General features: G+C 49.4%; 10 protein-coding genes and 2 long non-coding RNA genes across 23 annotated transcripts in view; 6 read left to right on the top strand and 6 right to left on the bottom strand.

The window, feature by feature from the left end:
- Positions 1-7091, top strand: part of EIF3I (eukaryotic translation initiation factor 3 subunit I) — a 7679-nt gene extending 588 nt beyond the window's left edge. The window contains exons 3-11 of the mRNA XM_060622065.1: positions 853-940; positions 1252-1317; positions 2442-2591; positions 2678-2805; positions 5524-5634; positions 5754-5843; positions 6149-6222; positions 6693-6785; positions 6917-7091. Of these exons, the coding sequence (XP_060478048.1) occupies positions 853-940; positions 1252-1317; positions 2442-2591; positions 2678-2805; positions 5524-5634; positions 5754-5843; positions 6149-6222; positions 6693-6785; positions 6917-6998 (882 nt within the window). The 3' untranslated portion in view covers positions 6999-7091. The remainder of the gene's footprint in view (positions 1-852; positions 941-1251; positions 1318-2441; positions 2592-2677; positions 2806-5523; positions 5635-5753; positions 5844-6148; positions 6223-6692; positions 6786-6916) is intronic.
- Positions 7092-7194: 103 nt separating this feature from the next.
- LOC132670822 (myotubularin-related protein 9-like) lies at positions 7195-15253 on the bottom strand. Of its 4 annotated transcripts, none has more exons than XM_078452124.2 (11): positions 15141-15253; positions 12783-13181; positions 12497-12605; positions 12131-12256; positions 11842-12015; positions 11102-11328; positions 9587-9748; positions 9268-9409; positions 8965-9185; positions 7524-7675; positions 7195-7469 (listed from the first exon to the last, which is right to left on the bottom strand). In XM_078452124.2, exons 2-11 carry the CDS (start codon positions 12965-12967, stop codon positions 7411-7413), a joined length of 1557 nt encoding a protein of 518 aa, XP_078308250.1. In that variant the 5' UTR covers positions 12968-13181; positions 15141-15253; the 3' UTR covers positions 7195-7410. The 4 variants fall into 4 exon arrangements, with proteins under 4 accessions (XP_078308250.1, XP_078308247.1, XP_078308249.1 ...); XM_078452121.2 differs by having other exon boundaries at positions 7195-7441; XM_078452123.2 differs by having other exon boundaries at positions 7195-7441; positions 12783-13099; positions 15141-15156.
- Positions 13517-16535, top strand: FAM167B (family with sequence similarity 167 member B). Its single transcript, XM_060622067.3, has 2 exons — positions 13517-15413; positions 16088-16535. The coding sequence occupies exons 1-2, from the start codon at positions 15153-15155 to the stop codon at positions 16316-16318; spliced, it is 492 nt and encodes a 163-aa protein (XP_060478050.2). The 5' UTR covers positions 13517-15152; the 3' UTR covers positions 16319-16535.
- A 1733-nt stretch (positions 16536-18268) lies between these two features.
- LCK (LCK proto-oncogene, Src family tyrosine kinase) lies at positions 18269-38749 on the top strand. 2 transcript variants are annotated; one of them, XM_060622057.3, is made up of 13 exons: positions 18269-18401; positions 30907-31016; positions 31290-31371; positions 31573-31663; positions 31896-31994; positions 32127-32230; positions 32409-32558; positions 32857-33009; positions 33156-33335; positions 35458-35534; positions 35627-35780; positions 35864-35995; positions 38098-38749. In XM_060622057.3, the coding sequence occupies exons 2-13, from the start codon at positions 30912-30914 to the stop codon at positions 38298-38300; spliced, it is 1530 nt and encodes a 509-aa protein (XP_060478040.1). In that variant the 5' UTR covers positions 18269-18401; positions 30907-30911; the 3' UTR covers positions 38301-38749. The 2 variants fall into 2 exon arrangements, with proteins under 2 accessions (XP_060478040.1, XP_060478039.1); XM_060622056.3 differs by lacking the exon at positions 18269-18401 and adding an exon at positions 30704-30809.
- Positions 38750-41929: 3180 nt separating this feature from the next.
- Positions 41930-73573, top strand: HDAC1 (histone deacetylase 1). 3 transcript variants are annotated; one of them, XR_009607560.3, is made up of 14 exons: positions 41932-42090; positions 48472-48584; positions 59647-59764; positions 66063-66137; positions 67507-67645; positions 68109-68250; positions 69259-69351; positions 70496-70604; positions 70686-70826; positions 71359-71467; positions 71562-71692; positions 71968-72120; positions 72643-72778; positions 72963-73105. XR_009607560.3 is itself a non-coding variant. In XM_060624668.3 (14 exons), the coding sequence occupies exons 1-14, from the start codon at positions 42042-42044 to the stop codon at positions 72988-72990; spliced, it is 1449 nt and encodes a 482-aa protein (XP_060480651.1). In that variant the 5' UTR covers positions 41932-42041; the 3' UTR covers positions 72991-73573. The 3 variants fall into 3 exon arrangements, 2 of the variants coding, with proteins under 2 accessions (XP_060480650.1, XP_060480651.1); XM_060624668.3 differs by having other exon boundaries at positions 72643-72691; positions 72963-73573; XM_060624667.3 differs by lacking the exon at positions 72643-72778 and having other exon boundaries at positions 41930-42090; positions 72963-73573.
- A 200-nt stretch (positions 73574-73773) lies between these two features.
- Positions 73774-76204, bottom strand: MARCKSL1 (MARCKS like 1). The gene is made up of 2 exons (XM_060624669.3): positions 75931-76204; positions 73774-75078 (listed from the first exon to the last, which is right to left on the bottom strand). Exons 1-2 carry the CDS (start codon positions 76015-76017, stop codon positions 74569-74571), a joined length of 597 nt encoding a protein of 198 aa, XP_060480652.1. The 5' UTR covers positions 76018-76204; the 3' UTR covers positions 73774-74568.
- A 589-nt stretch (positions 76205-76793) lies between these two features.
- Positions 76794-82811, bottom strand: LOC145715680 (uncharacterized). Its single transcript, XR_014138117.1, has 3 exons — positions 82699-82811; positions 79556-79642; positions 76794-76978 (listed from the first exon to the last, which is right to left on the bottom strand). It is a non-coding gene; the product is annotated as an uncharacterized LOC145715680 (long non-coding RNA).
- A 2373-nt stretch (positions 82812-85184) lies between these two features.
- On the bottom strand, positions 85185-90375 carry LOC144617277 (uncharacterized). Of its 2 annotated transcripts, none has more exons than XR_013557661.1 (4): positions 90307-90375; positions 88389-88643; positions 88007-88091; positions 85185-85388 (listed from the first exon to the last, which is right to left on the bottom strand). XR_013557661.1 is itself a non-coding variant. In XM_078452119.1 (4 exons), the coding sequence occupies exons 1-3, from the start codon at positions 88927-88929 to the stop codon at positions 88013-88015; spliced, it is 384 nt and encodes a 127-aa protein (XP_078308245.1). In that variant the 5' UTR covers positions 88930-89166; the 3' UTR covers positions 85185-85388; positions 88007-88012. The 2 variants fall into 2 exon arrangements, 1 of the variants encoding a protein (XP_078308245.1); XM_078452119.1 differs by lacking the exon at positions 90307-90375 and adding an exon at positions 88880-89166.
- A 272-nt stretch (positions 90376-90647) lies between these two features.
- Positions 90648-96574, top strand: LOC132672089 (uncharacterized). The gene is made up of 3 exons (XR_009607357.3): positions 90648-91615; positions 93444-93511; positions 96313-96574. It is a non-coding gene; the product is annotated as an uncharacterized LOC132672089 (long non-coding RNA).
- A 9-nt stretch (positions 96575-96583) lies between these two features.
- FAM229A (family with sequence similarity 229 member A) lies at positions 96584-97491 on the bottom strand. 2 transcript variants are annotated; one of them, XM_060623771.2, is made up of 3 exons: positions 97266-97491; positions 97038-97184; positions 96584-96961 (listed from the first exon to the last, which is right to left on the bottom strand). In XM_060623771.2, exons 1-3 carry the CDS (start codon positions 97400-97402, stop codon positions 96814-96816), a joined length of 432 nt encoding a protein of 143 aa, XP_060479754.1. In that variant the 5' UTR covers positions 97403-97491; the 3' UTR covers positions 96584-96813. The 2 variants fall into 2 exon arrangements, with proteins under 2 accessions (XP_060479754.1, XP_060479755.1); XM_060623772.2 differs by having other exon boundaries at positions 96584-96848.
- Positions 97492-97665: 174 nt separating this feature from the next.
- TSSK3 (testis specific serine kinase 3) lies at positions 97666-99602 on the top strand. Of its 2 annotated transcripts, none has more exons than XM_060623770.3 (2): positions 97666-97752; positions 98885-99602. In XM_060623770.3, exons 1-2 carry the CDS (start codon positions 97740-97742, stop codon positions 99544-99546), a joined length of 675 nt encoding a protein of 224 aa, XP_060479753.2. In that variant the 5' UTR covers positions 97666-97739; the 3' UTR covers positions 99547-99602. The 2 variants fall into 2 exon arrangements, with proteins under 2 accessions (XP_060479753.2, XP_060479752.2); XM_060623769.3 differs by lacking the exon at positions 97666-97752 and adding an exon at positions 98015-98159.
- BSDC1 (BSD domain containing 1) lies at positions 98875-125255 on the bottom strand. Of its 3 annotated transcripts, none has more exons than XM_060623767.3 (11): positions 125167-125255; positions 124528-124588; positions 119557-119673; positions 116524-116691; positions 114811-114865; positions 112096-112211; positions 111597-111665; positions 111357-111435; positions 109568-110047; positions 103176-103279; positions 98875-101720 (listed from the first exon to the last, which is right to left on the bottom strand). In XM_060623767.3, coding segments are annotated over exons 1-11 (1284 nt in total). In that variant the 5' UTR covers positions 125169-125255; the 3' UTR covers positions 98875-101687. The 3 variants fall into 3 exon arrangements, with proteins under 3 accessions (XP_060479750.1, XP_060479749.1, XP_060479751.1); XM_060623766.3 differs by lacking the exon at positions 125167-125255 and adding an exon at positions 124855-124903; XM_060623768.3 differs by lacking the exons at positions 111597-111665; positions 125167-125255 and adding an exon at positions 124855-124903.
- Between the last annotated feature and the right edge of the window lie 10012 nt (positions 125256-135267).

The raw sequence follows: 135267 nt of genomic DNA, 5'->3' as shown, positions 1-135267 counted from the left end.
CATTCTGAGAAAGAACAAAACTATTCTTCCAGGTAGGGGAACACACCATCTCTAGAAAAGGACAGCTGATCCTTGGACTGTGAGGGACAACAGAGGATTTATGGGGGTGTCCCTGGGCTCATTTCAGTCGGTCCTTCTGGGCCCCATCCCGCTTTTCACTGAGTGCAAACAGCCTCTCACAGCACTGCCCTTTGAGGCACCTCCCTATGCAAGACGTTAACTCTAGTGGCTCAAAGTGGGAGTTGGGAAGCCTACAGACCTGATTTGAATCGTGACTCCCACGTCCAATAGCAGCGTGACTTTGAGCCTGTCATTTAATCTTTCTAAACTTCATTTCCTTTTTTATACATTATGGGTACAAATAGTACCTCCCTCGTGGGGTTGCCTTCAGGGTTAAATGAGATTCAAGTAAGGAGCTTAGCACAGTAAGTACCCGGTGTGTATGAGTGAAGAATTGTTAGTCATTTATATTTTAAATCCCTTAGACACCATTTTATTGAAGCTTCACAGCTACCCTTTGAAGAAGGCATTATTGTTGTGGCCATTTTACAGATAGGAAAAGAAGCTCAGAGGAGAGAAGCACTGTATTTGAGAGTTTGGGGGAGGACTGGGACAATGGCTTGGAGATGTTTTTGCAAGCCTCCTGGTGCCCCTGCCACTTACCTGCAGGAAGGGGGAGAATCTAGGAGTTGTTCTTTTTACCAGCAACCTGCTGTTTCCCAAGAAATGAGCAGGAGAGGGTAAAACGTGGCCTCAGTAGAGGCTGTGGAGGGTTCCTGGGGAACCTCTAAATAGAAGGCCATTGCTCTGCTTGGGATGTTTACCACGTGTCGCTGTCATTAACTCCTCCAGATCGTCAATGTATGGTACTCTGTGAACGGTGAGAGGCTGGGCACTTACATGGGCCATACTGGAGCTGTGTGGTGTGTGGATGCCGACTGTATCCTTGTCTTTGCTCTGAGTCTGTGCTCCCAGGGTCTGCCAGCAACGGAGAGGCCGCCAACTTGGAGTTGAGAGTTTGGGAGGATATTGTGGGTCTAGGGAACGATATCTACCTCCTAATCCCCAGTCCGTACCCTGGTTGGGGGAACAGTCAGGACAAGTTGCAGTTCTAGATGAGGAGGGTAGAATGCTCCGAGGTAAGAGAGGAAGGAAGGCTGGCGGGGGCTGAGTGGGGAGGTGATTCAGTTGGTGTTCCAGGAGGACAGGGGCTCGGGTGAACTGGGTTCTATTTCTTAACACCCTCTTCAGGGGACACCAAACATGTCCTCACCGGCTCAGCTGACAATAGCTGTCGTCTCTGGGACTGTGAAACAGGTAAGCCTGGATCGTTTACTTTTTCCTCAAACAGCAAGAACCTACAGTATACTTGTTTAGGTGAATACATTTTGGGGAAATAGAAATCCAGACATGGCTCCTGTTCTGAGGAACAGGAAGCAGACAAGGAAAGGATAACAGACAAGAAAAGAGGTGCTACACGGGGCACCTGGGTGGCTCAGTCGGTTGAGGGGCTGACTTCGGCTCAGGTCATGATCTCCCGGTTTGTGAGTACGAGCCCCGCGTCAGGCTTTGTGCTGTCAGCATAGAGCCCGCTTTGGATCCTCTGTCCCGCCCCCCCCCCCCCCCCCGCCCCTCCCACACTCTCTCTGAAAATAAATAAACTTAAAAAAATAAAATAAAAGGAGGCACTGTGGTGAGACATAAGCCATGTTGGAGAAAGCACAGAGCACTGTGGAAGGCCAGAGGGGGGCAGCTGATGTCTGGATTGGGGATGGAAGCAACCCGGGAAGGTTTCCCAAGAAAAATGTCATGTGAGCTGGGGTTTAAAGGATGAGAAAGAGGTCATCAGTTTGGCACAGACTGGAACGAAAGCATGGCAAGTGTCCTGTCCAAGTCATCTGATCTGTGGGGAGTTTCTGCTTCTTAGGAGATGAAATAGGAGAGAAGATGAGGCCGGCAAGGGTCAGAATAGGCCATGAATGACAAACTCAGGAGCTTGGCTTTTTTCCTTCAGACTTGGCGTGCTGTCCCTCAGCGGGGCAGAGCATGTTCGGTTTTAGCAAACTCCGGTGGCGGTGGGGAGCATTGGAAGAACAGACCGAAGACACGGGAGCCTATGAACTTGCTCCGTTGAATAAATATTTACTCGGCACCCAGTTCTGTGCCAGCTCTATGCTGGGTACTGGAGACACGCAGAGAAATTCTGAGAAGACAGATACATTTGCACTCCGCTATGAGAGCAGTGCCACAGCAGCAGGATGTCTGAGGAGAGACAGAGAGGAAGTTAAAAATCTTGAGCCAAAGCGTAGCCACCAAGGTGGCGGTGGGTTGGGGTCACTAGACCAGGAGAAGCAGTGAACAGGAAGATAGGTAGATGTAGAGAGTGTTCTCTTCTCAATGGCGTTGGACAAGGGGTAGCCCAGATTTCTGCCTGTCTCCAGGGAAGCAGCTGGCCCTACTCAAGACCAATTCAGCTGTCCGGACGTGTGGCTTTGACTTTGGGGGCAACATCATCATGTTCTCCACAGACAAGCAGATGGGCTATCAGTGCTTTGTGAGCTTCTTTGACCTGCGGGATCCAAGCCAGATCGGTGAGGCAGAGCTCGGGGGGTGAGGACCGGGGCTGGGGTATGGGGCGTAGCTCCAGAGCCCAGGGCCTGACCTCTTCTGCACACAGACAACAACGAGCCCTACATGAAGATCCCTTGCAACGACTCCAAGATCACCAGTGCCGTTTGGGGACCCCTGGGGGAGTGCATCATCGCCGGCCACGAGGGCGGAGAGCTCAACCAGTATAGTGCCAAGGTGAGGAGGTGGGTGGGGCCCAAGTCCACCAGAAAGATTCCCTTCAAAAGGCAGGATAGCACAGCAGTGAAGAACACCACTTTTTAGCTGTGAATTTAGGCAAGTTACTTCACTGAGCCTGTTTATCTGTAAAACGTTGCAAGGATCAAAGGACATCAGGCATTTGAAAAACTTGTCACACAGTACTCTGGATAGGTTCATAATGATCACAAGTAAGCATTTTCCTGCCACTACTGAGTGCCATGCTGGGCTCTTAGGACAAAGACATGAATCAGACATGCGCCCTGTCCCCAGGGAGACGGACTGGCAAACAGCTAGCACATGAGTCAGGTTGTGAGTTGTGCCACCACAGAGGTCTTGAGCCAAGCACAGAAAGTGCCCTCCGTCACAGAGAAGGTGGCACGTACATTAAGCCGTGAAGAATAAATAGAGCTTCAAGCAAGAAGAGAAGGCAGTTCCACAGGTGAAAGGAACAGTGCACACAAAAGCACAGAGTTAAGGGAGTAGGGGGACTGGTCAGAAGAGAGTCTGGTGTCATTGGGACGCGGTATTGGAGAAAGTGGATAGCGACTAGATTTTTCGAGTGTCAGGAGGTAAAGGAACTGTGATTTTCCTTTTGGTAGCGGGGAATTTTCAAATGGTTATTGCTGATCAGATTTTCTCTTTAGAGGCTTTTGCAGGCATAGTTCAGAGAATGGACCTGAGTGAGGCAATAGCTCTGGAGGTGTGGAGCACCTGAGAGTCAAGAGATGTAGGGGTGACTGATGAGATGGGGGATGAGGACAGGGCCAAGCCCAGGCTGTCTTGATTTCTTGTTTGGGTGCCTGGGCAATGCTGGAGGGCACTACCATAAAGGTTAGTCGCTCAGCAAACATCGGCTGTAGTCCACTAGGCCCCAGACCTACCTGCAGAAAGGGAATGGAAACCAAAGTCAAAGGCGTGAGTCATGCTTGATGCCAGCGAAGAGTGGAACTGATCTGTGCCTTCGGATAGGCCTGACTGTAAAGCTGGTGTGCTTATTCCCCGAAATACAGGAGCCAGATATGTCCCTACCATGTGTCCACATTGATGGAGGAGACAAAAATACATCCTTCCCACAGAATAGGTAAAAATAATTCAGGAATGGGGCGCCTGCATGGCTCAGTCGGTTGAGCATCCGACTTCAGGTCATGATCTCACATCGGGCTCGCTGCTGTTGGCACAGAGCCCGCTTCAGATCCTCTGTCCCCCTCCCCCCCTCTCTGCCCCACCCCCACTTGTCTTCTCTGTCTCTCTCAAAAATAAAATTTTTTTAAAAAGTTTAAAAACTAGGGCGCCTGGGTGGCTCAGTCGGTTAAGCAGCCGACTTCAGCTCAGGTCATGATCTCGTGGTCCGTGAGTTTGAGCCCCGCGTTGGGCTCTGTGCTGACAGCTCAGAGCCTGGAGCCTGTTTCAGATTCTGTGTCTCCCTCCCTCTGACCCTCCCCCGTTCATGCTCTGTCTCTCTCTGTCTCAAAAATAAATAAACGTTAAAAAAAATCAAATAAATAAATAAAAATAAAAAGTTTAAAAACTAATAATAATTCAGGAAAGGGGCACCTGGCTGACTCAGTCCAAAGAGCATGCAATTCTTGATCTTGGGGTCGTGAGTTCAAGCCCCGCAATGGTCATAAAGCTTACTTAAAAACAACAACAAAAATAATTCAGGAGAGGAAAGGAAAATTCTCTGAGGGTCTAGTGTGTGTGAGGCTCAGTGCTCAAAAGACCTTTTAATCATCTCACCAGTGTCTGCACAGTGTAGACCAGGTTCATGTCACAACGAAGTCAAACAAGACACAGTCCCAGTCTCCCTATAGTGAACCTCGGTGGTGGGCTTTTAGTAATCTTGTTTTCTAGATAGAGAAGTTGAAGCACAGAAAGGTGCTTTTGAGGGCAGACTCTCAAATTCTGCTCTTTGTACTGTACAGGCTAGCCGGTTGCTGAGTGGGAAGGGAAATCAGGAGGTGAAATGGCCCTTGGAGAAGATCTAAAAAAAGCTGGACACACAGCAGTGCTTGTGGACTGTGACTCCACCCCTGGCTGGGGAGGGGTGAGCTCAGGCACTCTGCCCCTTACAGGTTGCACGATCTCCAGCGGGTCACACCATCGCTCTGAGCCTTACTTTCTTCCTTTGAAAATGTCCTTTAGGGGCGCCTGGGTGGCTCAGTCGGTTGAACACCCAACTGTTCATTTCCACTCAGGTCATGATCTCTTGATTCATGAGTTCAAGCCCCGCGTCAGGCTCTGTCCTGACAGCCTGCTTGGGATTCTTTCTCTGCCCCTCCCCTGTGTGCTCTCTCAAAAAAAAAGAAAAGAAAGGAAAGAAAACAGGTGTTGAGTATATAGTACGATGCCTGGCAAATTGTGACTGTTCACAATTCAGTGACTGTTGAAAGGAGTAAGTGAAAAGTGCTCTGCCCTTGTAATGTGCTGATTAATTAATAGGTCCGTAGGTATGTCACCATAAGCATGTATTTTCGTAGATGGACTACCAGTGTTGATGAAATGTATACGTGGGCCACGTTTGGATGTGGGCTTTGGAGGGGGTAAATGTTAGTTCAGGGAATACTTAGGCCATCCCAACCCAGACCTCCCTTCCCCCGGCTGGGACAGGGGGCAGTATAGAAGCCCTGCTGAGCAGTGGGGCCTGTGGAGGTCAGGCCACCCAGAACCTCACTCTTCCCCTTCCGCCTTCCCCAGTCTGGAGAGGTACTGGTGAATGTTAAGGAGCACTCCCGACAGATCAATGACATCCAGTTATCCAGGGATATGACCATGTTTGTCACTGCCTCCAAGGACAACACAGCCAAGGTGAGCCTGGGCAAGGGGTCTGGCAGGGGGCTCCTCCCACCATCCTGCAAGGCTTTCAACTTGCCTGACTTCCCCGAAGAAGACTCCTTTTACAGATTGCTTTCCCCTGTCTTCTCCAGCTCTTTGACTCCACAACTCTTGAACACCAGAAGACTTTCCGGACAGAACGTCCAGTCAACTCAGCTGCCCTCTCTCCCAACTATGACCATGTAAGGGAAGCACACCCAGGCTTCTGCTGAAGCCTTGGACTGCTTCCAGCATCTGGGTGTCAATGGAGATCTGAATTCTGGAGGAAATAATGTCAGCTAGAGAGGAGATTCCCAGAGCAATGATTCAATGATTGGGCAGCCCCGGGGGATAGGGCAGGAGGTGGCTAAAGTATCTCTTGGGCCCTGCCCTTAGCATCCTTCCAGTCTGATGTGGGAGATATTAAAAGCTTATGAGCTGGGGATAAGAAACAGAAAATGGACTTGCCTACCCTTTGGGCCTGTCTAGCTTTTCTTCTTCCCTTCAGGTGGTGCTGGGTGGTGGTCAGGAAGCCATGGATGTAACCACCACCTCCACCAGGATTGGCAAGTTTGAGGCCAGGTAAAGGAGGGGGGGGGGGGCTCTTCCAAGTCAAAACCCCATGGAGTGTCTTTCATGATGGACACAAACCATATACCCGAGACTTCCCTTATTTCTTGGGCTGCTAGGAGGTGCAGCTAGATTTGTGGCCTTCCTGGGACAGGTGTGTGATACAGCAGTTACAGCATGACCTTGGACCCACTGTGAAGCCCTGGACACATCCTTGTGTTTCTCTGTGCCCGATTATCGATCGTATAATGGGGACAGCGATAATACACTTACCTCATACAGTTGTACAGATCAAATGCATGAGTTAACGAGTTAACACTTGCTGCACAGCACACAGTAAGGAAGTTAGCTATCCAGTCTGCCCCCCCGTCTTATTTTGTTCACATTCCACACTCTCTACTTTGCATTTGGGCAGTGGTACGTCCAACGTGTCTCGGAAGGAGATGGAGAGTGAATTGTCCCTTCCCACCACCCTCCTCCAGGTTCTTCCACTTGGCCTTTGAAGAAGAGTTTGGAAGAGTCAAGGGTCACTTCGGACCCATCAACAGTGTTGCCTTCCATCCCGATGGCAAGAGGTAGGGCTCCGTGCAGGGAGCTGAGCTTAGCCCGGGACTGGCCTCTATCCCTTTACCATGCCCTGCCCGACAGGCCTGTCTCCCTCCCCCAGAGGGGGCACCTGACTGGTCCCTGGCTCTTCTCTCTCCAGCTACAGCAGCGGTGGCGAAGATGGTTATGTCCGCATCCACTATTTTGACCCACAGTACTTTGAGTTTGAGTTTGAGGCTTAAGAAGCTTGGATCTCCATCAAGACCGGGGAAGTTTCTGGGCCTGGACTCACAGAAAGTTTTGGACTCTGAGAAATAAATTAGTTTGGAAATAAATGGCTTCTGGCGAGAAGTTTTATGGGAACTGTTAACATCATTTTCCCTTCTCATTGACACCCAGGGAGCTGATACCAGTCATGGATATCTTTATTATTTGGAGCTTCGGTATTAAGGGCTAGGCTGGGTTGCAGGCACCGTCATCCAAGGCCCAAAGTACTGAGGGACCTGGAGAGGTCTCAGGAACGTCTCAGCCACTATCCAAGGAGCCAGCCCTTAAAGTTGGGGCTCAGAGGCTGAAACTGTTGGCTGAGAGAGCTTGGTCTTCTCCTTATCTGTCACTATTTGCCACACCTTCTCCCATGCTACCTCTGAAGGTTCAGGTGGGCGGATCCAACGCAGAAATAGGCCTGAGGAGGAGGAGGACAGATAAGGAAGCTGAGCAGAGGGGTTAGCTAGCTCCCCAGGGAAGAAGTTGGGGTAGGGGGTCACCTTGCCAGAGTCGCAGGCTCTGGAGCTCCACGGAGGGCCAGATGGCCAAGGGATTGGGGGCGTAGAGCGGGTTCCGGAGTTTCCGTTGCTCTTTTGGCTGGTTGAGCCCAGACCACAAGGAGTGTGTTCGAGTCCTCACTTCACAAAGGCATCTGTAGGAAGTGAGTTTCCAGACTCAAGCTATGCCTTCTGGGATTCTGGGTTGGGGACCCTGGTTAGTAGGGTGCCAGCCATCCCGGGTCAGTGATAACCTCTCCTTTTTCCTGCACGTGTTCTTGCCAGTCAGATACATGTACTGGGCACTAGAATAAAGGAGAACAAAACAAAGTCCTAGTTGTTCAGGGGTTCCACTTAGTTCTGCCTGGAAGTATCAGGGAGGCTCATGAGAATGTGCCACTTGGGCTGGGTCTGTCTGCAGAAGTTCACCAGGTGCGCAAAAGCATGGAAATACTCAGGAGGGGAGACTGGGGCCGAGAGCAAGAAAGTGGGAACAGGCCCAAGTGAATGTTGGCGAGTTTTTTTAAGCTGGTGACGGGAACTACAGCAGTGAGACGGCTGTCCCAATAGCCCACGTGGGAAGGAGAGTCTGGACTGGGGTTAGCAGGAGGGGCCTTTGACAGGAAAGGGCCAAGTAAGAAAGTTTTAGGAGAAAGGCTGTATATGAAGGACAGGGGAGAGGGAGTTACACAAAGATAACCATTTCTAACCTGGATGACCCAGTAGTGGAGTCAGCGAAAACAACATGGGGGATGGGGACCCAGGCAACTAAAGAGAACAGTCTCATCTCAGACCGATGAGAGATGGCTCTGGGGGGGCTTGGGAGCATATGCAACGAGCCAACCAAATGGTAAGAACAACCACTGCTTGTGTGCCAGGCACTGTGCTAAGCACTTCCCATGCCTTAACTCCACTAATCTGCACACAGCCCTGCTCCGCAGAGATTGTGGCTGCCGTTAGAATCCTCTCCTTGCTACAGATGGATGGAAACTGAGACAGGTTTCCTAGGATGCCCCAACAGGTGAGTGGTGGAGCTGGAAGTTAAGCCCAAACCATTTGACTCCGTTTTCAACCTCTACACCATTGCTTCACTAGAATCGACCCTGCAAGTGGTAGGGAGCCCCAGAAATGATTTATTTTGCAGCAACTCTCCCCATCGGTCCTTGTTTTTAAGCTAGGGGTGCACGTGCCCTTGGTTCTGGACAGAGTAGGTAGGTCTGTAGGATTGGCCTTGGACCCATTCAAATCTGGGTTTGCAGAAATTAGGGGAAAGGGTGGGGTTTGGAGGCAGGGGAGGGAGGAGAGAACACTCCAGAGTTTTCCCCAAAGAGAAACTCATTCAAAAGGCAAAGATGCCTTCCAGGGACATAGGTGCTGACACAGCAGGTGTCTGACCCCATCCTGTGCCTGGCCCCTGACTCACCTTGACACCCCCTTAGCTCACCTCTCCTTTTCGCTGTTGCAGAGGAAGGTGCCAAAAGGGGAGGCATACGCGTGCTCAAACAGGGCCAACAGCAGCCCCTCCCCAAACTCCAGTGACAGCGGGAACTGGCGGCCCAGCTGCCACACGCAGTCCAGGAAGAGGAGAAAGGTGGGTGCCTCGTGCTTGGGACGGGCATGGGAGAAGGCCGAGTGGGCACAGCGCAGCTGGAAGGGGTGGCCAGCCTGGGAAAGGGGTAGAGCCATGGGCGCAAGGAAACAGGGTTTCTGGATAGAGGGGCTGGGCTGGGGCTGAGTGGCCACTTACCTGGATCCACTCCCGCTCCACCAGTTCCTGGAATCCAGCCATGGTCCGGCTCAAGGGGTCCAGGATGAGCTGGGCCAGCGAAGTCACAAGCAGGGTGCTATCTGTGCCTTCAGCCCCATGCACCAAGATGCAGGCCCCTTCCCTGTGGGCCAGGACTTATTAACTGGCCAGTCCCTCCCTGCCTGGGGTGGCCGGGCCAGGAATCGAATGGGCCCATTTCTAGACTGTATGTGCTTACTGAGACGTGGTTGTGTGCCCAGGGGTTGAGAGCCCTGCCCGTCCGCCGCCCTGTTCTCTGCCTCGTAGGGTGGGGCCTTACCTCTCCATGCCCTGGGCTGCTAGGCAGGCGGTGCTCAGTGCCTCTTTCACATGTGCCAGCCAGCAGCAGCCTTCTAGTCGACGGAGCCAGCTGTCCGTGCTCTGCTGCGGGTCCCCACAGGCCTCCACCAGGCGCACGAAGCTCTCCTGTAGAGGCTGTCCCCTGCACAAGTGGGAATCTGGTCATCCCATCTCCAGCCCAAGCTCTGGTGAGCACAGCCTGGGAGCCAGTGCTCCAGACCAATGAGGGAGACAAAGAACCCTCAGAGGAGCCCATTCGACAAGAGGGACACAGGACCCTTTGGGGAGCTCACTTAATCTGATGGGAATGATTCAGTATCTTTGGGGATTCCCCAATCTGATGGAGGAGACCCAAGACCCCTTGGGGGAGACCTAGTCTGTTTGGGGGGGTACCTGGGGAAAGGTCACACAACTCTGTCGGAAACAATGCCATGGGAAACGCCCAATTTGATGGGAGCAGCACAGTACTCCCTGGGGAGTCCCCGTCTGACAAGAGAAACACAATACTCTTAGGATTCTGGTATCTGCCCCTACTTCCCAGAAACTGCTCTGCTCAAGATCACCAATGTGACCTCCCACCAGAAAATCTAATGGAGATTTTTCCAGCCCTGTTTAAAAGCCTCCAATGGCTCCCCTCTGCCTTTAGGATAAAGTCTAAGCTCATAATCGTGGCATTCAAGACCTTTTCTCTGGTCGCTGTCACCCCTTTAGCCCCATCTCTCTCTACACTCTACCTCACACTCTATACTCCCACCAGACTGACATACTTGCAGCTCCCCAGGCAGGGCAAATGGCCAGGAACTCTACAGTTTTGTCCACCTGCAGTGTCCTGCTCTCTGGCTAACTCCTCTCCGGTGTCAGGTAAAAGGGATGCTTTCTTTGCACTACCCACACACAAGAGAGGGGCGCCTGCTCTATGCTGCTGCTTATCACACTGAATCCTAACTGCCAATTTACCGCGGATCTCTCAGCCATGTCTGGGCTGGCCACCATCTCAGCCTCTGGTGCTCAATCAACACTGGCTGAATAAAGGAATAAACGGGTTTGTATTCTGGACAGGGGAGCTTCCTCAAAGCACAAAAACTCCCTTAGGACCTCCTCTCGGTACTACCAGCACCTGGAGACCCAGGCAATAGGTACAGGTGTGCAGGTCCAGCACTCAGGGCAGGGCTGGGACCAATGGGGAAGGGTGTGTGTGTGTGTGTGTGTGTGTAGTGTAGTGTAGTGTAGTTGCTCCTGGAAGTCAGTTTAATGTAGAGAGGCTTTTTCTTTTCCAGGCAGAGTTGGGGTGCCTGGAGAGAAATGAGATCTGTCAGTGGGGGTGTGCAAGTGGGGATGCCCACCTGGTGGGATGGCTACCCGGAAATGCCTGACAATTCCTAAGGTTCCTGGAAGACACCCCCCTACTCCTACTCCCCCCCCCCCCCCCCACACACACACACGTTCATGGAGAGTCCTGTAGGAGACCGCCTAGGAGAGGACGAAGACCCTTCACCTCTCCAGCGGCCGGTGCAGCCTTTTCCAGCCAGGGTAGGCGGTTTTGGCCTCGGTCCCGCCGCCAGTCATGCGGGCCTGTTTGGCGGCCTGAGACGAGCGCGTGTCCACGATGAAGCCCCGGGCCCCAGGGCGAGCCCCCGCCAGCACAGCTCGCAGCAGCTCCTCGTCCTCAGCGCAGCGCCTTTTCTGGGGACCAGTCAGGGGCTGGCTGGAACGTACCAGCACCTGCGGACCGGGACTGCGCTCCGGAAGCCGTAGCCACCCAGCCTTGGCTTGGGGACTCCTCTCCCGGAGCCCCGAGGGAGGGTCTACACACTAGGGCAGGTCTAAAGCTGGCAGGGGCAGGCCGGAGCCTAGGGCCTTGGCGGCAGAACTGGCCGGGCGCCAGGCCCCGGGCCCGGCCCTGGGTGTGTTGTAGTCAGAGGGGAAAGGGACCCGAAGAGTAGGCCGTGGACGAGTCCAGGGTTGACAAAGAAGGGACTAAACTCAGGGGGCCCGACCGGCCGGGGGCGGGGCCCGGGATTGGCGAGACTCCGAAACTGGGGAGAGGGGCGGGGTCAGAGTCAAGGAAGGGCGGAGGGGGGGGGGGGGCTGTTGGAGGCAGGACTGGGCGCGGCCAAAAAGGGTTGGAGCCGGCCGGCGGCAGCCGCGCTGCGAATTGGCCGGACCGGTGCAGAAAAGGGCCAAGAAGGGCCGCAGTTGGTCCAAGAGGCAGAGTCTGGGGAGGGGCGGGCTCACGGTTCCGCTGGGCGCGTGGTGGTAGCTGAGCACAGGGAAGCGGCCTCCCTGGCGGAAGCGGGCGCTGCGCGCCAGGGCACCGTCGTCCACGGAGCGAGGCACGATCACCGCGCGGGGGTAACTGGGGCACACGCTGAAGTCCTCGTTCACCTCGCTCAGCCGCCAAGCGTTGGTCTGCGGCCCAGGGAGAGGCGAAGGCCAGGTGTAGGGCACCCAGTGAGTGTCCGGACCCCATGCCCCTTCCAGGCGCGGCGCTCACACAACCGTGGGCCCCCAGGACCGCACCCACCTCGCGAGCTACTCGCTTGTAGTAGCGTTCGGGTGGGTGGAAGTGCCAGGCGTCGCCCAATCTCAAGCCCTTGGGACGGTAGAAGAACGGAAAGGAAGTGATGACCGATTCCAAGGAGGACAGCGCCTGGGGAAGGAAGTTGGGCGATCTGGGCAAAGTCGGAATCATCTCACCCGCACCCTCCCAGCCCCTTTCGCCCCTCAGCTCCCTCCTCTGCACTTACTCCAGACCACCCTGCGTCCCTTACCATTGGCTACGTTCCAGGGTAACACTGGATGCTGAGTCCCCTTGCGCAGTAGCCCCCGTTTACTCCTCTCGTTACGGAGTAGGGGTAGTTTAGGGGCCTCGGGTGCACTGCTTGTGTACCTCGATGGACCGGGCGATGTCCAGCGACGCTTCCACGCCCTCTATTTCCAGCTGCAGCACTCGGAGGTCCTTACAGCGCAACGTGATGGTGCCGGAGTCGCTTGCGACCCTGGGGATGGACAGGCTTAGGTTTAGTGTCACCCGCCCGTCACCAGGGGAGGAGAAATGAGTTTCTTAGGACTGGACGTAATGCAAGGGTGCAAGGGCTCCAGCTGCTCTTGCCCTCCCCCCCTCCTCCCGGAGCCGCAAACTCCCTGACTACGGGGACGCCCCCGCCACGTCTCACCGCTTCTCGATAGAGTCTACGCTACGCAACAGCAGCAGCCACAGCTCTGAAGTCGCCTGGGGCCCTGGCGACAGCAGCAGGTGGTGGCCGGTGAGGCATAGCGTGCCACGCAGTGGGGGTGCCTCCGGACCCCTCAGGAGCTTGGCTTGGGCCCGGCCGGTACGAATCAGGTCCGAGAACTCCATTCCGCCTGGGGTGGGCCTAGGGCCCAGCAGAAAGACTCCAGGAGCGTCAGGCGGGGCGAGCGCGGGCTCCGAAAGGGACAGGAACTAGCTGGGCAGCTGGCGACGCCGGCAGGACAGCTGTTAAGGAGGCCCCTTGGAGGAAGGGATCGAAAAGTTTTACAGGAATTTCCCCCTCCTACTGCCAGCACCTCTTAGCGAGGAACCCGGCCAGAACCTGTTAAGGAAACCTCAATTTCATCATCTGTGAAATGGGGAGAATAGTCTTGCTTAAAGCCCGTTACCTCGTGTCTTGGTCGCAGGTGGCGCTTAACAATTTTGTTTTTTTAAAACTCAGGTGCTGCCACTCTCGCTGATTTAAAAAAGAAAGAAAAATACCATTTCTTGTACCCTGGTGGAAGGGGTTGGAAAGTGTGGGTGTGAAACTGGGAACTGTCTACTTCCTCCCTCTACATCTGAGGCTGGGTGGGGGAAATCCCTTAGTCCACCTTAAATGCAAGCAGCTGTGTAGCTGGTGCCCCTCCCCCACCACAGCTGGAAGTCGCTGCCTGTGGGCGCCCTCTATGGGGGCCACTTCTGGTTTAGTCTTGCCCTCCGAAGCCTCGACTCGGATCACTCCATCCTTCCACCAAATATGAATTGCCTGTACACTGAACTGGGCCCTGTATTTAGTGAGAGGACCCAAGGATGACTGGAGAAGGTTCTGTTCATTAGGATTTTCAGTCTAGCAAGAGACACACACTTAAGCTGATAAATTACAAGAGTTTAAAGGATTTACTGGAGGACCCATCCATCCATCTATCCATCCATCCAATTATTCTTTCATTTCTTAAATGATGCCTACACTCTGTTAAGTGCTGATTACTAAGAAGAATAAGACAGATTCTTGCGTTCAAAGGGCCTTTTGGTCCATTAGGTTTCACACGTCTAGAGTCCAGGCACACACACACACACAAAACCCTTCTTTCAACACACACACACATTTCATTAAGCACACACACAAAGAAAATAAATCATAGGGGGACACCCATAACATAAACATAAAATCGGAATAATCTGTGAAAGGAACCAGACATAAAAGAATACAAATTGTAAAATTCCACACCAGCTGGGATGGGAATTCGTTAGAAATGCAAATTATCAGGCCCCACCCCATATGTCTCTTTTAACAAGCTTTCAGGAGATTCCCATGCACACTAAAGTGTGAGAACCATTGGAAAGTACACAAAAAGGCAAAACTAATCTTTGCTGTCAGAAATTATGGTAACATTACCCTCAGGAGAGTAGTGACAGGCCAGGAGCACTTCCTGGATGCTGGTAACACTCTTGCTTTGTCTGGGTGCTGGGTACATAAGTGCATTCAGTTTGGGAGAATTCAGCAAGGCATGTATTTATGATATGTGAGTTTTTCTGTGTGTATATTTCAAAACAAAATTTTAAAAAGGGAACAGCTCTGGTTGAAGCCCTGGGAGGGACAGGAAGAGAGAGGGTTTAGGAGCCCTTCTACGGCTCTGCCTTTATCCCATATACAGTCCTTAAGGGGTTTCCAAGGGAACCTAAAGTTCCTTAAAGTATAGCTTGAAATCAATCATTGATCTGTCCCAATAGAGAGTCGGTGACTTGTCCAAAGTCTCACAGAGCCAGCACCAGAACCCAGATCTCCTGACTCCCTGGCCAGGGTTCTGGACACTGTTCCTTTGCTAAAAGGCCAGTGTCATGAGTGAGGATGGCGAGGGGGAACAGCTCACCAGCCTCTGTCCAATCCCCACCCCTTAACTTGGGTCTTGGGAAGAAGGCCAAGACTCTAGTGTGGATGATGCTTTTCTCATCCTGGAGCAACTTCCGTTCTGGGAACTGGGTGTCTCCTTCTGGGCAAAGACAATAAAATTCATCCAAGGGGCTGGAGGAACAGGGCTCCTCCTGCCCCCACCCGGATGAGCATCACGTGGCTCCTGGGTTAGCAGGCCAGGAAAATCCCAGCCCTTGCACACTTAGCCTCCCATACCCCTCTATTCACCCAGCCTGACACACTCAGAGAGACCAGACCCACCTTGAACGCTCACCGTCACACATTCCCTGGCACAGTTCCATCACCTTCAGCTCCTGCCACCTCTCCCCAGCAATACTGCCACCCTTTCCCAAATTCCCAGAGCTGCAGCCTTGCCCTGTCACTCACCCCAAATCCACCATGTCCCTGGGGCCACTGAAATTCCAGGCAGTAGGTGAAGAAAATGAAGAGGATGAGGAGGGAGAGAGCCTGGACTCCGTGAAGGCACTGACGGCCAAGCTACAGCTGCAGACACGACGGCCCTCATATCTGGAGTGGACAGCCCGGGTGCAGAGCCAGGCCTGGCACAGGACCCAACCCAGACCCGCACTGGGGGGCCCTGGGACCCTCTGCGGCTTCGACTCAATGGACTCTGCCCTAGATTGGCTCAGACAGGAGCTGGTGAGTCAGGTGGGGTGGGCGGTCTTGCAGAGGGCCTAAGGGCCAGTCATCCTTAGGACCCAAGAACAATGGGTGTGGGGAGGGGTTGAGAATGGACCTCAACTCCAGCAACTGCCTGCTCCTGTTGCTTTGTCCTGGGGCTGAGGAGCCATGAGTGGACTTGTCCAATGTTTTATCCAGGGAGCCTTGCCAAAGCAGGATTCCATCCAATCTATCTTCCACCGACTACTCCTGTGGCTCTGGGGACAGAGCCCTGGCACCAGTTATAGGTGGGGAAGGTATGGCCTCCCCCACTCTGGGAATTGCTATACCTCAAAGATGCAGTGAAGGACAAAAAGAGGCATTGACCACACCGTAGGCAGAATCTGAGGAGGCGAGCATTACATAGGTGGCTCATAACCCAATATGTGCAAACAGGAAGATGTCCAGGCTCCAAATTGGAGATTCCGCTTAGTTGCCCTGGGGTGGGGCCCCAGGCACCTGTATTTGTTTAACAATCTCTCCTTAACTTAGTTTTAGAGCAAGATCTGAGAGACGGGGAGGGATCAAGCTGGGGCGAGAGGGGGTGGGGAGGCCACAGCCTGTGCGAAAACCCAGGGTGTTGACAGGAAGGGAAGAATGACGAAAGTGGCTGAGGACCAGGCCAGCAGTCTCACGCCCCCTCTCGGCCGCAGCGGGAGATGCAGGCTCAGGACCGGCAGCTGGCAGGACAGCTGCTTCGGCTGCGGGCCCAGCTGCACCGGCTGAAGGTGGACCAAGCCTGTCACCTGCACCAAGAGCTGCTGGACGAGGCCGAGCTGGACCTGGAGCTGGAGCCGGGGGCCGGCCTTGCCTTGGCCCCGCCGCTGCGGCACCTCGGCCTCACGCGCATGAACATCAGCGCGCGACGCTTCACCCTCTGCTGAGCCACACCTGCACCTCCTGAGACCCCTCGGGAAGGGGAAAGGAGGGGTGTCCCAGAGGTGCCAGCACCTCGCAAAGCGTGCTGGGAGGGTTGGGAGATCACTCAGCTTTCTGGGAGCATAAAGGCCCCTGCTGCCTTAGCTTGGGAAGAGGGAGTTGGAGGAAGGGGAGAGGCTCGCCGACCCCCAAGCTCTTCAATAAAGACCCTCTCTGCTTCCCGTCAAGGTCTCTGCAGTCATTTATTCAGGCCCAAGGTCGTTGTGTGTCATCTGTAGCTGGGACCAGGGATTACACTGCAGGAGAGAAGGCCCAGGTGGAGATGAACAGAGGCACCCCCCTCTCCCCCTAGCTCCTGCTCTATCTCCCTATTTTACCAAGATCAGAGCTGGAAAAGAACTTCAAATCCTAAATCACCCCCATGAAGGTGACCCGTCAATGGGCAACTGATGAATGCAGGACCTGGTGGACCTGGGTTGAAAAGCCAGCTCCACCATGCATTTTCTATCAGATCTGGAGGCGGGCCCCTTAAGCCTGCAACTGTTTCTTTCTCTCTAAACTGGAAATGCTACTTCTCACTCCGCAAATAGTTGGAGATGTCTTAAGTGAGACAATGCACAATAGACACTCCATAAACTTGAACTGTGTCTTGCTTATCCTTGCTATCACCCGTGGTATTAGTACCATTGTGCTGAGGCCCAGAGATGGGCTGTGCAAGGCTCTGTGTCACCGGGTTCTTTTTTTTTTTTTTTTACATTGTATCTCCTCAGCCTTTGTTTCTGTATTACCCTCTTTGTCTGACTTTCCAACTCAGGCTTCCTCTTCCCCCCACCCATTTCCTGTCTCCCCCTTCCCTCTGCAGCTGAGGTGCAGGCAGCATCAGCTTCCACCTCACAAACCCCAACAATGCTCTGTGGGCTCCCCTCCCCCAACCTGTTCACTAAGTGTAGGTCTGGTGGTGGTGACGGTGACACATTTATGTTTTTCTCCGGGTGGGGCCAAGGCCTCGCTCTTGTGCCTGATAGATGCCACCCAGGGTTCCTCATAACATTGGTGACCTGACACTTAGCCTATGATGGGTGCCACCCTCAACCTGGCCCCAGGGGAAAGGGAGATTCTTGGCCTGCGTGCTGCTTGTGACAAGGTTCCTGTCTCCCGCCTATAATAGAAAGTCCTGCCAGTCAGCTACCTGCACCTGGGTCCCTGGGCAGGCGTGTTTGTCTCCCACTTGTTGCAGGAGATGGTGGCAGGCCCTACATTTCTAACAGGGGCTGTGTCCTTGCCTCGTCCTGAATTAGAAATGTCCTAATTAGTGAGGGCTTGTCCTGTCCTCTGTCCACAACAGGGGCTGTGACTCTGTCGTCTTGAAAACACGGGGTTGTCCTGCCTGCTTCCTTAAACAGATTGTTGTCCAGCATTCTGTCTATAAGAAGGGGGTTATTAGCCTACCCTCTGACTCTAATAAAGCTATCGTCCTGAGCCCTGAGATGGCATGACTGTTGTTTTGCCATAGTTATTTGTTAACCTGACATCTGACTGTAACATAAGGTGGTCTGCTCTCCAATGACTGAACAGGGAGAGCGCTCTCTCCTCTGACTCCAAAGTCCCTCTCTTAGACTGTAATGAAAAGGTCACTCAGCTCTCAGACTGTGACAGCAGTGCCACTTGTCTTTCACCAAAAGCCGAGTGTGTATCTGCTTGCCCCTGCTCATTGAGATATAAAGGCTGCCCTTGAATCTCTTGTCCAGGTCGCCCCCGGGGGGGTAGGAGGGAGGTTCCATCAGGTACCCTTTCTTCAGCTCTAAGAGCCCCCCTCCGGTGGGCTGGAGATGTAAAGGACCCCCAGGGGCTGAGGAGCTGGGGGCTATGGCAGCAGGAAGCTTGGGGTGCTGGAGGCTTGTGGTTGGGCTGCTGGGGCCCCGGTTGGCTGCGGAGCCCTTAGGAGGAGGCAGGAAGTCAGGGTGGGACGTGGGCGCGCTAAGACAGGCGGTGGCTACCTCGGCAAGGGGAGCTGAAACTGTGTGTGAGCTACCAGGCTAGGCCAGGAGGACCATGTGAATGGGGCTGGAGGGCTCCTGGGCTGGGCAGGTAAGGAGTACTGGGAACAGGGGTCTAGGACTGTGGTGGGAGGACCGACTGGGGGAGGGTGGTGCTGCACCCGGGCATGGGGCGCGGCTCCCTGGGTATTCAGCAGCCCTACAGGCGGGGCAGGGGGATAGAAAAGCCTCACTAGAGGTCAGGTGGGCGGCGTGCGGTACAGCTGGAGGCCCCCTTCCCTACGTAGCTCTTGCCTCTCGCCTCTGCCACGCTGTCTGCACTGGTCCCTCCCTCACTGGGAGCATCTTCTTGGAGATCTGGCGCATGTACTGTCAGGTGTTGAAAAGGCCTTCAGAAATCCCCAAGTCCAGTCCCTGATCCCATTGATGGATGAGCCTCCTGAGGCCCAGAGAGGGCAAACGCCCCCTCCTTGCAGCCACTCAGCAAGGCAGTGGCAGAGTCAGGCCCTGGGAGAGGGTGGTGGCCTAGGCTAGGACTGCCCCCCACCCCACTGGGCAGGGTGATGATGGTCAGTCTTGAGTCAGGGGATCCAGGAATCCTGCTGATGGCTGGGACAGACCCCAGTGACAAGCATCTTCTGAGAGAGAGAGAGAGAGAGAGAGGGATTGAGACAGAGGGATTGAGACAGAGGAGTCACCCAGAGCATCCAGATGGACACGTGACAAGTGATTTTAGCCTCAGTGACCAGCAGTGCTGGAGAGCCTGGGGTGTCTCCTATTGGGAGCATGTGGATGCGGGAGGGTGTATTTATCATCTGGGATGGGGCCTCCAGGGTGGAAGCATCTGACCAGAGGCTGGGAAGTTGAAGGAGAGAGAATGGAAAGGAAAGGGCAGAGGAAAGGCTATTTTTATCCCAGACAGGGGCACAGTCGGCCCTGGGTAAGGAACGTCCACGCTTCCATCTGGAAAGTTGCCATTCCTACCCCTGCCAAGTGTCACAGGATGTCCTTCCCCGCCCCCCCCCCCCTTGCTCTCTCTGGCCTCAGCACCTCCCCCCCTCCACTTGCATGTACAGGGCCAGCTGGTACTGCAGAAACCCCGGGAAGGTGGAGGCCCAGGTAGGCATAGTCAGCTACCTGCCCACCCCCTCACTTTCTAACTCTGAGCCTTCAGTTTATGGGGGGCATCCCCGTGTGAGCCAGACTTTCCAGGGTCCCCCTACCCCACCCTCCACTGCTGGAGTTTTCCTTGATACACGATTTCCACCTAGTTAGTGTGTCCCAGCCTTTCTCTTGTCCCCAGGCCCGATGCCTGTAGCCTTTTGTGCGGGCTGGAGAACATGCTGGCTCTCCTTGTGCCTTGGGGGGGGGGGGGGACCCATCCGCACCCTGGACCTGCACCCCCTCATTCTGCCAGCATGTGCTGAGAGATGACGCAGGACCCCTCGCCCTCCAGGCTCAGGGACAGAGGTTCTTCTCAAAGGGTAAAGGGCCAAGGGATGGGGCAAGAGAATGAGATAAGGGCCGAGACTACCGAAGACTTCCCTTGGGTGATCTGGAAGGCTCCCTGGAAGAGTCAACACAGTTCTGAGAAGGACAAAGGCCCTTTTTGGAAAGCACCTATGACAGGAGCCAAGGTCACTGTCCCTGGTTTCTGTTTCTTGGGTACCATGAGGGTAGCGCAAAACCAAACACCAGAGAGTGGATGGGTATGGTGTAGTGCAAAGAACATAGGTTTCAGGAACAGGCCAACCCAGGAACAATTCCGGGGCTGGCATTTCCTCAAATGGTATTGCCTTCGCCTCTCCAGACTCCAAACTCCAGATCATTAATCTGCAAAGAGGCAATAATCAATTTCTCCCTTACAGACTGTTTGTGGGGCCTGTCATGTGCCCTGGGTTGTACTCGACACACAGTAGGTGCTTAACGGAGGTTAGGCAGTCCCTCCTCCTGTACATGGTGCACCAAAAGGAGGGCTGTTCACACCCAGAATTACGCCTACTCAGCACCTTGGCAGGCCAGTGAACCCCGTCCCCTCACACTTGTGGTATAGCTTTGCAAATGAGCTTGTTTCCTGTGTATGGTGGGTGTGAGAATTCTAGGCTGAGCCACAGGGTCTACCTTAGAGGAGAGTCCCCCCAACAGCTTCAACACACACACACACACACACACACACACACGCATGCACTCCCTATCCCAAACACCAGACATATCATCAGACATTGCGTGTGTGCATATGTGGGCAGAAGCAGAGTCAGGGTCTCCACACACAACACACATTGGATCTTACAAGGCTATACATCCCCCCACAGGGTGATGACTTCAAGGCCAAGCTCCGTTTAGTGAAAGCAATGCTGAGGGGAGCTGGGTGTGAGGGTGGGATGGGGGCAGGCAAGACCAAGATACCATCATCCAGGGATGTGGCCAAACTCCAGTGTTGGCTTAAAGTGCCTGGTGCTGCGTTTCCAACACTTGTTCTGAAGAACAACAGTTCACGGGGTGCCTGGGTGGCTCAGTCGGTTGGGTGTCTGAATTCAGCTCAGGTCATAATCTCACAGTTTGTGAGTTTGAGTCCCTTGATGGGCTCTGTGCTGACAGCTCAGAGCCTGGAGCCTGCTTCGGATTCTGTGTCTCCCTCTCTCTCCACCCCTCCCCTGCTCATGTTCTGTCTCTCTCTCTCTCTGTCTCTCCCTCTCAAAAATAAACATTAAAAAATATTAAACAACAACAACAACAACAATAAAACACCAGTCTCATGAAGCACCTGGAGAGAAAATGGTCTTGGGGCCAAATCCACATGGCCTCAGCTACCAACCAGCCCAACCCATGTTAATTTCATAGTCAATGTTAGTTTGTAAAAGCTTTGAAAGTTCCCCCAGAGTAGGGGCCTGATTGATTTTGTCCAACTCATCATTTCCCAAACTTCTTTGGTCACAGAACCTTTTCTCCCCCTGATCATCTATTCCACGCCTACTTTTCTTGTGATAGGGAGAGGAACAGAAGAGTAGGCTGTACGGTGAATCCTCCTCGAATGATCGTATCTCTTGGCAGCGTTTTTGCATCGGTGGTGGGGTTTTTTTTGTTGTTTTTTTTGTTTTCCAATGACAAGATTAGCACACGGCTGTTACAAAAAATTCAAACAGTACAGAGGCATGAAGAGAAATATAAGAAACACAGCCCCCTCCAACCTCACTTCTGGGATGTGTTCACCGCGAACAGTTTCCAGAGTTTCCTATGTGTGGCTGCTGACAAGTGTCGTGGTTAGAAGCCCAGGCTCTGGAGGTAGACCAAGGTTCAAATCACCACTCTACCACTTACTTATTTGTTATGAGGCCTCAAACAAATCGTTTTACCTCATTTGTGCCTCAGTTTTTGCATGTGTAAAATGGGGCTCATTATAGCATTTACTTGATAGGATTAGTATGAGAATTACATGGAAACATGCAAATAAAGTATTAGCACAGAACCTGGCTTGAAAGAATCCCCGTATAGATGCCCATTTAAATGCAAATAGGCTTCCATTCTACATTCTGTTCTGTAACTTGCTCGCCATGTTTTTTGGTTTTGGGTTTTTTGCTTGCCATGTTATAACTGGGATGTCTTTCCATGTCAATAGACGGTCCTTCTCTCTTCAACAGCTTCAGCTAACCGTTCACTTGGTAAATGGGTAATGGTGGTGATTTTGAAATGCTACTTCCTGACAAGTATTGCTGTTTTGCGTTGCCAGTGTTGTTGTGAGTCATAGACATTACCAATCAGTAAGCTGAAGACAGGCCTATGGCCTCCTGGGAAAATGGAGTGATCTGCCAGAGGGGCACCCACCTCTGTCAGAGAGGGCAGGGCCAAAAGGACAGGAACCTCTTGATCTGCTCACCTCTGTGTCACCAGCGCTAGAACAGAGCTTGGCACAGAGAGATATCCGTGCAACTTTTGTCAGTAGGCTGACCAGTTAAGAAGATTGTCCCTCCATGGGGCACCTGGGTGGCTCAGTTGGTTGAATGTGTGACTCTTGATTTTGGCTCAGGTCCTGATCTCAGAGTTCATGAGATCGAGCCCCGCATCAGGCACCCGCTTGGGATTCTCTTTCCCTCTCTCTCTGCCCCTCATCTGCTTGCACGTGCTCTCTCTCTCTCTCTCAAAATAAATGAACATTAAAAAAGAAAGAAAGAAAGAAAATTGTCCCTTCTCTAACTCACCAACAGAGGTCTAAGCCCAAAGCTCTGGCTCATGTCGTAGCATTTCCCAAAATATGGCCTGTGCACCACCGATGTAGGTGACTGATATTAGGGGGTAATGAATTTGAATTTACAGATGATATTATGAATTTGTTTTAATGTATCCTGATTTCTGTTTATGGATGGTGATACTGATTTTCCATTTATGGTAGATAAATATATTCCATTTTAGGTAAATATATTCAAGGTGAAAAGGTGGTCTATGGAAATGCTCAAAATCACAAAGGAAAAGGAAAATAATTGATAATAGCTAATATTAGCGTTTAGACTGGAAAATGTTTAAGGCTGGTGTAACGAAATGCTCATGTTAGCCACGAATAATAGTTAGAGTTGACCTTTAAACAACAGGGTTGTTGGGCTCCCACCCCACGCAGTCGAAAATCTGCGGTGTATAACGTTCAGCTGCCCAAAGACTTAACTACAGTTGACCCTTAACTACATACAGTCAGGGGCGCTGACTACCCGCATAGTCAAAAATACCTGCACTGGGGTGCCTTGGTGGCTCAGTTGATTAAGCGGCCGACTTCGGCTCAAGTCACGATCTCATGGTTCATGAGTTTGAGCCCCACATTGGGCTCTGTGCTGACAGCTCAGAGCCTGGAGCCTGTTTCAGATTCTGTGTCTCCCTCCCTCTCTACCCCTCCCCTACTCACACTCTGTCTCTCTCTCTCAAAAATTAAAAAAAAAAAAACATTCAAAGAAAATCCTGGTATAACTTTGATTCCCCCTAAGACTTTACTAATAGCCTACTGTTGACTAGAAGCCTTACTGATAACATAAACAGTTGGTTAACACATATTTTGTCCATTTTTATTTATTTATTTTTTATTAAAAAAATTTTTTTTTTAATGTTTATTCATTTTTGAGACAGAGAGAGACAGAGCATGAATGGGGGAGGGGCAGAGAGAGAGGGAGACACAGAATCGGAAGCAGGCTCCAGGCTCTGAGCCATCAGCCCAGAGCCTGACTCGGGGCTCGAACTCACGAACCGCGAGATCGTGACCTGAGGTGAAGTCGGACGCTCAGCCGACTGAGCCACCCAGGCGCCCCAATTTATTTTTTATTTTTAGAGAGTGAGCACAAGCAAGGGAGAGGGGCAGAGGGAGAGAGAGAGAGGAAGAGAGAGAGAGGGAAAATCTTTTTTTTTTTTTAAGCTTATTTATTTACTTTGAGAGAGAGAGTGCAAGTGAGGGAGGGGCCGAGAGAGAGAGAGAGAGAGAGAGAGAGGGAGAAAGAGAGAATCCCAAGCAGGCTCCACACTGATGGTGCAGATGTGGTACAGATGTAGGGCTGGAACTCACCAACTGCAAGATCATGACCTGAGCCGAAGATGGACGCCCAACGGCCTAAGCCACCCAGGTGCCCCGAGAGAGAATTGTAAGCAGGTTCCACCCTGAGCAGGGCTTCTATCTCAGGGCTCAATGCTATGACCCTGGGATCATAACCTGAGCTGAAATCAAGAGTTGGATGCTCAACCCAATGAGCCACCCAGAGGCTCCAGATTAACTTATATTTTGCATGTTATATGTTTTATACATTGTATTGCTACAATAAAGGAAACTAGAGAAAAGAAAGTGTTATTAAGAGAATCATAAGGAAGACAGACCACCTGGCTGGCTCAGCCGGTAGAGCATGCGACTCTCGATCTTGGGGTTGTAGCTTCGAGCCCCATGTTGGGTGTAGAGGTTACTTAAAAATAAAATCTTTGGAAAAAAAAAAGAAAGACAAAGAAAATCATAAGGAAGAGGAAATACACTTATAGTACTCTACTGTAAAATATCCACACATAAGTGGAGCCCCACGGTTCAAAGCCCTGTTATTCAAGGGTCAGGTGAACTCTCATGTACGTAGTTCTCCCTATGTGCCAAGCACATGCTAAACGCTTTATTTATGGGATCATCTATATCTCACATATAATGCTTACAACAGCCCTCTGTGGAGATCCTGTTTTAGTTCCCATTTTGCAGATGAAGGAATGGAGAGAGGCTCAGAGAGGGTTAGTAACCTGCCCAGAGGCCCTCTGCCATTACGGTCAAGCCACTCTCAGTTTCGTGAGAATAAATTCATCTTGTTTGCATTTAAGAGAAAGCTTATCTTTTTTGTTCTCTGTGGTTTAAAAAAAAACGGGGGGTGTTATATCGCAAAGGAACTCAGGACACATCCCTGTTCTATCTGTTAGAAATTATTTACTATGCCTACCAACCCTGATTCCTAAGTACCATGATGAGGGTTCTGCGTAGGCCTCCATAGGCAAGGTTCAACCGTGCTAACAACCAAATCTTGGTCAAAGGAAAAGGCCAAGAAAATGTTTTAAATGATTCCTGACAGATTTTGCCACAAGGTGGCCCAAAGTACCACAATGGTCTGCATTGGAACAGCCTGTCTGCTCTTGACCAAGAATTCCTGGCAAGAAGCTGGCACACATTTTGGACAGAATGTTCAATAAATGAATAGGTTTACAGTTTAGGGGAGAAAAAGTGTTGCCCTTTTTTTTTTTTCTTCTTCAAGGGGACAAAACACATTCTAGGCAGCCAGGCGAGATAATGTCTATGGAGTTGATAAAGGTGAACAGGTTGGCAAAAATCAGAACTCACGGTGATATGAGCCCTAAACAGCCCTGGGTTTAGACAATCCAGTCCAGGAGTTGCACAGAGCCTGGGATTTTTGATCAGTTCTACACAGTGTGAGCAGGGCCACTGCTGCATGTGTTGGGCACTATGCTGAGGGTCATGAAGGGGTGGGGACTGACATCTAGCCCTCGCTCTACTCTCCAAGTTTGAAACCCCAGGGAGGGGTGGCTCTTTATAATTGGCACAAAGTGCTCTGTGGACCATGGGCAGCTTTGAATTTGACCGAGAACATTACAGACCCTAGTCAGAGGAGGTCTAGATCTATAAAATTCCTGCTATTGACCTCGAATTCTGGGGTTGGGAGAAGAGAATGTCCTGTTTCACTCACCCCAGAATCTGCCCTCATTGCTGGTGCTGAGAGCCCTGGGGATTCTCTGGATCTGTTTTGTCTTCATCTTCTTTTCCTTTCTTTCAGACAATGAGACATTTATATTAAGATTTAATTTTGATTTTCTTTTTACTGGCCTCGTTTCTTAACCTGATTAGATTATTTTGGCTACCCAGTAATCTTTGTCAAACTAAGACCAGAAGGATGGGACCCACATTGTGTATAAATAGATGTATGCATATATGATCTCACAACTACACAGGGACAGGCACAAACTATACATACGCCCATTCTGTGATACATCCATCTGCACAAACAGCCTTGGACAAGCCCATGGGTATGCACACATAAGCACGATGTTCACAGAATCATCCGCCTTCATATACGCAGACTTGCATTTACCAATTGGCTAAATGTACACTCAGAAACATGCATTCTAGGTGGAAAGAGAATCGTCTTGCAGAAAAAGGCCTTTGTTAACAGCACAATGATCAAAGTTTTGATGAAGAGCGGTTCCCCACCCTGTCAGACCTCCTCCCCTGCCCTGTTTCCTCCATGGCCCCTCAGGATCCTCCACCCTCTTTAGAGGACTTCCCAAGGAGTAAAGAGTAGAGGAGAATACCTTGGTAGGTAGGGTCCTTATCTGAGTTTCGCCTCTGCCTAGAGTCCTCATGTGTTATTGGGAAAATCACTTAACCTCTCTGATCTCCCAGAGTCTCCACCTTTAAAACAAGGCTGATAAATTACACCAGTGCTTCTAAGCTCTTCCCTCCCAGGCTCCTTTGCCCTTTTTCCCTGTTGTAGTCCCCCCCCCCCCCGCCCCCCAGGACTCATGGTTTTCAAGTTACTTTGTTTAGGTACTCATTTTCTTGTTTTCTAATTCAAATTTTAATCAGAGACTTAATCAAGTATGCATTGAAGAAACCATCATATAATTTGTCAAACTAAGAAACAAATTATAGTGCAATTTCCCTTCAGGTTTTTGAAATACTGAAATAATCTGCAGGCCTCCAGCATCATCCTGGGGCCTCCCAGAAACATGGAGCTCCCAGTAGCTGGGAGCCACTCACCAAAATCCTCTCTGGCATTGTCGGACCCCAAGGTCTCATGATGGCTGCCAGGCCCTACACCCCACAGCTTAGACTTTTGTAGAGGGCTGGATGTGCTACCTGCTGCTGGAGGCCTCCAGGAGCACAGGACAAGCCACAGAGGAAATTCTGGGGTCAGATTCCCCAGAAGAGTTAGAGTTCCTTTTGGCTTAATCAGGACAGGTTTGACTTCTTCCCCATTCCTGACTCCAGTATATATTTTTATATATTTTTAAATGTTTATTAATTTTTATTTTTTAATGCTTATTTATTCTGAGAGAGAGAGAGAGAGAGGATGAATAGGGGAGGGACAGAGAGAGAGAGGGACAGGGAATCTGACCGAAGTGGGCTCTGTGCTGACAGCAGAGAGCCTGAAGTGGGGCTTGAACCAAGAACTGTGAGATCGTGACCCGAGCTGAAGTCAGACGCTCAACCGACTGAGCCACCCAGGTGCCCCAATTTTTTTTTTTTTAAGTAGGCTCCATGCCTAATGAGGGCCGGACACGGGCCAAACTCGCAACGCTGAGGTCAAGACACAAGCTGAAATCAAGAGTCTGATGCTTGAAGCACCTGGGTAACTCAGTGGGTTAAACATCTGACTCTTGATTTCAGCTCAGGTCAGGATTTCATGGATTCGTGAGTTTAAGTCCCGCATCTGGCTGACAGCACAGAGCCTGCTTGGGTCTCTCTCTCTCCCTCTCTCTCTGCTCCTCCACCTACTTCAAAATAAATATACTTGAAAAAAAACCTTTTTTTGAGGAAAAAAAAGTCTGGGGCATCTGAGTGGCTTAGTCGGTTGAAAGCCCAACTTTGGCTCAGGTCATGATCTCACAGCTTGTGAGTTCGAGCCCCGTGTCGGGCTCTGTGGTGACAGCTCGGAGCCTGGAGCCTACTTCAGATTCTGTCTCCCTCTCTCGCTGCCCCTCCCCTGCTCATGCTCTGTCTCTCTGTCTCTCTCAAGGATAAATAAACATTAAAAAAAAATTTTTTTTTAATGAATAAATGTTGAATTTAAAAAAAAAGAAAAAGAAAAAGGAAAAGGAAAAAAAAAATGTCTGAACCTTAACTGACTGAGCCACCTAGGCGCTCCTGGCCCTAGTAACTAGGGATGTCAGGTCCTCTCTGGTAGGCCCAGATTTAGTCCATGATATAGATCCTGTCTGCATGCTGTCCTGGACCGTGGCCCAAGGCCCTGTGGCTCTTTTCCCTTCCCCGCATGACTCCGGCCTGGACCAGGCACCAGCTTCCAGCCCTGTGATCTCCAGCCTGGATTCCTTCTGGCCCCTCCACCGGCTTCTCCTTGCTATCGCATCCAAATTCATCCCCTTACCTCAACCCCAAACTTTTCTCATCTGTCTCTTACCCTTTTCTGAAGCCTCTGAGAATGTCAGCCTAGATGGGCCCTACGATCTCAGTCCAACTCCGTCTGATGTTGGCGTTCTCTTTACAGTACAATCAACCTGTGATCTTCCAAGGCCTGTTTGAATATCACAAACCATGCGATGCTCACGGCCTCACCCATAGCTCATCTCCTCTTTGGCTGCTTCCAGATTGATATCAGGGCTTCTCTGGAGGCGTTTGCTGCTCATTAGTTCCTAGCCATAATAAAATTAGCTGTCAAAAAGCCATTTACAGCCACAGATGGGTAGACTCTGGTTGAGCAGGATTTCTCGAATGTCTCTCCCCCACACTCCAGGACTCCTCACAGGAGCAGGGAGAGTGAATGTGTATCCTTTTCCTTGAAAGTCTCTTGATTTGGCTTAAAGTTCCATGTACATTTTACATTTTCCTCCACAATAGGTCTATGTTTGTTCAACTCTGAATAAGGTCAAGTAACACTCATGTTCTGAGAAGACACACACCCATGACTTCTGGTATCCATGAAGGGTCCTGAGTATCTCAGTTTGACAAACATGACTTTCAAGGGAGGCCTGGGTGGCTGAATCGTTTAAGCGTCCAACTCTTGATTTTGGCTCAGGTCATGAGCTCATGGTTCCTGAGATTGAGTCCTGTGTCAGGCCCTACACTGACAGTGTGGAGCCTGCTTGGGATATTCTCTCACCCCCTCTCTCTGCCCCTCCCCAACCCCCCCCCAAAATAAACTTTAAAAAAAAAAAAAAGAAAGAAATAAAAGAAACATTGGATTATCTACCAATTCCATTCTCCCATCCTCCAAAGTAGGGCCTGGGAGGGCAAAATGAGCAGTGGTGGAAGTCTTTCTAAGCTCTAAACTAAGCTAACATTTGTGCAAGCTTATGAGAAAGGGATACTAAGACCCCTCTGACAGAAAAGGAAAAGTGAAGCTTCGGAAGAATGATTTCAGCAGTCATACAGTAAGCGTCAGAACTGGGGTTTGAACGTAGGTCTCTCTGATTCTGAGGCCCGTCTTCGAGTTTTTTGTTTTGTTTGCTTGTTTATTTTTTAAGATTTTATTTTCAAGTAATCTCTACACCCAGCGTGGGGCTTGAACCCACAACCCTGAGATCAAGAATCACATGCTCCACCAACGGAGCCAGCCAGGCATCCTGAGTCTTTTTTTTTTTTTTTTTTTTTGAATTGAGATACAATTGACATGTGTCCTTAAGTCTTGCAAACCAAAAAAATCTCCACTACCCTCCCTCCACTTCTACTTGGTCCCAGCATGGATTAGCATCTCCAGCTTTGTTCTGTCCCAAATAGGTTGTGTGAGGTATTTTTTTTTTTAAGTTTATTTATTTTTGAGAGAGAGAGAGAGAGAGAGAGGATCTTAAACAGGCTCCACTCTCTGTGCAAAGCCCAACGTAGGGCTCAAACTTCATGAACTGTGAGATCATGACCTGAGCTGAAATCAAGAGTCGGCTGCTTAACTGACTGAGCCACCCAGGCGCCCCTAGATGGGGTGAGTTTAAGCAGGCTTCTCCGGGCCTGCTTATCTAAGGCTCAGTTTGCTCATCTAAAATCAGAAGTTAGACTTGGTGGCTTCTAAGATCCTGGAAGACGTGATGCATCAATCCTCCGCATACTAGTCAACATTTATTAACGACAACTAGTTCTGGGTGCTGGAGCATTTAGGCAAATAAAGCACAGCTTCTGTTCTGGATGAATCCACCGTCTCATCAAGGGAGTGGGAAATGCAGTGCGACCGACACATAAAATCAGTCCAGTCATGATACTCTGTGCTAAGCTGACAACTCTGTTTGAGTGGAGTGTTGGAGGAGGGCTTCACAGAGTAGGTGATATTTGAGCTGAGCCTGGAAGGTTGAGTTAGTTCAGTAGGTAGACAAGAGAGCATTCAAGGTAGGGGAGCCACACGTGCAAAGGTATGGAGTAAGAAAATAGCATGGGGTGTTTGGAAAAGGCAAGAGTAGATAAAAATGAAGGCTGTGTGAGTGTGAGTGTGAGTGTGTGTGTGTGTGTGTGTGTGTGTGTGTGTAGCAGAATAGACCATGGAAGTGGATTTGATCTTGATATTAAAGGGTCTTGAGTGGTTAATTTTATCTGAGGACTGGTGATTTCTAAGCAGTTTGGAGAAGCAGCCCCAGGAAGGAGATGCTCTCAGGACTCCTGGGGGCTTCACAATGAGGCGTCCAGTCTACTCTGTTTCAGGCAGAACAGCCCCACTTTTACCTGTTTTATCTATGAGGTTCTGCGTTCTGCTTGATTTCCATCTGACAAAAAGTTTCCACTGCTTAAGCAAGCAAACAAATAGAAAAGTTATGGTCAATAGTGTCGCTGAAGGTTTTTCTGCTGGTGAGAATCAGAAAGAACCCTCTGAAGGAGACTTGTTGCGGGGGGGTTGAGGGGGCTGGGGCCTGACCGCTGACATTAGGGAGCAGGAGTCTGCCATTTGGCTGGCTTCCTTGGCTAGAAAGGGGGATTGTAAATAGGAGGTGGGGTGTACACACCTCTCTGGTAGGGGAAGATGAAAATTCAGGTCTCCTCCACGGCCTGGGGAAGTGTGTGAACTTTAGTAGGTATTCCTCCAACATGGGGGATGGGCAGAGAGAGAGAGAGAGAGAGGGTTGGGGGAGAGGCAGGAAGTGGGCAAGTAGGCTAACAAAGGTAGCTGTGGCGGTTTGCCCACCCCAGGTGGGAGGGCGGGGCCTAGGGCTCAGTGGGGGCCCATGTGTGACTTTACTTGTGGCCTGGGGGCTCAGAGGGAGCACCAGTCTGGAGCTAGGACCTCATTTCAGCTTTTCTGTGGCTGGTGAATGGGGGATGGGGGCCTGACAATCTCAGGTACTTGTGGAAATTCCCAGGGCAAGGCCCTAGGATGTCTGATGTCCAGGAAGTAGATCTTGGGGGAGCCCCTTCAGCCCCCTCTCCATTCCCCCAGGGACCATGGGCTGTAGCTGCAGCTCAAACCCTGAAGATGACTGGATGGAAAACATCGATGTGTGTGAGAACTGCCATTACCCGATAATCCCACTGGATGGCAAGGCCACGGTAAGAGGCAAGACAGGGGACTGACTTGGCGAGGGAGTCTGGTGGAGGACACAAACCAGGAGAAAGAAACCACCACTGGAATAACAGAGTGGTCTTCTCCCCTTGGAAACAGAAAGGAAAGGAGGCTGAGAGAGGGGAAGGGACTCTTCTGAGTAGCTGGTAAATTCAGGGACAAGACCCAGCCAAGCTGGAGAAGTGAGAACAGTGGGGAGGGGAGCCAGTATCTGACCAGTCTTTTGCTCTCTGACCCCATTTTCACCCCCCACCCTACAGCTGCCCATGCGGAATGGCTCTGATGTGAGGGATCCACTAGTTACCTACGAAGGCTCCAATCCCCCAGCCTCACCATTGCAAGGTGACCTCACAACCAGTGGGGCCTGAAAGTTAAGGCCTGTGGATCCTTGGCTCTTGTCTCCCATCTCCCTATCCACTCTCTACCTTGTCTTGCCTCTCTTGTTCCTGATCTTCTTCGCTGCCCTGTAACTCTTGAACTCTGTGCTTCCAGCCTATCCAGGCTGGTTCTCCCTGACCCCCACCCCCACCCCTGTCTTTACAGACAACCTGGTTATCGCTCTGCACAGCTACGAGCCCTCTCACGATGGAGACCTGGGCTTCGAGAAGGGTGAACAGCTCCGTATCCTGGAGCAGTGAGTGTCCTCTCCACGCCACCCATCCTTGCCCCACGGGAGCGTGGGAGGGAGCAGGGATCCCTGTACCGCGAGGCCCCTGAGTGGCATGCAGCGGGAGCCCTTGGGACAAAATGGGAGGCTCCGGAGTGCCGGGCTGGAGGCTGGGGTGTCATGGTGTAACTGGGGGCTTTGAAGGTTTCCAGCCGAATCCAAGGCCAGGCCGACCCCACTGACTGCCTCTGTCGCGCAGGAGCGGCGAGTGGTGGAAGGCGCAGTCCCTGACCACAGGCCAGGAAGGTTTCATCCCCTTCAACTTCGTGGCCAAAGCGAACAGCCTGGAGCCCGAACCGTAAGTGGGGACTCCTCGTGGCGAAGGATGGGAGCAGAGGAGGGGTGCTAGGGGGTAGTGGTGAATGCTTGAGGGCGATGGAGGAGGAAGTGACCAACAACACAAGACTGCCTTCGCTTCTGCCTTGCGCAGCTGGTTCTTCAAGAACCTGAGCCGCAAGGACGCGGAACGGCAGCTCCTGGCGCCCGGGAACACGCACGGCTCCTTCCTGATCCGGGAGAGCGAGAGCACCGCGGGTGAGCGGCTGGGCGGGGCCGCGGGGGCGGGGGCGGGGCCGGGGCGGCCCGGGAGCTGGACCGCGTCTCCGAGGTGTGTGCCGCGAGATCCCAGGGAAGCGGCGCGGGACTAGGGGCGCCCTTCGCAGGGCGCACCCGCTCCCTCTTTTTGCATTCGTTCACCCATTCTTTCACCCAGGATCGTTTTCACTGTCCGTGCGGGACTTCGACCAGAACCAGGGAGAGGTGGTGAAACATTACAAGATCCGTAACCTGGACAAAGGCGGCTTCTACATCTCCCCCCGCATCACTTTTCCTGGCCTGCACGAGCTGGTCCGCCATTACACCAGTGAGCCCCGGCAGGAGCCCCTCCGACGTGCGCCTGAGGCGCCTTCACCTGTGCCCCACCAGCCTGCCTCCCCTAAGCTCCTCTGGGCGGGAGGCGGGGGGGTACCCTCCGCCGATCTCTCAGTGCGCTCCTTCTTTCCCCCGCAGTGGGTGAGGTGCGGCACCCGATAGCCCAGGTGTCGGGTGACAGCCTCACACCTCCCCTGCCAGTCTATTTCTCCTTGGCCAAGTGGGGACTGAGTGGGGGCACCGAGTCCCGCCGTATTGACAACCCTAACCCCCCTCCCTTGTCCTCGCAGATGCTTCGGACGGGCTGTGCACGCGGTTGAGTCGCCCCTGCCAGACCCAGAAGCCCCAGAAGCCTTGGTGGGAGGACGAGTGGGAGGTTCCCAGGGAGACGCTGAAGCTGGTGGAGCGGCTGGGGGCTGGCCAGTTCGGGGAGGTGTGGATGGGTGAGTGAAGCCTTCCGGGACTGCGGGGGAAGGGGAGAAGGGGAGGCTTCCGCTGAGGTCGTGAGAGTCCCCAGAGAGTGTCCAGGCAGCTACGTGGCTCTGGGTGCTCGGGCTCCCAGTGACTCCCCAGCCCCTCCCCGCCCCAGGGTACTACAACGGGCACACAAAGGTGGCAGTGAAGAGCCTGAAGCAGGGCAGCATGTCCCCCGACGCCTTCCTGGCCGAGGCCAACCTCATGAAGCAGCTACAACACCAGAGGCTGGTCCGGCTCTACGCGGTGGTCACCCAGGAGCCCATCTACATCATCACGGAATACATGGAGAATGGTGGGTGCCACCACTGTCATCGACCGCTGGGGGGCGCTGACATTCCCTCTGCTCCTGAATAGAGGATGGAGGAGATCTGCCATTTCACCGGGCTCAGGACTGAGGGTTTCTTGTTTTTCTGGGCCTCTAAAGAGTCACCACCAGGGACAAGAAGAGGGTGTGATGTCTGAGCCTGTCTAGGAGCACAGGCTAAAGTGCTCTGGAAGAGCTTTGACTTCTCATCTTCCCTGACCTGCAATCCTGTTTGCCTTTTTCAAAGCTCTACCTTGATCTCAGGATGCTTGATTTCAAACGAGTGCGTCCCTAGCCCCATTTCTCTCTTCCTTTTGACCCAGAGCCTTGGGAGGGCAGATCTGCCCCAAATCCCTCTCTTTCAGTTCTAGGTGAGCCCCTTGCCCTCCTTTGGACAGACTGAGAGCCCCCAGGGAGGTGGATAGAAGTTTCTAGGTCCACCTTTGCCACCAATTTGCTGTGTGACTCAGGCCAAGTCCCTGTCCCATCCCTGGTGCTCATTTTTCCCAAGTGTAACATCAGAAATCTAAACGGGCTCACCCAAAAATAATTTAGAGTAGTCCTTAAGGGTTCTAGGATCTGACTGCCTGTATTAGAATCTTGCCTTCGTGATTGTGTGGCCTTGGGCCGATCACTTCACTTCCCTCTGCTGTGGCTTCCTCATCTATAAAATGGTGGTAGTAATGCAATGGTAACTTTTTCATAACTTTTTCAGCCTTTGTGAGGATGAAAGAGTCAGTGTATGTAGAGCAGACAGAATAGTGTCTGTTCAATAAATTTGTTGTCATCTGGCTCAGATTCTTTGGGAGTATAACATCTGTCACTCTTTTGGCTAGTGGATTCTGGAAGTGGCAAATAGGTTTTACCATGTGGGCCAACTTCAGATGGTAGTTGCTTGGAGTTCTGTGTTGAGGAGGATGCTGAGGCTCATTGGAAGTAAGTGGTGGGGTTGATTACCAGCATCTGCCATGGACCAGATGCAGGAGCGGCAGTTCATGCCATGTATTTACTGTGTCTGGGTGAGGCTTTTATCTTTGGTGACTAATTCAGCACTCATAACAGGACACTTACGTTGCTGCCGTCTTTAAATGCTTATTTATTTATTTTGAGAGAGAGAGAGAGAGAGAGCAGGGGAGGGGCAGAGAGAGAGAGAATCCCAAGCAGGCTCACACTGTCATTGCAGAGCCTGATGCAGGGCGGGATTCCACGAACCGTGAGATCATGACCTGAGCCGAAATCAAGAGTCAGACGCTTAACTGACTGAGCCACTCAGGCACCCCCGGTTGCTGCCATCTTTACCCAGGCTTTTAATCTCTTGAGAAGAGCTAGCAATTACTAGCTCCGTTCTAGTAGCTTCCATCCCTGGTCATCTCCTAGTCACCCTCTATTACCAGATGTGGTCCCTCAGGCCCCCAGGCACCTCTTTCCATACTCCATTGAATACATTCAGCACACATTTATCACTGCTTACTTTGGGCTAGGCACTGGGAGCACGAATGGACAAAACAATGTTCCTGCTATCAGGGAAAACTCATTTTAGTTATGTGGCATAAACTCTAGGAAAACCAGAGTTTCGCCATGGGAAAATTCCAGCATGCCATGGGGAATGTAGATAATGATGCAATTTATTAGGCCTGGTAGGACCTAGAGAGGCTTTCTAGAGGAATAGTATTGCTGGGCCATGAAAGAAAAGTAGAATTTTTATCAGGCAGAGATGGGACAAAAGAGACTTTGGGGTGAGAGCCCAGTGGTCTATATGAAAAACCTCAAAATTGTCTATCCAGAGGGAAAGAGGCAGAAGTGGGGGAAAGAGAAGCAACTATGAATGTGGACTGTGCAGGACTTTGGACATGGGGCAGGACATTGAACTCTACCCCATTGGTGATAAGAAGCTTACAGACTTCTCCAAGCATACCCCATCCTAGTCCCTGGGAAAAGACTTCATGTATCCTGGGCATCCTCACCCTGAATGCACACTTGTCCATTCTCACCCCTTACTCTTCTTTCCACATGTCAGACACTACTTCTAAATAGCCAGTTAGGGGACAAGGGTCAGGGAGCTTTCTGCTGGGCCAGCTTGAGTTAGCAACTTTTCTGCTCCTGTTCACAGGGAGCCTGGTGGATTTCCTCAAGACCCCTCCAGGCATCAAGTTGACCATCAACAAACTCTTGGACATGGCAGCCCAAGTAAGGAGACTGGGGAGGGGCTGGGCAAGTGCACAGCCCGGTGGGGTAAGGATGTCTGGTCCAGGACTGCTGACCTCCTCTCTGGCCTGCAGATTGCAGAGGGCATGGCATTCATTGAAGAACGGAATTACATCCACCGTGACCTGAGGGCTGCCAACATCCTGGTGTCGGACACCCTGAGCTGCAAGATTGCAGACTTTGGCCTAGCGCGCCTCATTGAGGACAATGAGTACACAGCCAGGGAGGGTAGGTGTGGGATACAAGGGAAGTCTGGGGCCTGCAGGGTCTGGCCAAACAGACCCAGGTGACCTCACTCTGCCTCCCTCCAGGGGCCAAGTTTCCCATTAAGTGGACAGCACCAGAAGCCATTAACTACGGGACATTCACCATCAAGTCGGACGTGTGGTCTTTTGGGATCCTACTGACGGAGATTGTCACCCATGGCCGCATCCCTTACCCAGGTCAGGGCCAAGGGCAGGAGCTGAAAGAGTAATGGGGACGAGCAGCAAATCCATGTCTTTCTACTTACTTCATCTGTCCCTGGTTCAGAATCTGAATCTTTCTAACTGCTTTTCCTGTATTCACTGAGGACTCCAGCAAGCCCAGTCAGGTGCCACATCTCCCAGGGCTAGCGTCCATCTCTGTGTCGATTTCTCTCCTGCTTCAATAATCCCAGCTCTTTTCTTTAGTTCAGACACAGGCAGCCTAGGAGGGTAGAAGAGGATCTGGCTCGAAGGCAGGAAGCCTGCCTTTATCACCAGATCTGCCATTCATGCCAACTTTCTGATTGAGTTTGATCAGATCATTCTTTCTTTCCCCATCTGTAAATTATGAGGTTAGAACAGTACCTGGCCCATACTAAGCACTTAAGAGTGTTAGGTTTTATTATTAATCATCATTTTGAGCAAGTGACTTTAGGCAGGTGACTTTACCTCTCTGAGCCTCAGTTTCCTGATATGAAAAATGAGACTGTCTGTAAAAGAGTTTGACTCCCTGTAGGTGCTCACTAAATGCTGACTTCCCTTTCCTCCGAAACTTTCCATCTAAAGAATGAGAGAGACATGTACACAACTAATTCCTACCCTCTAGCTTCTGCACAAAGTCCTTTACCCCTGAATTCAGCCAAGACGGATGGAATTTTTTTTAAAGTAACTTGCTAGGAAACTATGGGGAAAGGAAATGGAACACAAAGACAGAGCAGAGAGGTCACGGAACACAGTGGCCAGATACGCAGAAGCTTCACATAGCCCGGGAGCAACATGTATAGAACTTTGCTCCTAGGAAGGTAAAAGTACCTTAGAATCAGGTAAGAACCTGAAGGACTTCCCTGCCCGGGATTTGCCCCATCACAGAGTCCAAGGGCAGCACCGGGGCTAGAACCACACTCCAGTCATCCTGCCAAGTGTCCTCACTGCCCCTCCACTGGGCCCATAGAGGTGAACCCATAGAGAATTTCTCTTTTAGAAGAAACAAAGCATTGGGGCAGCTGGCTGGCTCAGTCAGTGGAGCATATGGCTTTTGATCTCGGGGTCATGAGTTCAAGCACTACATTGGGCATACAGCCTACTTAACAACAACAACAACAACAACAACAACAACAAACAGCAACAAAAGCATTACAAGTATGATGATAAATGGCAACAGAAATGTGGCTTCAGGGTCAAGGAGACAATGAGGAGTAATGGGGACCTGGGTGAACCTGGGTGAGCATCTATTCCAGAGGATGGTTGCTACTAAGACATAGGGACCCCCAAAACAGATCCTTTCTTTTTTTCAAAAGCCAAAACTTGAAATTTTAGGAAAATTTGCCCATATCCAAATATCAGTGATTGATTCAAATTGTTGAAAGACACTATAGGGACTAAACCGAAGTAGATCTTTGGGCTATATTTAAGCTGGGTGTAGACTGTGAGTTTCCACTCTCGCCTCTAGCCATGGGTGTTTAGTTCACTGGTCTATGTCCTTGAATTTCCGGGTTTTAAAGGAAGTGGCCCCCAAATTATTTAATCTGGGTCACACAGGGGCCTTTGCTGGGGGGTCCATCTGGTTTCCTGATGCAGCATCTCATGTGCCTGGTCCCAAAGCCAGAGAAGCCTCACCACTATGCCGTCTGTGAGCTCCCGTTCTGTCCTGGGCCCTGACCTGCCACCATCTCGCCCCACCAGATCGTAATACTCAAAGATATTCTTCATGCAGCATCTCTCCAGGCACTATACTTGGTGCTTTATATGCACTCTCACTCAATTTTCATAACAGCTCTATGAGGTAGGAGCTACTATATAATCCATTTCCCAGATGAGGAAACTGAGGCCCAAAGAGGGGAGGTGGCTCACCCCAGGTCTCACATTCAACATCTACGTGTTTTGAGTGCTTAAGCCACAACAGACACTCCAAGTGGCGTGACTGACACTGGGCAGGTACCTGAAGTACGCTGTTACCATTGGTGAAGACCAAGATCCTTTGGGATTGGTGCTCACACCATACCAGTTAAATATTCTAAACATCATCCCTGCTGTGGGCTTCCAAAGCCCGGATCCTTGATCTTTCTCCTATCAACCTCTAGGGATGACCAATCCTGAGGTGATTCAGAACCTGGAGCGAGGCTACCGCATGGTGCGACCTGACAACTGCCCAGAGGAGCTATACCACCTCATGATGCTGTGCTGGAAGGAGCGGCCAGAGGAACGGCCCACCTTTGACTACCTGCGCAGCGTGCTGGAGGACTTCTTCACGGCCACAGAGGGCCAGTACCAGCCCCAGCCCTGAGAGGCCTAGCTGGCCGGGGCCTGGAGCCCTACCTCCATCTAGTCAACCTGGCTGGGGGAGATGCAGTTCTTGTGTCTTACCCACGTGGCCTATGCACATATGGACTCTGCATGTGAATCCCATCCCCCGTGTGGCACATATACTTCTTGTGTCTTATACACGGGTTCTGTAGTTGTGTGGGCTCTGCACATGTGTCTTGTACATGTGTGGCATGTGCATATATGACTTGGACACCCATTCAAGTTGTCCCTTTGTGGGTCCTTCTACCTCCCAAGACCACCGGAGAGAAGGGAGACGCCTGTGATTGATACCAGCTTCTGCCCACCCCCCTTTCCTTTCCCCTAGCCATCAAGAAACTCCTTGAAGGCTGGGACCTTATCTAATACCTCTGTGTGCTCCTCCTTGGTGCCTGGCACACATTAGGAGCTCAATAAATGACTCTCTGTTGACGAAGACTGTACATCTCTCAGCTCCCTACTCCCATCTCCTCTTCCTTGGGAGGGAGAAGTGGGGGTTCAAAAGATGGAAAGTAAGTCACCCTGAATTGGGGTGAAAGATGGGATGAGGGGATGTCTGAACTTTTTTCAGCCCTGCTGATTTGGGGGGGCCAAGAGGAAGTTCTTACACTTTGCTGTATGGGCTTTGTGAACTCCTTCAACCCCACCCCTACCCCAAAGGATTAAGTGTGAACCCCTGCGCAGAACCTCCTAGGGAGTGGGTGTGTCCCAGGACCCTCCCCTTCCATTATGTAAGGGCAATAGCTTTTTTTACAATTACTGATTCTGGGGCTAGATTTGTACTCAAATATGTTTTGGTTCACGTTCAAGATGTTTTTGAACACTGAATTAATTTACTCATTTGGCAAATATTTATTGGACATCTACTGTGTACCAGGCATGGTTCTGGGTCCATAGAATATACAATAGATTAAACAAAATCTCTGTCCTTATGGAGCTTACATTCTAGTAAGGGAAGACAGACAATAAACATCACCAAGAGTAAATGATACGGTATGGTGCTGAGTGCTAAGGGGAAAATAAAACAGGGTAAGGGAAATTAGGAATGTCATCGCTGAGGGAGGTTTTCAATTTTAAACAGGGTGGTCTGGGAAGGCCTCATTGAGAAGGTGACTTTTGAGCAAATATTTGAAGGAAATGAGGGAGCAAGCCACAAGGTATGGGGCAGGAGCAGAGGGGGATGAGGGAACAGCCTGAGGCAGAAGCTTCTTTGGCAAGCTCAGAGACCAAGGTCCTGAGTGGGGGAGGGGGGGGCCCTGAGGGGCAGAGATCCTGTGTGGCCTGGGGCCTTGTGATCTTTGCAGGAACCATTTCAAGGAGACTTTTCGGGGATTTTTGCAGAGCCACGACATGATCTGACTTACATTTTAAAAGAATGGCTGCTACTAATGTCTTGAGTTAGTCAATTTATAAAACTGGGAAGATTTTGCATAAATCTCCAGATTTCTAGGCGCCTGGGTGGCTCAGTCAGTTAAGTGTCCAATTCCTGATTCATGATCTTGTGGTTTGTGAGGTTGGGCCCCAGAGTCGGGCTCTGCCCTCGTAGTGTAGACGCTGCTTGGGATTCTCTCTCTCTCTTCTCTCTGTCCTGCCTCTGCTTGTGGGCATGCTCTCTCTCTCTCTCTCAAAATAAATAAATAAACATTAAAAAAACACTATAGATTTCTACCTTCTCTTGAAAAAAAAAAAAAAAAAAAAGGACGATTTGGCTTTATTGGATTTACCTGTCATGGAGCTGAGTCGTGGCCACCCTCTTCGGGTGGGACTTGAGCTCTTTCTTTGCCAAAGTCCCTTCCACTCCCAGACAGTGACACTGAGTGTTAGAGGTTATTTATCATCATGCTTGCACTGTTGTTCTTATAATGAAGAGGAAAATGAAATGTTTTTTTCACCTATATTTCCATTAAAAAGTGACAAAATAAAAGATACCTGCAGATGGCACTGTGTTTGAAGAAAGATAGGGGAAAGAAAGGCATATTGCTTTATAAAAGTGAAAAAGGATCCAATTTTAGAAATATGCAAAGCACCTGAATCAAACTAATATAAATTAATATAAATCCACTTATTTTACACCACCTGCCTCACCTCTGCAAGGATCTGAGTGTCTGATTCCTGTTCTGCATTTTATAAACTGTTGCCACACCCATGACCGCATCTGATCCCCACCCTCCTTTTCGTTCCTGCAGCCATAGAATTGGTGAACTTTGCATTGTTATCCTCTCCAATTTACAAAGAGGGAAGTGGGGCCAGAAAGGTTCCTAGCTGGGAAGCAGCAACACAGAACTGGAAATAGGGCTTATTCCCTGGCCCTTTAGCTGTTTTATAATAGAACTGCCAGTCTTAGATCTGTTACTTTTATAATTAGTGCCCCAAATGCTGTTCTCAAATGAGAAACACAAGTGCCCAAGCCCTCTTCAAAGGCTAGGGGCATAAAAACGTATCTTATGGACTACAGGACCATGAGTTTGTAACTTAGTTGGCACACAGATGGTAAGCATTTACTAATATTAATTTTGTGTTGTATTTGTTATTTTAATAGCTCATCACTGTGCTTTTCAGTCTTTCAGCTTTCAGTAATGAACAGTTGATGACTGATGGGTTTAGTGCAGTGTTTCTCAAGGGTAGGGTGAGAGCAATGGAGACATTTTTGCAATGTCTGGAGACAATTTTGGTCATCGGTACTGGGGGTGAGACTGGAGGTTGCTATTCACATCTAATGAGTAAGGGCCAAGGATGCTGCTAAACATCCTACAGGGCAGGGGACAGCCCCCTGCAATGAGGAATTATCCAGCTCCAAATGTTAGTAACTTCAATAGCTTGAGAAATCCTGCTTTAGTATAAGGGGGCAATCAGTTCCCTCCTGTGTAAAGGCACTCTTTAGTCCTCCTGGTTTTGTGTGTGTGTGTGTGTGTGTGTGTGTGTGTGTGTCTGCACCAGGGAGGTAGGCTTTGGAGTAAGAAAGGCTGGGTTCTACCCCTTTGTTAACATTGTCTCTGGTGCACAGTAGGCATTCAAAAAATCTGTACTACTGAAAGCTGAATTTAATTACTAAATGTGTGACTCTGAGCAGGTCTCAAAGGTCTGAAGTTCATTATTCTTACCCGTAAAACGGGGATAAAAAGTCCTCTTCCAAAGCCGCTGTGAGCAATCATTGAGATAAACGTTGGTAACTCTATTCCACAGTACTCGGCCTAGAGCGGTTTTCTTTCCTTTGTCAGTTTACTTCTCCCTCTTGCAAACCTGTGTTCTTTCTAATCGACGTTCAGCCCTGTCATTAGCTGAGTGACCTTGTGCAAGTCACTTTCCCCCCACAGGCCTCGGGTGATTCTCTATAAAATTACAAAGTTGGCTTCTGACCTTCAGGCACGCTTCCAACACCGAAATGGGACCGTGGAGTGTACGGATCTGCTTTCCTCCCCCGGGACTAATGGTACGGTCCCCGGGCAGTTTCCCCCACCCCCCTGTCGCAGACCTTGGTACAGGCCCAGGGGGCCCTCGGCTGCCTCTCAGGGCTGCCCTTGCCCCCAGCCGAGTTCCGGGCCGTCCTTGCGCAAGCTGATTGGCTGGAGCCGTGCCCGGGCTGCGCGGCTATAGGTGAGCCCGGGAGGGGACGGGCGGAGCGGGTTGGAGGCCCGCCCCCTCCTCCCCTGGGTCGGACGCTGAGCCGAGCCGCGGGCGGGAGGCCGGACGGACCGACTGACGGGAGGGACGGGAGCCGAGCAAAATGGCGCAGACTCAGGGCACCCGGAGGAAAGTCTGTTACTACTACGACGGTGAGCTCCGTGCGCGTGGCGGGGGCGGGGGCGGGGCCGGGCCGGGCCGGATCCAGGAGAGGGAGGCTGAGGAGATGTGAGCGGGGAGGCTGGGAGAGAGGCTGAGGCGTTGGGGAAAGGCTGAGAGAGGAGGCTGCGAGGAGGTCGAGGCTGAGAGAGGAGGCTGAGAGGAAGGAGGTCGAGACTGAGGGAGGAGGCTCAGAGGAAAGAGGTCAGGGTGAGGGAGGAGGCTGAGAGCAGGAGGTCGAGGCTGAGGGAGGAGGCTCAGAGGAAAGAGGTCAGGGTGAGGGAGGAGGCTGAGAGCAGGAGGTCGAGACTGAGGGAGGAGGCTCAGAGGAAAGGAAGGGAAGTCGAGGCCGAGGGAAGAGGCTGAGGCCGAGCGGGGGTCGTCTGGAGAAGCTTGGGGTAACTTGGTGGCGGGGGGCGGAGAAGGGGGGAATCCTCAGGAAGCTTTATGGGGAGAGTTTTAGTGGGACTCCTGGAGGGGAGGCTGAGTCTGAGCGGGGAGGCAGGATCTGGTGGAGAAGGGTGCAATGATCTGTTTTCCTTGTGAGAATACAAAAGTCTTCCTCTGCCCCTTTGCTTCCTCATCCTTTTTGGTGAGAGTCCTGCGGAGTCCCCACCTCCTGTCACCAGCCTCCCCTCCCCCAGTCTCTGAGCTGGGCCTGCAGTTGCTGCTGGGAAATGGGGCCCCTGGGCTTGGAAGGAGAAAGTTGCAACCTGTTAAAACAGACTTTTCTATTTAACGAAAGCCTATGGAGCAGCTTACTCTGTACTAGGGATGATTAGCTGCTGGGACCATGGGGCTGAGCAGGTCACTTCCCATCTTCTTCTCAGTCTGGAAGGGGAGATAGACAGTGGCAGGGAACTGCTCTCTCCAGTGTCATGCTGGGATAAAGGAAAGCTCAGAGTGTTTTGGGAGCACAGAGGAGAGGCACTCAGCCCAGCCTGGGGAGTCAGGGAGGGAGGTGCCATCTTGGACCCGAAGAACAGGAGTTATTAGCCAAGCTCCGGGAAGGCAAAGGTGACAGTAAGTTTAGAGGTAAGAGAGAGGACAGCATTTTTGAAAGCAGGTGTGTGTACAGCATGGCTGAGGCATAGGTTTGAGGGCAGAGTGTAGAAGGTCAGGAAATAGGGTGGAGGGAAAGGTTGCCAGTGATGAGGCTTGAACCTCATGATCTGGGGACCAGATCATGAAGGGCTGGACACACTGTCTTAAGGAAGTTGGACTTTATTGTGAGTGCACTTGTGAATCATTGAAGTTTTATGCAGGTTGTGACATCAGATTTATACCTCAGACCTATCACTCTGAGACAGAAATTGAATTCGCCAGTGTACGGGTAAGGAAGACGGCAAGGATCCCAAACTTCTGGGTTGGGCAGTTTGATGTTGAATGTTTGGAGAAGGTTATGTCAGTTAATAACTTTGGGTTTTGGGTTTTTTTAAGAAGTATTTTTTGAGGGCTATCTCTACTAGGGGATATCCAAGTAGAGGCATCCAGTCGGGAGTTGGCCATTCAGGTCGCCATTTTTATTTTTATTTTTTTCAATTAATTTTGAGAGAGAGAGGCAGAGTGCGAGCAGGGGCTGGGCAGAGAGAGAAGGAGACAAGAATCTGAGGCAGGCTTCAGGCTCTGAGCTGTCAGCACAGAGCCCAATGCAGGGCTTGAACTCACTAGCCGTGAGATCATAGCCTTAGCCGACGTCTGACGCTTAACCAGCTGAGCCACCCAGGCGCCCCCAGGTTGGCCATTTAGAAGACAAAAATGAGAAGATAGAGATTTTTGGTAGTTGTCAGCATGCAGATGGTAATTTTAGTTATGGAAGAGGATACGATCACCCAAGAAGTTGTATAGCGTGGGAAGAGAAGAAGATCGGAGTGGAATTCTAAGGACATGCACTGAGGAAAAGTCTAGTGCCCTTCATGCTCTGTATTCCCCTGTCGTAGCACTTGTCACTGTGTATTGGAATTGCCCATTTACTTGTTCGTTCTTCTTAGACAGTAATCTCCTTAGGGAAAGAGACCATGTCTTGTCTAGCTCTGTATGCTCAGCCCCCAGAACAATGCCTAGCTCAGAGTAGGCTGTCAATAAATACTTGCCGATTAAATTGTACAGAGGGAATGTAAGTGAACCAGAAAGTCTTGGGTTACAGTAGCCAAAAGAAGGAAGGAGTGGCCAAGTGTTGGCAAGAACTGTTTCGTGTGTACAGTTTGGAACTGAAGTGAGATTGCGGTAGATTGAAGAATGAATGGATGGGTGAAGAGAAGACATCAGATTGAACCCTTTTCAAAGGAAGCTTGGTTGGGGCAGAGAGAGAGGGTTGTTGATACAGGGGGATGTAGTGGCTGAGAGTTGAGCATATTCAAAATTTGAATGGTAAATAGCCAGGGGGAGGGGTTGAAGATACAGGAAAGAGAGGGATGGGTAATGATGGAGGTTCCTGAAGAGACCAGGTGAGATGGAAACCAGAGCACAGGTATGGACACTAGCCTTCAGGGGGACGTTTCTTCATGATGAGAGGCAAGGAAAAGTTCAAATGTAGGCAAGTTTGATGAAGAGAAAGTTGGAGTTTTCAAGATGAGGTAATAGATTATTTCTTTTCCTGTGAGTGGGGGGAGGGTAGTTGGTAGAGTAGGAATCTTGAGAGAGATAGCTGTGAAGTAGCTGTTGTGAAAGAGGAAGGTAGGAAAATAAATTTGGAAGAGTTGCTGGGCAGTGGTGAGGGCCTATTTGGGGCTGGAGCCTGTGACTTTGTAGCTGTATCGGTTTGCACTGTTTTATGATCTCTCCACCATTAGTTTAAAAAGAGAAAAAGTGGAAAGACTGCAGTTTTTAGGCAAGGGAGATTTCTTACTCCTTGAGAAACCACTTGTGAGTTTTGCAGTGAGGTCACTAGCTTGGGACTCAGACTTGGTTCTGCCCCTCAGAAGCTTTGCAGTATTGGGCAAGTCACTTTACCTTTGCAGGCCTCAGGTCACTCTCCTATAAAACTGAAAAACTTTGAGAACAATGGGAGAAGCTTTCCACAAGTTTAAAGGTAGTATCTAAAGGAAAATGATTATTTCTTTTAAAAGTCTCTTAGCAACTGGATTAAAAGCTGTTAAGAAAAGGATGGTGTCTGGGCCCCACCCTCAGGTACTCCCCTAGCCTTCTAGATAAGTTATCTTAGTCCCCCAAGTCTAAGCCTTGGCTGAATTCAGGTTTGATAGGCAGAGGAGTTGCTGGGGATCAAGGCCCAGGCCAGAGACCTGGATAAGCCGTGATCTAATTATGTAACAGTAATGGTCATGTTACTGACTGCCTTCAAATTGGGTCTGCATCTGGATGTCTCAGCCAATGCCTTGAAAACCTATTCTGTCAATCCTCATAGCTGATAAGCTTGTCTGAGGGTCTCTGGGAGCAAAATTGTCTGCCTGCCTCCTCTGCTACTGCATCTCAAAGTCTGTCTCTATGGGACAAGGGTCCCAATTGAATGCCATCAAATACTGTACTCTGGCTTGCGGCTCTGGCTAAGATCACAGTTCCTGCCCTCAGAGGCCCGCCTAAGATTAAGAGAAGAGGATAAAAGGACATTAAGCAAAAACTAAGGAAAACTAAGAAAATTTGAATAAAGCATGGGCTTCTTTTTAGTTAATGACTATCAATATTGGTTAATTAACTGTAACAAATAGTTCTTATTTTATCATGTAGAATGCTAATAATAGGGGAAACTGCCAATGAGGTATCTGAGAACTCTATCTTTGCAATTTTTGTGTAAATCTAAAATTGTTCTAAAAAGTAGTCTAATAAAAAGAGAAGAGGGTGAGATCCTAAATATCCAACTGTTTAGAAGTTTCCCATTGTCCCAGGCCATGTCTATGACCAAGAATATTGGAGTGTGGCTTGGATACTATTGGTGGCATTTCCCACAATGCATTGCTCCCAGGAATGAATTCTGTTACTCGTGCCACCAAACCACAGTGCATAAGAGGTTGGGACCTTCTTTTCACTGGTGCTCAAAGATCTGCCTCGTCTTGATGGACTTCTAAGGCGAGAGAGATCTATCCTTGGGTGTGCAGTTCACTTGATTTTTGTGCTGTTTTTTGGCTTTTAACTTTTTCATTAAAATTTTTTTTTCTTAGGTTTATTTTGAGAGAGAGAGCGTGCACAAGCAGAGAGGAAGGGCAAAGAGAGAGGGAGAGAGAGGATCCAAAATGGGCTCTGTGCTGATAGCAGAGAGCCTGATGTGGGGCTCGAACTCAAGAACTATGAGATCATGACCTGAGCCAAAGTCAGATGCTTAACTGACTGAGCCACCCAGGCACCCCAGTTTTTTCATTTTTTTATAGTAAGCTCTGTGCCCAAGATGGGGCTTGACCTCACAACCCTGAGATCAAGAATCGCATGCTCTAGCAACTGAGCCAGCCAGGTGCCCCCACTTGATTTCTGGAATATTTGTTCCAGGAACTTTGTGGCAAGTAGATTCACAGAGCCCTCTGGATTAAGTGCAAATTGAAGTAAGTATCTGGTAAACCCAATGTAGCTTTTAGGATACTGAATTTGGAGTCAGAAGAGTTGACCCCTGGATCAGTTATTGGTTGTGTGATCTTGAGCAGGCACTTAACCTCTCTGAATCTCACTAAGTTCAGTTCCTTGAATCTTTATTCAGCTTCTGTGATGTACAGGGCATATTTGTCCTTGTCTTCAAGGAGCAGCCAGTCTTAGGAATATAAATAGATTTGTAAGGGGACACCTGGGTGGCTTCAGTCAGTTCTAAGTGTCTGACTCTTGAATTCAACTCAGGTTGTGATCTCATGGTCATGGGATTGAGCCCCACATCAGGCTCCCCACTGATCTTGGAGCTTGCTTCGGATTCTTTTTCCCTCTGTGCCCCTCTTCTGCTCTTGTGCGCGTGCACTCTCTCCCTCTCTCAAAATAAATGAATAGATAAAAATAGATATGTAAGTAATTCAGATACAAAACAAAATTTGTTAAGTGATATATACAAATTGTATACAGAGGAAAGGACCATTTATTTTGATGAGGAATATGTTTGGCACTTAAGCTGGTCTTTGTTGTATGAGGATCATCAGAAAAGGAAGGACAATCCAGGTCAAAGGAACAGTCTGAACAAAGGCTACTTGGGTGTGAAGGTGAATGCCATGTTCAGGATGCTGATAATAATCTAGTGTGTTTAGAACAGAGATTGGCAAATTTTCTGTAAAGGGCCAAATAGTAAATATTTTTCACTTCGTGTGCCATATGGGTGGGTCTCTGTGGCAACTATTTACTCAGCTCTGTTATTATAATGTGAAAGCAGCCATAGACAATATTTAAACTAATGGGCATGGCTGTGTTCCAGTAAAATTTTATTTACAAAAAACAGGCAGCCAATTGTATTTGGCTCAAGGGTCATAGTTTGCCTATTCCACTTTGGAGCGGAGAACTGTGAGAGGGAGAAAGGGAGGGAGAGGGAGAGTGTTGTGGGTTGAATGCCAGGCTAGTGAAGTTGTTCTTTATCCTGTAGGAGATGGGGAGCCATTCAGGATTTTCTGAGCAGAGGAATGATGTTATGAAAGCTGTGTATTAGAAAAATAACTGGTTGTTGTAGCAGATAGTTTGAATTGAAGGCAGAGGAACCAATTAGAAGTCTTTTGCTATAGATGAAGCAAGAGATAAGAACTTAGTTTTCTTATTTATAAAATTAGAATAATACTTCCTGTTCTAACTATTTTATGGGGTTATTGTGAAGATCCAGTAAGAAAACTAATGTAAATGTGCTTTGACTCCATAAAGTGTCACAGCATGATAAAGGTGAACTGTGACTTATAATAATTCTGAGTACTAACGGTTATTTTTCTGTTGTGGGAGTGAATTCTTTGGAGATATATAGTGGGGTGAGTCACTCACTGCCTGTTATTCCCGAGTAGCTTTGGAATGAACCCCTTACACTGTCTAGTTCCTGTGGACTAGACTTAACATCCTTAAATGCTGACCTCACCAGGGTCCTCTGCTTTTTTTTTTTTTTTTTTTTTTAATGTTTATTTAGAGCACGCACGCATGGAGGGGAGGGGCAGAGAGAGAGGGAGAGCAAGAGAATCCCAAGCAGGCTATGTGCTGTCAGCCCAGAGCCCAGCTCAGGGCTCAAACTCACGAACCATGAGATCATGACCTGAGCCAAAATCAAGAGTCGGATGCTTAACTGACTAAGCCACCCAGGCGTCCCTGCTTGCTTTTTTTTTTTAATTTTGGAGTTACCCTTCCTCAAGCTGGGTAGAATCTTGGAGACTAGAACGAAAGAGAAAAAGAATTTGACTAGGAGATAGTTATAAAGATTCCTGGATTCTCCTGGGAGTATATGTTGAACTGTGTCACTGAAACTGTCACTCTTTTTTCTTCAGGGGATGTTGGAAATTACTATTATGGACAAGGCCACCCAATGAAGCCTCACCGAATCCGCATGACTCACAATTTGCTACTTAACTATGGTCTCTATCGAAAAATGGAAATATATGTGAGTTACTGGGAGCCCTACCCCTCCCTAACCTCATCAGCTCTGGTCATAGTTATTCATCTCATTTTTCTCAACTACTCATTCATCAAATGTGTTGAGTGGCTATTATGTGGCAGACACTGTAAATGATAGAGATTTCTGTTTTTAAAGGGTTCACTCCAGGGGCGCCTGGGTGGCTCAGTCGGTTAAGCATCCGACTTCGGCTCAGGTCATGATCTCGCGGTCCGTGGGTTCGAGCCCCGCATCGGGCTCTGTGCTGACTGCTCAGAGCCTGGAGCCTGTTTCAGATTCTGTGTCTCCTTCTTTCTCTGACCCTCCCCCGTTCATGCTCTCTCTCTCTCTCTCTCTCTCTCTCTCTCTCTCTCTGTCTCAAAAATAAATAAACGTTAAAAAAAAATTAAAAAAATAAAAAAATAAAGGGTTCACTCCAGTGCTGGAGACTGACATGTATACAAATAAGTTGTACTACAGTCTATTATAAGTGCAATAATTAAAAAATGTACAAGATGCAGAGATAATAAAGAGTGAAGGAGGAAGGGAGCCTTGGAATGTTTCCTAGAGGTGATATCTGAGCACAATTTTAGAGACTGAATAGAATTTAGCCTGGAGTTCAGGAGGAGACCGACATTCTAGACCAAGGGAAAAGCATAGACAGAAGGCAAAAAGAGGTGAGAACAATATGATGTGTTGGGGAACTGCTACAAGTAGTTCAATGTGCAAGTAGTACTGTAGTGTAAAGTTCACAGTTATGAGTGAGGGGACCTAGAACTGGAGAGGCCAGAAAGGATTGGATGTGCTGTGCTATGTGACAAGCAGCTCTGACGGGCAAGAGTCAAAAAATCCAACGTTGAAATGGGGACTGTGTTGAACTAGACGTCCACGTCTCTAGTTACTAGAGAGCATAGACTATCTAAGTTCTTTAAAAAAAAATTTTTTTTAATGTTTGTTTATTTTTGAGAGGGAGAGAGAAAGAGACAGAGTGCAAGCAGGGGAGGGGCAGAGAGAGAGGGAGACACAGAATCGGAAGCAGGCTCCAAGCTCTGAGTTGTCAGCACAGAGCCCGACGCAGGGCTGGAACCCACGAACCGTGAGATCATGACCTGAGCCGAAGTTGGATGCTTAACCGACTGAGCCACTCAGGCTCCCCTAGACTGTCTAACTTCTTGACTCAGTTCCAGCTGATTTTTGCCCATCTACAAGTTTTTAAAGAGAAGCTGGAAATCTACATTATTATGTAAAATTGCCTGGGTTTCAAATATTGACCCAAGTTGGTTTTGTGGTTTTGTTTTTTGTTTTTTAAAACATGTTCAAACAAAAACACATCAGTACATCTGTGGGCTAAATTTGGTCCAAAGATTCCCAGTTTGAACCTCTTCTGGAGGCAGTGAGGAAAAAGTAATGGATTTTGTTTTATTTTATTTTTTTAAGTTTTTATTTATTTATTTATTTATTTATTTATTTATTTATTTATTTATTTAAATGTTTATTCATTTTTGAAAGACAGAGAGAGACAGAGCACAAGCAGGGGTGGGGTGGAGAGAGAGGGGGACACAGAATCCGAAGCAGGCTCCAGGCTCTGAGCCGTCAGCACAGAGCTCGACATGGGGCTCGAACTCACAAACCGCGAGATCATGACCCGAGCCGGAGTCGGACACTCAACCGACTGAGCCACCCAGGCGCCCTTAAGTTTTTTTTTAATGTTTATACCTGCCATGGGGCTCGATCTCACAATCACAAGATCAAGAGTCTCCTACTCCACCAACTGAACCAGCCAGGGGCCCCCAGGCATGCATTTTAGAAGGAGGGAAGCCAGTTAGGAGGCTGTTGCAAAGATCCAAATGAGAAAATCAAAAAGGGCTGAGGACTCGTGTTGCCTTATGGTTAGAGCCTAAGAGTCTGTGGTTGAAGTCTGTGCCGGCAGCTTAAGTATCCTAGCAACAGCAGTATCCTTCCTCACCATTCCAGAGACTGAAAGAAGATGAGTCTTCTGTCTCAGATGGCCATGTTATGTCCCCAGAGCCACTGGAGGCAGCTGAGGAAGCAAGGAGGGAAGGGAGACAGAGGAGCAGACGGACCTTGGGACCAGAGAGCTTTTTCAGGTGTGAAAGGCAGCTGGGAATGAAAAACATAAAAAAGGTAGCAGAGGTTTTGAGGGACTCTAGGGAGGAGACTAACATTTAGATAAAGAGAGGATACCTAAACGTGGAATAGCAAGCACCAAGACCTTCCGGAGATGCCTCTTGCACGTGTATACCATGCTAATCTGGCCATGACTTGTCTCCTTTCCTGCCACTCCCCTCTCAGAACCCTCCAAGTCAGCCAGATCAGATTCTGCCTCTTTCCACCCCATCCTGATTGGGAGGAGTATTTAATCTGCCAGTCATATCTTACTCATCTTCAAAAGTCACCTCAAGCCCTCTTTCTTTCATTCAACAGATTTTTGTTGAGTACTTGTCATACCCCAGGGACTATATTAACCTCCATGAATGATATTGAGATACTAAAAAATGGATCCTATCTTCAAGTGAGAGGAAAAATAAACTAACATTTATTGAAGATTGCTAGTTCTAAGCCAGAGCCACTTGTTATTTCGTGTAATCCATACAGCAACCTTAATTTATAGATGAGAAAACAAGGTCAGAGAGGATAATTAACAGGTTCAAAATCACAAAATCACATGAACTAAGACTCCAACTCAGATATATCTGGTTCCAGAGTCTTTATCTGTTCATTTGTCCTATTCCCTCTTCCCAAGCAGCATTTTAACAAGAAGCCTAGAGGTAGAATGTCTCAAGATTTTTTGGTGATGTCATCAGGGACCCAGGCTTATTCTGTTTATCCTTCTGCTCAATCATCCTTAGTTTATTTGATTTTATCCTTTTGTTTTTTGCCTTGAAATCACATGATGGCTGTCTTAGCTCCAAGTACCATGTCTTCATATGACAGAATCCAAAGAGGAAGGAAACAGGCAAAATGGATCATTTTCTACTATTTCCACACACACCCCTCCCCTTTTTATTAAATAGCAAAACCCTTCCTAGAAGTTTCCCAACAGATCCCCCTTTAAATCTCATTGGGTCATTTGCCATCCTTAGACTATTCACCGGCAATTGGCTTAGACTAATCACATTTGATCCCTTCGGCTGAGTACATTAACACCCAACCAAATTGAGATCTGTTAACAAGAAGGTAGAGAATGGCTCTTTGGGAAGCATCTAACAGTGGCTGTCATAGAGATAATAAATAATATCTTACTGGAAATTACTTCATCTGTGTGGTATTCTTATTGTAAACTTGTAAAGCAAAATTCCAGTATAATCTCTTTCTTAAAAATCTAGACTTGCTGCTGTCTTTAGTGTGATCCGTTTCCTTCTTTGGCCACTGAGTATGAATCTTCTTCAGTCTTCTTCCCCCAACAGTTCATCCCTTCTAGACTTCTCTGGGCTGTGATCCTAGTTTTCTTTTCCCAAAGCACAGGTAGCCATTTTAGTATATGTCCTGAAATTGATGGCTTTTTGGGTCAATCCTAGAAGAAGCTCCTTAGACTTCTTACAGAAGTTGTTGTATTCTGGGGCATCTGGCTGGCTCAGTCAGTAGAGAATGCACCTCTTGATCTTGGGGTTGTAAGTTTGAGCCCTACAGTGGGTGCAGAGATAACTTAAAATCTTTAAAGGGGGGAAAAAAGCAGTTTCTGTATTCCATCTCTGTACCTGAAGGAGACATGTTGAAGTCTTTCACACAGTTGGTCCCTCCCCCAATTCTGCCTCCACACATCTAATTAATCTCTCCCAGAATCTACATCCTCATTTTTCATCCAGGAACCTTCTTATTTACATAATCAACAATTCTGCTCTCTTCCTTGCCTTGGATGCTAATTTTGTATATTCCCAGGCTTCTTATTCATCGCCTTCTGTTCTTTTGTGCTTTTTTTTAAAAATGTTTTTATAAAATATTGAGTAGATATGAAAAAATTTTTATAAAATATGTGGAAGGTATAAAGAATCACAATTCACTTAATACCACCTAGTTTAAGAAAACAAACATTGCCATGACTGCTAAAGCCCCTATATGCTCTTCCCCGATCCTGTCTACTTTCTTCTTCCCCAGAGTTAACCTCTGTCCTGAATTTGGGACTTATTATTTCCTTGCTTTTATTTATTTATTTATTTATTTATTTATTTATTTATTTATTTATTTAAAATTTTTGTTATTTTAGAGAGAGCGCGTGTGCAAGCAGGGGAGAGGGGTGAGGGGACAGAGAGAGAGAATCTTGAGCAGGCTCCATGCTCCCCGCAGAGTCCCAACTGGAGCTGGATCGCACAACCTGAGCCGAAATGACCCGAGCCAAAATGCAGAGTCAGATGCTCAACGAACTGGGCCACCCAGGCACCCCTATTTCCTTGTTTTTTAAAAATAATTTTGCCAGGGGGCGCCTGAGTGGCTCAGTTGGTTGAGCGTCCGACCTCGGCTCAGCTCATGATCTCGTGGCCAGTGAGTTCGAGCCCCGCGTTGGGCTCTGTGCTGACAGCTCAGAGCCTGGAGCCTGTTTCAGATTCTGTGTCTCCCTCTCTCTCTGACCCTCCCCCATTCATACTCTGTCTCTCTCTCTGTCTCAAAAATAAATAAACCTTAAAAAAAAATTAAAAAAAATAATTTTGCCAGTATGTGTTCTTAAACGATACATGTTTTAGTTTTACGTGTTTGAATATTATGTAAATGGAATACAGTATTATTATGTGACTTACTTGCCTTTTTTGTTCAACATGTTCCTGAGAGTCATACATGTTGATGGATGTAGCTAGACTTATTTTCACTGAAAGAATATACTACAGGACATATTATTAGATAATGTTAAAATGGTTTTCAGTTGCCACCAATGTAGAATTAAAGTTGCTCTCAGTCCTTGTCAGCACTTAATATTGTCATGTTTAATTTTTTTGTCTGTTTAGGTTGGTGTGAAATGATACTTACTATGGTTTTGATTAGTATTTTCCTGTTTACTAGGGAGATTGAGGATCTTTCTGTATGTTTATTGGTCATTCAGTTTTCCTTATTGAAGTCCCTATTCAAGCCTTTTATCCATTTTCTTATTTGATTGTTCTGTTTTTGTTTTTGTTTTGATTGGGCCTTAGATACACAGAATTGAGATAAAACATTATCCTTGGCTCATAAGCATCAAAAGAAGGTCCATTTTTGGTCTTTTTGAAATACGTATTTTTACTGTTTATTCATTAACTTAAATATTTTCATAGTGCTATGAATATCCCTATTCGTACACCCCAATCACTCTTCTAAATTTTGTGTTTATTATACTCTTGTTTTAAAAAAAAATGTTTATCCTGGGGTGCCTGGATGGCTCAGTTGGTTGGGTGACCGACTTTGGCTCAGGTCATGATCTTGTAGTTTGTGGGTTCGAGCCCCGCGTCGGGCTCTGTGCTGACAGTTCAGAGCCTGGAGTCTGCTTCCTTTTCTGTGTCTCCCTCTCTCTGGCCCTCCCCTGCTCACGCTCTGTGTCTCTCTGTCTCTCAATAATAAATAAATGTCAAAAAAATTTTTTTTAAATGTTTATCCTGTGTATATATGCCTAAACAATATATAGTAATTATTTACTTGTTTTTGAACTTTTTAAAAAAGGTGTCATACTGGGGCACCTGTGTGGCTTGGTTGGTTAAGCATCCAACTTCGGCTTAGGTCCTGATCTTGCGGTCTGTGAGTTTGAGCCCTGCGTTGGGCTCTGCTGACAGCTCAGAGCCTAGAACCTGCTTCAGATTCTGTGCCTCCCCCAGTCGCACTCTGTCTCTCTTTCAAAAATAAATAAAAAAAAAAAAACATTAAAAAAAAAAGGTGTCATACTATGTAATCTTCTGGGACTTGCTTGGTTTTTTTTTTTTTCTTCTTTTTTTAAGTTTATTTATTTATTTATTTTTAGTAATCTCTATACCCAGTGTGGGGCTTGAACTCCCGACCCTGTGATCAAGTCACACGTTCTCCCAACTGAGCCAGCCAGGTGCCCCCTGTGCCTTGCTTTTATCACACAATATTATGTTATGAAAATCCATCCACCTTGCATATAGCTTTAGTTCTTCCACTTTTCTCTGATGAATAATATCTTATTGTCATTATACTTCAGTTTATCTGTTTTTCCATTCTTAATTTGTGTCTAGTTTTTTAATGTTGTGAGCAGCGCTTTGAATATTCTTGTACACGTCTCAATTCATACGTGCAAAAATTTTGGCTGTTTCTCTAGTACTAGAATTGCTGGGCTGTAGGGTATGTGAATATTAAATGCCTCGTTGCTTTTCATTGTGGTCAAATGAATTTATAGTCCCACTGACAATGTATGAGAGATACCTTGATTCATATCCTTTCCTATACTTGGAATTAGACTTTAAATTTCGCCAACTAAATGAGTGTGAACAGTATGTGATTGTGATCTTGATTTGCATTTCACTAGTAACCAGTGAAACTGAGTATCTCTTCATATGTTTATTAACTATTTGTGTGTCCTCTACTGTGAAATGTTTTTTCCTTTGCCCATTTTTCTCTTTTTGGTTGTTTGGCTTTCTTTTTCTTACCAGTTTGTAGTAGTTCTTTTTTCTGGTATAGATAGTCCAGTGGCCATACATTGCTCCAAATATCTTCTGTTTTGGTTTTGTCTTTTCACTCTAAAGTATCTTTAATGAACAGAGATTCTTGATTTTAATATAGTTATATTATTTCCTTTATAAGTGCTTTTTGTGTTTTAAGAAATCCTTCCCTTGGGGTGTCTGGCTGGCTCAGTCAGAAGAGCAGGCGACTCTTGATCTCAGGGTCATGAGTTCAAGCCCCGTGTTGGGCATAGAGCTTACTTAAAAAATAAAAATAAAAATAAAAATAAAAGCTTTATAGGTTTGCCTTCACATGTATTTACTATATCTAGAATAGATTTTTATGTCCATTGATGGATGAATGCATAAAGAAGATGTGGTATGTATATACAGTGGAGTATTAGCAATCAAAAAGAATGAAATCTTGCCATTTGCAACTACGTGGATGGAACTAGAGGGTATTATGCTAAGCGAAATTAGTCAGAGAAAGACAAATATCATATGACTTCACTCATACGAGGACTTTTAAGACACAAAACAGATGAACACAAGGGAAGGGTAGCAAAAATAATATAAAAACAGGGAGGGGGACAAAAACATAAGAGACTCTTAAATATGGAGAACAAACAGAGGGTTACTGGAGGGGTTGTGGGAGGGGGGATGGGCTAAATGGGTAAGGGGCACTAAAGAATCTACTTCTGAAATCATTGTTGCACTATATGCTAACTAACTTGGATGTAAGTTAAAAAAATAAAATAGAATCGATTTTTAAATATAGTTTTTTTTTTAATTTTTTTTTTTTTTAACATTTATTTATTTTTGAGACAGAGAGAGACAGAGCATGAACAGGGGAGGGTCAGAGAGAGGGAGACACAGAATCGGAAGCAGGCTCCAGGCTCTGAGCTGTCAGCACAGAGCCCGACGCGGGGCTCGAACCCATGGACCGTGAGATCATGACCTGAGCCGAAGTCGGCCGCTTAACCGACTGAGCCACCCAGGCGCCCCTAAATATAGTTTGAAGTAAGAATCCACTGAAATTTTTTCATTCCGCAAATACTTATTAAGCACCTGCTTTGTGCCAGGCATTGTGTATGGGTCTGTTTTTGGGCCTGTGTTCTGTTGACTTGGTCTGTTTATTGACGCATATGCCAGTACCCAGTGCTTAATTGTGATAGCTCTTCAGTAAGTTTTGACATCTAGTAGCACAAGTCCTCCCACTTTGTTCTTTAAAAAAAACAACTGACTTGCTATTTGCCCTTTGGGCTTCTTTTCTTTTTTTAATATTTATTTATTTAAATGGCAGTATTCTTTTTTTAATGTTTATTTATTTTTAATGTTTTACTTATTTGAGAGAGAGGGAGAGAGAACGTGAGCAGGGGAGAGGCAGAAAGAGGGGGGCGGACAGAGGATCCAAAGTGGGCTCTGTGCTAACAGCAGAGAGCCTGATGCAGAGTTCGAACTCATGAACTGAGACATGAGATCATGACCTGAGCTGAAGTCAGACGTTTAACCAGCTGAGTCACCCAGGAGCCCTTTGAACTTCTATATAAATTTTAGAACTCATCAAGTGCTGGGATTTTGGTTGTAATTTTATTGAATCTTTACATCATCTTTTTTGTTTTGTTTTTAAGTTTTTTATTTATGTAAGTACTGTCTACATCCTATGTGGGGTTCACACTTAAAACTCTGAGATCAAGAGTTGCATGGTCCTCTGACTGAGCCAGCCAGGCACCCGTGAATCTTTATACCATCTTAGGGAGAATTGATATTTTGAGAATATTTAGCCTTTGCATCAGTGAACATGGCATATTTCCATTTATTTGGGTCCTTTTGTTTTATTTTTTATTTTATTTACGTCTTGTCTGTTTTTTTAGAGGGAGGGAGAGCACGCAAGGAGGGGCAGAGAGAGAAGGAGACAGAGAATCCCAAGCAGGCTGTGCCCTGTCAGCACAGAGCCTGAGGCGGGACTTGATCTCAGGAACTGTGAGATCATGACCTAAGTGGAAGTTGGACACTCAACCGACTGAGCCACCCAGGCACCCTAGATTTTTTTTTTAATGTTTATTTATTTTGGGGAGAGAGAGCTCAAGAGCACATGCACGCACAGGGGAGGGGCAGAGAGAGTCAGGGACAGGGTATCAGAAGCAGACTCTGTGCTGTCATCAGAGAGCCCAATGCAGGCTTGAACTCACAAACTGTAAGATCATTCCCAAACCAAAGTTGGATGCTTAACTGACTGAGTCACCCAGGCACCCCTGGAAATTTTTTCAAAGTAATTACAAAAATTTTGTTTTTAATGTTTATTTTTGAGAGAGAGAGCGCGCGCGCGCGCGAATGCGCACAGGGGAGGGGTAAAGAGGGAGACAGAGAATCCTAAGCAGGCTTTGCATTGCCAGTGCAATGCCCCATGTGGGGCTTGAACTCACAATCCATGAGATCATGACCTGAGCTAAAATCAAGAGTCTCTTGCTCAGCTGACTGAGCCACCCAGGCTCCCCTCCAAGTACTTCTTTTTAATGCTATCATAAACTATCTTTTAAAATTTTTATATTTAGGTTGTTTACTGGTATAGAGAAATGTAGTGCAATTCTTTTTTATTCAGACATATATCCAGGGTCTCTGTAGATCTCTTTCTACTACCTGTTGTTTCTGTGAGCTCTCACTCGTAGTGCTTTGTTTCCTTGCATGTTTTGTAATTTTTGACTCTGCGGTCATATTTTTTGGAACTTTGTGGCTTGGGATGAAGATAGGTTCTTAAAGCAAGATTTGCCTTTACTTTGTAAAAGAGGTAGCTTTTGAGATGGGCTTTGTCCTTGTTGAATGTAGTACATGAGGAACATGGAATCAAGGGGTGGCTTCTGTCTTAAACAATTGGGTAGTTGGTGGTGAGAATAGGAACCCTGGGAAAGAAGAGCATAGGAGAAATAAAGCAGTGGATGCAGTCAAGATTATGGAGGAGGTGTAATGAAAGGGATGGGCTGTGGATTGAAATGGAAGTCAAGAAAGGGTGTTGTTAAAGATTATAATTAGTTTCTCAACCTGAGTGGATATTGGTGTCATTAACAAGAATATTAAAAGAGAAGTCTGGAAGTTAAATATGAATGCCTCTCTATAAGTTGTTAAATCCAGTTGAATTTGAAGTGCCTCTAGGATTCACAGGTGGAGCTGGCTGGGAGGTTGTTGGAATGTGAATCTGGAGCTCAGAACAGAAATCAAGATGGAGTGAGTCTGGGCGGGCATCTATATAGAAGGTAGAGTTAAAGCTCCATCTACAACGTTGCCATGAAGGTAAAAGGCTTAATACAATAAAAACAACTTCGGGGGTTCCTGGGTGGCTCAGTCAGTTGAGCATCCGACTTCAGTCCGGGTCATGATATCACAGTTTGTGCCTGACATCAGGCTCTGTGCTGACAGCTCAGAGCCTGGAGCTTGCTTTGGATTCTGTCTCCCTCTCTCTCTGCCCCTCCCCTGCTCATACTCTGTCTCTTTCTCTCTCAAAAATAAATAAACTTAAACAAACAAACAACTTAGTATTTGGAGCCAAGTCTTGCTTCTTTCACTATGAGTGTGGTATATAGAACAGTATCCACCTTTTAGTCTTACATTCTGCCTTATACCGAGGATTAAACAAGCACCAAATAGTGCCTGGAGCCAGACCTCTGGGTTTCTATCCCAGTTTACCAACTGTGTAGCTTTGGGCAAATTACTTAACCTCCCTGTGGGCAGAGTGAGGATAATAATAGTATGGAGTTTAAGAGGTTGTTGTAAGGATCACAAAATCACATACAGTGCCTGGCACAGGGTAAACAATGTTATATGTGTATTGAAAATGCTTTATAAACTATAAATTCATAATTGGAAGAGCAGAGGGTCATCTTCGAAGAAGACCTACCTTTAAGGGATGAGAGGAAGAAAAGAGAATTTTTAAAAAGAGGGAAAGAGGACTCAGAATGTTGGGATAATCAGGAAATGACCATGTCAAGGAAGGTTCAGTGGGGAGGGTGTGATGAGAATTGTTGTGATGATGATTTATAAAAGATTTCCTATCTATTTCAGTTATTGTTAGTCACCTCTTTTTCTTAAACTCTTGGAGCCATTTGGACCATAACTATTTAAAAAGAAATAAGAGTTTGTAAGCATTTCACAATTTACAAAGAGATTTAACTATCTCCTCCAATTCTCACACTGTTAGGTAGAAGTTGTTGCCTCTATTTAGTAAGTGAGAAAACTGAGGCTCACAAGGTAGACTTGCCCAAGTAACAGAGCTTGAGTTGCAGTTCTGTTTTTTGATACTGAATCTCCTTTGATAATCCTATATGCCTAATTAGATCGCAAGTTTCCTGAGGCATTAATCTAATCAGTAATTCCTTGCCTAGCTCAATGCTGGGTGGCTCTTCTCTTAGTGTTCAAAGTAGACTAAGTGAAGAGTGGCTTGGGTCTGGAATAACATGTCCTTTCTCCCCTCTTCCCTCTAGCGCCCTCACAAGGCCAATGCTGAGGAGATGACCAAGTACCACAGTGACGACTACATTAAATTCTTGCGCTCCATCCGCCCAGATAACATGTCTGAGTACAGCAAACAGATGCAGAGATGTAAGTCCATTCTGTTCCCTCCTTACTCTCAAGGCCCCAGTTGGATCTGCCCTTCAGTTGCAGAGGCTTACCCTGCCTTCCCTTGTATCTCCCATTCATCCCACACTTGATTTCCCCTGCCTTCCAAGGATGCCAAAGTGCAGCTCTTTTCTCCAGTCTAGCTTTCCTTGTTTCTTGATTATAAAGAATAGTGTTCGATCTTTGTCTAGTTAGGTTCACAACAATATGCCAAGAAAACCGTGATTGTTGTAATGGAAAACGCACTGACGTAGGAGAGGGAGACAGAGATAGAAGTCCCAGCTCTCTTAACTGACCAGGCTGGTCACTTCCCCTCAGATTTTTCTTTCGTAAAATGGACTGGATGTCATCCCATACAACTATAACTGCTCTCACTTTGTATTAATTGAGAATCGAGGGGCCACTTAGGACAGATTCTAGATGATGTAATCTTTGAGTTGAGGTGATTCTACCCCTGCTTCCTGAGACTTGAAACAGGTGTCATCTCGGAAGCTACACTCAGTTTGTAGGAATTAATGAGGCTTATTTTAGCTATGGGAGAAAATGTGTTTAAATTTGGAGAAAACTTATATCTGACTTCTCCCTGTGTTATTTTAGAAATTATCTCTTAGCACCTAATATCTCATATAATAAAACAATGAAACAGCATTGTCCAGAAGTTTTGATTAGCTTGTAACAGTTTATTTGGAAATATCAGCAAATCTGTGGCACTTGTTGCTACTGGCCACAAGGTAGTCTGATTCCCAAGGCAGAAAGTTTATTTGTTATAACAGTTGTGCAGTTGTAATGATTACAGAACCACAGAGACCTTTTTTATTTTTTTATTTAAAATTTTTTAATATTTATTTATTTTTGAGAGAGAGAGAGACACACAGAGAGCGAGCGGGGGAGGAGCAGAGAGAGAGGGAGACACAGAACCTTGAAGCAGGCTCCAGGCTCTGTGCTGTCAGCAGAGTCTGATGCGGGGCTTGAACTCATGAACTGTGAATCATGACCTGAGTCAAAGTCGGACGACTTTAACCGACTGAGCCACCCAGCTGCCCCTATGGTTTTTTGTTTTTGTTTTTGTTTTTTTACAGAGGCCTTTTTTAAAGTATTATTACCACCCACAACTCCAGGAGCTGCTGCCCCTGTAAGTGCAGTATTTGCTCTTTGAATTGGCAGGATCTTATTTCCTTCCAAGATGAGACAAATTCCTTTCTTTGCTCTAGATGGCTTTAGAGCTTTTCATAACCTATCGAGGCCAGTGATCAGGCTCCACTGTCAGCAAAGAGGACTCTCATTAGAGAAGCAGCTTGGTATTGAGGCAAGAAAATGAGTTATTTTTTGTTTAAAAAAATTAAAAAAAAATTTTTTTTTCACATTTATTTATTTTTGAGACAGAGACAGAGCATGAACGGGGGAGGGTCAGAGAGAGAGGGAGACACAGAATCTGAAACAGGCTCCAGGCTCTGAGCTGTCAGCACAGAGCCGGACGCGGGGCTCGAACTCACGGACCATGAGATCATGACCTGAACTGAAGTCAGATGCTTAACCAACTGAGCCACCCAGGCACCCCTCTTTAAAATTTTTTTTAATGTTTATTTATTTTTGAGAGAGAGGAGAGTGCCAGTGGGAAAGGGGCAGAAAGAAAGGGAGACACAGAATCTGAAGCAGGCTCCAGGCTCCAAGCTGTCAGCACAAAGCCTGATGTGGGGCTCAAACCCACAAACCGTGAGATCATGACCTGAGCCAAAGTCGGATGCTTACTGACTGAGCCACCCAGGCACTCCAAGAGAATGAGTTTTGATGTCTTGGTTTGAATCCCTTAGCTCTACCACTTAACTGTGTGTTCTTAAGCAAGTCCTCTAGCCTCTCTGAGCCTTGTTTTCTCTTCTTTAAAAGGACGACAATAGTGCTTATTTCATAGTGGAGGTTGTCGGGGATAGGTGAGATAGCACTGTCAATGAAGCACTGACTGTCAATGAATAGTAACTTTTGCTGTGATGACTTATTATTTTCATCATTTTCCAATCTGTCAAGGCAGACATAAAATATTAGGCCCTCAGGAGTGCCCAGGTTTGGGTCTGACTTCCAGTTTGCTCCAGTTTTCCTGAAACTAGCATTCTAAGATTGTGCATTAAAAAATTAGGTCTGGGATTTTCTCTCATTGAAGATGGGTTAGGAAGGATGAGGTTCTCTATGGACTTAAGGTACCTTACTGACTTGACTTACAGGGTTATAGAAAGATGTCACTTAGTGAAGTGCTGTATAACCAGGGGTATCTTCAGAAACAATAACAGCGATGTGTGAGCTGAGCTCTTTTTTTTTGTATTTACCAACACCTAACCTAGGAAGTTACACATGTAATAAGACTAAATAAGTTAGGTTTCCTTGCTCTTGGCTAGGATGTAATAAACATTTTGTGGTCATTTTGAGACTTTGAGAACTTTGATCAGAAGTTCTGATCTAATATTTTAATTAGTTAAAATGGGAACATGATGAGCAGTGGGCTTCCTGACAGCCTGACTCAGCCTGCCCATTTGCAGTTGGTCCCCTGGCAGCCAGCCTTGGCCTGCCAGGGAGTTCGTGGCTTATTGGGCTGAGGCCTTATTAAAAATAATAATAAATAAAAGGGTGCCTGGGTGGCTTAGTTGGTTAAGCTTCTGACTCTTTTGTTTGTTTGCTTGTTTGTTTATTTGGGCAGGGGGGAGAAGGGCAGAGGGAGAGGGAGAAAGAGGACCTGAAGCAGGCTCTGTGCTGACAGCAGAGAGCCCCATGTGGGGCTTGAACTCATGAACCACGAGATCATCACCTGAGCTGAAGTCGGACGCTTAACCAGCTGAGCTACCTGGGCACCCCAAGTGTCCAACTTTTGATTTTGGCTCGGATCATAGTCTCACAGTTTTTGGGATTGAGCCCCGTGTCAGGCTCTGTACTGCCAGTGCACAGCCCGCTTGGGATTCTCTCTCTTCCTCTCTCTCTCTCTGTCCCTCTCCTGCTCTTGTGCATGCACGCATGCTCTCTCCCTCTCTTTCAAAATAAATAAATACTTAAGAAAATTAAAAAATAACAGTGAATAAAAAATAAGATGGATTCAAACATGAATAAGTGCAATGGTTTTTTTTTTTTTTTTGCCAGATTATCAGAATGTGAAATGTGGTGGAAAATGATAAAAGGGAATTATGGTGGTAAAATTTGAAGATATTGTCATTGTCATCTTTTTTATAGATGTATAAACTGAATTTTCCAGGGTCTCCTAACAAGGTAGTGGTAGAATGGAGAATGGAACTTGTCTCTTCCTGATTCTATAGTATTTTTATTTTTATTTTTTATTTTTATTTATTTATTTTTAATTTTTTTTAACGTTTATTTATTTTTGAGACAGAGAGAGAGAGAGCACGAATGGGGGAGGGTCAGAGAGAGAGGGAGACACAGAATCCGAAACAGGCTCCAGGCTCTGAGCGGTCAGCACAGAGCCCGACACGGGGCCTGAACTCACGGACCGCGAGATCATGACCTGAGCCGAAGTCGGACGCTTAACCGACTGAGCCACCCAGGCGCCCCTCTATAGTGTTTTTAAATATGTTGCATGTAAAATATTTCAGACACACACAAAACGTATAAAAACATAATAGAATGTACATCCATGTACCTACTACCTGCCTACCTTTCTTTCTTTCTTTCTTTCTTTCTTTCTTTCTTTCTTTCTATTTTGTTTTAATATTTATTTATTTTTATTTTTTTTTTTGAGAGAGAGACAGAGTGTGAGCTGAGGAGGTGCAGAGAGTGGGAGACACATAATCCAAAGCAGGCTCCAGGCTCTGAGTTGTCAGCACAGAGCCTGATGCGGGGCTCGAATTCACGGACTGTGAGATCATGACCTGAGCCGGAGCTGGATGCTCAACTGACTGAGCCACTCAGGCACCCCCTTTTTTTTTTTTTAAGTTTATTTATTTTTGAGAGAGGGGGACAGAGCATGAGCAGGGGAAGGGCAGATAGAGAGGGAGACAGAATCTGAAGCAGGCTCCAGGCTCTGAGCTGTCAGCACAGAGCCCGATGTGGGGGGCTCAAACCCACAGACCGCAAGATCATGACCTGAGTCGAAGTCAGACACTTAACTAACTGAGCCACACACGTGCCCCTACCAACCTTTCTTTCTAGGAAACAAAACGCTGCCAATACAGTTGAACCCCCCCTGGGCACCTCCCCTTGGTCACACACCCTTTCTGTCCTACTCCCCATTCCACCCCATTACACCACCACAGTGGTATAAGCCCTCTCCTGAAACCCCTGTTAATCCCATGCATCTTTCTGCAGGGTGCTTTTTACCACCTTCTCCACCTTCCTCCGCTCTCTCATCTCTCACCCAGTATTGTTCTCTTCAGTATAATGCCACCCTAAGAATAAGAAAAGTATTTGTGATAGGAAGAGGAGAACCCATACAAGAGTCCTCGCGGGGCGCCTGGGTGGCTCAGTCGGTTAAGCGTCCGACTTCAGCTCAGGTCACAATCTCGCGGTCCGTGAGTTTGAGCCCCGCGTCGGGCTCTGTGCTGACAGCTCAGAGCCTGGAGCCTGCTTCTGATTCTGTGTCTCCCTCTCTCTCTGCCCCTCCCCCGTTCATGCTGTGTCTCTCTCTGTCTCAAAAATAAATAAACGTTAAAAAAAAAAAAAATTTAAAAAAAAAAAAAAAAGAGTCCTCCCTAGTCTTACAAATTAGTCCAGGTGAGGGTTTCCATTTCCCCCCTTTCCGTCTCCAATCACACAGCTTGTTGAACTGGGAATAATGGGCTGGCCACTTGAGCCACATGTTGGTTTGGGGCCTGAAGGGAAATATTTTTTTCTCCTATCTAAAATAACCATTTTGTGGGGTGCCTGGCTGGCTCATTCAGTAGAGCATGCAACTCTTGATCTTGGAGTCTTGAGTTCAAGCCCCATATTGCTCTTAGAGCGTACTTAAAAAAAAATAATAATAAATAAGACGTATCCCACATGAGAGTATAAACAAAACTCTAGAAACCTAGGCAGGCCAAACCCAATGAAAGACAAAGCAACCGGAGGAGGCATTCAGTTGCCAGTGGATAGATAGCTTGGCCCCAGGGACCAAAGTTCTTATTGACACAGCCTCCCAGTGTTTACCTGGGAAGTGGGGGTGAGAGCCACCTACTACTCCTCACCCCGTTATGCAGGCCACACTTCCTCAGAGCACTTGTCTTGGCAGGGCACCCTCCCAAGCTTAGGGCAGTGCCAGAGTTGGTAACGCTCATGGTTATTGCAGACTTTGAGCTTCAGCTGTCTCTCAGAAGGTTACACAGTCCGAGCTGGGCTCTGCTACCCTCCTCATTCTAGGGCTTCTCCTTGCTCTACTTTGGGAATCCCAGTTGATAGCAGTGGATGTAGTAGGAAGGCTAGGGCAAGAGAATAAGGATCTAGCCTACCCCTGCCTCTAGTTTCCTGTGTCTCGTTGATGTCTCAGTACTTTCCTTTTCTGTGAGAGATGACTTGGAGCCTTAAGGTTCCTCTCTAGCTCCGTGACTACAGCCCTCAGGTGTGCTTCCCTTCCTGTCTTTCGTTTGTTTGCATTACTATTTGCATCCATTTCCTCATTATGTGTTAGTTTGTACTTTTGCCCCGTTAGGCCTGAAATAACCTTACTCCAGTTGTCACTTGTAGGTGTAGTAGAAAGAGCACTATACTGTATGGGTCAAGACACCTGGACTCTGATTCTGGTGCTGCCATTGTCTTGTTATACAACCTTGGCAGCTCACTTAATTCTTCGTATCTGTTTGTTCAAGTACTTACTTGCTATATTCTTCCCCACATAAGATTTCTGTTAATCTTCTCAACATTTAGGTGAGGTGGATATCATGATTGCTTGTTAAAGATAATAAGCCAGGGGTGCCTGGGTGGCTCAGTCGGTTAAGTGTCTGACTTCGGCTCAGGTCATGATCTCACGGTTTGTGAGTTCGAGCCCCGCATCAGGCTTTGTGCTGACAGCTCAGAGCCTGGAGACTGTTTCGGATTCTGTGTCTCCCTCTTTCTCTGCCCCTCCCCTGCTCATGCTCTGTCTCTCTCTGTCTCAAAAATAAATAAAACATTAAAAAAAAATTAAAGATAATAAGCCAAAGCTCTAAGAAGTTAAATGACTTGACCCAATCACAAAGCCAGTAAGTAGTAGAGCCTGGACTAGAACCCAAGCCTTCTGAATCCAAATTCTTTGTTTTTTCCCATGAGCTCATAAATATGTAAACAAAAAACTAAAGGAATTGTGGAAACTAACTTTCCCCTTCTGTCTTTCAAGTCAACGTTGGTGAGGACTGTCCGGTATTTGATGGCCTGTTTGAGTTCTGTCAGTTATCTACTGGTGGCTCTGTGGGTAAGGAATATACCTCCCTCCTCGAGGGCAGTGCTGGGTTGTATTAGTGAGGTCTGCCTTTTAGGCCACTATCCTAGTAGGGCTGATCTGTGACCCCATAAAATGGGTCTTGTGAGTTTTTACCTTAGGTCTTTAAAATATCCTTCTGGTTCAGTCCCAGCCCAGGTTCAGTCTCTGACATGGTACTGACAGGTGTCCTTGACCGTCCTCTCCTACCCAGAGATCTTACATACTGGAATTCCCTGCAGACCTCGTGGGGTTGTTGAGATGCTGTACATAGAAGCAATTTGCAAACTGCAAAGTGCTATAAAAATGGGAAGTGTCATCATCTGTGTCTTACAAAAGAGCATGGTAATTACCTTTGGAGGTCAGAAATACTCCTCACGTATCTCCCACTTCCATTATTAACTTCTAGACTACCTCCAGGATTACTCTAAACCCTTTTTTAACAAATATATATTTTCCTATGATCATTGTTTGGTCTCTTCTCCCCTTCCCCCTGCCTCTCAATATAACCTCAGAAAACAAAGATGTACACAGGAAAAAATTACCCACAATCATACTGTCCAAAGATAATCATTACTACCATTTTGGTGTTTGTATATGCATTCTTTTTTGTTAGTATATATCTGGATATAACATATACATCCATATTTTATAAAAATGTGTCACGTGTATATAGTTTTGTGTCTGAATTTTTTATTTAGTCAATCTTTAAGATTTCTTTGGTAGTCTATAGCATGATTTCTAGTTGCTTCAGGATTATGCCATGTTATGGACCAACGTCAGTTGATATAATTGGTCCCTCTTGGATCATTTGGCTTGTTCTGTGTCTTTATTGCTGTTAAAGTTACATGCCACAAATGCACCTGCATACACAAGTGTATATTTCTCTCACTTCTTGGGCCTGTTTGTGCTTTGAGCTTCTAGTTCCTTTAGTATCTTCATCATTTTTTGACCATGAACCATGGTAAGAAACACATTTACTCTTGCAATCCAGGTTGTGCACACACACTGTCATTCTGAAGCCAGTTTCACAGAAGAGCAACTTCCTTTACTGTTATTTTATTCTAGTCTGTTTTGTTTAAAATTGTGTGTGTATAAACACACACACACACACACACACACTAATCATGACCCACTAAACCAATTTTAAGGCCTACTGATGGGTTTCCACCTTCGGTTTGGAAAAAAGTTGTTTAGAGTAGCCAGCCAATGTCATATTTACTCCCTGTTAGAATAGGGAGGGAGGGAGAGAACAGTCCAGCGATTGAATAGGCAGGTTCTACCTCTCACCAGGTTTCCTGGGCTTCTTGGGGAAAGGGAGAATGGCTTGCTAACAGTCTTGTGTTCTCTCTTTCACACCCAGCAAGTGCTGTGAAACTTAATAAGCAGCAGACGGACATCGCTGTGAATTGGGCTGGGGGCCTGCATCATGCAAAGAAGTCTGAGGCATCTGGCTTCTGTTACGTCAATGATATCGTCTTGGCCATCCTGGAACTGCTAAAGTATGCCTGCCTGGCCTTGTCTCTTGGAGGAGCACCTTAGGCCAGGTTCCCACTTCCCTCTCCCCCTGGGCTTGCCTCCCTAGTTTGCTTTTCCTAGCGGTGTGCTGGCTAGGATGTGTTCAGTGAGTGTCTCTGGCTGGCCATCCTCTCTTTGACGGGGTCCCGGTTTGATTTGAGCCCACGGCAAGATCAGGGGCAGGTGCTGCTCAGATCCTGCCTCCAGAGTGTCCCTGTGTGGCTGGAGTTGAGCCTGGCTGTAGAGTAGGAAGATCGGACTTGGTCGGCTTGGTCAGGCCTCTGGAGACACCCTGCCGCTCTTCCACCTTCCTTCAGCCAGTTTCCACGTCTCTGGTGCTTAGAGATACCTGAGGGAGGCAGCCAGCCCGGTAAGCTGGGACCTGGCGCCCTTGGCGCGTCCCACTCCCAGAGAGCCGCCAGACCCCTGACCCCCTTCTGATCCTAGGTATCACCAGAGGGTGCTGTATATTGACATTGATATTCACCACGGCGATGGCGTGGAAGAGGCCTTCTATACCACAGACCGGGTCATGACTGTGTCCTTTCATAAATACGGAGAGTACTTCCCGGGAACTGGGGACCTACGGGTGAGAACTCCCTTCAGGGGCCAGCCAGCTCACCCCTAGCTGCCAGCTCTAACTCTCCTATCTCATGTCACCAGAAACCACTTCCTGCCCCTTCTGCCATTCAGAATGCCATACCCCAGCCTAGGGTACCTGCCCTGGTCTTCCCTCCCTTATTCTGGAGGAAGGGAATGATGAGACACAAAGGGTTGGGAGGGATAGGGGTCTCATGACTCATTGCAAGCCCCTCCTGGCCACAGCTAAGTTACACTGCACTATTCAGATGCCCCAAACAATTTGAATTTTAGGCTAGAGACATCAGGTTCTCTCTCTCATGGGCTAGGAATTGAGACCCTTATGGACCATCTCAAGGGTTCTTAACCTTCCCCTTTGATCATCTGACTGAAAGCTATGGACTCTGTCACCAGGAAAGCATAAGGAATCTTTTGTATCTGATACTGAATAGTTAATTAAAGACACCTCCCCTTACTGAAGCCCATCTATAGACCTCAGGATAAAAGTCCTTGGAAACTAACTCACTGAACTGTTGTATCTGCTTCTATTAGCATGAATATGAAACCAACCCTTTGCCATGCACTAGCCCTCTGGTGAAAAAGTAGCACTAATTCATGTTTGCTGTGGCCAGCATAATAAATGGTCTTTCTTCTACCTTCTCTGGAGAGGAAAAGGTCGTCCCAGGGTGGGTGTTAGTTCTGTGACCCAACTACCAGCAGCTCTAACCCAATCCAAAGATGGAGGTCTTGTGCTCTGGGGTAGGATATTCCATCTCTGGCTCCATAAACAGTTCTCAGCCTGGGCGCAGGCTCAGTGGTGTGTCCAGAAACGTGAGCTAGACTTGCTAGTGAGGGGAATGGTATTAACCAAGGTGCCCCTGCTCTGTCCCTGGCCCACTTCATGGATCCCAATTGTCTCTCTTAGAATACTGCCTCTTTCCTTAGCCTTCCAGCCCCTGTCCTTGAACTTCTTCCTAGCTTCATCTTTCAGTTTTACTTTAATGTCCCTCTTGATTAGGATATTGGGGCTGGCAAAGGCAAGTATTACGCTGTTAACTACCCGCTCCGAGATGGGATCGATGACGAGTCCTATGAGGCCATTTTCAAGCCGGTAAGTGGCTTATCCACCACCCGGACTACCAGTGGGATTAGTCTAAGGGATGGGTAGCAAAGTACCCCCAGCATACCTCAGGGACCTCACCCCACTGAGAAGCTGGTTGGGAAATGAGCTGTGTTTTGACCCTGGATTGTTATGCTGTGTGGTCAGCTAGAGGAACAAAATTCATCCAAATATTTATTGATGCCTTCTGTGGGTCAGGCCCTCTGTCGGATACAAGAGTATCTAAGACATGAATCATGCCCTTAAAGACCTCACAGTCTACATCGTGGGAGGCAGGCACACACACAACAGTGTGTGGTCATTACTGTTTTGCAGGATGAACAGAGGAAGGGGAGACAAACCGCTGCCTGGGCTGGGGAGAGGGTAGTCAAAGAGGATTTCACAGAGGTGGTGACATTTGAGCTGGACTTTGGAAAATGAGGAGTTGCTATGTGAAGAAGGAGGTGGAGGCCGGAGGGCAGGGATGGCATTCAGCAGGGGGGACAGTACATAGCTGTATGTAGATCAGTATGATGGGTGGGAGGAGTGTTGAAGGACGTGGGAAATGTATATGGGGGTCTTGGATGCCAAGCTGAGGAGTTAAATCTTCACCTGCAATCCACAAGGAACCATTACTGGAGTATTAACCTAATAAGGTTAGGTAGTCAAGTGCCTACTGTATGCCTTGCAGTAGGGGTGACAGAGAAGTCCAAGGTATGATCTTTGTCCTAGGTAACGTCAAAGTCTTGTGAGAATGGGAAAGGTGAAGGTGAGCACTCCCTCACAATAGGAGGCTCAAAGTCTCAAAAGACTGAAGGAGCAGGGCAGATGAAGCCAAGGGTCAGAAGAAGGGGCACTGGAGCTTGGGTAGTGAAAGAAGCGGAAGACTGAGGGAAAGGTGAGGCTGTTCTAGGTTCAGCATTACTAGAGCTAGAAGAAGCCTCTTGGAGAGCCTCCTAAATTGAAAAACTGAAATCCTAAATAGGGAAACAAGAACTCCAGACTGATACTTCCTCCTTACCACCCCGCACGAGGGAGAGTGGAAATGTAGGAATAAATACAGGAAACGGAAGAAGTACTGCAGCCCACCCTTTGCAGCCCCTAACATCACATAGCTTTTCTTGAAGCTGGTGGTGACGAGGATGTGTCCTTTTAGGTCATGTCCAAAGTAATGGAGATGTTCCAACCCAGTGCAGTTGTCTTACAGTGTGGCTCTGACTCCCTATCTGGGGATCGGTTAGGTTGCTTCAACCTGACCATCAAAGGTGAGACCAGGTAGCATAGAGATGGGTGGGCAGGGTTCTGCCAGGCGCTCCTGTAACCCAGCACCCCTTTCTCCCATCAAGGGCATGCCAAGTGTGTAGAGTTTGTGAAGAGCTTCAACCTGCCTATGCTGATGCTGGGAGGAGGCGGTTATACCATCCGTAACGTGGCCCGCTGCTGGACGTATGAAACAGCCGTGGCTCTGGACACGGAGATCCCAAATGGTAATAGCCCTGGGCCAGGTTGGGCTGGGCAGAGCCAGAGCTCATGTGTCCTAGAGTTTATAACCCCTTCCCCATTGGCCATGTGGCCTCTCCTCTTCTGATACTGGGCATTCTCTTCCCTATCTTCTTGTGATTGTCAGACCATCGCTTTTTCCTGAGTCCTTTTTTGACCCTGCCGCCTCTCCTTCCCACTTCTGGTCTAGACATAATGATCAGTGGTTATTTATAGCTTTGGAATTTCTACTCTGTAGGGTAACTGGGGTAGTGAGTGAGGAGGTGCTCCCGACGAGCATTGCCTAAATTTTTCTAAACCATGAGCTTGTGCCTTCTCCTCAGTGGGGGGTGAGGTGTGGACACTGGAGAATGGCATTAAAAAGACTGAAACCCTATAAGCACTCAGGTCTCACCCTGTCTCAGAGGCATTCTTCTCAGTTTGATGGTTGGGCTAGCAGTTCCAGATAAACCTACAAGTGCTTTTCTCAGGGTCCCATGGTAGCCAGGTCTTTGACTCTTATCTCCTGCCCCCAATTAGAGCTTCCATACAACGACTACTTCGAATACTTTGGACCAGATTTCAAACTTCACATCAGTCCTTCCAATATGACCAACCAGAACACCAATGAGTACCTGGAGAAGATCAAGTGAGTATATTCCCCAGACACACCCTGATTGAACATTCCAGGCTCTGGTTTGTCCCTAACCAGCGCCAGCCACCCTCTCTACCATTGGCCATAGACAGCGACTGTTTGAGAACCTGCGAATGCTGCCCCACGCACCTGGGGTCCAAATGCAGGTGATTCCTGAGGATGCCATTCCAGAGGAGAGTGGCGACGAGGACGAAGAAGACCCTGACAAGCGCATCTCGAGTAAGACCCAGACCCAGGGGCCTGTAATTTCCCACTCAGTAGGTCGCTGACTTCCCACCACTGTTCTTGGTTCCACTTTCCTCTCAAGCTACCCACCTGTTGAGAAACCCAAGTTCTGGTAGTTGGGACAGTTTAGGGAGTCTGAGTTTCCTTCCTTTCTTCTTGGTCACCCCTTCCCTTGGTGTCTCTTGGACACACAGGGAGGCACTGGGCACAGGTCCTGAGGTAAAAATAATCTCCTGCACTCTCACCCATTATTTCCCATTACTTCCCAGTCTGTTCCTCTGACAAACGAATCGCCTGTGAGGAAGAGTTCTCGGACTCTGATGAAGAGGGAGAAGGCGGTCGCAAGAACTCTTCCAACTTCAAAAAAGCCAAGAGAGTCAAAACTGAGGATGAAAAAGAGAAAGATCCAGAAGAGAAGAAAGGTGGGTTTGGGTTGTATCTGGACTTGGGTCTTGAGCCCCAGGCCCCAGAGGAGGATGAATCTATGTAGGGCACTGGGAGGAGGGAGCTGACTCAGGCCCTGCCTTCTGTGGGGCTGTCTCAGCTCCCAGAAGTGGCAGGGCCCACAAAAGAATGAAACTCGATTTGTCATCTCCAGTGGCTGATTGAGCCCTGCCAGGCTCCAGAGCCAGGGACATGCCTGGGCTCCCCTTGGTCAGGAGTGTGGCTCTCACATACCACCCAAGCCCTTTTCCCAGCACTTCACCCCAGTTTCCCAGGGGGCTGCCTCCGCCCACCGGGTTCAGGCTCTAGCAGGCCAGGAAACCGGTCCAACCTGTTTGTTCTCCACAGGGCTCAATGGGAGGGCCTGGGATGGGCTTTTCTCTCTTTAGTATGTCCACTGAGCTGCAGTGTTGGGGAAGGGGTTTCAGGTAAGTGAAAATTCTTTCTGGAAGTCTTTCTGGAAGGGATCCCTTCACCATCCCTACATTCTTATGTTCTAGAAGTCACAGAAGAGGAGAAAACCAAGGAGGAGAAGCAAGAAGCCAAAGGGTGAGGAAGGAGCTGTCAGCCATCTCCCTGGCATTGGAGCACCAGCCCTTTTGTCCGCTATGCCGAGGGAAGGCGCAGGGACAGCTGGTGCGGCTTACAAAGACCTCTTTCAGGGACCAGTCCATCTCTGCAGTTCTAGGCAGAGCTAGGAAGCCCCAGCTCTCAGCAGTCACCTGGGCAGCTAGGGTCCTATAGAAGTCATTGTCCCCATATTTTTGCCTCAAGGCCTCTGGGGTGCATGATCTCATGCCAGTCTCTGCTCTCTCCACAGGGTCAAGGAGGAGGTCAAGTTGGCCTGAGCAGACCTCTCCAGTTGTGGCTTCCTGCCAAGTTTCCCACCTTTCTCCCACAACCCCTCAGATTTTATATTTTCTATCTCTCTGTGTATTTATATAAAAATATATTAAATATAAATATCCCCAGGGACTAGACAGGAACCAGGGCCCTGAGCCCAGGGCACGTGTTAGGAGTGAGCTTTTCTAGTGGCTGTCTTGCCACCCATCCTTTCCCACTTCTTAATTTTGAACCATAAAGGGTGCTGGGTCTGGAAAGCATATTCTTAAGAAGCCATAGGACAAAATCCTGAAATGTTAAGTGCCTGCTTAGTGGCTTTGGAAAGGTGCCCTTACTGGGCATTCTAGGAGTGGCTAGATCTTGAGGGACCCCCTGTCAGGCTCCTTAAGGTAATATCAGCCATTTTTAGATTGGTTCTGTTATACCTTCCCACTGGCCCCCTGTGAGCCAAGAAACTCACACTGCCTGCCCTCTATCCTCGCCCAGTTCTGCAGGTGGAGATTGGTAGTCTAGTTTCCTTTTTGAGATACTATTTTAATTTTTGTGAGAATCTTTGTAATAAAATGGTACATTTCTACATCCTCCTGAGCTTGTCTCCTAGCAGTATCCCTGGGTTGATTTCAACTCCACTTCCCTGTCCTTCTGGTGTCCATGAGAATCTGGGCAACCCTCCTGAACAAGAAGACAACCCCACAATCTTACCCCTCACCTTAATCCCTCCCTCAAGGGTTGAGGTTAACCAGTCTTCTCACCCTACTCCCAGAAGACCACTCATTAAAAAGCACTACTAAAGGGACGACATTTATTCCTTTTCCAAATGTTACAGTAAAACCAGGTGGAAGAGAATGGTTTTAGCAGTTAGAAAAAAAAAAAAAAAAAAGTACAAATCTGGGGTTTGGCCATTAAAAGTTATTTACAACAATGGGAGGGGGAAAAAAAAGACAACAAGAAGTTGTTTCACATTACAGACCTCCCCCCCACCCCAAAGCCTAATACTTGCTTACCAAGTCAAAAAAGAGACACAGTCGATTCACAAGCTGGAGGTTTGAACTTGAGTAAGACATTTATAAAAACCTAGACAGGGGCAGTGTCCTCCCCAGCCCAGGTGCCACTAGGCACAGCACAAGAGACTAAAAACTCAACAGGGGTTAGGGGGGAGGGGGAAGGCTGGACACTCAGGGTTTGGGAGTGTAGACACCCCACATCTGGCTCAGGGATTTGGGGAATAGAGTAAACAAAACCTACTTGGAAAAGAATTGGGGAAGAAAACCAGCAATTGCCTTCTGCAGGGCAGGACAGGGGTGGGGACAGGAGAGGTAGGGCCAGGGGCAGGAGCATTTCACATCACTAACCTAACTTGGGAAACTGCAAGGGACCATCTTCAACTGGCCTTAAGAGGAAGGCCAAATGGACGATGGGAGAATCCACAGGAGGGAAAAGGAGAGGGAACGTGGCGGGGAGGGGGCAACAGCCCCTTCCTTTCTGGGCACAGGAAGGCAGCCAGGGCACCAGGTCCAGGCAGTGACCTCACAAGGACAGCACAGTTTTTGCAGCTTAGAGATCACCCACCTGCCCCCACCCAGCTACTCATTCTGCTCGCTGGCGGGTGTAGGGCCACTCTCCGGCCCCGAGGGAGTGGATGGCTCTGCAGCCTGGGGCCCTGCCTCTTCTGTGTCTCCTCCCTTGGAGGCAGCACTAGCCTCTGCCCCCTTGGCCTGGGGCTCCTGGCTCTCGGGGGTGGCAACAGCCTTCCCTTCCTGGGCTGTGCCTTCCTCGCTGCAGGCACCGATCTCCCCCTGCTCCTGCTCTTCCTCTGTGGGTGAGGAGGCAGAAGAATCACCCCCACCCTCCTTCCGATTTCTCTTGAAGGACAGACCACTCAATTTGAAAGGCTTCTTGAAAGAGAATTTCTTCTTCTTCTTGGGGGTCTCCTTGGCGGGGGCATCCCCCTTGACCTCAGCGCCCTGGCTAGGGGGTGCTGGCTCGATGGCATCGCCAGTGGCCCCGGCTGCCTCCTCTGTTCCGTTCACGGGGGGCGATTCCCCTTCACCCTTGGGGGATAAGTCTCCATTGCTTTTCACGTGGCCATTCTCCTGCAGGGCAGAGGAGACAGCAATAAGGGCCGGGTCTCTACCCCACCTCCCCCAGCCCGCCCCTGACCCCTTCCAGGCAATGGGACCCCGACTATTCTGCAACCCGGGAGGTTGGCTGTAGCTTCACCCCCACCGGGATCCCGTCAAACATCTCCCTCCTGCCCTCACGAGCGCGCGGGGGCCGAGCGCGCAGAGGCCGCGGCCGGCAGGAGGCGCTGGGGTCCCGTGGCCCCCCACCCACCTCCCCCGGGGCGCGCTCTCCATTCGGCACAGACCCGCTCGAGGCCGCCGATCCCCGGCGGGCGGGCGAGCGAGCCCAGCAAGCCGACAACGGGCGGGAAGCCGCCCCAGGGCGCTCTTCTCCGCACCTGGACGGCCCATTTTCCCAGCCTCCTGCTTTGTGTAAACGGCCCCCCACCCACCCTAGGCTCTCCCATCTCGATTCCCCCCCACCTCCCCACCGCCGCCAAAAAGAAGGCCGTGAGTCACCGAGATCGGGTCTAAGGGTGGAGTGCCCTCCCCCCCGGGCGCCCGCCCCGCGGCCCCTGGGCGCCCCCTTGGCGCGGCCCGGCAGCGCCTTTGTTCCTCGCGCGGCACTCGGGGCGGCCGGGGGGCAGCGCCGGGGGCCGGGGCCGCGAACAAAGAAGGCAGCGGGGCCGGGCCGGCGCCCCCTCCCCGCCCCTCCCCTCGCTTCGCCCGCGGGGGCTGCGGCGCCGAGAACAAAGGGACCGGGCGGGGGAGGGGGCGCCGCGTGTCCCGGGCCGGACAAAGCGCGCGGCCCCGGCCCAGGGCCCCAAAGGGGGCGAAGTGAGGGAGGAGGGGGCCGGGTCGGGCCGTTCCGAGTGCACCCACCTGTCCGTTGGCCTTAGCAGGGGAAGCGCCTGCTGCCTCCTCGGCGGTCACGTCGCCCCGGGGAGCCTTGGAGCTCTGGCTGCCCATGATGGGGGGGGGGTCTGCTGGGGGGCGCCCGGAGCCGCCCCGGGCTCGCGCCGCAGGGGATAGTTCAGCCGGGTCGGCCTGGCCGGCGGAGGGGTGGGGCTCGCGCCTGAGGGGGAGGGGTATCGGGGGGGAAACCGAGCTGCACCCCCCTCTCCGCGCCCGACCCGCTAGCTGCGCCCGCCGCCGCTCAGCTCCGCGCCAGAATGCCGCCCGCCGCCCGCCGAGCTGCCTTATATATGCGCCCCAGCTCGGGGCGGGGCCGGACATTTAAATAAGCGCCCAATCGAGGAGCAGAGGCGGGCTCAGGTCCCGGGCCCCACTTGCGCAGTGGGCGACGCCGGCGGTCTGGTACCCCCAGCCTACTCGCCTACCAGGGCAGGTGGGGTCCAGCGTGGGTAGGGGAGAGGCGGGTCTTTCGGCGAGCTGGGCTGAGGAGTGGGGGGGGGCTCCTAGAGGAAGGGGAGAGCAATCCTGTCACCACCCACCCGTCCGAGTGGACGCCCCAGCAACTGGAGTGGTCCCAACACCTTGGTCCTGCACTGACAGCCCCTGTCAGTCTCCCCCTAGAACTCTTCGAAGGGCTCACATGCCCAGACTCGTTAGAGGTTTGGTCCTGAGTTATGCTCCGGAGAATGTGGCCATGGAAGCCGCAGGGCCCCGCGCTGGGATCTGCGCCCCCTCAGGCCGGGAGACCCGTCAGAGGTCCCACCCACGTCCCTGCCTGCCGGTCCCGGTCAGCCTGGGGGGTCTGGCCCGCCGCGGAGTCCCTCTGGTCAAGACTGGTAAGATGCGTCCCTCAACTCCCCCTCCCCCCCCCCCCCCCCTTCGCAGCCAGTCACACACGAAGCCCCCACAGACAAACTCACCCTTGGTCTCTCCTGCCCCCAGCCTGGACCCATTACAAAGTTCCGATTAGGGTGGTCCTGCGACCTTGAAGGGCACCTCCATCCCCACCTGAAAGCTGGAGAGTCTGAGGCTCAGAGACATTGGCATAACCTGTCTGACCTGTCAGATGCTCTCCCCCCACCTCTGCTCCCCCATATTAGGGAGCCTCCCGGAGCAGGCAGAGGAACCCCAGGAATTTAACAAACACTGCAGTGGAGGGGTGGGACATCAGCAAGGCTCCTGGGACAGCCCCTTGAGGACAGCCCCAAGACTGCCCAGCCTGGCCCCCTACCCAGCCTGAGAGTGAGGGAGCCTGGAGAGAGAGGCGGGGTGCAGGGGGTGGAGACCCTCCAGCTCTAGTCCCCTGCCACTTCCCCTTCCCCTGGTATGGACAGGTCTGTGGGAACCCCCGAATGTGTGTGTCCGGTTGCCTGCCCTCAGCCCCCAGGAGGAAAGGGATGGGGGCTGGAGGAAGCAAAGTGTTGCAAAAGCAAGGCTGTGCCCTGGACAGCTCAGCACGTCCCTCCCTCCCTCCTACTGGTATGGCCTCCTGGGAGGCCTGAGGCTGTGAGGTGTGGAGACACCGCAGGGCCTGAGAAATCAGGAACTCCCCACAGATCTGACCACAAAGGGGCGGAGGAGGGCTGAGGTGACATGACACTCAGCACTCACTCCCGTAGACGCCCCCCCGCCCCCCCCCCCCACTCTGAGGCCACAGAATACTCTCAACTGCTTCAACACCCCTCCTCATTTTCCAGACTGGGACACCCAGGTTCAGAAAGAGAAAGTGATGCGCCCAAGGACACACAGCAGATACCGGTAACTGAGGGTGAGAAAGGATTTGGAAAGACCCACTAAAATGAGGTGGGGGCTGTAAGGAAACCCCTGGAGAAGTCGTCCATTAAGATCTGGGACTGCCTGGCCGAAGTGGGAGGTCAGAAGGAACCAGCCTGGGGCTGGGAGGGGCATCCTGCCCCGCTGAAGTTCACTGACAGAACAGTGCCTTCTCCACCCACTGCCACTAAGGAATGGACTCCGTGACCTGCATCTCTGTCTCGACCACAATAGGGAACCCACAATGCTGCCAGGCGCTGCCCGCACCGGCTGGCAGGGCTCAGATGGAGGGTGTGCGAGTCCTGGAGGGGTTGGGGTCAGGGGTGAAGAGCAGATCCCAAAGCTCCCGATTTCCGGGCGCGCTGTGCTGAGGGGCTGAGAGGCAAACCCAGGAGGAGAGAGCAAAGGGCTCTCTGAATGAAGGACCCTGAGTTCCCAGAGCCCCAGAGGGAGCCAGGCCCACAGGGAGCTCTGCCTCTCCTCCAAGACATTGCTGGAGTCTGAGGAAGGGTCGTCTGGGAGCCCAATCCCTCAGTAAATCCAGGTCCCCGCAGGGTCTGGCTTCTGGAAGAGGGAAGAAGCTGAGGATGCTGTGGGAGTGAGCGGGGGGCGGTGCACGGAGCCCCCACGGCCTCCTCCGTCCACACTGTGGCTCCTTCCTCCCCAGCTGCTGCCAGCCCAGACAATGCGCCCATTGTTCTGTGTCTCCAGGGGCCTGTGTGCAACTGTGTGTGTCTGTTTCTCTCTGTGTGTGACTGTGTATTGCTCTGTATCTGTGTGTGAGAGACTTTGTGACTGTGTGTGAGTGTGTGTGTGTGTGTGTGTGTGACCAGGTGTGCACGTTTGTGGTTGTGTGAGCCTGCATCTTTGTTGGGCCATGGGTATTTAGAGGGAGAGAGAGACTTGGTGACTCTTGGCGACTCTGAGACTTTCTGGGTGTGTGCCTGTCTGTCCTTCAGATTGCGCGTTGGTGACTGAGTCTGACTGAGATTGGGTGTACAACTATGAGGGTGTGCGGCCGTGTGAGAGAATGTGAGTGTGGATGAAAAAGTAGCTGTTGGCGTTTCTGTGCCTGTCCCCGTGGGTGGCTGTGTGTGCCTCAGTTTGATCGCTGAGGCCGTGGTGGTCAGAGCCTTCGAGGTATGGGCTTTTGCCAGCACAGAGGCAGGGAAAGGAGCAGTGGGAAGGACAGGGGGACTCTGGGATGGATGGGGGAAAGGCAGCTGTAGAACCCCATATGTGAAAACACATCCCTCATCCGTCCCAGCTGTCCAGTGAGGCCTCAGCCCCCTGCCCTGGCCTGAGATGCTCCTAGCTTCCCTGGATGGAAGGGAATGAGTTTCCTTGGCAGGGAGCCTGGGACCTCAGGAGAGCCACAGGGTGGGGCTGAAAGGTGGGAGGAGGGCAGAAGAGAACATGGCCCTATAAAGGAGGATTGGGTACACTTGAGGTCTCCGCGGGGACCCTGTGCTGGGGATCCGGTGAGATGCCAGGTGAGGGGTGAGTGGGCAATAGCTAGTCAGAGGTGGGGGATGGGCCTTCCTAGCATGGGCGGGGGGAGGGGGGGCAGCACTTGCACAGGCCTGGAGAGGGGAAGAGACATCAGAGAACGGCTACGTCCCAGTGGAGACCTCATCAACGGTGACTTGATACGGCCCGGTTCCCAGCGCCAGTCACCCCGTCTCCTTCTGGGGGGCGTCAGCTGGACCCACAGACCGTAGTTTTGCCCCGGGTCAGCCTCCTCCTGCTCTGGAACCTCCTTAGGCCTCAGTTTGCCAGTCTGTACAGTGACCGGTTGGACTCCATGATTCATACTCACAAACACTAGAGTTCCTCCACCAGCTGTGAGTCACGCAGAGCCCTTGCCCTCAGGGGTTTCCCATCCAGGGGAAGAGGCAGGCAGTGCCTTAAAGGGAGAAAAAGAGCCAGACCGGGGTCAGCTAAGGAGGCTGGAGGCTTCACGAAGGAGGGGCATGTGCACGGGCCAGGGATGGAGGTCGAGTTTGGAACAGAACAAAATGGGAACAGCAAACGGTTTGTGTGAAGGTGTGGATGGAGCCACAGGCCTAGTCTGGAGCAAGGTTTGGAGACAGGATCCCTAGGACTCAGGGGCTGGCCGGCTGCAGGGCTGGGGTAGGGAGAAGGGAGGGATAATGTCGCCTGCATTTCTGATGTGGGTGACAGCTGGCAAAGTGGATCTGTTGACTGAGACAGGAAAACGGAGGGAAAGAGAACTTGGGCTGGGGGGGGGGGGGGGGCTTGCTGAATTGAGCTTTGTTGAGTCTCAGGTGCCCAGGGAACATTCAGGGGCACATCCAGGAGGCAGCACATAGACATGCTATCGGATCATGTTTCCTGAGCCAAAGGCCGGGGCCCAAAGTCTGGCTAGTGACCTTACAGGGACAACGGACAGAGAAGGTTTTAAGTCAGAACTGACCCCAGGAAATCTGGGCTTCTGGAGGCTGTGAGATGAAGGTAAACAGAGCCAAGCAGTGCATGAGATCACCCAGGAAGTGCCCAGGCAGCGAGGAGCACTGTCGTTGGAGGGGCCCTGGGAAGGAGACTGGGAAGGAGCCAACAGAGAGGGAGAGGAAACACCCCCGAGGACAGAATCCTGGAGATCCTTGAAAAGGCAGGAATGACCACCACCAATAATATTCATAGCTGCTAGCATTGCTTACACCCCTGTTGTACGCCAAGCCCTGTGCCAACTGCTTTCCATACCTTAGCTCACGACCTGGTGAGATGTGTACCCTCATTGTTCCTGTTTACAGAGGAGGAAACCCAGGGAGGCGGGGTGTTTATGAGAGCAGCAGAGGAGGAGGTCAGAACCAGCAGAAAGTGGCTCTCAGGATCTCAGAGGAGCATGGCAGTGCTAGGTTCAGCCAGAGGCATTCATAAAAGCTTCTGATGCTTCGGGTTTGTGAGGCACAATTAGGATGTCAGCAGGGAGAGGCAAGGCAGCCACAGGCTCAGCACCCCAGGGACTCGACTCCCCAGCATCCTGGGTACCCTGGGATCTGGTTCGGTTGTCAGCGGGACCCAGGTCTGCAGCCTCCCTGCCAATCACGAGCCTTGAACCTGAGTCTGGATACTGAGGCACCTCAGGGGCGCTTCCCTAGGACCCACCATCCCACCAGTCACCAAATCACAGGGACCTGGATTCCAAAGATTCCCTTTCAACATTTTAGGCCGCTCAGCCCTTTTATTTCTTCCTCCCCCTCCCTCTTGCCTTGGTCTCTGTGAACGTGCGTGCGCGTGTGCGAGCGCGCACACGCGTGCATGTGTGTGCATGCGTGCGTGCGTGTGTGGGACTGGGGTGGGGTGGTTGTGTAACACGGCCAGGGCCCAGTCACTATCAGAGCTGTCTCTCCGGGGCTCAATTTCCCCAATAGCCATGCTCACCTGCCTATCTCCCCCAGGCTTGATGAGGTCACCAGAAATTTAACCCGGTTGCTGTGAACCGCCCTAGCCTCTCCCTTCCCCCTTCCCTCCCCTCTTCCCAACTTTCAGTTTCTTTTCAGATCCTGGGTGCCACTGGGGAAGAGGCAGCCAAACCAGTGGAGTGCGGGTTGCTTACAACTTTCCAATCAAAATTCCCCACTCAGGGGAAGTCCCTTTCAAAGGGAAACTGAAAGCCTGTCCTAGTCCAGTCCCCAGTGCCACCCCTTCCTCTCCGCACTGCTCAGACCCCTCACTTCTCCCATCCAACCTCTTCCTCCAAATGATCTGGACCCACCCTGCAGCTTTGTGACCCCAGACGAGTCCCTCCCCTCACCGGGCCTCCCAGTGCACACTCTGTAAAATGAGGACCCTGGGTGTCACTTCAGGCTGTGGCCAGGGTTCAGCGAGGTGTTTTTGTGTTGAGGCAGTTGTAGTGATGAAGCGTCGCGTCCTTGCGGTGTGGCTGCAGGCCCTCTCTGAGCCTCAGTGTCCTCGTCTGTAAAGCGGGGATGATAATAGCCATGTCTTGGGGTTCCTGTGAGGTAAATGAGCTACGGCCACCAAGTGAGGCCCTTAAAACCGAGCACCTGGGGTGCAGAGCACAGGGGGAGCATCCGGCAATATTCGTAGGTGCAGTTGAGTGAAATCCTGGCCGAGGGCGTGGCACAAACTTGGCATTCACCAGTGTGCCCATTCCCTGGGCCTGGGGAGAGGAGGCAGGAGTCCAAGAGCTCCCTGAGATGACCTTGTGTCCCCTCCACCAACCTTCTTCTGGGACAGGTGGTAGAGAGCTGTTCTAAGGATGCTGACTTATGCAGAGGGAAATTTATTTGGCTCGATCACTTCCTTACATGGCAATGGAGTCTCCCCAGAACCCAGAGGATTCTCTCCCTCTCCTCTTGCACCTCAGAAGTATCCCAGTGGGACCTCCTCTTAGTGACTTTTCCCAGAAAGACATGCTAGAAAGCCCCCCTCCAATACACACTTCATCTGTCAGTCCCCTCCTAGTCCCTTCGCAAATTCTCCTTCCTTCCGGTCTGCCCAGGGAGGTCTGATATCCTGGTGAGCCTCCCCGAGTGCTCCAGGTCATGCCTCAGAGAGATCAAGCTCCCGGCCTCATTTCCCACACCCCGCCCCCCACACACACACCCCCCGCCGAACTTTTTCTCTGGCTCACTGAACTTCAACTCTACTGGCTTTTCAGCTCCTCAGAGTATCAAGCTTCTCTCCCCTCAGGGCCTTTGAACATGCTGTTCCCTCAGCCTAGAATGCCTCTCTCCACTTCTCTACTTCCTGAATTTTTACTCTTCTCTTAAAGCCCAGAAACCCAGATCAAACCACTCCTGAGGACTTCCACGTTCCGCAGGAGGAAGAGAGGGCTCTCCCCACCACATACCCTATGGAATGGAGCCCCTCTGGGCTGAGGGTCCCCCTACTCTGTTGCCCAAGCCAGGAACCCAGCCTCCCACCTCAGGCTCATCATCCGCTCTCCACCCCCATAGCTATGGTCCTTCTCACCTGTGCCTGGGCCTACAGCATTTCATCAGCTCCTTGTTTGTGTCTCTGTCCCAAGTCCAGCCTCTCTGGCTGTTCTCTTCTGTCTCCGGGTCACTTTCCAATAGAGGCTGCTCAGTAAATATTTATTGGTTGATGGAGTAGATGTGTGAAGGAAGGCACGAAGGAGTGAAAGAAATGTCAAATCAAGTATGTCCCTTTGGCTTTAAACCCTTTCCGTGGCTTCCTACTGCCCTCGGGATGTCTACACCTTATACGTAAGGTCTTCGCTATCTGATGCCCATGGTGCACTCTGGACTTTCCTCCGAGCCATAACCCTGCTCTCCTTCCTGCCTTTACGCAGGCAGTCGCTCTGCTTGGATGGTCCTCCCTGCCGTGCAGCAGGGAAGCACTGGGTGGTTGCAGTCACCCAGGCAAGAGCCAGTGGGGGCCTGGGCAGTGTCAGCCAACACCAGCATTTCCGGAGCTGGGCCCGTTCTCAGTGCTGGGGCTTACGAGTGTAGCCTTGGAGTTAATGTTTGAGATGCCCATTAGAGTCCCCATGGAGACATCAGGCTGGCAGTTAACGGGTCCATGAGCCTACACTTAAGAATTTGGGGGTGTCCCAAATTTGAAGGCACACGATTCACCAGAGAGGAGTGGCTCAAGAAGACAACTCCAGGGACTCACCATTTAGACTCTGGGAGGGGAGCTGGCAGGGACATTCGGCTGATGGTCAGTGAGAAAGGAAGAGGTCCAGGAGCAGGGGTGTTCTGAACGCTGAGGGAAGCAATGGTTTCCAAAAGCAGTGAGCGACCCACCATGTCAAATACTGCTAGAGGGTGGAGGAAGATAGAGGGAGAGAGGTATGGGTGGCGTTCAGGGGGCAAAAGGGGCGGGACTTAAGGAAGGACTAAGACTTGAGAGAGTGAGCCCCTGAGGAGGAAGGACGGAGCATGGCCAAATGCTGAAGGTCCAGCTTGGACAAATGACGGGAAGGAGGTGCCAAGCGGTCCATGGAAGCTTAGAGGAGGAGCAGTGGGTACGCTTGGGAACAGAGAGGTCAGTTTGGGACAGGTTGAGGCGAGGTGACTTTGGGATGTCATTAGGATCCATGGGTCTAGACAGAAATGTGTGTGTGGGGGTGGGGTGGGGTGGGTGGGTGAGAGAGAGAGAGAGAGAGAGAAAGAGAAAGAGAGAGAGAGAGAAAGTCTATATGCTGATGACTGAAATCTCTGTCTCTAGCCTAGATCTCTCCAGAACTCCAGCTACCCTTGGAGATCAACCTGGATGACCCACAAGGACATACAAAACAGGAAAACAGACTCTGGTAGTGTAGATGGGACAGAGTTGTTGGTGAGAAAACCAGGAAGAGACTGATCCAGATGAAAGTGATAGTGGCCGGAACTAGGTGAGGCCAGAGGGCAGGAGGAGAAGACAATATCCAGAGACAGTCAGGGAGTAGGGAGCACTAGAGACCGGGACTGGGTCCCATGTGGAGGGAGAGGGGCTGGAGGAGGAAGGGAGATGGTTCTAGGAGCCTGCTCCTTTGGGGAGCTAGAGTGGGGCTGCCCTGTAGTTACCTGTTTACATGACTGAGGCCCCCACCAAGGGCATGGGATGGGCCATATGTGGGTCTCATGGGGTGGGGAAGGGAGCTGGTGTTGACCATGAGTGGATGAGTTAGGATAGCAGCCCAAAGACTCCCTCCTCCAGCCATCAGCACCCTCTGAGGCCGGGCAGGATCCACTCTTGGCCTCAGTCTCAGGTAGGAGCCAGGAGAGTGTGTGAGGGGGAGCACAGGGAAAGGTGCCCTGAGGCCTTGGACCTAGTTGAGAGTCAGAGACTACTCATTCACCAGCATGGACCCTGAGACTCAGGGAAGGGGGTCTAGACCTGGAGATGCCATGAGGCGACCGTGTCCCTCCTTTGCTTTAAACCTGTCCTTGGCTCTCAACCTCCTCCTGGAGAATGTCCAACCCCTTGTCTTGGCGTTCAAGGTCTTTGAAGCTCCAGGCCCAGTTAGCCTCATTTTAGGCTGAGCCCACTGGCTGCCAGTCTCACAGTTCCCTCAGCGGGATGACCATTTCAGCCTGTATATGAAGGAAACTTCCTCCGTGCTGCCCACTCTGCCTGGACTGCTGTTCCCTGTGTGTGCCTACCCAGTGCCTGCCTACCTGTTAAGATTTAGCTCGAGGAAGCCGTCCTGAAGTCTTTCCCGATCCATCGGAGGACTCACTGTGCCCCAGACAAACTAATGTCACCCTCCTGCGGCACTTTACTGAGCTGGCGTATGTGTCTGTCTTTCTCTAGCTATGGCACTGTGAGAGTCTGGACAGCAGGAGCCAGGTCTGGTTCATCTAGTCTGTGCCACGGAGGGGGACCTGGGGGCAGGGGAAGGGTCAGGAGTGACCGCAGATGCCCTCCCAGCCCTGTGGGTTCAGTCTAATTCAGTGTGTGTGGGTGGGGAGAACTGAAATGATCATGCCCAAAGTAGAGAGAGCCAGAGAGAGGTGAAAACTGCTTTATTTGGGCAGTGAGGGGCAGAAACATGGAGATCCCAGGGGAGAAGGCAAACGTAGAGAATCTTCACGCACAGAGAGGGACATGGGACTGTGCATTGTTCCCAGGACATCTTCCTGCTCATCGTGGCTCGGCACCAGTCAGCCTTGGGACAATCATGTGATGAACCTGAAGCCTGTCTCCCGAGATCCCTGGAAAACAGACATCTGTGACACTCCTCTGGAGCCCCGGGGTGCAGGGTGTGTACCTGGGCACTCCACACTGCCTGGTGTCACACGCAGCTCTGCCACCAACACTCTGGGTGTCCTTGGGCAAGTCACGTGACGGCTCTGAGCCTCAGTCTCCTCCTCTGAGGATAATGGAAATAATAATGGTATCCGCCTTGTAGGTTTGTGAAAAGTCTTAAAAAAGAAAACTCACGCCAAGTTTCAGCATAGTACCTGGCAGAGAATAAATGAGCAATATGGATTTGTTGTTACGATTATTACTATTCTGACAAGAGATCTGGGTTCTGGTCCCAGTTCTGCCCCGTTTTCCTCTCTGGGCCTGCTGGAATTTCTGTCTGTAAAATGGGGTGTTGAAGGACTCAGTGAGAAAAATGGCTGTGGCAGAGGCTTCTGAGATGAGTTATCACTCGGCCCCTCTGCGGTTCGCCTCCCCGGGGCTGCAGGAGGGTATTATTCCCACCGTGTTAGGTCTTTACTGGGTTCTCTGTCCAGGCAGGACTCCTCTGCCTGCAAGGCAGAATGAGAGGAAGGGCCGGGGCTCCCTTGGCAGGACTGTGGTTAGATAGCATGAGGGACTTCCTGCCGGGTTACAGGATGCTACTCTGGGAAGGAGCCAGAGGCTGTGGGACTCAGGCGGCCACGGGGAGGGCCTGCTTCCAGGGGGAATGGCCAGGCCAGGCTAGTTAGGTCAGAGTCCAGGGGGTGAATCAGATCGGCAGTGACCTCGCTTCCAGAGACCCTGGAGGGCCGCTGTTTAAACCTGCCCTTCGATTCCCAAGATCACGGAGACAGCAAAGAGAAACAGAGACACAGCAAACAGGGAGACTCCAGGGCAGACAGCCAGAGGCAAGGGGCCACCCACTGAACGTAGGCTGTTCCCTCTGCTCAGAACACTCTTCCCAGGGTCTGGAGTGGCTGACCCTCATCCTTCACACCTTGACTGAGAGTTACCTTCTCAGACCAACCCATGCATTCATTCAACATTTACCGAGCCCTCCAAAAAACAAACAAAACAAAAATAAAAACAAAAAACCATTTACTGAGCCTCAATTATGAGTCAGGCACTGTTCTAGATAAGACAAAGTCCCTGCTCATTCCATATAAAGCAGCTGGCCCAGCTTGTTCTTCTCAAGCACAGCACACTGTTTATCTCTGACTTCTTTTTATTGTCGGTCTCTCTAACCAGAATGTAAGCCCCATGAGGGCAGGGACTTCAGTAGTTCGTTTTGCCAGTGTGAACCCGATGACTCGGAATATAAACCTGGCACAAACTAAAATAGGCCCTTGATAAGTATTTGTTGAATAAATGAATGGACATAGAGATCAGAGATGGATACCCAGAGAAACGGAGCCACGCTCAGCGGTGGACACAGATATTCAGAGATACGCATCATAGGATGACTGCCAGGATGGTGCCTTCAAGGCAACCAGAGCTTTCCTTTCTCTTAGGTTGCTAGGCAGGAGACTTGTTTGGAATGCTGTTTTACCTTTATTATTATTACTATTGTTTTAAAGTAGTCTCTATGCCTAACGTGGGACTCCAATTCATGAGCTTGAGATCAAGAGTTGCATACTCTGCTGACTGAGCCAGTCAGGTGCCCCTCTGTGTATTTTACCCTTTTTTAAATTAATTTATTTTGAGGGGTGCCTGGGTGGCTCAGTTGGTTAAGTGCCCGACTCCAACTCCGGCTCAGGTCATAAACCCGCTGTTCTGAGTTCGAGCCCCACATCGGGCTAGCTGCAGTCAGCACAGAGCCTGCTTTGGATCCTCTGTGGTGCCTCTCTCTCTGTCCCTCCCTTGCTCATGCTCCCTCTCTCTCAAAAACAAATAAACATTAAAAAAATTGAGTTTATTTATTTTGAGAGAGAGCAAGTGAGCAGGTGAAGGGCAGAGAGAGAGAGAGAGAGAGAGGGAGGGAGAGAGAAACTCCAACTGGCTCCACGCTGTCAGTGCAGAGACGGACACAGGGTTCGATCTCACTGAACATAGAGATCATGACTGGAGCAGAAATCAAGAGACCCACGCGCAACCGACAGAGCCACGCAAGCGCCCCTGCCTATTTTACATTTTTAGGTGCCTTTTGATGAACAGAAATTTTAATAGTCAAATCCATCAACCTTTTAGATTCTGTATATATATATATTTTTTTTTTACATAAATACATACACACACACACACATATATATATATATATATATATATATATATATATATGTATATTTAAGTAACCTCTATACCCATTGTGGGGCTGGAACTCACAACCCAGAGATCAAGAGTCACACGCTCCAGTGACTGAGCCAGCCAGGGGCCCCAGATCCGTCAATCTTTTAAAAAAACTGTTTGTGGTAGAGAAAGGAACGGATGGGTAACCCCGCAGAGTCCCACAGCCGCCCTAGGGGCCCTTCGCATCGTGGCTCAACCCTCCAGGTCCTGGAGCCTGGGAGGGAACGGCTGCTGAGGACCCACTAGGTGCTCACACCTTGCTCTTCCCCCACCTCACCGCTAGGCCCCGCCTCTGCAACCGCTTTCCCCAGGGGTCCCGCCCCTATCGGCCGCGCCCTCTCTTGGCCCCTCCCCTCACCGGTTCTCACGGGCGCAGGGGAACTAGATGTCTCTTCCTCTTGCCCAGAAATTGATAGTTAATATTCTGCCATCGGTGCTTCCATCTGGAGGGAGGGAAAATTGGACAGACAGGATAGGGGCAAGGCTCCGCCTCCCTCCGGGTCTACGCCCATTCCGCATAGCCCCGCCCCTTCCCTCGGCTCTCAGCAGCCTCAGGCCCCGCCCTTCCTACTCAGTGCCGCCCCCTCCTCCCGCTCCCAGGCACCCTCAAACCCAGTCTATCCAACCCCTGACAGGCCCTGGGCTCTGGGGATGCGCTCTTTCGCTCAGGCCCCACCTCCCACCCGCGCCCCGCCCCCGCCCCACCCCTCCAGGGCCTCGGCCCCGCCCCGCGCGCTCACGTGAGGCGCGGGCGCGCGCTGTAGCAGCTGGGCCAGCGCGCCGAGGGTACGTCTGCCAGGCCGGTGGCCCCCGGCAGCAGCAGCAGGTTCCGCGCTGGCCAGCGCCAGGCGGCGCCCGGCGGGCGGCGACGCTGCGGGCTCAGCCAGTAGTCGCCCAGGCTGCGGCGGGAGGCAGGCGCCGGCAAGGCCGGGCCCCGGCAGCCCCAGAAACACAACTCCTGGTCCAGGCGGTACGGGGGCGTGGCCCGGGGCCGTCTGCGGGGGGAAACGGGGCAGCAGTCACCCCAGAGCACGACGGGCGAGGAGAAGGGAGCCGCCTCGGATCAGACGCGGCGGGGCGGGGGTCAGAGTCACTCTTGGTCGACACTTTAGAGGGACGGGGAGGGACATTGGAGGGGTTGCATCGGGGCACTCAGGCCTGGACGCCTCCTCCCCCGGCTGCGGGACCAGACCCCTTTATCCCGCCAGCGCCCTCCCCGGGGCCCCCTCACCGGGACAGAAGAAAATTCACTACGAAGTGGGCAGTCTCGGTGAATAGCATGGCGTCCAGCCCGCCTGGCCCTGCTTCGGCCTCTTAAATACCTGCCGGGGGTGGAGGGGGAGGCCTGAAAGCCCATAGTCCCCCCGGGACGGCTGTTTTTAGCAGGAGGCGTCAGCTGGCAGAGCAGGGTGGGGGCAGCACCAGCCCCCTCGGGCGGGTGGGGTCTGATCTATGGTCTGACTTCACCAGCTGCTTTGGTGGGAGGGGGCCAGGCACCAGATACCCAGGATCTCCCGAGACGCTCCTCCCCACCCCATCCCCCTCAGGACCGAGGACAGAAGGGCAGAGGCAGCAAGAGGGGGCGGATGGCAGTAAGGTCAGCTGCCAGTTAAACTGTGCCCATGCCACCCAGGCAGACCCCTGGTGGCATGCTCAGGCAGAACCCGCACCTCAAAACGTGGCCCTGCTCCCAGGCTTGAGTCCTCTACCTCTGCCTCCCATGACCCTTATGAGAGCCTTTTCCCTTGCTCCAGGGCACTTTCAAATGTCAGAGGCAGAAGGCTCCTCAAGCAACACTAGTTCAGGGTTCTTATCTGGAGACATTCTATGAGTGAACTTCTGGGGATCCAGGACCCCCTAAACTGTCTCAAAGTTCCAAATACACATATATTTCTGGGAAGAATTTAGAGAGGATCTGTGACAGCATCTCCCCCCCTCCCCCACGCCTCCCCCCAAAAAGTTAAAAGCCCTCGATCTGGTCTAACACACTCTTTTGGGAGGGGAAACTGAGGTTCAGAGAGTGGCAGAAAAAAAGCCAAAAGAAAAACCCAGGCCTCATACTACTCTGCCTGCCCCTCCAAAGGGTGAGGCAGCTCCTCTGTGCCCTTGTTCTGGTCAGAGCATGGGGTTCAGGGCTCAGAGCTCAGGGCTCAGAGCCCAGGCTGGGCCCTGCTCCCCGACCCCCTGGGGATCCTGAGGAACGTGCTGGCCCAGCTCCCTTTCCCACACTGCCAGTTTGGGCTATTTCCCCCCCAGTGACTCACACTGGCTGCTGGAGAGAGTGGGCAGCTGTTCCGAGCCCCCAGGGCCCAGTACAGGCCCTGACTTGCCCCCCAACTGTGCAGCCATACTTGGGGATTTTTCCTCCCTTAGGGAATCTTCCCTGCCTTTATCCCTTCCTCTTTTCTCCATCTCCAACCTCTCCCTCCCTGATGGCTCCTTCCCAGCAGCAAACAAACAGGCTCTAGTCTTTCCTATCTTTGAAAAAGAAGAAAGCCCTCCTTCAACCCCATGTCCTTCTCCAGCTCCCCTTCACAGCCAACATTCTTGAAAGAGTTGTGTACACACGCTGTTTCCACTTCCTCACTCAGCCTCTGCAATCTGGCTTCCTCCCCCACCATTCCACAGGAACGCTCGCTCGTCAAGGTCACCACTGACCTTCTTGTTGCTAAATTCGAGGGATGCTCGTGAGTCTTTATCTGACTTGACCCTTTAGCTGTGGCTGACTTCAATACAAATACTCCCTCCTACTTGAAATACTTTCGTGTTCTTGTTTTTCTGGACACTGTGCACTCTTGATTTTCTTGCCGTCTTACTGGTTGCTGCCACATGGCAAATTTCTCATCCTTTGCTTACTGCCTAATCAGGTCCCAAGGGGATCCCATTGGTTCCCGTGCCTTGGGTGTCCACCCATGTCAGAGACTCACTTCTCTCTTTCAGCTCTGATCTGTCTTCTCTGCCCTACACCTGTCTCCTGGACATCCCTTCCCCCACCCCCCTCACCCTCCCCCCAGGTGCCCCACCTCACAGGAAACATGCCCCATACCTGCCTTCCCTCCTATGTTCCTTAGCTTGGTCATTTTCTTGGTCGCCAGGACCAAAAATCTGGGTTTTTTTTCTAGGCTCTTCTCTCTTTCATATTTAAGCAGCTATGAAATCCTGTCCTCTCCAGAACATTTTATTTTATGTTCAAGCTTATGTATTTATTTCGAGAAAGGAGAGAATCTTGAGCAGGCTGTCAGTGCGGACCCTGATGGGCTCGAACTCACAAATTGTGAGATCATGACCTGAGCTGAAGTCAAGAGTCAGATGCCTAATGACTGAGCCACCCAGGGGCCCTCGCATTTAAAAAATCCCATTGCTTCTATTTCCATCGCTAATGAATGCCTGGTCCAACACCGTTGCCTTTCACCTGGGAGGACACGGCAGCCTCCTGACTGGTCTCCCTGTTGCTACTCTCTATCCCTTTATGTGGCCTGTTCCCCACAAAGCAGCCAGCGTTGTATTTCCAAAACATGAGTACGTCCCTCTGGACAGTGTCTTCAGCACCAAGCTCATCCTTGGCATGCACCAATCACAGTGCCGGGGACATTTCCCACCTCCATGTCCTTGCCTGGGTAACTGCTGCTCATCTGAGATTCACTGGGGGAACCATTCTGGGTCTCCTAGCTGGTTCTGTTCCTTCTCCACACAGCACTGGGGCCTCTCCCCTATGGACTTACCGAGCATTCACTAGCTCGTCTAATCTGCAGACATCCTACAAACTCCTGAGCCTGGCCATTCTAGGCCCCTGGGACGTCAGGATGAACACGACACAGCCCCTGCCCTCAGTGAGTCCACAGTGCGATGGGGGAAAACAGACATTCGTCAGGCATCAAGGAACAGATAAGCAGGCGCTATGAGAGGGGAAGGACAGGTGGTCAGAGGAGGCTTCCTTGAGAAGTGACAATTGGTGGATGTCTGAAGGGTAAGTGGGGTTGGGAGGGAGGCTATTCCAGGCAGAAGGAACCGCGTGCTGAAAGGTGGGAAGAGCGTTATGTGAATTGCTGAGGCGTGTCTAGTGCTTTCCATGTGCTTTTCTCTCGAAGACCAGATCGAGGCCCAAGAGGTAGAAGGCTGCTGAGAAGGCCTCGGAGGAGGCAGAGGGGAGGAGAAAGGGGAAGTTGGGTCAGAGCCCGGATGTGATGGGGTTTCAGGAAAGTGGCATCTGGGGTTTCCTCAGAGTCTGGAAATTCCACTGTCTCTGCTCCACCTTGAGACCCCCCAATTCTGAGATGCTCGGACGCAGGGGCCCAGTCCTTGGAAATCCTCTCTAGGCTCTCTAGGGGCTGTGCTTCTATATCTGAAGTGCCACACCCATTAATGGGTACCTGAGACTCAACAGCCCCCAATGTCAGGGTGCACCAACCACGAGCTGGCCGAATGCCCATTACCTGTGTGATCCCATGCAGTCCTCACAGTAACCCTTGGAGGCACATAACTCCTTCATCCCCCTTGTACAATGAGACTTCCAGAGCTTAAGGAACTTGCTCAAATTCCCACAGCTAACACGAGGCAGAATGAGGATTTGAACCAAAGTTTGACTGACATCAGACACTGCTTTTAACTCTGTGCTATATTAAGCCTGTCGACCCCCTGGTTGATCGGCTCAGTAAGGGGAGGAGGCTTTGTGGGGTATTTGCTTGTGGTTGGGGTGGCTGCCCCCCTCCCCCCCATATCAAGCAACGGGAAATGGTAGTACTGACGTCAATTGTTGCCATGACGATACAGCAACCTTTTCCCTGCCATCTCCATGGTAACCTGGGGGTCCATCTGTACTTCGCCCCCTCCTTCTAAAAGGGGTTCCTTTAGGGAGGGGCTAGCTAATAGGGCGCCTGAGAGGCGAGTCAGGGGAAGCAGTGATTCGAGCATGCCCCTTTCCCCAGATGCCTCCCTATTCCTTGGGCCCAGAGAATAAAGTTGGAATCTGGGGGTCCTGCTTTGGGGTCTAGGGACGGCTTTACCCTCGAGGGTGAAGGAGGCAGCTCTCCCTTTTCCACCTGGGGATTCCCCTGGAAATGTCCCCCGACCAAGTTCCTAAGTTCATGAGCGGAACTGCTGGGAAGTTGGCAGAGGAAAGCGAAAAGGGATTCCCCAGTCCTCTCCAAGGCTGGACATGGCCCAGCCCCTGGGGACATGACTGGCTTGGCTCTCTGCTGCCCCTTGGAGCCAGAGGTAGGGGCAGCAGCAGCAGCAGCAGCAGCCTCTCTTGCTCAAGTGCTACCTGTGCCAGAGATTCCTGCCTGGTGCTGTACATGCATGAAACCTTCCAGCAGGTGTCATTAACCCCATTTTACAGATTTGGAAATGGAGACTCTGACGGGCTAAGTAACTAGCCTAAGTTTGCACAGCTAGTAAATGGCAGAGTCAAGACTCAACTCTAAGACTACAATTTAGGCCAGTGGCTTTTCTGGAGGCTGCAGGGCGGGGGGCGAGGCGGGGAGGTCAGGGAGGAAGAAACAGAGAACAGGATGGAAAAGGAGAAGAGAAATAGGAGAGGGAAGTGACTCAGGATGGAACCTGTCATGCTCCCTTGTCAGCTACAGAAAAAAAGCTCAAATTCAAGGCCTCCTTGATCCAGCTTGTCTTCTGTTAACTCGTCACTGGATCCCCTGAATTCTGAGCTCTGCAAGGGCCAGGAATCTGTCAGAATCAAGCCTGGTTCTCAGCACCTGGTGTAGCCCAGAGAGGTAGGTGTTGGTAGAAGCTGACTGAACTGACTTCCTGGAACTCACCCTCTGCTTTCCTGCCTCCAGGCCTTTGCCGGAGAAGTTCCCTCCATCTAGTGGAGCTAACCAGCCCCAGGGTCTGGCCCATCTGCAAGGTCTGTGTTTGAAATCTTTGCATCACTCATATATGTGGGGTGGCTGGCAGCAAATCTTTTTTAAAGGAAAGGAGGATCGAGAAGACGGGAGAAAGGAAAATAGGAAGGATTTAGCGTCTTGGGGCTGGCAAAGTCCATAGAGATCCGTTGGTGCCTTTTTGGTAAAATTAAAGTTTATTTATTTATTTAAATAATCTCTACACTCAGCGTGGGGCTTGAACTTACAACCCCAAGATCAAGAGTGACCGAGCCAGCCAGGCACTCCCCACCCGCTTTTTTTTTTTTTTTTTTTTAAGCCAGTGAAGAAGGGACTTGCCTGAGTGAGGCTTTCCACCTGCTAGGCTATGTGAGTTCCAAAAGGGCCAGTATCTGTGTCCTTCAAGTTCACTCTGAATCCCCAGTGCCCTGCACAGGCCTGGCTGGTAGATTTGTATTGGCCGAGTGAGGGGCAGGGCCTGAGCTAGAACCCGGTGGCCTGACTCCTGGTCACACTGTCCAAGGCTCCTCAATGCCACAGAACGGAGTTGTCACCCTGGCTCCCGCAACTCTCTATCTCTTCTTTTCAGGCTTCTTTTCCTCCAGGTATACCTGATCTTTGCATAAGCTCTCTCTGCTCCTGGAATTTTTCTCCATCTCTGCCCATTATTTTCTGGTGATGCTCTCAGTCACCTGGCCATGCTTCTAACTCCAGGGTAGGCTCACGGCTGGCCCAGCTCATCAGTTATAATCTCCCATTTCCCTGATAATGGTAACTGGCCGAAGGAGTGTGCATGTGACTTAAGAAGGGCCAATCACTGCCCTTCCCAAGGTCAGGTAAACTGAGACTGGGAGAAAGCACTCTCCCTTCCAATTGCAGATTTCCAAACAGCAGCAGCCATGTTTCCTGCCCAGAGGAGATAATCAGGGATTAGAGAGGAACAAAAGGGGGCAGTCCTAGTGGGCCCAGCCAACATCCTGGTTCCTACAGTTCTTCCTTTAAGCTTAGGGATGTGGAAAGCTTATATCCTTCCCCAGCCACTTGAAACAATCCATTCCTTTTTGGCATAAGTTAACTTTAGTTGCCTGCAAAGGAGAGACCTTATCAATACAGAGGCCAATAATTTTTTTTCTCTCTAAACTTACAGTGGCCTCCTAAGGAGGAGGGGTACTGTTTCCAGGGAAGAAGGCCCTTTTTCTGCAGAGCAGCAGCCCAGGTTGTTAGGCTGAGTAGGGCCTGCCTGGAGTTTGTTGGGGATGGAAACAGCTGCATTACTCCACTTAATAGAGAGTATTGAGAGCCCTGGGGGCTCTCTAGGAATTAAGGGTGGAGGAGGAGAGGAATAAAGGGGAGAGTGAAACCAGCACTGTGGCCTGAAGCCAGGGATTCTCCTGGTGGGTGAAAGAGAAAGAGAGGCATGGAAGGGCTTTTAAGAACTAGGGTGTTTGAAGGACCAGGCAGTGGATGGTCAAGTCTAAAGTCCTCACTTCGAAGTAGACCCTTTCTTGGCAAACATTCTCTCCTCTTTATTACTATTATTTTTTCTAATGTATATCTTTTTTAGGGGCACCTGGGTGGCTCAGTCCGTTAAGCATCCGACTTTGGCTCAGGTCATGATCTCATCATGGTTCGTGGGTTCGAACTCCGCATCGGGTTCTGTGCTGGTTGGTGCAGAGCCTGTTTGGGATTCTCTCTCTCCCGCTCTCTCTCTGTTCCATCTGTGCTCTCTCTCTCCCTCTCAAAATAAATTAAATTTCAAAAAATAATAATGTATTTAATTTTTTTTTTAAGTTTTAATTTAAAGTCCAGTTAGTTAACCTACAGTGTACTTAGTTTCAGGTGTGCAATATACTGACATCCTGTTCTCTTGTAATAAGTCTCCTACATTTGGGACTGCCTGGGAGAGAAATTGTGTGGAGATCGACAATGGTGGTCCTTTTGGGTGACTGTGGAATTCTGAAGTGCTCTTGGGAGGACTGGGACTTCTTTCCCATGTGGAGTAGGGGTGTTAAGTCATTTGTACTTTGATTTCAAGGGGCAGGAGACTGAACCTGACTTTTGGGTTACGTATATTTTTTCCAATATTAAAATAATCCAGGCTCATTAAAACAAAATTGGAAAGTGGAAAATACTTGTTCAGTTCAATGTCACACTTCCAGGCAGCCTTGGGTCATGGACCCCCTCTTCCCCCTACCCTCCCCATGGATGTAAATTTTAGAGTATTAAGTCAGAGGATACTGAGGAGTGTGCTAGCCTATCCACCTATCATCTGGGGGAACCCTGGGAAAGTCTCTCAAGGCTCAGTTCCCCCACCTATAAAATAGAAATGAGAAATCAAAATCTTTCTTTAAAAAAAAAAAATTGCTGTGGTTCCTAGAGTTCTTCTTTTTTAAATGTTTATTTTTGAGAGACACACAGAGCACAAGCAGGGGAGGGGCAGAGAGAGAGAGAGAAGGAGACACAGAATCCGAAGCAGGCTCCAAGCTGTCAGGACAGCCTGATGTGAGTCTAGAACCCGCAAGCTATGGGATCGTGACCTGAGCCAAAGTCCGATGCTCAACGGACTGAGCCACCCAGGCTCCCAGAAATCAAAGTCTTTCAAACGATTTCTTTCCCTATCTTTTTCTGGTCCCACCTCTCCTAGGAGAAATCAAAGCTCTAGATGGCCTAGGAGGCCCCTAATCCCTCCAACAAAGCCAGAGGTGCCCAGGGTCACAGAACAGCAGGTAGCAAAATCTAATTCCATCTTGGGAGAATTAAATGGGCCTAGTGTGGGCTGCCATTCTCTTTATTCTAAGTTGTCTGTCCAACCTCTCCAATCCAGAGCTTCTCGGGACCCCCAGAACGCAGCACAGCTATGCCAATTTCAATGGAGAACCAAGGAGAGGGATGAGAAGGACGACGGCAGGGGGTAAGGTTGCCCTGGAAGGGGTCAGGACCAGTAAGAAATGGGGGAAAGGCTTGGCGCGGACTGGGAGGGCGGACCTCTACGGCTAGGTCAAAGGGAGGAGACAGCCGAAAGGAAGGTGCTATTGGATGGGGCAGAGCAATTTGCGGGCCGATCGACGGGATAGACATACACGGCCAGCCTGGAGTGGAAAGAACAGTTTATGCTGTGCTTTATTAAAATGTGCATCATTCTTTTATTTTAAAATGTGCATCATTGTCTCGTGCTCGGCGCGCGCGACCTCAGCGTGGTGGCCCGCGGCGGGCCTCGTCCCGCCCGGCTCCCGGGGAGCCGCCGTGCGCAGGCGCCCTCAGGTGGCGCGGGCCCGGGGGCTCCCGCCCATGGCCAGGTAGACGTCGATGGGCACGTGCAACAGTGTCAGGCAGTGGCAGCCCGGGCAGCGTCGAAGCGGCCTGGGGAAAGCGGGACCCGGCCGATGCTGCTGGCAACGCGCCCAGGGAGTGCACCCGGGCCCTGCCGAAGGGGTTCTGGCGAGGCTGCGGGGCCCTGACGCGGGGGCGGGGACCTGGGGAGGGAAAGTGGATTCGGGCCGCCGGGAGCTTCGCGCGGCGGAGGGGGTCGCGGGAGGGCGCCGGTCTCACCTGACCGGGTTGTGCTCCGTGGCTACCGGCTCCGGGCTGTCCTGGGACTCGGGGGCGGCGGCAAGGCCAGGGGAGTCTCCGGCCTCAATGGGGAATCTCCGACCCTGCGAGGGCTCCTGGGCACTCATGTCCAGGCCCCGGGGCGCTCTGCGCGGGCAGTGGCGGTCAGGCCGCTCCCGGGCCGCCGGGCGCCCCCTGCCCGCGCCCGCCCCCTGGGCCGTTGCTCACCTGCCGGAGGCCGAGGCCGGTCCCAGGCTGGAAGCAGCTGCCCGACCCCTGGCCGCGGGAGGACGCTCCGGTCCAGGCGGAGCCCGGCAGGTGTCTGCGGCGCGCCACGGCCCGGGCGTCGAGGGGGCGGGCTGCATTGTGATCCGGGCCGCGGCGCGCTGACCTCACAGAGCCCGTTCCTCCCGTCGGGAACCTCCAGCCGTCCTGGGCTGCCCGGCACTCCGCGCCGCAGCGAGCCCGGGCTGGAGGGCCTTTGCCATGGCGCCTCGGCACTGGGTCGGGCAGGTTCCCCGCAGTCCGATCCGGGCGCAGGAGGCGGCGGCAAGCAGCCGCGAGGCGGCGTCCAAAAGGAGCCCGTCATCCCTGGAGACGCGCAGACGTCCCGGGGCGCCCCCGGGCGGGCTGCGACTCCCTGCCTGGCGCGGGGGCGGGGGCGCAGCAGGGACTTAGCCCATACTGGATTTGGTAGTGGTGATGGTGAGGACAGGTAAGGGCTCTGCCCATTTTGGCCAAAGGGTCACACAGCATTTACATCACAATTGGGCCGGAGTTTTAAAATGTCTGGTCCTCTCCCTCCCCACCACCCGTGGCTGCTGTGTCCAGACGGAGAATGTTCTAGCGTGGGGACGGCTGCGGATGAAGTCCTTGGGGGGAAAAGGAGCAGGCCAAGGGCGATGGTGGAGTAGAGCTGCTTCACAGAGGCAGCATGAGCTGAGAGGGTGACAGGAAGGAAGGAGGCGCTAGACAGCATGGAGGACTTTCTGCTCTCCAATGGGTACCAGCTGGGCAAGACCATTGGGGAAGGGACCTACTCAAAAGTCAAAGAAGCATTTTCCAAAAAACACCAAACAAAAGTGGCAATTAAAATTATAGACAAGATGGGAGGGCCGGAAGGTGAGCTGGGGCCCCTTTGGAGAAAGGGAGGGCTGGTTGAGGTGGGTGGACACTTCCACCAGTGGGAAGGAACATCCCCACCTCCCCTTTAGTCTGCAACCAAGGAATCCCAAGAGTTTGTGGCTCTGGTGGAGGTCAGCGGGGAACAAAAGGATGCTGTGAGTCCAGGAACATCACACCCTCCGAAACCCAAAATTTAAGTGGCAGTTAGTGAAGGGTCCTTAGAACCAGAAGCCCAGCCTGCCGGCCTTCCCTGTTCTAGGAGGGGGACAGAGACAGGCAGAGAGACCATGGCCTGGGCTGGTGGAGGGCAGGAGCTGTTGCCAATGCAGTTAGGGATGGGAAAAAGGAAGACCGGGCTCATGGGAAGAACCGTGGGTCAGGAGGCAGGGGTGTGAGGAGATGGCAAATCAGGCCTCATAACTGAGATTCAGTGTTTTTTTCTAAAAATCCCCAAAGCACTTTGATATCCATGGTCTCACAGGCGGCTCACAACAGTCCTTGAGGATGGCCTGGAGTAGTTCCTTTGAATAATATATTAACTACAAAAATAATAGCAGTGAACATTCTTTGCAACGTCCAAGTAGCTAGACATTTAAGACTGTTAATGGGAACCAAGGCACAAGACCCAGACATGCTGGGCGGAGAAACTGGAAGGAGGGGACAGGAGTGAAGGGTTATGCCCTCCTGGACTTGAGATCCCATCTCTTTTCTCGTTTCCTCAGAATTTATCCAGAGATTCCTGCCTCGGGAGCTCCAGATTGTCCGTACCCTGGACCACAAGAACATCATCCAGGTGTATGAGATGCTGGAGTCTGCTGACGGGAAAATCTACCTGGTGATGGAGCTGGCTGAAGGCGGGGACGTCTTTGACTGTGTGCTGAATGGGGGGCCACTTCCCGAGAGCCGGGCCAAGGCCCTCTTCCGTCAAATGGTCGAGGCCATCCGCTACTGCCATGGCTGTGGTGTGGCCCACCGGGACCTCAAGTGTGAGAACGCCTTGTTGCAGGGCTTCAACCTGAAGCTGACTGACTTTGGCTTCGCTAAGGTGTTGCCCAAGTCACGTCGAGAGCTGAGCCAGACGTTCTGCGGCAGCACAGCCTACGCCGCCCCCGAGGTGCTGCAGGGTATTCCTCACGATAGCAAGAAGGGCGACGTCTGGAGTATGGGCGTGGTCCTGTACGTCATGCTCTGTGCCAGCCTACCTTTTGACGACACAGACATCCCCAAGATGCTGTGGCAGCAGCAGAAGGGGGTGTCCTTCCCCACTCATCTGGGCATCTCAGCCGAATGCCAGGACCTGCTCAAGCGGCTCCTGGAACCAGACATGATCCTCCGGCCTTCAATCGAAGAAGTTAGTTGGCATCCATGGCTAGCAAGCACTTGATAAAAGCAATGGCAAGTCCTCCCCAATAAAGCAGGGGGAGAAAGCAAACCCAAAAACGCGCTTCTAAAATGGTGATATATATTTTACACTTTAAGTTTACTTGTGTCCTAAAACTTACCTACACCTTCCCCGGCCTTCTCTCTCTCTTTCCCTTGAAATATCTTCGTGGAACCACAGGGCCTCATTCAGACTTCCCTTTTATTACAGCTAACAAGTGATTTGCACACAAGCGTTTTAACTAAAGTTAATTAAAAACAGACCCCAGAAGCATACATGTACAGGGGGAGGAGAGGAGAAAAATGACCAAGAGCAGCTGGAACCACTGTTGCTGCAACTTCCTTTCCGAATAAAAGCAGAAGCGTTGGGAATGCAGAAGTGGTCTCTTGACTCCTTGTCTTGGTAAGAGGCCTATTGGGAGCCCTATCCCTGCCTCATCCCAAAGTCTAAGCTGTCTGAGATGAGGACCAGGAGTTTCCTCAGGACCCAGACTTCCCCCCAACTTCCACCATCCCTGCCCCTTCCCCGGGCTCCAAGCAGAAAGCCACGCTGCACACTGTGTTCATCCCGCCCCAGCTCCAGGGCAACTGCTGTTGGGGACAAGAACGGACCCCCAGACACCTTCCAGCTTCTGTTGAATCTCTTTAATGCTGTTAACGGCAAGTCTGGAAAAGGTTCAGGACAAAGTTCTTTTTTCTTTCTTTTTTAATTACAAAACTAACAGCTGTTAGAATCTTTTTTTTTTGTTTTCCTTTTTTCTTTCCCTGGCTACAAAATACTCTGGGGAGATGCATTATAATTTAAAATATATAATATTGCACAAACAACCAAAAAGTTAATTAAACTAAAGAAATAATTACAAAGAGAAAAACCCCATCCCATCAAAAAAAAAAAAAAAAAAAAAAAAAAAGATTCTCTCCATCCCACCCCCCTCACTGAAGGTTTCAAGTGGAACTGACCACCACTCTCTTGGCGTACCTGACCACAATCCCTTTAAATCATTGGTGAATACACCAGATTATGTACAAGAATCACCAGAGCAGCATCATGAAGCACCAGGGTCTCCAGGGATTCCTGCAGCCCCTCAGTCCTCCAAGAGAGGAATAGCTTTACCAGAGTGAAGGGTGAGAGCCACAAAGACCGGGTCTGTCTTCAGGAAGAAGAGCTTTTGCAGAAGCCTGATAAGAGTCTCAAGAAGTTCACCCCCAGCATATCCCTTCAAGCAGCAGAAGGGCTGAGGCGGAGAAGTTGGGCTTACCAGAGTTGTAAGGACTCAGCTTTGATCGCTGCTCTGTACCGCCGGTAGCTGGCTTGTGTCCTAAGCTACAGGGGGGTCGAGGTGGGTAGCTGGTTGGACAAGGTACCCGCCAGGCAATGCACAGAAGGGCCTGAAGTGACCCCCTCCCTTCTTGGGGAGGGGAAGAAATGCAAGAGCAGACTCTTGCAGGTGGCACAGCTGGGCTAAGGACTTGGGTGCATCTGACATGAAGAAGCCCTGGGAGAGGCATTGGGGACATACCAGCCTGGGCTGGATGAAAGGGAAGAGGTGGGAACTTGGGGTTTGGTCTCTAGATTTGGAACCACAAGGAACCTTTCTGGGAATGGAAAATGCCTGGGAAGGGGAGATTCCCAAGAGAGGCAAATTTCCCAGAGACGAATGCCTCTCACTCACTGGGATAGGAACCAAAATGTGCTTGCCATCCCTGTCTAGCTAGGACAGGTGGAATGGCCCTCCTTGCCTACTTTTGGGTGGACAGAATGTTATCTCAGCTTCCTCCAAGAGACTGGTGCTTAGGTCCTGCACAGATAGAAGGGCTAGAGTTACCCCTTGGGACTTCCCAGCAAGAGTCCCCAAGAACAGTGGGTGTTCAGCAGAGAAATGTAGGCTCTTCTGGTGAGGGGGGTAGGGCTCCTCCCCTTTGAGTCATCCTATGGTTGGCACAAGTCAGAGTTCCTGGTTTGGATTTAGTGAGCCCCTTCCCAGATGTGAGCAGAGGCCCAAAAGACCAGTAAAGAGCCACCCAGAGGTCTGGTTGACAGAAGCCATTGGGGGGACATTCTCAGTCAGTGTCTTCCAGGGCTGGGCTGAGGTGAGCGAGGGGGTGGGAGGTTCTGTGGGCGGGGGAGCTGCGCGCTCTGGCCCCTCATTCCCAGTCCTCCCACTCTACATCTTCCAGCTGCGGACAGGAGGGGATAACGGAGAGCACAAACACATATTTACTCCTCTGAGTCAAGCCCGGACCCAGCCTCCCCTTGCTGCCCCCATTTCCAGACAGCCCTCCCCTAAACATCTTCCCCCAACTCCCTGCACACCCCGCCCCCCCACCTTGGGCCACACCCTGCCCCCTAGGAGAGTGAACCACTGTCTTAAGGAACACGTCTGGGAGCAGAGCTGCCCTGTGTCCGAGTGGTGGGGCTGCTGCTCTGATCATTCCAGACCCAAAGGAAATGCTTCCATCAGCCAACACTGGACACTGGGAGGGGACATCCTGCTTCCAGGAACCAACTCAGTCAATCCCTTAAGGAAAACTTGAGAGTGGCCCCGTGATCAGAAGCAAGGTGGCACTGTACTGCAGGTGCTCACAGGGTCTTCATCAGGGGCTCTAGTGCCCTAACTTCAGCTGAAGTCTCTTCAGGGAACTTTCTATCGGCCTGCTGTCAGCTGATCCCCGGTATGATGGGCTGTAGAATGACTGCCTGGGTATATGGTGGCTAGGTTTTACAGAGGGTCGCAAAGACCCAGAAGGCATTAAGCCCCTGTGACATGATAGGGGATCATGGCCCTTCACTACCCTGGGTATAGTGAGGTCATAGAAGCAAAGTACTCATGGGTAGGTCTCTACCTCTCCCCAGGCTTCAGTTTTCCCATATGAAAAATGAGGCCCTGCCTATCTTTCTACTCTGTTTACCTCTTTACAGCAGGTTTATGAGCTACATGATAGAAGAAATCATGTGATTCTTGTGTAACAGTGGGAGTAACACTGACTTGAATGTTATATGTCTGGGCTGCAGCCTCACTCTTGCCACTTAGCTGTGAGAGCTTTTTCCCTGCCTTTCATTCAAAAATGACTCCTTCTTGATTTTGGCAGGTAATGAAGAGTTAGAGTAATAAGGCCTCTGAGCTTCTAACTGGACTGGGTTTTGTGGTGGCTTCGGTAACATTTACTGAGAGCTCGCATGTCCCAGGCACGATGCCTAACATGCCTACATGCATTACCTCTCACAGCTTATGTGCTTCTAAGATCAATTCTGTTTTCGATGGGAAAACAGAGGCTCAGGTTAAGTGACTCGCCCTAGATCACACTATCTTTTGTCTCCAAGGCCAGGAATCTCTCTGTTCAGGTCCCATCCCTGGGAACCATGAATCAGAAGATCTGGGGCAGGGTTTGGAGTCTACATTTTTTAGTAGTTCCTCAGGTGACTCTGATGCAGAGCTAACATCAGGTACTCTCTCACCATCTACCCTGGAACTGAGGGGAAACAGAGCCTGCTGACGGAAACCATTCAGGGCCTGAAGCTGCCATCTCAGGAACAGGGATCCACCCTGAGGGGACAGTTGGACTTGATGGGAGGAGTCCTCAAACACTGGGATCATTGGGCTTGCTTCCCTGTGGCCAGCCAGGCCCACTCACCTCCCCAGTGGCATCCACTTTGGAGAGTGCCATCTGTACTTCTTCTTCAGTCATGTCCAAGTCAAAGTCCTTCTCCCAGTCCTCACTGATGTCCGTGCTTGAGCCTGGAACCATGATCCACAGTGTCAAAGGTGGGAAGGGGTATGTATGAGCAGGTTGTAGCTGGGGGTTATGGCACTCTTCGAAAGGGCCTGGCAAATATACATCAAAGCTCTCACATTCTGTTGTCACTCTGGCTCAGTGATTCCACTTTTAGGAATCCATTCTAAGGAAAAATCTTGGATTCAGTAAAAGATTTAGCCAAAGGGATGTTCACTGTAGTGCGGTTATAGTGATGAAAATTTAAAAAAACCTGGGGCACCTGGGTGGCTCAGTCAGTTAAGCGTCCGACTTCGGCTTGGGTCATGATCTCACGGTTTGCGGGTTCGAGCCCGGCATCGGGCTCTGTGCTGACATCTCAGAGCCTACAGCCTGCTTCTGATTCTGTGTCTCCCTCTCTCTCTCTCTCTCTGCCCCTTCCCCACTCATGTTCTGTCTCTCTCTCAAAAATAAATAAAAACATTTAAAAAATAAAAAAATAAAAAAATAAAAAAATAAATAAACCTGAGAGTCCACTGATAGGGAATTACAAAAGTAAATAAATGGTATAGTCACATGATGGAACATTATGTGGCTTTTAAATGTTAGGCTGTAGAGCACTTATATGCATGGCAAAATAATCTAAAACTATTAAGTGAGGAAAAGTAAGTTACTAAATAGTGAAGAAGCACTTTGGCCCAGAGGCTCCCAGGAGCCACAGAAATCTTCTAGAAGACATAAACAATGAACCTCTTCCTCTTCACTCACTCCACGCTACCTACACTGACCTCGCTACTCCTGAAACACACCAGACACATTCCTGCTTTAGGGCCTTCGCATGGGCTGTTCCTTGTACTTAGAATGCTCTCCTCAGACATCCACAGGCCAATTTCCTCACCTCCTTCACGCCTTTGCTCAAATCCTACCATCTAAATGTGGCCTGCCCTGACCATCCCACTTTAAACTGCAACCCACTTCCCCACTCTGCTCTCTTTATTCTTTTTTCCATTGCATTTATCACTTTCGAACATATTACATCATTAGACTTAATATGCTTATTGTCAATAATAGAGGAACTAGAATGTGAGCTCCCTGAGGGCAGGGATCTTTGTTTTCCTTTCTTAGGTATGCCCAGTGCCTAGAATACAGAGTTTGCACCCAACAGATATTCATGGACCCTTTTCTAAACCAGGGTTGGCAAACTACGGCCCATGGACCAAATCCAGCCTACTGTCTGTTTTTGGAAATTCAGCTTTGGAACACAGCCCTTGCCGTTTGTTTACATATCGCCTATGGCTGCTTTCCTGCTACAACAGCAGAGCTGAGTAGTTCTAACAGACTGTATGCCCCAAAAGCCTAAAATATTTGTGATCTGGCCCTATACAGAAAAAATCTACTCATCCCTGCTCTGGGTGATTCTGATGCCTGCTAAGGTTAGCAGTCACTGCTCTAAACATTCGTTATTTGGATAGGACTTCTTAGAGGGAACATAAAAAAATGTCCATGTGAAGGTTATTACTAAGAAGAAAACTACAAAAAGAGTTTTTTAAAAAAGAATATGCAGAAAAAAAGTATATGTATTATAAGTCCATTAAAAAAATATGCTCAAAGGGGCACCTGGGGTGACTCAGTTGGTTGAGCATCCGACTTCAGCTCAGGTCATGATCTCGCGGTTCGTGGGTTCGAGCCCTGCATCGGGCTCTGTGCTGACAGCTCAGAACCTGGAGCCTGCTTCGGATTCTGTGTCTTTCTCTCTCTCTCTCTCTCTCTCTCTCCTCTGCCCCTCCCCCACTCATGCTCTCTCTCCCTCTCTCAAAAATAAATAAGCATTAAAAAAAATATGCTCACAGATGCTTGTACACAGAGAAAAGATGTGTAAAATACCCACAAAAATACTAACAATAGTTACCTCCAGGTGATGAGGTCATGGGGTAATTTTCTTGGTATTTTTTTCTATAATGAACACATACTACTTTGTAACTTTTTTTGTCTATTAAAAGCATATTTAAAAAAAGTAGGTCCCTGATCTCCCAATGGCACGACCTGTAAACACGTCCTTGTTTCTTGTACAGCTTGCTCCTCACCAGGCACCCAGGCTCTGAGACCTCCCCTAAGCCCTGCCCCTGTGCTCCTTATAAGGGGTCTTGCTCTGTTCTCACTTCCTAGCCGCAAGCATCCTGGGTCTCTGGAGCCTTGTAGACCTGGATGGAATCTTTAATTTTTTTTTTATCTATTGTGTAGTCTTGGGTAAGTTATTTTGGGCTTCAGTCTATTTATAAAACAAGGATAAAACCACCCTCTTTGCAGAGAACCACAGGAGGAGCTTATTATGCAGATACCTGCCTCCCCTTCCCCCTCATTCAGATTCTGAACGTCTAAGTGGTGGCCCAGAACTCTGCATTATAAATAGATACCTGGGTGATTCTTTGTAGGCCTGGGCCTGCAGTTTGAGATCCAACAGTGTTAAGATTAGAAGTGTCAATGTGAAGTCCACGTAACACACATACACATAGTGGGGATTTAACAAATGGGGGCCGTTAAAGGCACGGTCTCAGAGTTCAGTAATTTTGCACGTGGTCCCACTGCTAGCCAGGGCAGACTGGCAACCAAGACCAGGTTCTTCGGACTCCGCATCCAAGTCTCTCTATGCCTTCAGGACATTTTGGTGGCACACACCTGGCTGGCTGTCATTGTTGGCTTCCTGTGAGTTATGGCTGATTCCTCATTTCAGAGGTGTGGCCATGGCCATGACCGCTTTCCCTAACCTCAGGTTGCCCTCTTTTTCAGGCTTTAAATGTTAGGGCAGTCCTTCCAGGGGTGGAAAACAGAGTATCAGCTTACAGTTTTGGAGCACCTCACACCCACCCTCTGAGGTGGGTATTAACAGTCCCAATTTTCAGATGACGAAATGTAGCCTTTGAGTGGCAGAGATGAGAACCAGGGCTGTCTCTGCCATGTGCCTCCTCCCACCATCTTGTCCTCTCACACAAGAGTACTAACATCTCCATTACACTGTGCATGTGGCGGAGAACTGAGCTATGCCAAAACAATTTAAGATTTCCTGATGGAGTTTGTCTGTTGTTTAAGAAAGGGGAGTTTTCAGGTGATTACTAACCTCACAGTGTTGCCACTCAGCTCATTTTCTTCTGTTTAATTGGATCTCTGCTTTCCCAGAGAAGAGATGGAGGCAAAAGCCACTCTCAAGTCAGTCATTGGTGAAGTAGGGCCTTCAGCCCAGGGCACCTTCTGGTTTGCAGGCCATAGGCCTGTCTCAGTCTCTCCTTCCCCTCCTCCTGCTGAGGGAACCTGAGCAGGGTAAGTCCAGGCTCTTAGATTAAATGGCTCTTGGGTCAAAATGCAGGTGGGAAGCAGCTCTGCAAGGACAACGATTGCCCCACTGCCCCTGGACTGTGGGAGACTGTGTGGCTAGCCTACCCCAAGAGACTCTGCTGTGCCCAGAGACCAAGCCTCTCTTACATCATCTAAGAGGTAGACCTAAGAGAAAAACGGAGTCACTCACCGTCTCCAAGCCTTCATTATTTCTTTTTAAGATTCACTCTCTCTACTCTGTTCCCACTGTCCTCCTGTCAGTCCAAGGCCCCATCTTCTCCCGCCTAAGTGACTGCTTGTGGTGGGTCTTCGGCAGCGATAACCCAGCCCTCCTGCAAACCCCCGAGTGTCAGAGGCAGCAGAGCAGAGCAATGAAGAGCTTATGCCACAGCTCCCCCGTAATCTCATTTTGTCCCATTTCAACCCACCACTCATTTTTCTGACCCTGCTCTCCCACAGCCCAATTCCCAATGGAGCCTACAGTATTTTTTTTTTTAATAAAACAAAACATTTTTTTATATTTATTTCTGAAGGAGAGAGAGGAACAGAGTGTGAGGGGGGAGGGGCAGAGAGAGAGGGAGACAGAGAATCGGAAGTAGGCTCTGAGCTGTCAGCACAGAGCCCGATGCGGGGCTCAATATCGGGCTCAAACTCACGGGCCATGAGATCATGACCTGAGTGAGCCAAAGTCGGACACTTAACCGACTGAGCCACCCAGGTGCCCTGGAGCCTATGGCTCTTTAATCCAACTGTTTCACTGTCTCTCCTTCCCTTTCCCAGCTCCAATTCCATGAGCCACAATTCTGATCACTTTTTTGCATATACTTGTGGACTTTCCTCTTTTCCTCCACCGATTTCCCCTGGCTAAATTTGAACCCTGGTTAAATCCAGCTCCCCATCTATTCTGTGCCTGCACCTAGGCTACTGAATGTAGCTGGACAAAAGTACACCAGTGCTGACTGGTGTCTCTTAAAATTCATGACTGCTATCTCAAACGGGCCCTTAGTACCACCCAGCCAGCAACTCCATACCACCTGTTGGGTCCCTCACCTACTCTTCCACTTTCCCAAAGTACTTTTTCATGCTTTTGTAAAGACTTAGTGAGTGGGTGGTTGATCTCAAGTTTCCTACCAGTAAAAAAAAAAGGGGAGGGGGGCGGGAAATCACACAGACCTCTCTTGGGCTTCTGTGAGGACTAAGTGATATGCATATCCAGTGCTTAGCACAGAGTGATACAGACATATAGAAAGTGCTCAGAGATAGTACCTCTTATCATCATCATTTCCCCAAAGCAGGGCTCTACTCATACTTCTTCCCTGATTGAGGACCTATTGTGGAACAATTACCCCCAATTTGTAGAGGAATAAATGGGGCTTAGAGAAGATCAGTAACTTTTCTGAAGTCACATGGCTTAGGAGCAAGGTTGGGATTTGAACCCAGAACTGTTCAAACCCCAGAGTCTGATCCCTTAGCCTCTGTACGTGAGGCTCTTTGTACAGGTCAGGCATCTAATGTGAGCAGCACGCCCTGCCACTTTATGGCACCAAGTCCAACGTTCCAAGTTTGGCTAAGATTTTAAGTTCTTAAGTTCTGCTTCTGAGTTAACCCATCTACCCTTCTTATTCCTCCCTCTCCTGGGAGATAATACAGCAAAGTGGGCTTTACTCACCACTTCTCCTGCCCATGGCCTCTGCTATCTGGACTTTGTAGGCCCCTGAGCCCCGCAGCTGCCCTCAACTCTCCACCTCTCCTATACAATGCCTGTCTCCTCAGTAAACCAACCGCTGATACCTGGAGCCTTCCTTCTTTCTCTGAACTCCTCCAGCATCAAGCCTGCCCCATACAGCTTCATGTTTCATCATAAAGACTGCAGCTTTTGCCCCTCCCTCCTCAGTGTCTCATAAAGAGTAGGTAGGAGCTCAATGGATGACCTCACTGAATCAGAGCCAGAAGGAGAGCATTGTGTTGGAAACTGGAAACCCTGTGGTTTCCATCAGGGAGCAAGGGGAGGGGTGTGGTGGGGCCAGTTTCCCTTCCAATGCAGCAAACCAGTCTCTCAGCACCAGCAGGCCAGGGCTCACCTGCTTGGCAAGTTTCGTGGCTGACTGGTACTGTGTGTGTGTTTCAGGAGAGGCCTTGCTGACAATCAGCTATCTCTGAAGAGGGATTCTGGATGTGGCAAAACAGTCAACCCCAGAGCTCTTACTGTCCTTTTCTTCCCAGAATTAGAGAGGTTCCCCTTTGACAAAAAGTCAGAGTCTCCAGTCTCAAATTTCACTATACAGATAAGAAACTAAAGCTTTAAAACTTAAGCTGGGTCACAGCAAGTTCATGAGGATTCATTTAATTCTTTTTTAAACTGTACCTGTTAAGTTTTATGGATTTCGTGCTCCTAATAATGGGATAAGCTTAGGGAGGCTAAATGACTTTCCTGAGGTCAAAAAGGGTGAGGACCCCTGACAATCAATGACACAGGGATTTCCAACCCAGGGTAAGGCTTAATTGTCCAAATGGACAGTGTGGTAGTTACAGGCATAGGCTCTGAGTCAGAGACCTGGGCCTGAATCTGGGCCTGCCACTTCCTGGCCATGTGAATTTGAGCAAGTTACTTAACATTTCTGAGCCTCATTTTCTTCATCCATAAAATCCCGACCTGACTGGGCTGTGAGATGAAATGAGAAATTAAATGCAATATAACACACTAAGCCCAGGACACGGCATAAACCTTATTCTGTTGGACCTAAGACCCCAACGATTGTAAGATGCACCCTTATTTCAGAGTATATGTACACCTTGGATGAAATAAGGTAATAAATACTCAACAGATAGCAGCTGTCACCATCATCAGTATCACAAATGAAAGGGTGAGGAAACTGGCACCACAAATGCTTCTGGGATCCTAAAGAGACAAGTCTGCCTTATGGGGTAACAACTCTTGCTTGTCCCCCTCCCCCCTGCTCCCTGGGATTTTGGCCTCGACTTACCTTTCTTTCCATTGTTAGAGGGCGTAGACTTCCCACTGTCCGAGTTCAGCTCAAACACCCGTAAGTCTGTGAGTACCTCCTCCCTCAGAGTCTCTACTCTGGCTGGAGGCCTAGGCTCTGGGCCGCTGGGGCGGCCAGCAGGGGTGTGGGGCTTGAACTGAGCTGGGGGCGGGGGTCCAGTCTCACCCACATCCACAGCCAGGCCCTGTTCCTCCAAAGATGCCTCTAGCAGCTTCTGGGACAGGTCCTTGGGCAACACGGGTGCCTCAGCTGCAGTGGCAGGTTTGGCGATCTGGGTCACGGGGGAGATGCTCTCACTGCTCTCTGAAGGAGTCACCTCTGTTGGAGGCTCGGCTGGAGTCATCAGATTCTCTTCACAGGGGCTCAGGGGGCCAGGTCCTCCTTCAGGGGACGTGGAGGTTTTGGCCACAGGAACCTTTGCCTCTTTTGCAGAGGTGGGTGAGTCGCTCACAAGCTCCTCTGTTGAGAGAGAACAGGAAAGAGGGCTACGTACCCTGGTCAGCCCCAAGACAACCTTGGAGCTCTCTGAAGACAGACCTCAGGTTCCCACCAAAGCTTACTCCGATCAAGACTAAAGGGTGCCAGTTTCCTCACCCTTTCCCCATCACGGTTCCTCTGCAGATACTTCCTGCTGGTCAAAGTCTCTCCTACGCTGAGGCCTAGCATATGTCTGGTGGACACTCAGCTTCTGGCAGCACATCCCAAGATGGTATTATAGATTCGAAAGCTAAGACTTGACAGTCAGTTCTGGGTTCAGGCTGGGCTCTGCTCTATCCTCAGTGTATGATCTCGGGCAAGACCCTGGACTTTTCTTTAACTTACCCCAACTTAATAAATGTGTTAATAGCATACAGGTGGCTCCAACATACTATCCAAAGTTGAGCTACCAGGTAGAGGAGGCTGAGCTCTTAAGCGAGTGGTTCCCAAACCTGGCTAGGCACGAACCATTACCAGGGGAGCTTGTTAAAAATGCAAGTTTGGGGGCGCTTGGGTGGCTCAGCCTGTTAAGAATCCGACTTCGGCTTAGGGTCATGATCTCACAGTTCATGAGTTCAAGCCCTGCGTCGGGCTCTCTGCTGTCAGCACGGAGCCCACTTTGGATCCTCTGTCCCCTACCCCTCTCTGCCCCTCCCCCACTCACGTTCTCTCCCTCCCTCTCTCTCAAAAATAAACATCAAAAATTTTTTAAAAAATTTAATGTTTATTTATTTTTGAGAGACGGAGAGAGAGAGAGAGAGAGAGCACGAGTGGGGAAGGGGCAGAGAGAGAGGAAGACACAGAATCTGAAGCAGGCTCCAGGCTCTGAGCTGTCAGCACAGAGTCCGACATGGGGCTCAAACTCACAAACCGTGAGATCATGACCTGAACCGAAGTCGGTGTTTAACTGACGGAGCCACCCAAGTGCCCCCCCCGAAATTTTTTTAAAGTACAACTTTGGCCACATCCCCAGAGTCTCATTTAGAATGGGGGGAAGGGAATCTTGAATTCTGATAAGCCTCCTAGGTGACTGTGAAGTGGCTGGCCCATAGGCTGGCAGGGGAATCTGTTGCTACTGACACATGTGATTTCCTTACCTAAACCGGGAATTCCGCCAGCCCAGGCAAACATTTCCTTTTTATTTCAGCCTATCCTCAGCATGGACAAGCGCCATATACATGCCCTATGCTTCCCTGCATGCCAGGTCTCTCCGGTGTTCAGAGATGGCCAGATGGTCCCTACAGGCAGCACAGGACCTGTGACTTGCCCATCACCTTTCAATACCTCTTACCTTCTTCCTCCTCCCAGCCAGGCTCTTCAGAGATGCTCTGTTCTGCCCGTTGCTTCAGGGCATCCCTCCGGGCCTGCTCCTGAGTGTGGGGGAGATGGCCAGAAGCAGTCAGGGCTCACTCTCCCCAGACCCTGGCCCTGACCCCAGAACCCTTGGTACCTTGTGCCCCTTCTTCCCTCAACAAAATCCAGTCTATTTCCCCAAGGGCTGAGTGGACCTCCCCGGGCCAGGCCAGCATACCTGCTCTAGTTGATGGACTTTATAGAAATACCGATGCCAGAATTCTGAATGGGAAACAGCTGCTGGGACCTGGAGGGAGGGGACAGTGGAGATGAGACTTTGGGAGTGGTTGTGTACGGTCTGTGTCCCCAGCCTTATCAGCCTGCTCCCAGCTGCTCTGGATTTAAGACGTGGCTCCGTGGCTGAGCAGTTTTCCTCAGAGCACTTAACACCCTTCCATCCCCAGACCCACTTTCCTGGCCTAGCTTGGCCAAGGAGAGAGAAAAGAATTCCCATCAGGTTTTGCTGGCCCTTCCATTTTTCCCCTGATTGCCAGAAGCCTGGCGAATCAGCTTTGCCCATGTAGAGTCTTGGCTCAGGACCTGGCTGGTCTGGCTCTAGAGGGTCTCAGACTGCTCTCTGGGCCAGGTAACTGCAGTGACTCGAGCTAGATATGTGCCTCCCACCTCCTGACACCTCAAGCTGAAGCTGGGTAAAGTCCTGCCAGCTGGGCCCTCACCATCTTGGTGTAGAGGGCCCGGATGGAGGGGCTGCCTACAAGGAGCTCTGAGATCTCCCCCTTCTTCTCCTCCAAGCAGAACTGGGAAAGCCAGGCGTCAAACAATTCCGGGGGCCCTGCAGAGGGACAGACACTGATGGTCAGTTTTTTGGGTCTGGAGAAAGAACACCGGGCCTACAGAAAACATAGCTAAGCCTGGACATGGACAGTGAGGAAAGCTTAAGGTTTTTTTTCAAAGCCATTTGGCCAAAGGTGGGGGGTTGGGAAGGGTGAAGGGGTGGGTAGGCCCCACTGGTATCACGGCATAGCATTTAAGTGATCTCTAGAACGGGCTACTATCTGCATGTTCTAATGCTGCTTGCTTTTTAAGCCCACTGCACTTGGCTACTGAATGCCCTCCTCTCCGAAACTGTTCTCAGGTCCCCAGGGACCCCCATGTTGCCAGTCTAAAGGCTACTTCCTGGGGCACCTGGCTGGCTCAGTCAGTTGAACGTCTGACTCTTGATTTTGGTTCAGGTCATGACCTCCCAGTTTGTGGGATTTAGCCCCCTGTCAGGCTCCATGCTGACAGCATGGGGCCTGCTTGAGATTTTTTCTCTCCCTCTTTCCTCCCCACTCCTGCATGCACACACGCACTTTCTCTCTCAAAAATAAATAAACTTAAAAAACAAAAATAAAGGCTACTTCTCTGCCCTCTCTCATGTGACCAGTCCGGCTTCTGACCCTGGGAGCCACTGTCGTCCTCGTGACGCCCTCTTCTCTTCTGGCTTCTCAGTCTTCTATGATTCCCCTCCCCCCTTTCCAGTTGTTCCATGTGAGTCTTCAGTGGCTCCTCTTTTTTCCTCTCCTTATGTCTTCCCATCTCTGTTTTCTCCTAAGATAACCTCTACTAAGCCACAGTTTTAACCTCTCCCTCCCCCAACAACTCCTCAGTCTGTCTTTGCAGCCCATGCTACCCTTCTGGGCTCCAGAGCCAGGGGTCCAGGTGTCCTCTGGAAACTTCTATCAGCTCAGGTGCAGCAAATGCAACGTGTGCTCATTTTCTTCCGTCCCTAAGCTGTCCCACCTAGTTATCCACCAGAACCCTGGGTGCTGTCCTGGACTCCTCCTTTATCTGATCACCCTGGGTTCCACCTCCTCGCTGTCTTCCACACCTCACTCTTCATTCCACCTGCCACTCCCTGGGTTCTGGACTTACCTCTGACGTGGGGATTCCTGCCAAGCCTCCTACCCAGTCTGCCCATCTCCTATCTTTCTCTATGCTTGATGGCTCTTTTACAAAATACAAAACCTGATCACCTCAGGCTTCAAAACCCTTCAGTAGTTCTCTAGGGAGGGCTTTTTATTTATTTTTAATTTTTTATTATTATTTTTATTAAGTAAAGTCTATACCCAACGTGGGGCTCGCACTCACGACCGTGAGATCAAGAGTCATTTGCTTCACTGACTGAGCCAGCCAGGTTCCCCTGTAGGGAGGGCTTTTTAAGCTAGGGTCCAAGCATAGGCTTCACAGAGGGTCAAAGACCTCCCATATGGCATTATAAAATTTTGTGGAGAGGGGTGCCTGGGCAGCTCAGTTGGTTGAGCGTCCGACTCTTGCTTTCAGTTCGGGTCATGGGATCGAGCCCAGGCTCTGCACTGAATGGAGAACTTGTTTGGGATTCTCTCTCTCTCTCTCTCCCCACCCCCCTTCTGCCTCTCTCCCCTGCTTGTGCTCTTTCTCTCTAAGTAAGTAAGTAAGTAAATAAATAAATAAAATTTTGTAAAGAGAGGGCCTGTCATTTTCAACAGATTTTTAAAGGCCTTTGTGACTAAAAAAAAAGTTAAGAACCACTACTTTGAGCCTTTTAGGACAAAAATTCAAACTGCATGGTCTGGCACCCAAAGCCCTTCCAATCCGGCCCCCACCAGCAGCTCTCATTGCCACCCCTCCCTCACATGCACCCCTTAATCTAGACTTCTCAAATGCAGGACCTTAAAATGTCCTACTGCCATGCTTGAACACCTTCCCCCACTGCTAAAAATAAAATTGGTCTACTTGTTTTTCTTTTTAAAGTAGGCTCCACGCCCAATGTGGGGCTTGAACTCATAACCCTGAGATCAAGCGTGGGAACCTCCACCAACTAAGCCAGCCAGGCGCCCCCCAAACTAGTTTACTTCTAATTTATCCTTAAAAACTCAACGTAAGTGTCACATCCTAGGTTCCCCAGGTTGCACCGGGCGCTTCCCTTCTGGGTTCCTACTGCCCCCACCTTTCTGTGGAAACAGTCACTCTACCTCTACTATCCTTGCTTTAGTCATTGTTTCCTGTCTCTCTTTCCTAACAGCAGGTTCCTGGAGGTCTGCACTGGGGTGAGGGTTTGACTAATTCCTGAGCTCCAGTTCCCAGCCTGGGGCTTGCTGCATGAGAGGGGCTTGGCAAACAAGCGCCAAAGAGAAGGCAGGCAGGGCAGCAGGGCTGGGATGGAGCCTGAGCTAAGAATGAGGGAGCGGAGCAAAGTCTCTGCAGACTGCAGAGATGAACACAGTCTGGGTTCAGGGAGGAAAAGGGACTGTCAACCCATCCTACCACACATAAGGTACACTCTAGTCCCACTCTGGTCTCTCCACACAGGAGGTGCTGGGCCACTGCTACTAGAGACCAACAGGGTGCTCATCCCAGATTCCCGTGGTCTCCCTTCCCTGCAAGCCTCCCCCTCACCGCTACCCCCTCACCATCTGGTTCATTGCAGTAGGTTGCCGGGTCTGACTGCAGGCTGTAGAGGCGAGCCTGTAAGAAATAAAGAACAGAAATTCTGGAGTGCTAGGTGGAGAAAGCACCCCCTCTCTGACAGCATAGTCTACCATTGTTGATTTAGGTGCTCAGAGACTGATCATTCCCCTGTACATTTATTCTCATTTGGAAATCAGCCTCAATCCAGCCTCTCCCCTGCTGGCTGCCAGACCCCACAGAGCACCTGTCAGCTTGCCCATGGCTAGAAAGGGGAATACTGGGCTAGGAGTGAAAAACTGAGGCTCCCAGAAAAATGGTCTCCCCTAGTATTCCACCTGGGGAATTAAGATACAGTGTAAGCAGGCTATAAACTTGTATGTATAAAATGCTTTTGAATTGTGTGAAACCTGAAAAAAGTTAGTGCAAATACACTAATAAAGTCCAAATTTATGGGCAAAATTTGAAATAATGTATCTCCCCAAATTAAAAGCATTCATCAAGAATTTCTTTCTTTCTTTTTTTTTATTACGGTTCTTTATTTTTGAGAGGCAGAGAAAGACAGAGCACGAGTGGGGGAGGGGCAGAGAGAGAGGAAGAAGACACAGGATCGGAAGCAGGCTCTAGGCTCTGAGCCGTCAGCACAGAGCATGACACGGGGCTCGAACTCACGAACCATGAGACCAGGTCCCGAGCCAAAGTGGGACGCTCAACCGACTGAGCCACCCAGGCGCCCCAAGAATTTCTTAATTCCATAGCCAGTCTGCCGAGTGAATTATCTGCCGTGTTCCCGGTAAGGCCACAGGAGTGGCAAACTTTAGCTGGTCAACAGAAGACCCCACCTCCCCTCCTCAGTGTTATGTGGAGCAAAGGCCAGCTGTCTGCGTTAGAGCTTCAGCAAGTGGCTTTGGTGACTTACAGCTGTTAGAATTTAAAATCCTACAATTTAGGAAATTTCACACTCCCACTCAAATGTCCACTAAGTGGTGGTATTGATACTAGTGCTGGCAGATATGCTTGACAAATCAGTAGGTTTGGAAAGGAAATTCAATGCCAACCTGCTGTGACATCACGCTGTGAATTTAGGAAAAAACACTCCATGAACCGTGAAGAAGTAATGTGAGAAGATAAAATGTGGAAGAAATATGTTACCACTGTTGTTGATCTAAGCGCTTTGAAGACATCCTCCCCCCATACATTGATTCCCACTGGAAATCAGCCTTAACCCAAACGGGGAGAAGACCATGCCTGTACAGCATTCCTTATCAAAGCTGAAAGCTGAAAGGACTCCCCAAGAGCAGCACTACAGAAATGAGTGGAATAATTATGCTCTGTTCACTTGCAAGAATGTAAATAATTAAAAGGATGGTGAGTAAGAAAGATGCTGATATTTTTTATATATGTTTTTATAGCAGGTTATAAAATTCGATGTATAAAGTGCTTTTTTTGTTAAAAAGAAAGAGTTCAAACTATCTTTACCAGTGTTTGTAAACAAAAAGAAATGAAACGTTATAGCCAAACAAGAAATAAGTGGTTCTCTTTCAGTGATGGGATTATGGATTTAGCGATAATTATCTTCTTGATTAGTACTATTCTCCAGTATAGCTATACACATATATTTATTTTCTGGCCTGAACACATACTGCTTTTATGAGTGCACATTGGAAGATGGCATCTAGTGCTGTTAGGCACCTGCAGGGGAGGCTGCTAATGAATACCTTGGTGCCATCATAGGGCTCAGCTGTGCCAGAGGGTGTGCCCATCAGGGTGATGACATCGCAGTCTATGGTCTTGTCTGGTGAGGGAGCGAAGGTGTCGGAGATCACCCCTAGGAAGTCAGACAACCCCTTCTTCATCTTCTCTGTTGCCCCCGAGGAGCCTTCAGTCTGCAGAGAGAAGCGGAAGAGGAAACAAATGGCCCAGGAGCAGGCTGCAAGTTAGAGTTTGGGGTACTGAGGGGTAAAGCATCAGGGGCAAAGGAAGCATCAGGGGTGAAGCATTCCTGTGTAGGGACCAGGGAAGTGCTCATGGCCTCTTACCCCATCTCTGAGGTTGGAGAAGGACAGAAGTGGCCAGGGTCCCCAGACACCAGAAGAGGGTGTGGAACAGGACCCCGGTAGGCCTATATAGTCAGAGCAGAACTCCCTGACTGGCTGTTTCATCAAAATTTCAAGGCTAGTCATACTGATCAAAAACTGGCAGGAGAGGGGATGCTCAGATGGCTCAGTTGGCTGAGCATCCGACCCTGGATTTCGGCTCAGGTCACGATCTCTCAGTGCGTGGGACTGAGTCCCGAGGTGGGCTCTGCGCTGACAGCAAAGAGCGTGCTTGGGACTCTCTGTCTCCCTCTCTCTATGCCCCTCTGCTGCTCATGCTCACTTGTTCTCTCTCTCAAAATAAATAAGTAAACATTTAAAAAAATGGGCAGGATAGGATGCATGCTGTACACACTCTGTGGGGCAGGGGACCTGTGGGTGGAGTGATGGGAAAGGTACTAGTTTTGGAGACCTAACCCCCTCTGAGTCAGCTTCCTGATCTGTAAAATTAGGACAAACAGACTTCCTTCAGAGGGCTGCTGTGAAAAATAAAAAAGATCAGGCATGTACAAGCCTGGCATAAAACAAACATCTACTAAATAGCAGTACTGTAATATCACAATGTCATCATCATTGTTGCTCAGGAAGTAGAACATTCTCTATGAAAGACCGGGGATACATGGGCAGGATGAGAACACGCATCCTTGCCTAGACGCAAACCTGGGACCAGCTGAGGGCCAACGTATGCATTGTCTAGAAGGGGCAAGTGGGACACCAAGCTTGAGCCACACTGGCCGGGATATCCTTGAACAAGCAGAAATAGGATGCTGACAGGGCCAGGCTCTAAAAACCTCATGGAAACCATAGCATTTACTCCTGATTAGGCTATCCAAGCATTTTCCACCCGGAATCTACCAGCATGCCTGGCACATGCTAGCACAGATATACAATCATATTTGTCAAATGAAAAAAAAAAAAGGAATAAATAGCCACCTGGGTGGCTGAGTTGGTTAAGCGACTGACTGTTGATTTTGGCTCAGGTCATGATGTCACGGTTCCTGAGATGGAGCCCCACATCAGGCTCTGAACTGACAGTGAGGAGCCTGGTTGAGATTCTCTCTCTCCCACTCTCTCTGCCCCTCCCCTGCTTGCTGGATGTCTCTCTCAAAAATAAATAAATAAACATTAAAGAAAGAAAGAAAGAAAGAGAGAGAGAAAGAGAGAAAGAAAGAGAGAGAGAAAGAAAAGAAAGAGAGAGAAAGAAAGAGAGAAAGAAAAGAAAGAGAAAGAAAGAGAGAGAGAAAGAAAAGAGAAAGAGAGAAAGAAAGAAAAGAAACAAAGAAAGAGAAAAGAAAAGAAAAGAAAAGAAAAGAAAAGGAAAGGAAAGAAAAGAAAAAAGGAAAGAAAAGAAAAAGAGGCGCTGGGGTGGCTCAGTCAGTTAAGCGTCCAACTCCTGATTTCAGCTCAGGTCACGATCTCACAGGTTTGTGAGTTCAAGCCCCACATTGAGCTCTGTGCTGACAGTGTAGAGCCTACTTGGGATTCTCTCTCTCTGTTCCTCCCTCACTTGTGCTTTCTCTCTTTCAAAGTACACTTTAAAAAAAAATAAAAATAAAATTTTAAAAAGGAATAAATAAACGGAAAAAATGAGTGGTGTCTTTGCTGCTGGCTGGACCCTAGCAGTTCAGCAGGATTACTATCTGTCACTCCTGCTCATGCTCATGAGTAGCTGTGATTAGCCCGCAGACAGTATTTTACAAGAGGAGTCAACAAAATTAAGGTTGGCTAAAAGAACTCCAAAACATGTTTTTTATGACATGGCTTCTAATCTCAAGGCAACTGATTCAGCTGGAGATCAGATGAAGAAAGTGCAATTTCCCCAATACTAAAGGAGAAACTGTTCATGCAAAACCTATATATTATACTTCATCAGAAGCTTGAGCTTTGCAGGGATAGCCAACCATACACTATTTTCACTTTTCACACTCACTTTAGAATCTAAATCCTATCTCACCAGAAGATTCTGCCACACATCTTTGATTAATAAAAACAGGGACCATAAGAATAGAAGTTGGCACCACCTTTCTGGAGGGTAGTTTTGCAATAAATATTAAAAGGCCTACAACTGTACTCACCGTATGATCCCTTCTAGTATTTTATTATAAAGAAAATATGAAGGGCAAAGATTTAGCAGTCAGAATGTTTACTGTAGCTCTGTTTATCCAGTACCAGAAAAAAATGAAATAGGAAACTAGGAACTGGTTAAACCTACAGAACAAAATAACAAGCCATTTATGATGCTGGAGAATGAGGTTTGCAATGATTAAGCCAGAAAGTAGGTTATAAACCGTGATATTCAGTTGATTCCAGTTTTGAAAAAGAAAGTGGACAAAGTGAAAAAGAATGAGGAACATACTCCCCAAATATTAATAGTCGTTACCTCTGGGAGATGGAACTAGGTCTTTCTTTTTCTTTTACTTACGTGTATTTTCTAAACTGTCTACAGTGAATGACTTTGCCAGAAGGAAAACATTTGCTAAAACAATACAGAAATGGGAGAGTTTATTAATACTTATTCTATATAGCTTGTTTGCTTGACAGACAGAATTCTTTCAAAGTGGGAGCCTATGGGGGAAAAACAATCACTTAATAGTAGAAAGGTTGGGGTGTCAGGCTGTGAAGGACAGTCACTCAGAGCGTGAAGGGAGTACTCACAGCTAGCTTCTCCTTGACCACACTGGCTGTGGCTGCAATGGTGCAGGCCGTGTCATGCTGGACCACCTGGGTGAACTCTGTCAGGTCTCGCTTCATGAACTCCAAGGCTTCGGAGGACTACAGGGAAGACAAGAGAGGGATGACAGAGCCAGCTGGCTCCACTACCCTTTGTTCCTGTTCCCGGGGCTGCTTCTATCCCTGACAGACACATGGAAACCTCAAGTGACATGGGAAGCCTCAGCACAGAAACAATGATTGCCTGTCCCAATCCCATGACCTGGGATTACCGAACAGCAGAGAGTACAGAGGGACTCCCTGCAGCTCTGAGAATCGGGATGAGACTCAGCCCTGACCTTTATAAGCTTTGTGGCCACAAGTAACTCTCATCTAGTTTCAGTTTTCTCCTGAGGGAGGTACACTAAATCGGTGGTTCAAGAGCAGACTGGGCAAGGGGGTGCACACAGTCCGGAAACGAAACAGACTCCGATGCATTGCTCTGAAATCCTTTAAGTCATGACATTTGTTTCAAATTTCAAGTAACCTGAAGAAAAGGTGTGTGATTCTTTTTTATCAAGGGAAAGTGTTTCTATTTTTATTTATTTTTTATTACAGGGAAGTTCAGTTGAAATATGAGGCAGTATGTGAAATTATTTGTCTGAAAAACTAAATAAACATGTTGTACTAGTGACGGTAATAGTTCAGAAAGCGTTTATGAGCGATTCTTGGCAATTTAATACCAGAAAAAAGGTGTGTGGTTTTTACATTCCACAAAGGGGGTGTTGAGAGAAATACTGGATTGGATTGCCTCCGAAGTCTTGCTTCTACCATTCTAGGGTTCTATTCATCCACAGAGATCCTTCGGGCAGAATGAATATTTGCTTCTGTCAGACTGACCTGCTGCTCGCCCTGCACTCAGACCAGGTTTGAGAGAGCAGGCCCTCAGCCCTGGTCTGAGTCTTACCCTGCTTTGTTTCATCCTTACCCACTCTGGGGCACCTTCCCAAACTACCTCTGTGCTCCCCTGGCAAGCCCCCTCATTTTGCACATGGAGAGTCACCTGAATTTTTTTTTTTTTTTTTTTTGCATTTTTGAGGGTTCTGGTGACTTTTTTCTGGTTTTCATCAGTCTGGGATGAAATGGGGCAGTCTTGTCTATCAGCAAGAAGCTTCTCTGGGAGTGGGAATCATGTCTCCATTTCAGACTCAGGACTCTGTAATTGGAGTGGAGGGGCCATTTATTCTCTATGTCCATCCACTCTGCCATTCTCCATCCTGGTCCAGGCCAGCCTGCTCTGTCGAATGGACTCCTCGCAGGTTGTATCAAATACCTCTACTGCCTTCTCCTTGTGACACTGCTGGGAGCTTTGGAAGTCACAGCAGATCAGGTTGCCCCTGCTTTACATTCTACAGTGCCCATAGTGTCCTATGAGCAAGTATACGATCTTTCCCTTCACTTACAAGGCCATATAATCTCATCTCTGGCCCTCATCCTCTACCACTGCGTTCCTCACTGAGCTCTAGTTGGCTTTCTGCAAGTTTCTCAGATGCTCTAGCATCTTCCTTACCTTCATGGTATTAGAACATATGGTTCTAACTCTTCCAAACAAATAAGTGAAAAAAACACAACAAATAAACCCCTTCAACTGGTTAACTCTGGTTTCTCCTTCGGATCTATGCTTAAATGTCACTTCCCCGGAGAAGCTTCCCTGATGCCACCTCAGATTAGGTTGGGTCCCTGCTTCATGTTCCCAGGGCACCTGAATGTTCTCTAACACTTGTCATACTGTAGATTATGATTACCCGTTCCAAGTCTAGCTTCCTGGATAAACTGAGTTCCCTGAGCACAGAACCCGTGTTTTTTGTTCACTGATGCTTTCCCAGTATGTGACACAGAACGCGGCACAGAGCAGGTGCTTAAATTTGCTTGTTAAATTTACATGTACAGGAGCAATTTTAATTAAATAGCCATTAGCATGATTATTTGATAAATGGCTGTCACTAGACTGTGAGCTCTGAGGGGACAAATATGAACAGACATGGTACCTGCCCTCAAGAAGATTGTAGTCTACTGGCAAAATGTTCATATAACAGTGTTGATACACAAGGGCAGAGTGGTGACCAGTGTATTATCAGGAAGCTGGAAAGACTTGGTGAAGGGAAGCCTGGACTTAGCCCTAAAGAATGAGCAGGAATCAGCAAAGGAAGCCTGCCTGGGGCATAGTAGGGCATAGGGCTTACCGAAGCCCATGTGCATTTCAGTCCTAATGAACATAAAAGGTAAAGCAAAACTGGTTTCGAATAAAGCTGGAGAGGTTGCCAAGGGCAACTATGGAGGGCCTGGTCAGCCCTGAGGGTAATGGGGAGCCACCAAGGGTTTGAAGGAGGTGGGACATGATGAGCTTTGCCTTTTTCACAGGTCACTCCAGTCACTGGCATACAGTGCCATGGACGGGTCCAAAAGTGACAAGAGTAGAAGACAGAGGAAAACCAGTCAGGAGGCTGCTGCTGCAATAGTCCGGAAAAGAAAACAGAATATGAATAAGGACAGTGCTGGTCAGGATGAAAGGATGGGACTGGTTCAAGAAATATTCGTCAAAAAAGGTAGATTTGGTGATTAAATGGATGTGTTGACTGAGGGCAAAAAAGAGTCAAGGAAGGGCCACTGGCTGCTAAACTAGGTGCCTGGGTGGATGCAGGGCTGCCAGCTGAGGGAGAAAATGCCGAAGGGGAAGCCCGCTTAGAAAGCGGGTGATGACAATGATTTCGGTCCTGTAGAATGTGTGGCGTATCTGGATAGTTGTCCATCAGCAGCTATTCTCAAACACTGAAGTTCAGAGTAAAGGACTAGGAGTCACTCTATCACGGAAATGGAGGAGGTCACCCAGGAAGCGTTTGTAGAGTGAACAGAGCAGTGAGTGGAGGACAAGACCCCTCAAACACTACACTTTTAAGGCGCAGGAAGGGGAAGTCATGAGACAGTCGGGAAAGAAAAGCCTGGAGATGTGGAGAATTGAGAGAGAAGCATGCCACAAAGCCAAAGGAGTAGAGTTTCAAGAAAGAGGGAGTGATCACTAGTGTCAAATGCAGCAGAAACGTCCAGGAAGATAAGGGCTGAAAACCACCCACTGGATTTGGCAAGCGGTAGGTGAAGCTGAGTGTGCTTACAGATAACCTTGTATGTGGTAGCTGCAGGGATGGGGACGGAGTCATGAGAGATCATGCTGTTGATCTCAAATTATAAACAGGAGGAGATGAGGTTGTCTCCCAGAGGTAAAAGAAGAAGCAGTTGAGCAGTGGACTTGAGGAAGAGTTAGGTTTGGGGAAAGTTTCTGAAGGCAAGGGGGAAGAAAAGCATATCAGAGACTGGAAAAGCTTGCTGGGTGTTGCTCAGGCCTGAGGAAGGTTGGTGAATCTGTGGTTGGGCCAAAGAGCAATACGACTTTCTCTATCACTGTCTGTGGGTAAATGCAAGCACACACGTACACTATAGGATGAGGTAAGATGCACAGGAAGGTAGATTATAGCACCATCTCAAACTTGTCTCTAGGGCAGTACGCTAAGGGGTGCAAGGGAACGGAGGGTCCTGGGAATTGAGTGGTCCAGATGGAGCCAGGATGGGAAGGGGGAAGGAGGCAAGGCCAGGAAAGCACTGCAAGACCAAGAAAAAAAAAAAAAAAAGGAAGTAAAAATGGATGGGTGGTGTTTAAGGGATTTCCCCATCACCCTCCTCAGGACTTAATAAAAATAACTCCAGCTTATATACTATTTACTGTGTGCTAAGCATTGTCCTTGGTGCTTTACACATTATCACTCAATCCTTACAATACTATCAGGTAGGTATAATCAGTACTCCCATTTTGCAGATGAGGAACTGAGGCCTAGAAAGGTTAAATAACTTGCTCAACTTGGTCTAACAGTAAGCAGCCGAGAGGGAGATTAAGTCCTCTTTCTGAATGGGGTAAACTGTCAAAGGCAGAAACAACGTCCACACCCCTGCTTCAAACTGGGAGTTCCCCAAGAACGAAGATAGAAAGCTAACCAACTATCTATTTTTCATGAGTTACGGTAAGACCAGCCTTGAGAGAAACACACAGCAGCCCCTCGCACACCTGCTGAATGAACGTCAGACTCTCCTTCCAAGAGATCGCTCAATGGAAGTGACCTTCTTTGAGGTCTCTTCAATTAAACTTCCTTGTGAAATTCTCCCCGTGCTTATCAACAACGTAAACAACTCAGGGCATTCTTAGATTTGCTAGGCTGTAGCTGAGAGGCTGTCCAGGACTGCATAGGCTAAAGGAGGTATTAAAATGCTCCCAGAGTAGAGGACTGATTTGACCGAGATCAGAAGCCTCCCCGAGTCTGCCCTGAAGCAGGACTCACCCCAATTCCCTGAGGTAAACGGTAATTAACTTTTTTCCACAGTTCACTGGGGCCCGTTTTGACAAACTAGCACGGAAGGGAACAGAAACACACAACAGCATTGTCCGTTGGTAGAGCAGAGCCTCACTCATCCCTCAGGGATTGCTGCCTCCCTGCTAGACTGAGCTTCGTGAGGCCCAGGATTGCAGCTTATCCTCAGGACCTGTCAGAGAGTGCTGGCTGTGCCATTCTAATACCCGAATGACTAGAGCAGTAAGTTTCTATCGCTAGAGTTCTTCCTCAGGGCCTAGATCAAATGTTCTCTCTTCTACGAAGCTGTGAATTTCCTGAGCTGGAATAAACTGCTCTTCCTATGGATTCCTACAAAAGGGTCGCGCCAGCCTTTAAACCAACATGTATCTCACCGTGGCTACTGCCACACTGGCCTGAGTCGGGGTCAGTCCTCCCTTACACCGATAAGGTATAACGGTAGAGCTCGGTGGGCCTCATCTCGAAGGCCTGGCGCCCACATAGGGCGGGCGGGGCCGCTCGGACCTGGTTGCAGTGAGGCGGAGCGAGGCCCTGCCGGAGGAAGGGCGCCGGCCCGGCTTACCTTCTCCTTGACTGCCTGGTAGCTCTGCTGCAGCCAGCTCCGCCACCATCCCACGTCCTCCCTGTGGAAGACAGACACATCTGGCGGCCCTGCGGTGCGACTCTTGCCCGCGCAACGATCGGGTCTCAGTTTCCCCCTGAGATGTGGTCCGCGGGCCCAGACTTGGCAGACCGCTTCCCCACCCCCCTCACACTGCGACTCCACCCCGCCTTTTCAGGTCCGTCCACTCGCGCGCTGGCCTCCTGCTCCCCACGGGGACCCTGGCCCAGCACCCCGGCCCTCAGAGAATTCAGGCCCCAACGCCGGAGAGCAGGATGACGGGCTCACCCTTCCGCCATCTTGCCCGCATGACATCACCACTATTTACTGACCTCTGACTTCCGACACGGCACCGCCCCCTCAAGCACCGCCCCGGAGCGCTCGGCCCAATCCTCGCGCCGACACCGCCCCCAGCCCAATCTCCGCTCCGGTCCACTACTGGGCCCCGCCTCCTTGAGCCCCGTCCAGTGTCCGTCTACAATTCGCCCTTCAACTCCGCCTCTGGACTTTTGGCCCAATCCTCACTCAGTTCGGTTCTCAGGGTCCACACCCCAGCGGTAGCCCTACCCCCCTACAACAACTACTTTTTAATCAACGTACATCGGATACGGTGGCTGCTAAGGGCCACGTTCGTCCCTCTAGCTGGACCGCGGAGGCGCGGGAGCGGAGCGGAGAAAGGGAGGGAGCGGGGCTGGAGCTCGAAAGTCTGGACCCTAGAGCTCAGGTCTAGGACCACCCCCCTTTATGAAACAAGCCGCATAACAGCTGCTTGGGGTCTCTTCCTCCTTGTTGGCTAATCCAACAAGTGCAGAGCGGAGCCCTGGGCTAGGGTCTGCAGGTGTGTGGAGAAAATTTCATCACAGTTAACTTCCATGAGGCTTCTCGAGGGGCTCTGGGGATATTAGGGAGATAGACACACATTCACCTACCTCAACTTTTGATAGCCCAAATCAGAACTTTTTGAACTGGAGCTGAATGTGGATTGACTTGTGAAAGGGGGACAGAGACAGAAACTTTCTGGATCTGCTACCTGTCAAGTCTCATGGCCTCTTGTCTGTTTAGGGGCGTAGCTTTAGTAATTCCCCCACCCGCCATTCCGTTTTTTCTCTTTACATGATTGTTCCTGTCGTCATACATGGTATTTCTCCCACATTAAAAGCATGGAAATAACTGTCAAGCCTCTCTTGACCGGACACCCATTCCCTAATTCCCTTTACAGCAAAACTCCTATAAGACTTGCCCACCCGCGCTGTCTTCAACTCCCCTCTCTTCCCAATCTCGCTTGAATTCACTTCAGTCAGGTTTTTGCCTCCCCACAATAAGTTGACCTAACTTTTGTTAAGATGTTAAGAGCCATGGCCAATTTTCAATTCTTATTTGGACCATTAGCATCTTACTTGTCACAGTTGATCACCTTCCTACTTTTTATTTTATTAAAAGTTTTTTTTAATGTTTATTTATTTTTGAGAGAGAGAGAGAGACAGAGTGTGAGTGGGGGAGGGGCAGAGAGAGAGGGAGGCACAGAATCCAAAGGAGGCTCCAGGCCCTGAGTTGTCAACACAGAGCCAGACACAGAGGCGAACTCACAAACCGTGAGATCATGACCTGAGCCAAAGTTGGAGACTTAACTGACTGAGCCACCCAGGCACCCCATCTACCTTTTGAAACTTTTACTTTCTTCACTTGGCTCCAGGACACCATGCCCTCCTGACTTTCCTCTTACCTTGCTGGCATCTCCTTTTCAGTGTTCTCTACTGTTTTTTCACTGACCTCTTGTCGCTGGAATGTCCAAGGGCTTAGTCCTTGACCTCCTTTTCGATGTCTGTAATCATTCACCAGATGATATCATCAAGTCTCACGATTTTAATTAACTAATTTAGAGAGAGGCAGAGACAGAATGAGTGGGGGAGGGGCGGGGGGGGCGGAGAGAATCTCAAGCGGACTCCTCACTGCCAGCACAGAGCCCCACGCAGGGCTTGAACTCATGAAACTGGGAGATTATGACCTGAGCTAATTCCTCAGCAAATCTAGTTGGCTTTACCTTTAAATTAAAAAAAAAAGTTTATTTATTTTTGAGAAAGAGAGACACTGAGTGTGAGCGGGGGAGGGGCAGAGAGCGAGGGAGACACAGAATCCCAAGCAGGGTCCAGGCTCTGGAGTGTCAGCACAGCACAGGCTCCAGCTCACGAACCGAACCGCGATATCATGGCCTGAGCCAAAGTGGGATGCTTATCTGACAGATCCACCCAGGCGCCCCGGCTTTACCTTTGAAACGACACCAGAATCCTGTCACTTCTCACCACCTCCACTGCTGCTGGTAAGTCCCAGCCATTATGTTTCTCACCTGGATAAATGCAAGAGCTTTTTAACTGATATCTCTGTATCCACTCTTGCCTTCCTCTCGTATAGCCTTAATTCATCCTGAAAGTAATCTCTTAAAAAATACAAGAGAGTGGGAATGTAAAATGGTGCAGCTGCTGTGGAAAACAATACGGTGATTCCTGCAAAAACTGAACACAGAATTACCCTATGATCCAGCAATTCCACTTTCTTGGTATATACCCAAAAGAATTGAAAGCAGGAATTCTAACAGATATTTGTATACCAGTATTCACAGCTGCATTTTCTCAGTAGCCCAGAGGTATAAGAAACCCAAGTGTCATTGACAGATGAATGGATAAATGAAATGTGGTGTATACTTACAAGGGAATGTTATTCCGCCTTAAAAAGGAAGGGAATTCTGACAGGCTAAAACGTGGATGAATCCTGAAGACATTACGTCATGCGAAATAAGCCAGTCACAAAGGGATGAGTATTGTATGATTCTACTTACATAACATATGGAGTAGTCACAATTCGCAGAAGCAAAAAGTAGAGTGGTGGATACAAGGGGCTAGAGGGAGGAGGGATGGGGAGTTCTTGTCTCATAGTGGGTTCAGAGTTGCAGTGTGGTAAAATAAAAAGGTTCCAGAGATGGATGACGGTTTTGGGTGTGCAACAGTGTGAATGTCCTTAATGCCACTGAACTGTTTAGTTGAAAATAGTTACATTTTGAGTTTTAGGTTCCATGTGTTTTCTCACATTAAAAAATTTATAAGTCAGATCGTGATCCTCCTCTGCTCAAAATTCCCCAATATCTATTTACTGTATTCAGAGGAAAAGCTGCTAAGTCCTCACAATCTCCTTCAAGGCCCTACGTAGTTGATCTGCCCTCAAACTGCTGGCCCCTTTAATCACCCTGTTCCGGTCACACTGGCCGTTTTTTAAAGTTTGTTTGTTTGTTTATTTATTTAGAGAAAGAGAGAGAGTGCAAGTGGGGGAGGAGCAGAGAGAGAGCGAGACAGAGAATAAATATGAAGCGGGCTCTGTGCTAACAGCAGAAAACCCCAACCCGGGGCACCTAAGATGACATCGGACCCTTAACTGACTGAGCGACCCAGGCACCACCATATTGGCCATTAAAATAATTTTTTTTTAATGTTTGTTTATTTTTGAGAGAGAGCGAGAGCGCGCAAGAGACAGAGCATGAGCAGGGGAGGGGCAGAGAGAGAGGGAGACACAGAACCAAAGCAGGCTCCAGGCTCTGAGCTGTCAGCACAGAGCCCCGTGTGGAGCTCGACCACGAACTGTGAAATCATGACCTGAGCTGAAGTGAGATGCTCAACCGACTTTGCCATCCAGGCGCCTCCCCCATATTGGCCATTTTGATGTTCCTTCAAAGTCGCCAGCACTCTCCTGACTCAGAACCTTTGAACTTCTTGTTCCCTCTGCTTAGAATGACCTTATCCCAGGGGGGCCTGCTCTTGATTTCTGCTCAGGTTATGATCTCATGATTCATGGGCTTTCATGGGCTGCGTTGGGCTCTGTGTTGACAGTGTGGAACCTGCTTGGGATTCTCTGTCTCCCTTTCCCTCTGCTCCTCCCCTACTCACTCTGTCTCAAAAATAAATAAACAAAAAAGGAAGGAAGAAAGAAAGAGAGAAAGAAAGAAAAAGAAAGAAAGAAAGCTCTTACCCCAAATACCCATTTGCTTCACCTCCTTCAAATCTTGACTCAAATATCATCTTTGGGGGCGCCTGGGTGGCTCAGTTGGTTGAGCGTCCGACTTCAGCTCGGGTCATGATCTCGTGGTCCGTGAGTTCGAGCCCCGCGTCGGGCTCTGTGTTGACAGCTCGGAGCCTGGAGCCTATTTCGGATTCTGTGTCTCCCTCTCTCTCTGTCCTTCCCCCGCTCATGCTCTGTCTCTGTCTCTGTCTCTCTCTCTCTCTACCAAAAATAAATAAACATTAAAAAAAAATTTTTTTTAAAATATCATCTTTTACCCACTCTGACCACATTTAAAGTTGCAACTTGCACCCCCACATTCCCATTCCTCTCCCATGCTTAAATTTTTTCTCCACACCACTTCCCACCATCTGACATACCATATATTTAAAAATTTTTTTTTAATGTTTAAAAATTAAAAAAATTTAAAATTGAAAAATTAAAAAACATTTTTTTTTTTAATGGCCATAAGCCTGGAGTATAATTGCCAACATATACTTGGGGGTTAAAGATAAAGGAGGTTTGTAAAGGAATTTTTTTTGTGTTTAAGGAGACTGGCAGGATCCTGGGAGTTTAGGATAATGTTAAGGCAAAATTCCCTTTTGCCCGTAGCAAAATTTCATGCAGGCAGCTGAGCTCCTAGAGGGAGGTCACTCTGCCGTTTCAAGGACTAGTCAATGGGCTGTAGGCAGTAAGGGAATTTAATTTTTCATTTGCCTTTGTTTCCCACATCACCATGGCAAGCACTTAAACCCCCTTACATCTTGATGAGGGTGATATTAGGTCTCCAGAAAACGGAGTCTGTAGATTTCTGGAGATCAGCTATTGATAAGATTGTTCTTTTCTTTGTTGTTAGGCAGTCAGGAATGTCTAAGGAATATCACACATATCCCACCTGCGCAGGGGGTGGGAGGGCTGCTGTTAGCCTGTACTTTGCCCTCAGCTTGCCCCACGCTCCCTCATCACTTTGACTGACATGCCCCCTCTGCCCTGCTGGACCCTTTTGGCTGATGATTTCTTGTCCCAGGATCTTCCCGGCTTTGGCTCCCAGGAAGGCCTGACACCCAGGTACCACCAGGTGGTGCTGTGGACTCATTCAGGTGAAGCTGGCTCTCCGTCTCCAGGAGGCACGGAAGGGGGCAGTCTTAGGATTCCCTCTGGCTCCTCTGGAGAAGCTTGGTTTCCTCTATGGAAGGCAGATGGGCCCCAGATGATCCTGGGAGGTGAAGTCTCCAAAATCCACCCTGGGTCTGCACTGAGATTCCAGCACAGTGTTGGCAGCAGACCCACTGCATAATTTGTGGGGCCCAGTGGAAAATAAAAATGCCCAACTTGCTGCTAGAGGCAGCATAACGCCTGCCTAAAAGCATGCAGAATGGTTCTGGTTCAGTCTTCTAGAGCTGATTGTTAAAATTTTAGCAATTTTAGGGGTGCCTGGGTGGCTCAGTCAGTGAAGCAACTGACTCTTGATTTCAGCTCAGGTCATTATCTCATGGTTTGCGAGAGACTGACCCCAGAGTCAGGCTCTGAGCTGACAGCGAGGAGCCTGCTTGGGATTCTCTGTCTCCCTCTTTCTCTGCCCCTCCCCTTTTTGCTCTCTCTCTCTCTCTCAAAGTAAATAAACTTAAAAAAAATTTAGGAGTTTTGGGGCACCTGGGTGGCTCAGTTGGTTGGGCGGCCGACTTCAGCTCAGGTCATGATCTCGTGCTCTGTGGGTTCGAGCCCTGCGTCAGGCTCTGTGCTGGCAGCTCAGAGCCTGGAGCCTGCTTCTGATTCTGTGTCTCCCTCTCTCTCTCTCTGCCCCTCCCCTGCTTGCTCTCTGTCTCTTTCTCAAATAATAAACATTAAAAAATTTTTTAATTAAAAAATTTTAGGAATTTTATGAGCTGATTGTTGAACACAGCCATTATAAAAATTAAATGATATAAAAAGTATATGAAATAAATTATATAAAACCAAAGGTAATGAATACCCCAAACTCATCACTATATAATTATTTTTATTTTTTGATTGATTGATTTTTAGGGCATATGTCATATATTGACCCTGTGTTCCCTCACTCACTGGTCACTACTCTTGACTTGTAGAACAGGTACAGAACTGCAAGGAATCATCCCCAGCTCTGTGATAACCAGATACACCAGTTCTAGGGGTGGGGGGGGGGTGTCACATCATAGACTAGAATCGACAACCGTAGGGACGGGTGGTTCTGCCAGTTAGCTATGACCACATGTTCTCCTCACTCCCACAGCAGATCGTCAGGGTCATCTAGTTCATTAGAGACAAAGGCATCAGTCTGCACACGCTCGCAGAACTTGTATGTTTCACAGCAGACCAGCACTGGCACATTATGGGCTTGTGCCCCCAGGGCCAGCTGTGCTATCCCTACCCGTGACAAGATTAGTCACAATTAGTTAGCATATAGTGCAACGATCTCAGGAGTAGATTCCTTAATGCCCCTTACCCATTTAGCCCACACACCCCCACAACTCCTCTAGTAACCCTCTGTTTGCTCTCCATATTTAAGAGTCTCTTATGTTTTTGTCCCCCTTCCCTGTTTTTATATTATTTTTGCTTCCCTTCTCTTATGTTCATCTGTTTTGGATCTTAAAGTCCTCATATGAATGAAGTCATATGATATTTGTCTTTCTCTGACTGACTAATTTCGCTTAGCATAATAACCTCTAGTTCCATCCACGTAGTTGCAAATGGCAAGATTTCATTCTTTTTGATTGCTGAGTAATACTCCATTGTCTATAGATACCACATCTTCTTTATCCATTCATCCATCGATGGACATTTGGACTCTTTCCATACTTTGGCTATTGTAGATAGTGCTGCTATAAACATTGGGGTGCATGTGTCCCTTCGAAACAGCATAACTGTATCCCTTCGATAAATACCTAGTAGTGCAATTGCTGGGTTGTAGGGTAGTTCTATTTTTAATTTTTTGAGGAACCTCCATACTATTTTCCAGAGTGGCTGCACCAGTTTGCATTCCCACCAGCAGTGCAAAAGAGATCCTCTTTCTCTGCATCCTCGCCAATCAGGCAATCTGTTGTTGCTTGAGTTGTTAATGTTAGCCATTCTGACAGGTGTGAGGTGGTGTCTCATTGTGGTTTTGATTTTATTTCCCTGATGATGAGTGATGTTGAGCATTTTTTCATGTGTCAGTTGACCATCTAGATGTCTTCTTTGGAGAAGTGTCTATTCATGTCTTTTGTGATGGCTTCCGGTCGTATGTTTAGGTCTTTCATCCATTTTGAGTTTATTTTTGTGTATGGTGTAAGAAAGTGGTCCAGATTCATTTTTCTGCATGTCGCTGTCTAGTTTCCCCAGCACCATTTGCTGAAGAGACTGTCTTTATTCCATTGGATATCCTTTCCTGGTTTGTCAAAGATTAGATGGCCATAACATTTGTGGGTCCATTTCCGGGTTCTCTATTCTGGTCCATTGATCCAAGTGTCTGTTTTTGTGTCAGTACCATACTGTCTTGATGATTACAGCTTTGTAACACATCTTGAAGTCTGGGATTGTGATGCCTCCCTCTTTGGTTTTCTTTTTCAGGATTGCTTTGGCTATTTGGGGTCTTTTCTGGTTCCATATGTATTTTAGGATTGTTTGTTCTAACTCTGTGAAGGATGCTAGTGTTATTTTGATAGATATTGCATTGAATACGTAGATTGCTTTGGGTAGTATCGACATTTTAACAATATTTGTTCTTCCAATCCATGAACATGGAATATTTTTCCATTTTTTTGTGTCTTCTTCAAATATATTTATATTTTTATATATATTTAAATTTATATATAACTTATATATATTTAATTATAGTTATTTCATGAACACTTATGCTTTTGAAGTGACTTATGTTTATTGTGCCTATACGGTGAAAATACTATATAGTGGTGTGCTTCTTGGTTCAGGTTGCTTGCCAACTTTGCATTCAGTGATGTCACACTGATAGTTAAAAATTGACAAAAGTCAGGGGTGCCTGGGTGGCTCAGTGTATTAAGCATCTGACTTCGGCTCACGTCATGATCTCACGGTTTGTGAGTTTGAGCCGCACATCAGATTCTGCACTGACAGATTCTCTCTCTCTCTCTCTCTGCCCCACCCCACTTGCATGCACACACACACACACACACACACTCTCTCTCTCTCTCTCTCTCTCTCAAAATAAATAAACTTAAAAAAATTGACGAAGGTCAGAGTGTTCATGTCATCAAAATCTACAAACACCACAAATCATGTTCGTCCCCCACTCCCCAGCTGAAGCCAGTCAAACTTTTACCAGTACACCCTGGTTGGACTCCTAATGTGCTGTGCCGTGTGGTCTTGAGCAAAGCTCTCTTCTCTCCATCCTCCCATACTTAGTGTATCACTTTATAATTTACAAAAAAGGGACATTCTTTGTGTGCTGGGCACTGTTGTCTCATGTAACTTTTTTTTTAAAGTTTTTTTTTGGTGTGTTTTTAAATGTTTATTTATTTGAGAGAGAGAGAGAGAGAGAGAGAGAGAGAGCATGCACAAGCAGAGGAGGGACAGAGGGAGGGAGAGAATCCCAAGGAGCCCCCAAGCTGCCAGTGCAGAGCCCGACATGGGGCTCAGTCCCATGAACCACGAGATCATGACTGGAGCCGAAATCAAGAGTCAGATGGTCAACTGACTGAGCCATCCAGGCACCCCTCGTGTAACTCTTACAACCACCCAGGAGGTAGATTATTGTGGTACAAAGAACAAAGGATGTTGCCACAGAGGAGTTGATGACTTTGACTCCTGGGATGGCTGTCCCCAGGACTCCCGAAGGTGGCACTGTGGTTTGACTCAGGGAAGCCAGCCACATTCCCTTTCTGTGCCTCTGTCCCTCATTGAGAAAATAATAATAATAATAATCATAATAATAATCATAATAATAAATATAATAGTGGTCTTTCCAGTCATCTTCAGTGTTGTTTTTGGGACTTGTACATCAGAAGCCTGCTCCCTAGCTGTACCTTAAGAGTAGAAAGAGGAAAGATCTAGCCCTCTCTGCTCCTGTAGAAGGTCACAGCTGTAGGAGGTGAAAACTGGCATTTCCTTCTTACTATAACAACAGACAGTGAGAATTTTTCCCACAAGGGAGACTGGGGTTGGATCCTTTAGGAATTCAGGAAATGCCAGCACAGAATATGATGCTTTGGTGTACTGATTATTTTGAACCTTGCACCTGAAAAAAACAACAAATCTGGGGAGAGGCTTTCTCTGAATTCCCCCTCTCCGCTCAATGACAGATCCTTCAAAAGGAACTCAGTTGTCTTAAATCCCCTCCCCTGGAGCTTCATCAACCAGGAAAGATTGACTTTTTTACAGGAGAGACTAGAAGTTGACACCACTTCTAGAAGTGACATCCAGACACACTTTGTGGCAAACCATCATCTCTCCCCTGTTTTCTTCTAAGGGCCCTTCATTTATTCTCTCCCCTAAGTGGCCTATACCTCCCCTCTCCTTCCCTGTTAAGATGGTATATAAGCTCCCAATCCTATTGACTTTTGGGGGTATTTCCTTTTTCCTCCCACTGTGATCCCCACTTACATGTAATATTAAAAGTGAATAAATGTGTATTCCTTTTCTCCTATTAATCTGACTGTCATCAGTCGATTTCATAGACCCAACTATGGAACCTAGGATGGCTGAGGGAAAGTTTTTCCTCCCCTGCAGTGTGGGGGGCCCAAACATTAACTGTCCTATATACCCCACTTGCAGCCAAATACATATACCCTGTGTCCCAAATTTACACTTGCTTCCCGATTAGCAGAAAGCAGCTATCACTCCTGTAATTAAAAACACCCTGAGTGCCTGGGTGGCTCAGTTGGTTAAGCATCTGACATCCGCTGACAGTTCTCACAGTTCGTAGGTTTGAGCCCATGTCGGGCTCTGTGCTGACAACTCAGAGCCTGGAGCCTGCTTTGGATTCTGTGTCCCTCCCACCACCGTCCTTCTCCCAGTCCCGCTCTGTCTCTCTCTCTCTCAAAAATGAATAAGCATTTTTTAAAAATTAAAAAAACACCCAACAATGCCTTGATGTTCCTTCTCTAGCTTTCTCAAATTCCCTTCTCAAAAATCTGCACTCTGTGACTAATGGTGAAGTGAATATTCCCTACACAACCACCTGGAGACAATAGTAGGGGAAAGGGAGAAGACAAAATATCTAAAATGTGTAAATAGACCCATCAAGGAGGGAAGTTCAAGCAGAGGCCATAATTGTCGCCTCCATAACCCATTTGAAGGCCGATGTTGTATTTATGGCTTTGCTTCTTCACTATATCTATTTCAGGTTTCTTCTGCTTTCAGTCAGCAAGGGACAGCCCGGTTCTTAGCTCACAGAAGAGACTCAAGCTTTGATTCCCGAGAGATCTGTGCCCTGGGGGACCCTCTTGTATGGAACTGCAGCAGTCTTGCTGTGACTCTGATCCCAGGATTTGTACTAGGAATAGGATCATTCGAGAATACAGGTAAGTCTTTCACTAAGCCTCCTTGCCCCCTCTGTGTGGTAACAACCTATTTCCCCTTGACAGCCAGACATTGTCACCCCAGAAAATACCTTGATTTCTTTTTTGCTTGTCTGTTCAGGAGCATGAGGCGTTCAAAATGGTTGGGTGGCAGTTTCAGCTTCCA

Source organism: Panthera onca, chromosome C1 (genome assembly GCF_046562875.1).
Source record: "Panthera onca isolate mPanOnc1 chromosome C1, mPanOnc1 haplotype 2, whole genome shotgun sequence".
In the NCBI taxonomy this organism is placed as follows: domain Eukaryota; kingdom Metazoa; phylum Chordata; class Mammalia; order Carnivora; family Felidae; genus Panthera; species Panthera onca.
The sequence above is the reverse complement of the archived record's forward strand: the minus strand, read 5'-3'. Positions and strand labels throughout refer to the sequence as shown.

Bases quoted from the DNA above. Each gene is read 5' to 3' on its own strand.
- BSDC1 (XM_060623766.3), bottom strand. The intron at 111,666-112,095 runs GTGAGGGCCCAG...CCCTCCCTCCAG, and splicing joins GGGCCCTCTACACCAAGATG to GTCCCAGCAGCTGTTTCCCA. The intron at 110,048-111,356 runs GTAAGAGGTATT...CTCTCTCAACAG, and splicing joins TGGCTGGGAGGAGGAAGAAG to AGGAGCTTGTGAGCGACTCA.
- FAM167B (XM_060622067.3), top strand. From the start codon at position 15,153: ATGTCCCTGGGGCCACTGAAATTCCAGGCAGTAGGTGAAGAAAATGAA. The intron at 15,414-16,087 runs GTGAGTCAGGTG...TCTCGGCCGCAG, and splicing joins ATTGGCTCAGACAGGAGCTG to CGGGAGATGCAGGCTCAGGA.
- HDAC1 (XM_060624667.3), top strand. From the start codon at position 42,042: ATGGCGCAGACTCAGGGCACCCGGAGGAAAGTCTGTTACTACTACGAC. The intron at 48,585-59,646 runs GTGAGTTACTGG...TCTTCCCTCTAG, and splicing joins ATCGAAAAATGGAAATATAT to CGCCCTCACAAGGCCAATGC. The intron at 69,352-70,495 runs GTAAGTGGCTTA...GTGTCCTTTTAG, and splicing joins ATGAGGCCATTTTCAAGCCG to GTCATGTCCAAAGTAATGGA.
- LOC144617277 (XM_078452119.1), bottom strand. From the start codon at position 88,929: ATGCTATTCACCGAGACTGCCCACTTCGTAGTGAATTTTCTTCTGTCC. The intron at 88,644-88,879 runs GTGAGGGGGCCC...TTCCCCCCGCAG, and splicing joins GTGAATTTTCTTCTGTCCCG to ACGGCCCCGGGCCACGCCCC. The intron at 88,092-88,388 runs GTGAGCGCGCGG...CCCTCCCTCCAG, and splicing joins AGCGCGCGCCCGCGCCTCAC to ATGGAAGCACCGATGGCAGA.
- TSSK3 (XM_060623769.3), top strand. From the start codon at position 98,015: ATGGAGGACTTTCTGCTCTCCAATGGGTACCAGCTGGGCAAGACCATT. The intron at 98,160-98,884 runs GTGAGCTGGGGC...TCGTTTCCTCAG, and splicing joins CAAGATGGGAGGGCCGGAAG to AATTTATCCAGAGATTCCTG.
- MARCKSL1 (XM_060624669.3), bottom strand. From the start codon at position 76,017: ATGGGCAGCCAGAGCTCCAAGGCTCCCCGGGGCGACGTGACCGCCGAG. The intron at 75,079-75,930 runs GTGGGTGCACTC...TCTGCCCTGCAG, and splicing joins CTGCTAAGGCCAACGGACAG to GAGAATGGCCACGTGAAAAG.
- LCK (XM_060622056.3), top strand. From the start codon at position 30,782: ATGGGGGATGGGGGCCTGACAATCTCAG. The intron at 31,664-31,895 runs GTGAGTGTCCTC...TCTGTCGCGCAG, and splicing joins CAGCTCCGTATCCTGGAGCA to GAGCGGCGAGTGGTGGAAGG. The intron at 33,336-35,457 runs GTGGGTGCCACC...TCCTGTTCACAG, and splicing joins CACGGAATACATGGAGAATG to GGAGCCTGGTGGATTTCCTC.
- LOC132670822 (XM_078452121.2), bottom strand. From the start codon at position 12,967: ATGGAGTTCTCGGACCTGATTCGTACCGGCCGGGCCCAAGCCAAGCTC. The intron at 12,606-12,782 runs GTGAGACGTGGC...GTCCATCCCCAG, and splicing joins GTAGACTCTATCGAGAAGCG to GGTCGCAAGCGACTCCGGCA. The intron at 12,016-12,130 runs GTGGGTGCGGTC...CCTGGGCCGCAG, and splicing joins ACAAGCGAGTAGCTCGCGAG to ACCAACGCTTGGCGGCTGAG.
- FAM229A (XM_060623771.2), bottom strand. From the start codon at position 97,402: ATGCAGCCCGCCCCCTCGACGCCCGGGCCGTGGCGCGCCGCAGACACC. The intron at 97,185-97,265 runs GTGAGCAACGGC...CTGCCCGCGCAG, and splicing joins CCGGCCTCGGCCTCCGGCAG to AGCGCCCCGGGGCCTGGACA. The intron at 96,962-97,037 runs GTGAGACCGGCG...TTCCCTCCCCAG, and splicing joins ACGGAGCACAACCCGGTCAG to GTCCCCGCCCCCGCGTCAGG.